The sequence below is a fragment of the Trichosurus vulpecula genome, chromosome 2 (assembly GCF_011100635.1).
Source record: "Trichosurus vulpecula isolate mTriVul1 chromosome 2, mTriVul1.pri, whole genome shotgun sequence".
NCBI lineage: Eukaryota > Metazoa > Chordata > Mammalia > Diprotodontia > Phalangeridae > Trichosurus > Trichosurus vulpecula.
The window spans coordinates 333,573,843-333,718,021 of record NC_050574.1 but is presented as its reverse complement, the minus strand read 5'-3'; the positions used below and the strand labels follow the sequence as shown (position 1 = coordinate 333,718,021).

The window sequence follows — 144,179 nt, the reverse complement described above, 5'->3', positions numbered from 1 at the left end:
AGAAACTCTAATTCAAGAAAAATAACTCTTCTTCCCAGCCCAGGCTCCTTTTTCTATCTGTGTTCTTAGAGGCACACAATATATTTTGATTTATATATACGTAATACTTGCTTATCTGGTTTTCACTGGAAACCCTCAGTTCTGTACTAAATTACAGTTCATCTAAAAAATAATCAGCTTTTGTTATTGTTTTGAGGGGTTTAATTGGGGTTTTTGTTGTTTTGTTTTTTGTGGCCTACAAGCTCAAAATCAGTAAACAGTTGTAGTGTGGTAGCTGCTCCCCCACCCCGCCCCCCCCAAAAAAAACACCTAGCATAATCTTAGGCTGCTTTACATGAATCACATCTTCTGGAACTTGGCAGTCAATAGCTCCATCGTGTTCTGCCCTGGTCAGACCTCAGCTGGAATGTTGTGTTCAGTTTCGTGTTCACATTTTTGGAAGGACTTTAGCCAAAGTGGGCAGTGGGTTTAGCTCCGGGCCTTGAGATGGTGCCATATGAGGATCAGCCAGAAGGACAGGGGATGATGTTTAGCCTGTAGGGGAGAGACTTGTCTTCCTTAGCAGTAGAGGGCAGAACTAGAAGTCATGGGTGGAAAATGGGAAGAGGAAGATTTGGGTTTGATAGACGTAAAAAAACTGAGTAATCAGAGCTATCAGAGGTGGAATGACCTGCTTCCAGAGGTCTGAATTCAACCCACGGGAAGTCTTAAAGGCCAAACACCCCACTTGTCAGGTATGTGGGCAGTAATCAGCTGGGAGGTGAAATTCCAGTTCTGGAGTGGTTTGGTTTGAATTAGATGGTCCCTGAAGTTCCTTCCAACACTGGAAGGCAAACTTTCAAGGCTAGCTCTAGGACAACAAGCTCAAAAGGGAAAAGGAGACTGAACAGAAGCAGGCTCTAAAAGTTACAGCCAAGTACCAAAAGAGAGACACCGCTTGACAAATAATCACTGAATTGGTCTTCATAGCTGTGAAAACACAGGTTTCAATAATAACTCACACTTCCATAGTCCTTTGTGGGTAAGAATTTTCTTTCCCCTCTGAAAAAAAGTTGTATGAATAACAATAATGATGATGATTTCACCTTTATGGAGGACTTTCAGGTTTGTGAACCACTTTACATATAGTATCTCATTTGAGCCTCACTACAACTCTGTGAAGTAGGTGCTACTATTAACCCCCATTTTACAGATGAAGAAACTGAGGCTCAGAGAGACTAAATGACTTGCCTGCAATTTCATGGCTAATAAACTGGGACTGAGACACAGGTGTTTTATTTTTGTTTGTTTGTTTGTTTTGACACAGGCCTTTTGACTTCAAATCCAGTATTCTTTGCTGCCTCTTTCAAGCATGAAACAGTTCTTTCCAAGTGTACCCTGTTGTTGCTCCTCTAGGCCTTGCCCTTTAGGGTTAGCTTTCCCTACACACATTTTTGTCCTCTGCTCTCTGGTCCCAGAAGAAGCAATATTACCTTTTAGGCCCGATTTGGTCACTAGAGAAGGTCTTTGAGCCCCAGGTAAACTCTAGCTTGTTAGCTGCTACCTTACTTGGCAACTCATCTGGTATGTGCCTGGCACCAGCCCTAGGAATCCAGCTTTCTTTGTGGCCTGCACTCTTAAGTCTTGTTCCTCCTAGGACTTTCACTTGTCACTATGCTCTGGATTATTACTCTCCCCATCTTTAGTGTCCTTCTCCAGGCACTCAAATACATATGAGCACATTAGAGGATAATCCCCAACTTCACTGGGCAGTCCCCATTGTTTTCCCCACGTGGCATTTAAAATGGCCCTGTGATGTAGTAGATAGTGAGCTGCCTTCAGAGTCAGTAAAACTTGGGGTCAGTTCCCATCCCTGACATCTAGCCATGTGACCTTGGGCAAGTCACTGCCCCCAGCAACTCTCCGAGACTATCATCTGCAGAGCAGCTGCCATCTATATTGGTGTAGGGAAGAGCTCTTCTCCCAGAGCTCCCTAAACTGATGAAAATCATAAGTTTGGTCCCAAGAAAAAGCACCATTTATATTTAGATCTATTTAGATATTTTATTAAATATCTAAGAACTTAAAATTAAATAGACTCATAGAATGTTAGAGTTAGAAGAGACCTCAGAGGTCATCCAGTCGAACCCCTCTCCTTTCTTTTAAAGATGAGGAAATTTGAGGCCCAGAGAGGTGAAGCCATTTGTCTAAAATCAAAGATGGAGTTAGTTGACTTTTTAACAGAGAAATCTTTGCCTCTGGTTCTAAGGAACTGGGAGTTGGAGAGAGCTGAGGCGAAGTTATCTCCTTCCCCCTAGTTCTCGGTGGCTTTGGGGGATTTGAACCAGTGTCCGGAGAAAAGGCTTCAGAAAAGGCTTCAAAGAGGAGAGTTTAGTTGGAGGTAAGAATAGACTTCTTGACCATCATGGCTACAAAGAGAGGTGGATTTTCCCTGTCCTCAGATTCTTGAGTACATGAACAATTAGCCAACTCTCCTGCATAACAGAGACACCCACCTGCCTGGGAGGGATGACCTCTTAAAACTCTATCCCAGTTCTAGGATCCCGGGATTTAACTTTTCTGTACCTCAGTTTCCTCATCTGTAACATGAGAGGATTGAACTAGATAATTTCCAAGGTCCCTTGAAACTAAATCCATGAATGATCCTGAGATTCCATCATGCAACAAGGAACATGGTTAAAGCACATTGCCTATCATAAGCTGGCAGGCTGCCAGCTTCCATCACCATCGCCATTTCCTCTTCATTCCTTCCCTCCCCCTTCTCCTACCTCCATAATATTTCATTTTGGACTCTTTCCAATGCTCAGAATCTAGAGCAAGCCCTGATGCACACACATTCCCAATAGTGGGACAAATGAAATGGTTTTGGACATCTTTGCTGGTTGAAGTGGGAAATAAGATTAAGAGAGAGAAGGAAAACCATGTTATAGGCTGTGGGGATTACACTGGATATATTTGTGCACATCCTTGTCCCTGATACAGATATCTGTCTTCTCTATGCACCTATGAACATTTTAACTATTACTATAGATAGACAAATTCTTTTTTTGAAAGTGTTTGTGTGTTTTTAAACAGTCCTTACCATGTAAAGAGTATTAAATTTTACTAAAAAAATTGAATTTTACTTTTGTAATTTTTGGTAATTTTATAGATTTTTATTTTATGGCCAATTTTGTATGGAGATATGGAAATGTCCTGTATTTTTTTTCTTTTTAATGATAGCAGTAAACCTTAACTGTCAACATCTATAAACATGATTCATATACAATTAAGTTTCCTTTGTATTAGGGATTTTTAAGAGCAATTGTGTTTCCTACATGGTGCTTCCCTCCTTCAAAAAGCTACTCTGTTTTACATATTGTGAATGCTGAAGATTAGGAAAAATAAAAGATGAACTTAAAACCTCTGTGGTGTAACATCCTCAAAATGCTAATGTGTGTATATGGCTTTGGGAAAGTAGTAATTAAATGTTTAATGGTTTAGAACTTCCAGCACAGAATGGCAGTTCTGGTCATTACTCACAGTAGTTGAGTTTCTGAACAAACCAACCATTTCTTTTGAGGATACTTATTAAAACGGCCATTATTCAGTCAAGAAATAAGGTTATGTTGATATTATCATCACTGTACTTCTGGTATTGCATGTAACCTATTGAAAATGTAGGTAATAATGTAGCCCCAAGTTGTTTTTTTTTAGTTTTGTTTTGTTTTTTGTTGTTTTCCAGAAATCAAATGCCAAATGGCATTTGGGAGTGAAATCAAAACTCCTTGAGGGCATACACTGAGCCTTCTGTATCTTTGTGTTCCCCATGGTGCCTTGCACATAGTGGGCAAGCCATAAATTTTGGTTGAGTGAGTATTGAATGAGCACCCAGTGTATGTGCCCTTTTAAGTGTCATACATGCTGAGCGCAGGCTTATTGCCATTAATTCTGAATCATGACCCTGGCAGAGTAGCACTAGGGATCCTACTTAAGAAAGAAGGGTGACTTGGAAATGGCACTGAGAGAATCCAGACCTGACCTCTTTCCTTTCATTTGTTTTCATCAGTCCCCAAAGACAATACTCCCTGGATAAAAATGGGGTATAATGAAGCCCCTTTAATCCTGCGTTTTGAAGTCTTGTCTGGTTAGAGATTCTTAGAATGTTAAGAGTTCAAAGGGGCTATATCTACCCCAATGTACCTTGATTTACAGATGAAGAAACTGGCCCACAGAGAGGAAAAGATTTGCCTGGTTTATGTAACTACTAAGCAGCAGATCCCCAGATCCCTTGTCTGGTGTGAGAGAAGGGAAGGTTGAATGGGCCCAGATAACCTATTTGACCTGTTTACCATTTTTGCCCAAGGCTTCCCTGCCCTGTGCTGGGAGGAGCCAATTACCCATCATCCCTGGCTAAAGCCAGCATGCCATTAAGCAGGGGTAGGGGAGCCTGTAAGCAGTCACATCAGATTTGCAGCTGCAGGAACCAAGCTCTTCTAGCAAACTCTCTTAGTATAGAAATCCCTGCCAAGAACTTTAGGGTCACTAAGGTCACTGATTGGCTGAGGCAAGAAAGGTTTGCAAACAGGCCTGGCGAATTAAAGAAGAAAAGGGGGCACCAGGAGCATGGAGATGAGGGAGAGAGAGGAAGAAAATATGAAGGGAGAGAAAAAGAGATTCTCAGATATTGGATAATGAGAATTGCATTATTTCAGATACGAAAAATTTTCCTTTTGTATTTTAGCAAGTTGACATCTCCAAAATAAACTTCACGCACAATTTACCATGCTAGATAATTTATCCCTCAAAAGAATCTACAGCATCATCAGCAATTTTATCAAGAGCTGCTGTAGTTAAGTTCAAGATCCTATTTGTTAATTCACTTGCATTCATTAGTAACACAGATTCCTAAAACAAACTCATTAACCCTCACAGTGCCTAGCAGGCACTTAGTAAATGTTTGTTAAATGAACGGATGAGTGAAATACAGCTTTTTCCACAGTAATTCTTATTGTATCTTAACACAGTTTGGAGTTGGTATAGGGCTGCCTGTGAGTGGCCTGTTGTTACACGGAGGGGCAAGGCCCAAAGGTCAGCAAGAGGAGCTTTGCCCAGCCTGAAACAGAAAGACCAGGCTTGCTGATACATCAGAACATCACCTACCTCAGTTCCCTTTCCTTTTTCCACTTCCCTTTTTCTGAAATAGAGCTTGAAAGCCAGAAACACTGTTCTGCAGCTCTTCCCAAGCCTCAACATCTGGCTCAAGATAGGTCATTGTTATGTTAACCCGTAGCCTAATGGGTATTTCCTGGGTATCAGCACTCTCACAGAATTACAAAATAGAAGAATTAGAGGGAATCTTTCAGATCCTTCACTGTCATGAACCCCTTTAACAATCTAGCAATGTCTATGGACCCTTCTCAGAATAATAATTTTAAAATAAAATACATGGGATTACAAAGGAAACCATTTCACTTGAAGTACAGTTATAAAAAAATTTTCTTTTAAATTCACAGACCCCAGTCTAACCTCATTTTGCTGGTTAAGAAAATTGAGCCAGTGCCAAGGTCACACAGACAGTAACGGAGATGGGGATAGAACCCAGGATGACAAGTTGAAAGTTCTTTCCACTACACCATAACTGACATTTACCAATGGGGAAGATGTCCAATCCTCCTATCAGAAAAACAAGATGACCTGGAAACCAGAATAGCTACTCACATTTCCATAACACTTTAAAATTTCCAATGCATTTTCCTTCCAGTAACCCAGTAGTACATTTATTATCCACATTTTACAGAAGGAAAAAACCCATCTGAGCTTCATAGCTAATATAACAGGAACGTTGGATTGGAGCCCACCTCATGGAGCGTACATGGGAATGGGCTTTCAGGGACCACCCCATGGGGCATATATGATACTCAGCCTGTCCCCTGGCCACTTCCAGAAAAATATCTGCTTTGGTCTCTTGTGCAACCAGAGGATTCAGGTTGATCCTCGGGTGCCAGACAATGTTAGAAACTCTGAAACCACAACCCAAATCTCAATGGAGTCAACACATGGCCTTTTTAGTATTATGCCACTGTCTTTATGTCTTTATGGTGTTTAGGTGAGAACCATGCATGCCTGTGGAACCTTTAGAGGTTCAGAGGATGGGAATGATGAAAATACAACTGTTAGATCCCTTGGTTGAGAAGCCTACCAACTGGCCGTGGTTTAGCCCAGAAGAACTCTCACTGAAACAAAAAGGGAGGTAATGTGGTGTCACAGATGATAAGAACTTGCTTGTAAGCACTGGGCTTATAATGAGGAAGACCTGGATTCAAATCTCGCCTCAGATACTTATGAGCTGTGCGACTCTAGACAAGTCTCTTGCCCTCTCTGGGCCTCAGCTGCCTTATCTGGAAAATGGAGTTAGATTTGCTGACCTCTAAGCTCCCTTCCAACCCTAAATCTGTGATCCTATAAATAACAGTATGATGCCTGAGACCACTGTGGAGATCTCCAACAAGGAGACCAAGTTCTGTTGAAAAAGCATGGCATTCATAAAAATGGGAAAAGGACCCACGTATAAAAATATTTATAGCAGCTCTTCTTGTGGTGGCCAAGAATTGGAAATTGAGGGGATGCCCATCAATTGGGGAATGGCTGAACAAGTTGTGTTATATGAATGTAAGAATATTATTGTGCTATAAGAAATGATGAGCAGGCAGACTTCAGAAAAACCTGGAAAGGCTATGTGAACTGATGCCGAGTGAGGGGAGCAGAACCAGGAGAACATTGTACACAGCAACAACCACAGTGTGCAGTGACTGACTTTGATAAACTTAGTTCTCCTCAGCAATGCAAGAACCTAAAACAATTCCAAAAGACTCATGATGGAAAATGCCATCCACATCCAGAAAAAGAAATACTGAGTTTGAATGCAGATTGAAGCAGACTATTTTCTTTTTTTGTTTTGTTTTATGTTTTTCTTTTTCATGATTACTCCCATTTGTTCTAATTCTTCTATACAACATGACTAATGTGAAAGTATGTTTAATAGGAATGTATATGTAGAACCTATATCAGATTGCATTCCGTCTTGGAGAGGGGGAGGGGAAGGAGAGGGAGAAAATTTAAAACTTATGGAAGTGAATGTTGAAAACTAAGAATAAATCAACTTATTTTAAAGAAAGCAAAACGGGGAAAAAAATAGAAAACTTGGTGTTCAAGGCATATGCAAGTTAGCAGACCAATCAGTACCCAATTCTTGTATGGACCGGGCAAACTGCTTACTGAATGGCTCCAGGGAGTAAGGGGCTGGGGACCTGAAAAACCAATTCACAACTACTTATTGCCCATAGGAGAGTTACTGGAATTTTCAGATGAATATGTGGAGAGAAGCGATGGACACTAACCATAGTGAACTGAGCCAGAAACCACACGCAAGTTATATGAAAATTAACTGGCTCAGAATCTCATTTCCAGTGGAGACATGAGGGTACCACTACCTAAAAATTTCACCTCCAACTGAGGAAAACCCCAATATAGACAGGAGAAAGGACTGAACCTACAGGCAACTCCTTTCTTGCCTGGAACTACAGCTATAGAGACTCCTAGGGCTCCAGAGACAAGTCACTGAGCCCACAATAGCTCAGCCTGGCCCTTCCAAAAGTCCAGGCTTGGGTAAGCAGACGCATAACCAGCTATGCTGGTGAACAGTCTATACCATCAACCAGCTCCGGGAGAGGGGCATATAAAGGTCAGTCACAAAAACCAAGGCCAGTTTAACCGGGGATCAGACTGACCTAGGATTCTGCAGTGAAGGCAACAATACTAAAGACTGTCTAGGCTGCATCTTGCATGTAATTAATTGCATATGCTCATCGATGCGTATGTTAATTACTGCATATTTGAGTTGTGCCTCTGCTTTATTTTGCTGTTATGTTCATTTGCCTCTGTGCTTGTGTTATGTCTCTGCAACATCTGTCCATAAGCTATAGAATGTTTTGCTCATTGTTTATTTGTATACATGCTAATGACCGTAGTTGTATTTGTTCCTTATGTCTGTTGATATTGTTAGAGTTAGTTTGCTTTTTTCTGTTTTTAATTTTTTTTCTTGTATTGTTCAGTTGTTTTCAGCCGTATCCAACTCTTCATGACCCCATTTGTGGTTTTCTTGGCAGAGATACTGGAGTGGTTTGCCATTTCCTTCTTCGGCTCGTTTTACAGATGAGGAAACTGAGACAAACAGGGTTAAGTGATTCACCCAGGGTCAAACGGCTAGTAAGTGTCTGAGGCCAGATTTGAACTTAGGAAAAGTAATTTTCTTGATGCTAGGCCCAGCACTCTATTCACTGTGCCAGTTAGCTGCTCCCTCTAGTCCAGTCTCCTGATAAATGAAGTGAGAAGGCTGGGGCATGGTGGAGAAAGAAGTATGGAGAGTCAGGAGCGTGGCCCAGAGAAGAATGAAGAAGTAAAATCCCTTTCCTGATTTCATTCCCTCTTCAGGGCTGTCCTAGATGTATGTTTTAGTTTAAGGTCACCATACTAAAACAGATGAGGGTGAAGGAACATGCAGATGATTGGTCCTGGTCCATAATGCCTAGGATAGATGACTCTATGCATATCCATATTCCAACCCTTGGAGTCCCCCCTTCCCCAACAAATGCACCCCTGGAGTCTAGTCAAAACTAGACCGGCTTCAGGCACCAAGAGATCCAAAAGCTATTTGAGTCATCCTTAACCTCTGAGATCTCTTCTGACTGTGAACTTCTATGAAATAGTTTCTCCCCTTCCTATCACTCTGGGAAATGACCATGGTCCTGAAGCTTTGTATAGGTTATTTCAAAAGTGTTGTTGTTGTTGGTAAGTCATTTCAGTCATGTCTGACTCATCACGATCCCGTTTGGGATTTTCTTGGCAGAGATAGTGGAATGTTTTGCCATTTCCTTCTCCAGCTCATTTAACCAAGGAGGAAACTGAGGAAAACATGGTAAAGTGACTTGCCCAGGGTCACACAGCTAGGAAGTGTCTGAGGCCAGATTTGAACTCAGAAAAATGAGTCTTCCTGACTCTAGGCCCAGCACCATCTAGAGGCCCATTCCAAAAGTCTTAGTACATTTTTAAGATGTACTAAGACTTTTTGGATGCTCTATATAATGAGGCACAACAGAGGATCCTAAGCTTTTGTTGGCATAATTATCACATTAGATTGCCTCTAGAACAAATTCAAATGAAATTATTCATTTCCCATGAAAACATGGTTTTTGAAGGATTATCCTAGTGCCCTGTTCGATCAGTCAACCAGGAAGCATTTTATTAAGCACTTACTATGTGCCAGGCACTTCTGAGAGTAGATAGGCAAGGCAGTGGATAGAGCATCAGGCCTGGAGTCAGGAAGACTCATCTATCTGAGTTCCAATCTGGCCTCAGACACTTCCTAGCTGTGTGACCCTGGGCAAGTCACTTAACCCCGTTTGCTTCAGTTTCCTCATCTGTCAAATGAGCTGGAGAAGGAAATGGCAAACCACTCTAGTATCCTTGCCAAGAAAACCCCAAACAGAGTCACAAAGAGTCAGACACAACTGCAAATGACTGAACAACCAAGGCCTTTCTAAGAACTGATGATATAAAGATAAAAATGAAACAGTTTCTGCCCTCGCAGAGCTTACATTCTTCGTGTATATGCTTTAGTCATTTTTATTTTTGTTATTCTTGACAAACACCAATAAGTATAAACTTTTACATCTGCAAAAAAACAGGAAAAGAGGATCTTATATGAAACAGCTTGGGGTTTTTTAAGTATATAATAAATTCAACATGTTCATTTCAAATCTCTCTTGCTTGTCTCTCTTCCTCTGAGCTAAGGTGCTTACCCTCCAACGGGGAGGCAACATGTACAAACATTCTTTCCAAGTCCTTTTTTTTCAATCCCAAGGAGGAATTCACTAGAGTTGGAATCATTTCCAGCATTCTTCAGGCTAAATGCTGCTGTGCCTATGTTGCATTATCCCATGTTTCAAAAATCCTTAGAAAGAATACTTAACCAGAATTTCAGAGCTTCCCCACCTGCAGCACACCCTAACCAGGTGACAGGTACCTATGTAGGAGCCATGCCGGAAGCGCTTGATTTATGCAAAAGGATTTCTTGATTACAGAGCAGGATAAGAAGCATTTCATTTTGCAGGAACAACCAGCAAAATTTGCTGGAACACCAGCAAATCTCCCCAAGAAAGAAAGAAGGAAACTCCCATTAATAGGTCCTAGGCAAACCGACCAATTTACAGCATTCTGTCCTCCCATTCTCTCCATTTAGCGCATCTTCTGATCTCAGCTGCACCAACCCAATTTCCCAATTAGTTGGACCCTCCAACCAGTTCTCAGACTTACATGCCCACTTGACTGGGAATCTGTCCCCATCTGGGCAAGCTGACTCAATGAGAGAAACTAGGGTGGGGTTTCCAGGGGCTTTGTACCCCAAGGGAATGAAATTTACAAAGACCAAGGCTTTTTCATTTTTTAAAACACATTTTGGCTAATAGCTTTTGCTCTTTCCGTTAAACATTTCTCAGTGTATTTCTCTGTGCCAGGTGCAGTGCTATCCACTAATGATTCAAATATAAAATACGCTTATGTTTTTCTAAAATACATTTCGTTGCTATCTTTTGTTATCACCTATATTTTCCAAAGCATCTGTCCTCATTTCCCAGAGGGAAATCCTGTCTGACAAAGAATTTTTTCCCACTTAACAGTATTTTATTTTTTCCAATTACATGTAAAGATAGGTTTCAATATTCACTTTTATAAGATTTTAAGTTTCAATTTTTTTCTACCCCCTCCCCCGCTTCCCAGGACAGCAAGCAGTCTGGTATAGGTTATACATGTATACATGTACAATCATATTAAACATTATTTCCACATTACTGACAAAGAATTTTAAAGGAAGAGGAGAAATGATTTGGCAAAACTAAACCCACTCATTGAAAGTCTGACATTATATTTAGTGTTCTACATCCATAAACCCCACCCCCCACCTTTGCCACAAAGTCAGGGGTTGGGCCTTCTGATAGCTCTTCTTTAGGGCAAATCTTAGTCATTTTCATTTTCGTAGCATTTGGTTTTATTTGCTTCTCTGTTATGGCTCTTTCTATTTATATTGTTGTAGTCACTGTATATATTGTTTCCTGATTCTTTACTTTGTATCAGTTCATCTGAGATGTGCCATACTTCTCTGGATTCAATCTGCTCATTGTTTCTTACAGTACAGTAATATTCCATGGCATTCATATTGCTTAACCATTCCCGAATGGATGGATATCTACTGTTGCAGTTCTTTGCTATTACAAAAATTGCTATTGTCAAGATATTAGGAGACACCTTGTTTTCCAGAGCTAAGCAAGCTGTGCCCTAAACTTGGCATAACAACAATCCTTTGTGCTCACCCTCCGGAAGATCTCACCCTCTGGCAGATCTCACCCTCTGGCAAAATCCCACGTAATTATTGTATTGCTTTGACCAGCACCAGGTGTTTTCTGAATTCAGACAAGCACCTGCTGCGGCTGTATCCACATTCCGGTCATGAAGCCCTGAAATGAATCAAACTTGTCACTTTGTTGCTGTTACCCCTCATTGTCAGGGCTACAACTCACTGCCCAACCATTGGTATAAGTATTGAGATCTCCCCACACTGCCTCAGGTCCCCCCCCGACAAGGGTGGGGCCCCAGCACATGTCTAGGTCCCCTCTTTGCTTGCAAACCATTTCCTTCACTTTGAAATTAAACTTCTGTTTGATTCCTGACTCTGCTCCCTCTAGCCTGTTCTGTTCAGCTCTGGCCACCCACAGGTGGCTACTTCCATCCGGTTGAGACTATCAATATTTTGGAGTATATGAGACCTTTCTTTTTGTCTTTGACCTCCTTGAGGTATTATCCCTGTTAGTGGGAGCTCTGGATCAAAGGGCATGGGCATTTTAGACACTTTTTTAGTATAATTGTTAATTGCTTTCCAGAATGGTTGGACCAATTAATTCACAGCTCCACCACACTACAGTATTGCAGCTGTCTTTCTACAACCCCTCCAAAACTGACCATTCCTATTTCTTGTCATTTTTCTGGCCTGTTTCTTACCCAGTCTTATGACAAGGGAATTTTGGTAGAGATAAGGATAGGCTCTACTGTGTTGGGTGGATCTTTGAGGAAGAGGGCTTGCATTCTCTACCAGTGCAAAGGGATAGGGAGAGGAAGATGAAATCAAAAATTCATTGAAATACTGCTGTAATATTAGACAGGCTTATAGTGTTCTCAGTTAAAATCAGGGGGGAAAAAACAAAACAAAATAAAACAAAAAAATCAAAATGCTAGGTAATTATAAATGAATGAACGACCCCAAAGAACTAAGGGAAAAAAGCACTACCCTTCTTTGCAGAGATGGGGGGGATTTGGACGTGGAACACAATGTATACTAGGGGTAGGGAACCTGCAGGCCTTGAGGCCACATGTGACCTTGTAGGTCCTTGGGGGTGGCCTTTTGACTGAGTCCAAGTTTTACAAAACAAATCTTTTTATTAAGGGGATTTGTTCTGTTAAGTTTAGATTCAGTCAAAGGGCTGCACTTGAGGACCTAGAGGGCCACAGGTTCCCCAGCCCTGGCATATACCATCAGACTCAACTAATGCATTAGGTAGTTTTTCTGAGGTCCTTTTTTCCTCCTTCTTTCTCTTTCTTTTTTATTCTTTATTACAAAAGATAGCTCTCTGGGGAGAGGAGGAGAGAGTAATATTTTTGGAAATAAAGGGGATGTAAAAATGAGAGATCAATAAAAATTTGGGGAAAAAATACAATATTTAAAAAATCAAAGGGTTGCCTTCTGAGCTACCTGCTCTGTGAAACAACTTATTCTTCCTGAGAAGACTGACCTTAATGTAGTGATCTGTCCTACTAATGGACATTCTGATGGCTTAGATGTCTGAATCTGACCTGGCAGTCTTCTGATCCTCATATCTTCAAAGTCTCTATTGGGTGATGTCACAATTTTAGGAGACCTGTGTGCCAAGCTTCATCTGTGGGAAAACTAAATCTGGAAGATTGCTTCCCTCTGAGACATTTGTCCAAAGATAGCTACCTAAATAAGAGAGGAAAATGAATACCTGACCAAATTCATTTATCATCATAATCTAATAATGTAGAACAACAGCCTTTAAGATCAGAAGAAATTCACTTACATTTCTAACTAAGAGTTATTGACCACTTATCATCCTTTCCTTACTTATATCTGCTCAGGGTGACTCTTTTTGATAGCCATTGTTAAACCTGAAAGTTGGTGAAAGGAGGCAAAGAGAGGTAGGTGCTAGAAAAATTCATATTATTTATTTATTTATTCATTCATTTCCTTTAAGCATAGTGGACAGACATGGTCATGGATTGAGCCAGAGAGAGTCTGAATGACTTGTACAGAAGAATGAAGAGGTTTTTATATTTTTTAGAACAATCACAATTCAGCATGTTTTTGTGTTACTCAGTTTTATGATCCCCATGTATGTTTAACCACAAGACAAAGATTTTCCTTAATGGAATAAGTTTGTCGAGGTAGTCTTTCGGGATTAGGGTCTCATCCCTTAAGGGTTAACAGGGAAAAGAATGTTCTTAGGTCAGTCCGATCTGGCCTTGTTGACAAAGAAAAGATATTCTCTGAGCAAACTTTAGAGAACAAAGAAGTCCAGGTGCTGACTTCAGGTGGGTCATTAATTCAGGCTCTGGGTCTTATTGAAATTACAAAAAAATGATATAAAATGGTATTAAATGTTCCACACCACGAAAGTGAATGTTTCCTTCTTCAAACTTACTCTGAATCTCAGCATCTCTTTCCCTGAATCTAATCTAGAGACATCAATGAAAAAGAGAGATTATGGACATAAGAAGATTAAACAGAAGGGAAGTACTCTGAACTTACTTGAGCAAACCTACTGAGATCTGAAGAAGTTATAGCTTTTTCTATTCACTGCCTCCTTCACCAACTGAATGTAAATAAGTTGAAAACAGTTGTGGTCACCTCATTTCTGGGCAGTTATAGGACTCCAACTCACCTCTTAATTTTAGAGTATTATCAAACCAAGATGAAGTCACACATACAGTCTAGATCAGTTTACTCTGTTTCATCTCCTAATGAGAATAGGTTGCATTTACATAGTGCCTGTTATGTGCCAGTCACTATGCTAAAATATTATTTCAATTGATTCTTACAACAATCTTGAGAGGTAGATATTATAATAACCACTTTACAGATGAGGAAGCTGAGGTTTAATGACTTGCCCAGGGTCACAAAACTAGTAAGTGTCTGAGGTTGGACTTCATGCCCAACACACCTGCCCTGCAGCTCACCAAGAAAATATTTAAGAACATAAGCTTTCTACAGCCATTCGCTCCATCTCCATCTCCAACCCCATCCATAGGCTCCATTGCTCCAAAGGTTTGTCTTTGATTCTATGGAAGGACTCGTCTATGGCTCTGTGACCCTGGGAGATCTACTTCACTGCTCTTGGTCTCCATTTCCTCAACTGTAAAATAAGAATAATAAAAGCACCTCCTTCCCAGGATTGTTGTGAGGATTAAATGTGATAATACTTGTATAGTGCTTAGCACAATGCCTGGCACGGAGTAGGTGCTTACGAAATGCTTGTTTCCTTCCTTCCTTCATATTTTTTTTAACAGCTGAGGAAACTGATGCTCCAAGAGGTTAAACTTGTCCAAAATCACAGAGCTATTGAGTATCAGAGGCAGAATAAGACATTTAAGAGTTGAAAGGGACCAGTAGAGGCCACTAAGTTCAAATCCCAATTTTACAAAGGTGGAAACCAAGGCTTACCCAAGAGGTTAAGTGATGGAGCACAAGGTCACACAGGTGGTAGAGGGCAGAAGTAGGGTGAGAGACTATTCAGAGCTTATACCATGATGGTATTGCCCAAATCAGAATGTGCATTTTTGGCTTTTTGACCTAAGACAATTCCACTTTTAAGCAGTCTAAAGGCAAAACTGTGACCAGCTTCCCTTCTTTTAACTTCTATTTAAACAATTCTATCCAACTATTAAATGAATGGAATACATGCCCTCCAGCCATAGCAAACAGGAAGACAAACCTGCTGCTTGAGGCTGATAACAGTTTTATTATCTCCAGCTGGGAATGGTTTTAAGGAGCAACTGAACCTCCTAGCTAATTACTGTCAAAAAGAGTAGCTTAGCATCAATTATGCGAAAACTGAAATCATTGTATTTGGCAGGCATTCTCTGGCGTTTAAATGGACAACGCAACCCTATCCAACAGGTCAATTCGTTCAGCTACTTGAGAGGACATTTTGCAGTTAATCCATCCTGGCAGGTCCATCAGGAGGCCGTCCTGCTCAAAATCGGATGCTCTACAACAGCCATATCTTGGCCATGTGTGGGAATTTTGGACCAATGGCAGCCCAGGAATAGTTATGGGGCCTATAAAAATGCATGCCTGCGCACTGATCTGCAATGTCTTCGGATTGCCAATATGGTTATTAGTTAATTTGTCGTTATACTGTCACTGAATAACCTGATGCTGATCAACAGTTCAGAGAACTAGTGATGGGGACGCAGGTGTGCGGGAGGACACCGGACATATCCTCCTCCATCTCCAGTCTGTCGATCTAGACTAAGAAGGCCCTTTATTTTCTGTGTTTAAAAAAAAAAACTTGATCTGTCCCTCCCATTACTCTCCCACTTCCCATCCCCACACTGAGCAAATAAAAAGAACCCACCCGAAAAAAGCACTTGTCCAAAAGTCAAATTCTAATGTGTCTAGGTATGAAAATTCATGTCTCTGTATCTTAAGTTTAATACTTCTCTTTCAGGATGTGAAGAGTGTGTTTCATCTTCATTCTTTTGGACTCATGGTTGATTGCTTTGATTGGAGTTCTAAAGTCATTTAAAGTTGTTTTTCTCTATAAAATTATTACTGTAAGAAATTGTTTTCTTGGTTCTGATCACTTCACTTTGCATCAGCATATAGAAGTCTTTCTAGTTTCCACTGAAACTCTCCATTTCATTGTTTTTCATGGCACAGTAATATTCCATTGCATTCATATACCACAATTTTTTTCAGCCGTTTCCCAGTAAGAGTATCTCATATTAACTTCCTCTCTTCCTAAGCTGGGAAAAAAATAACAACTCCCTGGATCTTCATGGCCTTTCAAAGCCTAGCCCAGAGGTTGTTGCAGAAATGAGAGATTAGTGTTTATTCTTTTCTCACTTCCTTTTATTATGAAAAGTATAGTTCTTGTTAAAAAAAGTTAAACTTGAGCAACTTTAAGCAATAAAACAGCAAATTCTTTTAAAAAGAAGCTTTTTTTTTTAAAGAGAAAAGTGTCAGGAAAATATATTGCCCTTTTCACTTAATTTTTCCATCATCAGCTCACTCAGAACCTTAATTAACTTGTGTCTTATCTTCAGTCTGGCCCTAATTCCAGTTCAAGGTGCCCATTAGCTACATATCTGTCCACAACCCTCCAGATTTTCCCAGTTTGAGCCAGATGGCTTTGCATCATGGGATCAGAGCTTTAGAAATGGAAAGAATCTTGGACACTATCAAGTCTGTTCTCCCCACCCCCCCTTCCTAACTCGGTATATGAGGAAATCAAGGCACCAACCGGATAAGTGATTTGTCCAGGATCTGTGACTATCCAGGATAGTGTCTGAGGCAGGATTTGGACCCAGATTTTTCCTGACTCCACATCTCCTATCCTATTCACTGTATTGGGCAGCTTGCCTATACTGTTCCAACTAATTAAAAGAAATCTTTTAAAAAATAATCTTTAAAGTCTTTTTCAATATCTCTGATTGGAGTTCTTTTCTTGCCACTGAGAGTCCAAACTCCCCTGAGCTTCTTTCTCCAATCCAACTGGGCTAAGTATTTACTCTTTTTAATTTCCCCTTTCCCAGAAGTATGTGACTCTCTAGTTAGAGTTCATTGTAGCAATATTTGCATACAATAAAATATTTCTTTCATAGTATTCTGTTACTACTAATGGCTTGAGATGGTGGCTTTAGGTAGTCTTTAAAACCTCCTTTAAATGTTGTATGTGTCTTTTAAGGTTCAGTATACCTTACATAAAGCTGAAAAATATGAACAACACTTATATAAAAGTTTTCTAATAGGGTTTTAAACTGGTTTCTTTATAAGTGATACCATCATCGTAACTAGCGGTTATGTAGCACTTTAAGATTTGTGAAGCACTATATATGTGTATATATGCATATGTGTGTGTGTATATATGTATATATACACATGTGTGTATATGTGAATATATGTGCACATATGTGTATCTAAAATCTTAGTTGAGCCTCACAATAACAATAGAAAGTAGGTGCTATTATTATCCCCAATTTACAGATGAGGAAACCAAGGCAAACAGGTTAAGTGACTTGCCAAGGGTCACTCAGCTAGTAAGTGTCTGAGGCCACCTTTGAACTCAGATCTTCCTGATTCCCAGGTCTAGCACTGTAGTCACTACTCTAGCTAGCTGCCTATTATGAATTATTCTTAATTGAGATAGCTGTTATTCTGCTGAATACCATAGTCCACAACAATTCCAGAGGACTCGATGAAAAAAATGCTATCTACCTCCAGAGAAAGAACTAATGAACTTCAGGCTGAAGCATATCTTTTTTTATTTTTCTTGCTTTTTTTCCCCTTTTGCAGCATGACTAATATGGAAATACATTTTGCATGACTTGATATGCATAATAGGTATTGTATGTACTTCTTGCCTTCTCAATGAGTGGGAGGGAGAAAATTCAGAATGAAAAATACATTTTTTAAAAATTAAGTTAAACTTTTTAAAAATAGTGATAGCTTTCTCAGGAATACAATGAATGATCCAAGACAATCCCAAAGGGCTCATGATGGAAAATCCTATCCACATCCAGAGAAAGAACTGATGGAGTCTGAATGAAGATTGAAGCATACTATTTTATTTTTTGTGAGGTTTTTTTAATCTGTGGAAATAGGTTTTGCATGATTGCACATGTATAATCTATATCAAATTGCTTACTGTCTCAGGCTCAGGGAGGGGAAAGGGAAGGAAGGGTGGGAAAGAGTTTAGAACTCAAAATTTTTAAAAATGAATGTTAAAAATTGTTTGGAGATGTAATTGGGGAAAAAATTAAATAATATTTTAAGAACAGTGATAGCTGCTATCATTATTATTAGTGTGTGCCCAGCACTACGTTATAAGCTATATGAGAAGAGTGAAAAGAAGAGACACAATCTCTGCTCTCCGGGGGATTATAATCTAGTTGGAGGGATCAGACATATACACAGAAAATAAGTAGATAACAGCTTATAAGTGAGGGATTGTATGACATGCAGAAGTGAGGTATATAAATATGGGCTAAACTAATTAGCTAATAGTCTATGGAGAATCTGGGACATAGAGTCACGGAATATTAGAGACCCTAGAGCAAGGAAGGATTCTTGACCAGTGAGTCAGTGAACTTGGTCTTTAAAAAAATATTTTGACAACTGTAATTCAATGTAATGGGTTTCTTTTGCATTTAAAAACATGATTCTGAGAAGAGGTACATAGACTTCACCCCTGCCAAAGGAGACCAAGACACACAAAAAAAGTTAAGAATCCCTGGTTTAGAGATCATCCAATCTAGCCCCCTCATTTTATAATAAGATGACTAAATGAGGCCCAAAAATGAAGAGGAGAAAAAAGAGCATTCTAAGGTAAGTGAGATAGCAATGAATGGAGTGAATATGGAAATCAGCAAATACTTTGGCCCACTGACTGTGGTGGAAAATAAGGTTGGAGAGATAACATGGGGCGAGATAACATGGGGCCAAATTATGCTGGGTTTTCAAAAAAAAAACTCAGTGCAGTTTTACGCTATTAGAGCTTAAAACCTCACTAAGACTTTTGTAGGACCTTTTATAATCTCCAATGCCAGGCTAAGAAGTTTGGATTTGATTCAATAAACTGTAACATCCTTGAATAAAAGTAACATGAAAACAGAATTTTAGGATGATTGATCTGGCACTGACATACGTGATAAATTGCAAAGGGAAACACATTAGAAGCAAGACATTAGAGTTTCTGTGACTAAAATGCCTGTATTCTTTGACCTAGAGATCCCACTGCTAAGCATATAACCAAAGGAAGTCAGAGACAAAAAGAAATATCCCATATACACCAATATAGTCATAGTAGGCTTTTTAGTATGGTAGTAAAGAATTGAGGGAAAAAATAGATACCTGTTGTTTGGCTATCTATACAAATTGTGGTACTTGAATGCAATGGAATGTTATTGTAAGTGTAAGAAATGATAAATATAAGTGGGAGTTGTGCTAAAGTACTTTCTGTGGATCTGGGAAAGCACTCTGCATCCTTACTAAAGAAAATGGGCAATCAGAATCTTTGGGTTGGTCCCTTGGTCTCTCACACTTGGGGGTGGGGGAAGGGTGTTGGAAGATTCTTGTCAACTGAAATGAAACAAACCACCTCCTCAGTAGGCTGTGAGAGCTGGAAAAAGAGACCACCTCTATGCCAACCCTCCCTTGGACTTCATAGGTAGGGGACTGGAGAGAGAAAAGGAAGCTGTCCCATGAGCACATGACTATGGAGAACATTTGTTTTTCTAAGCAACCCCAAGACCAAATCTACCTTGTCTTTTCCTGAATCACTGTTGCATGAAGAATACAGAGAAACATGGGAAGACTTACATGAACTGGTGCAGAGTGAAGTAAAGAGAACCAAGAAAACGACGTAGACAATGACAATATAAACTATATAAAAAGAACCACAACTTCAAGAAAATGAAATCAAATATGATATAAATTATAGTGACCAAGTTTGTCGCCAAAGAAGAGATAAGAAAATGCACTTTCCTCCATTCTTTAGAAAGATAGGAAATTGTAGTTGCGGAACATTGTATAGGCTCAGACTTGGTTTTCTTGAACCACTTTTTTCAGTTTTATTTTTAGAAGGAATGGTTCATTGGGTATGTGAGTAGGGGAGAAAATTTGGAGATTAAGGTAGTATAAAAACAAAAGATCGATAAAAGTATTTTTAAGGGGGAAAAAAAGAGATTGGACACAAGGAGACCAGGTAGGAAGCTGTCTCAGTCCTACAATGTGAGATGATAAAAGCCTGGATTAGAATGATGACTATAAAAATGGAAATGGAAGGTCTGAATCCAAGAGGCACTTTGATGAAAGTATTGATAAGATTTGATGACTCATGAGATATGGATTGGGCAGGAGAAAGAGGGAAGAGTTAAAGATAATATCAATGATTCTAGCTAGCCTGATTGAGAGAACACTGAATTAGTGATGAGGATGGCAGAAATGGAGTGGTTAACAAAGGGAGATTGTTCTTCGGGAGGACTGGAAGAGTTTGATTTGGAACATGAATTAAAAGTGGGACATCCCGGGGAGGCTGTGCTCTGAGCAGCTGCATAGATAGAGCTGGACCTCAGAGAATTGAGTCATTATCATACATTTGAAATCATTGAAAGTGCATGAGCTCCCCAAGGGAATGAATGTAGAGAGAGAAGAGCAGAAAAATGGAAGTGGAATCTGGGGAGGCAACAGAAATCAGGACCAAGATGGGGGATGGGGAGAGAAACAATCACCGTCACTTATTTGTATGTGTGACACCAAGTGAAAACAGACATGAAGAACAACCTTAATCAATAGAATGAAGACTGGTAAAAAATTGGTCATAAGTCTGAGAAGCTGCCAAGAACTGTCAGATTTGATTGATGGGTTGATTAGTTTTAATGAATGGCTTTTTTCCCCTTCTCTTTCATATTCATTCGTTTGTTTATTTGTTTGTTGGCACAAGGTACAGTTCCCCGAGAAGAGGAGCCAGAGGGATAGATTCAGAAATGAAGGTGATAAAAAAAACCCAAAGGATAACATAAACATAATATTTAAAAATAAAGAATAAAACAAATACATACCCTTTGTGCATGCCCTTTGACCCAGCAGTACTGCAGCCAGGCTTATGCCGTAAGGAGATAAAAGAATGAGGAAAAAGACTAATATGTACAAAGATAGGTACAAGCTATTTATAGTATTTCTTATTGTGGTGGCAAAGAGGTGGAAACTAAGGGGGTGCCCATCAACTGGGGAAAAGCTGAATAAAGTATGGTATACTCTTGAAAAGAACAAAAGAGACAAGTCTCAGAAAAACCTGGGAAGACTGGTATGAACCCATTCAGAGTAAAGCAAATAGAACTAGGAAAACAATTTATACAATATTGTGTAGTTCAGTTGTTTGCAGTCGTGTCCGATTCTTTGTAACCCCTTCTTGAGGTTTTCCTGGCAGAGATACTGGAATGGTTTGCCATTCCCTTCTCCAGTTCATTCTATAGATGAGGAAACTGAGGCAAACAGGGTTAAGTGACTTGCCCAGGGTCACACAGCCAGTAAGTGTCTGAGGCCAGATTTGAACTCAGCAAGACTTCTCTTCCTGACAGCAGGTCTGGCACTCTATCCACTGTACCATCTAGCTTGTAAAGACAATTGTCACCAGTGTAATGAACAACTATGTTTCCAAAGGATTGATGATGAAGCAAGAGACCTTCTTGACAAGAGAGGAGATGGATTCAAGATGTTTAGATATGGACAACTCAGGAATATATTTATTTATTTTGCTTGACTATGCATATTTATCACAGGGTGTTTGTTTTTTTTTCCTATTCGATTGGGAGTGTAGAGAGAAAACAAGGTTTGTTGATTGCTAAATTAAAAACAGCAACAGCAGCAAAGAAGCAACCAAGGAAATACAGGTCACACAAAGGCAGCCCGCATATGAGGGAGGGGAGGCTGGTATGGGGCCAGCCCCATTCTCTGCCCTTGCCCATGTTACCTTGATGCCAGTTGAATAGGGTGGGGCTACATGTTTCCAATTTACAGAATCTCCTAGTATTGTGGTTGTGGTTGTGGTTGTAGTTGTGGTTGTGGTTGTTGTTGTTAGCAGCATGAGCTCACGGAAAGATCACAGGATTTAGAATCCAAGATCCAAAATCAAAATCTATACAGTTCTTTTGTTTACTACCTGGGTGACTCTGAGCAAGTCATTTAACCTGGGGTAATGTGGGCTCAGTTTCCTTATGCATAAAATGGGGAGGTTGGGTTACACGATGGTCAAAGCCAGTCCCTCTGGGCTCTAAACCCATGATCCTATGAGCTACTGTTCAGAGATGTTCCTGGGAACCCATTGCTATCCTGATTCACTTGCACACCTCTGGCTGGTACTAAAAGTAACTTGCCTTCCTTCTCCCCGCTCCGAACCCCAACCATGTCCTATGCCCTGACTGTAGTTTAGGAATTGGGAAGTGGGGAGAAGACGGAAAAGGAACTGCCAAAGAATAAGGAGAAGAACTTGAAGAGATCTCCTAACTTAAATTGTAGGTCTATTTAACTGGGATAAAAGATCTGCATGCTCTCCCTTAGTTCTTTTTTTTTTCTTTGCAGGGGGGAAGGCAGGGCAATTGGGGTTAAGTGACTTGCCCAAGGTCACACAGCTAGTAAGTGTGTCAAGTGTCTGAGGCCGTATTTGAACTCAGGTTCTCCTGACTTCAGGGCCGGTGCTCCACTACTCACTGTGCCACCTAACTGCCCCCTCCCTTAGTTCTTATGATCAGAAATGTGACTTTTAAAAAATAGTTAAATAACATTAACCAGTAAAACATGATTCTTTTTTTCATATTAAAAATCAGTGAAGGGAGAGTTTCAGAGGGGAGGGAAGACTTTTCTCAGCCTGTCAAGGGCTCTGGCAGAGATCAGGAAGCACAGTTTGGGGACAGCTAGGTGGCACAGTGAGTAGGGCACTGGCCCGGGAGTCAGGAGGACCTGGGTTCAAGTACTGGCCTCAGACACTTTACTAGCTGTGTGCTCCTGGGTAAGTCACTTAACCTGGATTGCCTAAAAAAAAAGTTTCTATTTTTTTTTTGAGAGTTGATGATTAAATAGTAACCAAATCACTTCTGCCATCATGTGAGGATACATTCTTGCCTTCCCAGAATGAGAGCGCCTATCTCTTTTCTGAAATTCCCAGAAGCCTCAGGAAGCTCTGTCATTCCTTATTTTAGCATCTCACACACCCTCTGTGGAAGTACTCGCCCACATTTACCTTAAATCCTCCTGGATTTATAGGGACCAGTTCCCTCTCATCCTTGTTCCCAGTGGACACAGAAAACAGCTGCTCTTCATCCTTCAGCCGGAGCCCTTTACCGAGGCCACTGTAGTTCAGCCCAAGGAACAAACACTGTGTTTTGAGCCAAACAATTGGATTCCATTACCAGATATGCCCACTTTCTAGCTTTCTGACCTTAGATGATACAATCTCTCCAAACCTTTTTCTTCATCTATACAATGGGGATGATCATCATTATTATTATAACAACTAATAACTGACATCTACCATATGTAAAGTGCTTCGCATACTGGAGCTCATGTGGTCCTCACACCAGCCACGGCTTCGCCACCTAACTCTCAGGGCTTCTGTGAAGATCAGATCAGGTGGAAATACTTTGTAAGCTGGAAAGTCAGTTTACAGGTTTTTTAGGTGGTTACTATGTTCTGGGCTAATGCTAAACCCCGAGGATAGAAAGAAAGGCAAAAATTATCCCTGTCCTCCAGAATCTTACATTCTAATGGGGGAGATGCCATGTAAATAATTAGATACACAGAAGATATATACAGAGGCGATGGAAAGTAACCTGAGTAACTGGAGGGAGTGGGAGGGGGGGGTGGGGAAACTGGGAAAGGCCAGCTGCAGAACATGGGATTTGAGTTGAGTCTCAAAGGAAGTCAGGGAAACCAGGAGATGGAAGGGAGGGGGCCCACATGGAGGGTTGGGGGTCCAAACGAAGGAGATGGACCTATGTGGAGGGGAGGGGGCCCAGGTGAAGGGGAGGGAGCCCAGGTGAAGGGGAGGAAGCCCATGTGTGTTGGGGGGAGGGCCAAGACAGAGGGGAGGGAACCTAAGTGGTGGGAGGGGGCCAAGGCGAAGGGAAGGTGGCAGAGTCTTCCAAACATGAGAAATGGCAGGTGCAAAAGCATGGAGATAGGGAGCTGTGTTAGCAAATAGAACCAACGTAGCAGGATTGTAGAGTATAGAGAGAGAAGAAATAACTGTAAAGGTGGGAAGGAGCCAAGTTATGAAATGTATTCATTTCCCAATATAGGAATTTCTATTTGAGGCTGGTGGTAATAGGGAGTCACTGGAGGTCGTCATGGGGGGAAGTGGAGGAGGGCGAAGTGCTATGGTCACACACACCTGGGCTTTAGAAGAGTGACCTTGGCAGCTGGGTGGAGGATGGTTTGTAAAGGGGAAAGACTTGAGATTGGGAGACCAGTCAGAAGTCTATTGCAGTTGTTTGGGGAAGAAGTGGAGAAAAAGAAATAAATTTTTAAAAAGACGTAGTGAAGGTAGAAATGACAAGATTTGGCAACAAATCAAATGTGTGTGGTAACTATCAGAAGGAAGATATTTTAATGGGGAAGGACTGGATGATTCTGAGGTCCCTCAGTACTGAGACCCAGCGGTCCTATTATTAATCTTTGTTGTTGCTGTTCAGCTTTTTTTTCCCAGTCAAGTCCAACCTTTCCTGACTCCATTTGGGGTTCTGTTGTCTATGAAATATAAAAGGCTAAAACGAGTCTATATTTACCCATTAGTCACCAAAAAAAAACATCAGAGTACATATTTTCAGTTATTCTTAGAGTCCCTATTGTAGCATGATGTGGTCTTGTTTGGGAATCAAAAGACCTGAGTTTCAGTCCTGGTTCTGCTACTTACTGCTTACATGAACTTGTCTTTGGGGTTAAGTTCCTTTACTTCTCTAGACTTTGGTTTCCTTATCTAAAATGAGAGGATTGGATAGGCAAAGACACTGGAGCAGTTTGCCATTTCCTTCTCCAGTTCATTTTACAGATGAGGAAACTGAGGCAAAGTGTTAAGGGACTTGCCCAAGGTCACCCAGCTACTAAGTGTCTGAGGCCAGATTTGAACTCAGGAAGGTGAGTCTTCCTGACTTGAGGCCCAGTGCTCTATCCACTGCACCACCTAACTGCCCTGACACACTCTCTCTAAATCCAGTAAAACTAGTTTTATTACTGTTTCTCACACATGCCTTACCATTATCTGTGTCCATGACTTTGCACAGGTTACCCCCCATGCTTGGCATACACTCCCTCCTCACTGCCATGTCTTGGGATGCCTGATGTCCTTCCAGACTGTACTCAAGTATCACTATTCTTTTCCCTCTAAGCTGTTAAATATGTCCCCAACCCCTATTTTGTACGTATTCAGTCTATACTTCTGTATGTGCTTTTTGTAGACCTGGCACCTACCACAGAGCCCAGCACACAGCAGGTGCTTAATAACTGTTTATTGATTGACTGATGGACTGTCAAAAATTGAGCTCCAGTTGTTCAGAGGCTGATGTCTATTATGCCACACTGCTGGGTTGGAAAATGAAGTGCACGCGCCATCCCCCTCCTCCACAAATGACACCCAAAGAAAATTATATTTATAGGCTGGATATAATGTTTAATTAACAAAGCTACAGCCTGTCACTGTCACTGCTGTAGCAGGTTCATCGTGTGTATTTTGAAAGGATGTAGAATAGGCTGAGATACCCAGGACTCAGCCTGAAACTCCGATGAGCAGCAACTGGAAGATATTCCCCAGAGAGGCCATCCGCATCCTGTTTGGTCAAGGCCTGGAACCTTCCTCTATTCTTCTACGTCACCATCTTCCCACACTGGGAGAAGGCAAGAGAAAGGCAAGGCCAAGGCCCATGCTGGACCTGGGCATCAGGCTGTCTCCCAGAGGGCGGATCAGCTCTTGGGAAGGCCTGGTCTTCGGTAATCTTCAGAAAAACTGCTGATCCGGTGAGATGGATGTCCACGGGCAGAGGCCGATAGCTGATCTCATGAGCAGAGGCTCAACCTTGGGTTACGGTCCCTTGTGGCCCAGCTCTAGGCTGAGAAACCTAAATTGTTGGGGCCATTGGATACATACATACATATATATATTTATTTTTTTCATTTCCCTTCCAAAATGGAACTAGTTGTGTCTGGGGGTGGGGGCTGTTTCCCGATGTAGTGAAATATGGATAAGGATGCAGCCCATTCTTTTCAATACTGGCCAGAGGAAAAGTCATTTCAGCCAAATCAAAATATCCCACCTTTCCATTCTCAACTCCCCAATTCCTCACATCCTTAGTGGGTCCATTGTCCAGCACGTAGCTGGATGGTAGTGAGTAGGTAAGGAGAGGAAGGGGAACAGCTGCAAAACCTCTGGGCTGAGTTGGGAGGTCGCAGCCCCTTGCCAGCCAAAATGCTGACCCTCTCCCCCCACGGTCACCTCCAACCAGAGCACGCTAGTTTCAGACTCCTTCCCCTCCCCACTGAGGGAGTATTCTAGTCCCAGGGCTCATCGGGCGGGGCCCCAAGAGGGCAGTGCAGGTGGCCAAGAAGAAACCCAACTCATTGCACCGTCCACCCCTGTTAGGTACCCAGGATGTTTAGGTGCCTGAAGGCCCATCCCCCGGAGGGGCGGTATCATCAGCTGTTGGTGAAGCATCGTTGTCCTGGGGAGGCCTCTGGTCGGAAGCTGTGTTTGCCCAGGGAGCTGGGGTAGTAGGTCGTTGTATACACGTTGGTCTGCTGCAGCGGGTAGAAGTTGGCCCTGTCATCAGGGATTAAGTTGTTTTTGTTCAGTGTCTACAGGAGAAGGAAAGAGAGCCGGCCATCAGCTGAGATCGGGGTGGTGAGGGTGGCAAAGGAACCAGATGGGAATGAGGGTCGTAAGGAACTAAGACAAGGAGGGAGGGTCTTAGGGAGCAAGAGAGGTCGAGATGGGGACTGAAACAGGCCTGGGGGTGGGGCTGGGGGTGGGGATGAGGCTGGAGGGGAGGAACTGAGACAGAGGTGAAAAGGGAGAAGAGGAGAGACAAAGGAGAATGGGTACAAAGCAGGAGAAGGAGGCAGAATGAGGGAAGGGGAGGGCAGAGGAGATTGAGGGAACATAAAGAGCTAAGTCAAGGACAGGACAAGTGAGAGATGGGGCGAGAGAAAGGGTTAAATACAGAGAGAATGAAAGAGGGCAGATAGGAGATGGAGAAAGGTAGAAGCAAGGCAGGTACTTTCCTCTTCTTCCTGCTTTTACTGATGCTGCCCCCTCCTCTGGGAATGCCCTCCTTCCTTCCCCCTGCCTTTGCTGTTGAAACCTTTTCCATCTTTCAAGGCCCAGCACCTTCAAAGGCCTTCCCTAATGCCCCCACCCTACCCTCCACCCAACCTAGCGAACGTGATCCCTCCCTCCTCTGAACTCCTAACACTTTGTTATAATATGAGCTCACATTTACATAGTGTGTCATGGTCTCTACTTCCATACAGCACTCCTTATATCAGGTGAGTGGTACAAATATTTTTAGCCCATTTAACAGAGGAGGAAACCGAGACCCAAATGGGGGCTTCAAGGGACTTGCCTAAGGGAAACAGTTAATAAATGTTGAGGCTGGGACTTGAACCCAGGTCTTCTGACTCTAAGTTGAGTGTTTTTTTCCACTTATTCTATTTCATTTGCATATATTCATGTACGTATATAAGCTCCCTGAGGTCAGGGACTGTTTTGCTTCTGACTTTGTATCCTCAGCACTTATCAGAGTGCCTTTTGCAAGTCCCAGAACCTGACCCTTTCCTTTCCCCAGTGAACGTCCTCTGAGGCAGGTGGGACACCTCCAGCCCTTGAATGATGGGGCAGGTTGGGGCTGCTGGTCTATAGCGTCCTGACCTCCACTGCCTCAGCCATTCAGGATCCTCCACAGGTTCACCAGCAGAAACCTTGCTATGATGCTTGTACCTTCTAGAATCTAGAAGATGGGACTTAAAGGAAGTCAGGAGGTGGAGGTCTAGAATCTAGAATCTAGGTTTAACTTTCTTTTTAGTGTTCTCCATGGTGATGGGGCCAAACTCAGGAGAATTAATCCTAAAACCTTATGGAGCCGTCCAATCCATGGCAGTGACAGACGGGGACTAAGTAAAGCACAGGGACTTAACCAACAACCAATTTTCAGGAAAAAAAACTATTTGCTTGAGGTAGGCAGGCAGGCAGGCCAACTTGGCACACAACCATAGATCCTCAGCTAGCCTATGCCAGAAAGAGGAAAGCATGCCCACTTTCTCCATTCTTGAGCTGGCTCCTAGTATACCATGCCCTGACAGTCCCCTCAGCTGTCAAGTGGGGGCGATAATAGCACCTACCTCCAAAGGCTGTTGGGAGGAATCAAATGTGAAGCTCTTCTCACAATCCCAGGCATACATGTTGTTGATTCCTTCCTTCCTTCCTTCCTTCCTTCCTTCCTTCCTTCCTTCCTTCCTTCCTTCCTTCCTACCTCTATCAACTATGCCACATTGTGTGTGTCTGTGCCTGTGAAAACTTGTGAATGTATGTCTGATCTTTTTGGAGTACCTTGTGAATGTCTATGATTCTGAGTGGGCATAACTCTCTTACCACTCTCTGCCCCCAATTCATAGATCATAGATTCAGAGCTGGAAGGGAACTATGTGATCATCTACTCCAATTTCCTGTTTTTTACAGATGAGGAAACTGAGGTCTAGAGAAGGTATCTGGACCTCAGAGTCCCAAGATCATACAGGTTATCATGGCAGAGCAGGGATTTGAATCCAGGTCTTCTGACTCCCAAACCATTCCTCTTTCCACTCTGCAATGATCCCTCTCATAGTAGACAATCCAGCTTGTTAAGCATAAACCAAAAATGGGATCCCCTCCTTTGCTCTTTGTTGCCTAACTCAGAGAGGAACAGAAGAGACTCTTCCCACCTTGAACTCCATGGGTGTGTACTTCTCATTCTTGGGGGTGCCCCCACCCCCACTCTTATAGTTCAGGTGGTTGGGGGTGGTGGGGTGGACGAGTGTGGACTCCTGGGTCTGCCGTTGGCAGCGTTGGCAGGACAGGTAGACGGCAAATGTCAGGAGGCCCGAGCCCAAGAAGCAGGAAACACCAGTAGCCACCAAATGGATGAGGCTGAACCCTGCATGGGAGAGGAAAGCAGGGAATATGTGGGAGGAGTCATGAAGAAGGAGGCAGCAGAAGACCCTCAAATGCCTCCTTTAAAGGCTTTAAAGGATGGGGAGGAGTGAAATGTAAGGGGCATGAGGGTGGGGAGCAAACCAGATATGGGGTGGGGTGGCCTACAGATGATCAAGGGAAGCTGCAGAATCTTGTTGGAGGGAGGGCAAAGGGGAGGGTCTCTTTGATAGGACAAGAGAGTTTAGGGGTTAGGTCAGAAGTGTAACAAGAGGGACTCAGGTGAAGAATCTTCTTCACGCTCCCAAACATGATGGCTGCTTCCAAGTGGGGCTGGGGGGTGGGCCCGGAATGGTTCAGGGGAACACCCAGATCTCTCGTCCCTTCCCACCATAACCCCAAGTCAGAGGAGTGTATCCAACTAGGAATGCCAGGCTTGGTAGGAATACGATATCAAACCTTACTCTACTTACTCCATCAAGTCTTGATGGTTCGGGGTAGGAAGCTCCAGACTTGAAGAGCAGAGTAAGGTTTGATATTGGGAAGGGGGCAAGTTTAACAGGAGTTTAACAGGAGGCAAGATCTATCTAAATTGAATGGTTATGACTATGGTGTTGCTGTCATTACCTCCACAGCTGGTGACATCGTCGATGCTGGAAGCAGGTAGGATCACTGCAAGAACAAAATTGAAGGGGGCTTGGGGGTGAAGAGTGACTGGGGAAGTGGCCCTGGGAGAATCACTGAGGATCAGTCTAGGTGTCTACTGAACATTGGGCTTGTGGTTCTGGGCAGGGGAGCCACCTCTACTGCTGCGGGAGGAATCGGACCGTTCTGCCGTTTAGGGGGAAGGACTGTTGTCCACAGCATATTCGATGGGGATTCTGGGTACCTGGATTTCTCCTACCTCTCCCTCCCCCATTCTCTTGGATGGAGCTATGTGGGGTTTAGGGGAGCTTTTCTCTTGATATCCCCCTCCCCCCAACCTGACCTCATGCCACAGCCCTCACAGAGTAAATAATCTCCAAGAGGAAAGATGATCCTGGTGTGGAGGAATCTGGGGTCTTGGAAGTGGGGTAAAAGGGCTATGGATGTCTAGGCTTCTGTACCAGGGATTTCACTATATGGGCAGGTCCGGATCTGGCTGCTATTGCCAAGGCAGGGGGTGGTCCCAGGGTCAAGCTCTTCGCAGTCACGGCTCCGGCTCTGGGTTCCATCTTCACCACACACGCTCCATTCGGCCCACAATGACCAGCCACCTGGTGACAAGGCCTGGGTCACCCTGCCTTTGGTCCATTCTGACCTCCAGCCCAGATCTCCCCTCATTCTCTGCCCCACCCCCTCCTCATCCCTCATTATTATGAGGTCTGACCTGTAATCTCTTTAAATGCTTTTTAAAATTTTGTATTTTTGTCTGTATCCCCAGTATCACGGTATTAGCACCTAGTAGGCGCTTAATATATTCTGCTTGAATGAACAAAGAAACGAATGAAGAAATGAATGAAAAGTCTAGGAGACACCAAGAATCTCCTTGTTACGTTGTCTGCACAAAAGGGTCAGAATGGGGGCTCAGATCCCTGATGAGTTTGACTTCCTTTATCATCCCTCCATCTTCCTATAACCACCACAGTCATTACCTGGGCAGGATTGGGTGGCACAAAGTGCTTCTTCTGTGTGCAACCCAATGCAGATATCTTCACCAGGGGAGGGGGCAGGACTGGTGCATGAACGTGTTCGCTGATAGTGGCCTCCCCCACAGGAGGCTGAGCACGAGGACCATGGGGTCCAGCATGACCAAGCACCTCGAACTGCAAGTTGAGAGAGGACAAATGCTGGGAGGAAGGAACTTGGGTGTGGAGAAGAGTCTATAATATGTAGGATTAGTAGCATCACAAATTTAGAAATGGGATGGATTTTTTTTTGTTTTACAGATGGAGAAACTGAGGCTCAGAAAGATTAAATGGATTTAATTTAAAGTCACACAGGTCCTAAGAGACAAAATTGGGGATTTGTCCCAAGATCCTTTGACTCTATTCTTTTAATCCCATTCCCCATTTTATCATGCTTCCCCTTCCCCCCCTTCCCCTTTCATCCATTCCACAATCCCTTTTAGATAACCACTCCTTCCACTTACTTGGCCCCAAGAAAATTGTCCCATGTTTAGACCTAGGTTAGATAAATGTCCCAATATCCCTAATTAATAATAGGGTATAAATGGAGGGAATGTCAGCTAAGGACCTTGCTTCATATGTCACTGAAAAAAATGTGAAGCCATGTAGTGAGAGCTCCCTCTTCTCCCCTTCTCCTTGTCCTCTGACAGCGTCCCCCACCATCTTCTCCTTTACCCCACCCTCTGATGAAGAAGTGGATCTTCTCCTTGCAAAGGTCACCCCCACCTTCTATCCCATTCCTGCCTGTTCACTCTGACAGATGGCCCCCACTATCATTCTACTCTCTCTAATCTTCAATCGTTCCCTATCCAGTGTTGCTTCCTTGTTGCCTACAAACATGCTGCGTGATCCTCATTTCTCTCCTCCACACCTTTGCACAGGTTTGTCCCCCATATGTAGAGTGCTTTCCTTGGTCACTTCTTGTCATCCCTGGCTTCCTTCAAGACTCTGCTCAAAAGCCACTTTTTGCAGGCGGCCTTCCCAGTTCCTTGAGGTACTTGACCCTTCTCCTCTAATGTTACCTTGCTTCTACTCTGTAGGTATCTTGTATGTCCCTATTTATTTACCTGTTATCTCCCATTAGCGTATAAGCTCCTTGAGGGCAGTGACTAGCTTTGTGTTTTTGCCTTTCTTTGTATCCCCAGCACAGTGCCCGGCACAGAGTAAGTGCAGGATCAATCTTTGTTCACAGATAGATTGATTATGGATTGCAGGGAAGGGAAGCTGATGGGTGGTGTTTAGGAAACGGACAGAATTACCTGGGCAGGGCTGGGGGTTGCAGTCTTGATACTCGGTGACATCCCCCACACAGGGCAGGCCCCCATTTCGGGGTTCTGGGTTTGTGCAGGTTCTCTTCCGAGTCCGGAAACCTAATTCACAGTCTCGAGAACAGGATGACCAAGGTCCCCAGGCTGCCCAGCCCCCACTCACCACATGGGGGGCATTATTTCCACTCCGTAGAAGATCTTCCACTAGGGCTAGGAGGAAAGAGGCCAAGTCACAGAGGGAACCATGCCCAGCCAAAGTGCCACATGACCATCCCCCCCCCCCCCCACAACCTAACCTGAGATGAGAGATCAGGTCAACAGGCCTGTCAATAACTGGCCTCAACTGTCTCTGTACAATGATGGGGCTAGTGGCGCCTGACAGTCTGTGACTCATTTTTATAACCTTCCTCCCAACTACACCTTCCTGGCCTCCCCACCCTGAAATTACAATCTTTCTGACCCCTTATCCCTGGAGAGAGAGAGGGTTGGGAAGGGGTAGATGGGAGTGGGGGCATCTGGAGACCCCTGGTCTAGGGGAGAGAACTAGGGTTGCACCATCAGTGTCGCAGGCTCCAGAGCCATCTGCAGGGCAAGAGCGGGTCTCCGTCCTCTTCCTCCCAAACTGAAGGCCGTGAGGGTCAGGGAGTGGGGCCCGGCATGTGAAACGGAATCGCTGCTCTTGGCGGGCCCCTCCCTGGGTCACATTCACTGGGAGCCATGGTGTCCATGGAGTATTCCTTCGTACCTCTGGGCAGCTCTCAGGGTTACACGTCTTGTACTCCTGCTCGAGGATGAGAAGAAGGGACATTGTCATGCGGGAACCACCACCTCTTAAATCATGGACCAAGAGTGAGGAGGCTCGAGCTCTACTCCCAGCTCTGCTGAGAACTAGCTATGCATGACCTTAGGTAAGTCATTCCCCTTCCTCAGATTCATCAAATAAGCAGTGACAAACAAAAAATCTAGAGAAACTTCAGAGGATTTGGATGACTGATGCAAAGAAGGAAGCAAAACCTGGCGGACAGTTTCCACGGCGGCCCCCAAAATGTGAAGAGAAACAATGAAAGCCTTCAGAAATCTGATCAATGCAGCATCCAACAATGGCTTCAGAGAACTGATGGGTAGGTTTAGCAGAGGCTACAGGTGAGGAAAGAGACACATTTCCACACATGGCCAATATATGGATTTAGTTTGCTCAACTGCACTGAGGTTTCTATTGCCCTGGAAAGGGTAGGAGGGCTAGGGCTTGGTTGGAGTGTGGGGTGGGAGGGATTCACCTAGAAGTGAAAGTGATTAAGAAAAAAGAGAAAAGAACATCAATAAAACTTTAAAAAGAGAGAGAGAAGGCTTTGACTAGACTAGATGACAGTTTGCATCTATGATGCTATCCCTGAGTCTCACCCCCTGCTTCCTTTCCCAGGCCTTCTTCCCCCACTCACCACACCACAGCCTGGGCAGGAATTCCCATTTTCACAGGTTCGGTGCCTGGAGTGGACTCCGCCCCCACAGTTGCTGCTGCATTTGCTCCAGGAGCCCCAGGTAGCCCAGAAGATGGGGACAGGGCAGGGGCTATTCTCATTGCAGAACCTGGGGAGAGGTTTGGGGAGAGGGACAGAGCCTCCAATGAGAGACGGCCCATGAGGCAGAGACAGGGACAAAGGGCTAAGGAGGAAATAGCAGGTACCATGGAGCCCTGGGCAATGATGTAGCACAGGGAAGAGCTGAGTGCAAATGCAGAGTTGGATACTTCCTGTCTGTGTGACCCTATGCAACTCAACCTCTGTCTGCCTCAGAGTCCTCAAGTGAAAAAAGGAGATGAGAAATAATAGCATCCATCTCCCAGGGATGTTGTGAGGATTAAATCAGGCAGTATTTGTAAAGCACTTGGGACAGTGCCTGGCCCAAGACAGGCATTTTAATAAATCTTTTCTTCCTTCCTTCTTTCCCTTCCTTCCTTTCTTCCTTCCCTCCCCCTTTTCTTCCTTCCCTTCTTCCCTTCTTCCTTCCTTCTTTCCATCCTTCCCTCCCTCTCTCCTTCTTTCCCTCCATCCTTCCCTCCTTCTTTGCTTCCTTCCTTCCTTCTTTCCCCATCTCCTCTCCCTCTCTCCTTCCCTCCTTCCTTCCTTCCTTTCTTCCTTCCTTCTTTCTCTTTTTCCTTCCTTCCTTCCTTTCTTCCTTCCTTCTTTCTCTTTTTCCTTCCTTTCTTCCTGCCTTCCTTCCTTCTTTCCTTCCCTCCCTCCCTCCTTCCTTCCTTCTTTCCCTGTCTCCTCTCCCTCCCTCCTTCCCTCCTTCCTTCTTTCTTCCTCTTTTTTCTTCCTTCCTTCCTTCCTCCCTTCCTTTCTTCCTTCCTTCCTTCTTACCTTCCCTCCCTCCTTCCTTTTCTCTCTCCTCCCTTCCCTCCTTCCCTCCCTCCCTTTTTCCTTGCTTCTATCCTTCCTTCCTTCCCTCCTTCCTTCCTTACCTCCTTCTTTCCCTCTTTCCTTCTTTCTTTCCTTCTCTCCCTCCCTTCTCCCTTCTTTCTTTCCTCCCTAGGACCTGGGAACTTCCACCAATTCCCTGCACAGCCATCCAGGCTCTACTTTGTTCAAGCTGAGCTCTGTTCCCCCCGCCCCACTCACCGCTCCTCCCGGCTCTTGCCCACACAGATTCGGCCCCCATGTCGGGGGGCAGGGTTGCTGCAGCTCCGCTGTCGGACCTGGAAGCCAATCCCACAAGAGGTGCTGCACAAAGCCCAAGATGACCATGGGGTCCATGCCCCATTTCTGGTGGAGAAAGGAGGATACATCTTAGTCATCAAAATCCTATCTAGAGACATTGTTTCTATCACTAGAGTATAAGAAGAGTAGGGATTGTTTAATTCTTATTATTTGTATCCCCAGTGCCTAGCACAGTGCCTGGTAAACAGCAGGAACCTAATAAATGTTTATGCATGAGCCAAATGATCTTTAACCCTACATTTCCCAGACCTACTTTCTCTCTGGGACCACACAACTGATGCTGCTAAGGTATCTCTCAAATTTCACCAAAAAGGTAATTAGTGTAAGAGAAACTGTGATACAGTTAATAGGGAGATAGATGCCCATCCTGAGGTCGAGGCTCCAGTGGTGGAGTTTGGTGACTGATTCAAGGATACAGAAAAAGGAGACCTGGACAATAAATTTCTCTGTCCATCTCCAGTTCTGTCCAGGGGAGAGGTCGTTCTGGCCTTAGGAGACCTATCCCAGTTTTTTAGACAAACATCTCCCTCATGGTGGAAAAGGGCAATCCATCAGGTCACCAAAGCTTGACCAAGATACATACTTACAGAAAGTCCAACTTCGCTTCCCCAAACAATTTTACACTTTCTAGGAAGCAACGTGACATAGGGAAACATCACTGGGCCTAGAGTCAGGTAATCTGGATTCAAATGCAGCCTTTTAGACTTCTTAGCTATGTGGCCAAAGAACCTGAATCTCTCTGCCTCAGTTTTCTCATCTATAAAGTGGGGACAATAGTACTCAGACAACTTATAATACAAGAACTGACATAAAGTAGATGACATAGCCCACTGTGGAAATCTTTCTTTTGTGCAGAAAACTCTCTGTGAACCTTAAATATAAACACAATATAATATAACATAATATACTGGTACAGGGAGGGAAATAATATAAATAGAATATAAAATAATATATTGCATAACAAATAATATAATAATAAAATACAATAAATTATATGTTATGTAATTTACAACATACTAAAATAAATAAAACTACAATGTAAATATAAAAATTTATAAATAAATATAAATGTGAGTTCTTATTTTAATCTGAGTCTCCTGAGTGGAGTGGTCAGTGGCAACCTGTCCTAGTTCTTAGCCTAAGTATACCCCTCCTATAAATCAATCAATTGCATTTTGGTCTATCAGTTAGTCTTTTGAGAGTGAATCAATTCCAAGAACCACTTCACCTCTGAATAAACCGATAAAGCCAGGCAGCTGCAATGCTGAGGACCAGACCCTGGGCTTTGGATGCCCCCTGCCAAGGTGGAGCTGGCTACCTTGTAAAGCTCAGCCTGAAGCAGCCTGCTGGCTTCTCTCAGCATCATACTTCTGTCATAACACCCAGAAACACTTGCCTTCTTTCCTCCCATTTCTTGGAGCTGCTCCCCAACCTAGGAGTCCTGGGGCAGCTTCCCTGGGGGAGACGTCATGTCTTTTACGCACCTGGAGCAGTTGGCAACATGGATGGTAGGTCCAGGACAGGCCCGTCCCCCACAGCGGGGACGGGGGGAGTCACAGGCTCGGGCTCGGCACTGGCAGGAGCCCGAGTTCTCTCCATCCACATGTTCGCAGGGTTGCCATGGTGACCATGGCCCAAAGCCCCCATCCCACGTCAGGTTCCGCACCTGCAGAGAAACGACAGGACTCAGGAGCCTGTGCTAAGTAGGAAGGAAAGGAGAGTGAGGGGGGAGAAAGGAAGGAAGGGTCAAGGGATGGGCCCAGAGTGATGGCTCAGGCACGTGGGTCAGATCATAAAGGTCATGCACTTCGGTTGGGTTGGGGAGAACCGGGGCCACAGGTAGGGGAGAAGGCTCCTCACTGGACAAGTGGTGATATTCTGAATCCAGAGGCTCATGTTGGCGCTGTCCTCCAGGGTGCTGCAGCGCTGTTGCTTCCCATCCCAGCCACAGTACGGGTCCCGGGCCCCAAGGCATTCCCTGAAGGACAAGAACCCGGAGACACAGCCCTTCACCAAGCACATCTCTCACCCCGCCCTGCCCCCATCTCTACACATTCCCATTTGAGCCGTATCCCTGCGGAAAATAGCCATTGATTACATGATTACATTGATTACATGAAAAATGTTTGCACAAACAAAATCAAAGCGGTTAAAATTAGAAAAGAAATAGGCAATTAGGTGGTGCAGTGGAATAGAGTGTTGGGCTTGGAGTGGGGAAGACCAAGGTGCAAACTGAGCATCAGGCACTTAAAGCTGTGTGATATTAAGTCACTTAACCGCTGTTTGCCTCGGTTTCCCCATCTGTAAAAAGGGGATAATAATTATACCTACCTCCCAGGATTGTTGTGAAAAACAAATGAGATAATATTTGTAAAGTGCTTAGCATAACACCCAGCACATAGTTAGCCCTATGTTAATGCCAGCTATTTTTATTAACTTGGAAAAAAAACACAACAACTTTGCAATAAGTCCCTTTGATAAAGGCCTGATATCCAAGATATTTAAGGAACTGATGCAAATATACAGGAATGACAGCCATTACCCAATAGATAAATGGTCAAAGGATACAAACAGGCTGTTCTCAAAGGAAGAGATTTAGCCATATGAAAAATCCTCTAAATTACTAATAATTAGAGAAATGCACAATAACTCTGAAGCTCCATCTCACACCCATCAGATCAGCAGAGATGATAAAAAAAGGAAGATGGCAGTTGTAAGGGGCAAAACTATGCATCACTTTAGTCATTCTAGAAAGCAGCTTGGAACCATACCCAGAAAGACACCAAATCGTGCGTTTCCTTTGACCCAGAGATCCCGCTGCTAGGCTTACATCCCCAAAGAAATAAAAGAAAGAGTAAAAGGAGCCTTATGCACAAAATAATTAAATATTCTAGTGCCAAAAAGTACTAAGGGGGTGCTCATCATTGGGGAATGGCTGAACAAGCTAAGGTGTATGATGTAATGGATTACTATTGTGCCAAACTGTTTCAGGGGAATCTAGGAAGAGTTGGATGAACTGATGCAGAGTAAAATGAGCAAAACCAGGAAGACAATCTATACGGTAAAACATTTACAGGAAAATCAACTTTGAAAGATCTAAAAACTCTGATCAACACAATGGTTGACCATGATTCCAGAGGACCAATGAGGAGGCACCCATCTCCTGAATGTAAATGGATTCAAGGTGCAGAATAAGGCATACTTTTTGGACAAGGTCATCATATGGATTTGTTTTGCTCAATTATGTATATTGCTTACAAGGGCTTTGCTTTTCTATTTTCATTTTGGGGAAGGGTTTGGGAGAAGAGGATCTAATGATAATGTTGCCATCCCCCCCCAAAAAAAAACAGAAAAGAGAGTGAAGCATTTTTTAGTGCACAGAAGAGAACAGAAAGTTAGAAGGAAATAAAGCCAGCCAGGGCAGTTTTGAATATGCTGAATTATTGTGTACTTATTTTTTTAAAGCAAGCTATACATAATAGAGATATGTGGTTTTGCATATAAATTCTCTTTTTCTGATCTACTTTGTATTTCTTTTTTGGTATTTGTTAAGTTTGAAATTAAAAGATAAAATTTCAAAAAAATTGCTGAATGGCCCCACACATATCTGGATTGTCTACCTCACCTACCACTGAGCCAAATCACTTTCAAAGAAGACAGTGCTATGAAATGGAAAAAGCATTGTTAATCCCAGCTATAAGTGATTGCCTTCGGCCCTGAAATATGGCACTACCCTGAATTATAGCCCTGAGCTTTGTTCTGCATCACCAGTTACCTTGTGGATACTTCTACCTGGATGTCCCAGAGAAATCTCAAATTCAGCATGTCCAGAACTGAACTCATTATCGTTCCCTCCAAACCCTCCCCTCTTCCAAGCTTCCTATTTCTGTCAAAGGTACCACTATCTTCCATTCACCTAGGTTCATAACCTTAGTTTTATCTTCAACTTTCCTCATTCCACATAAATTCTGTCTTCATGGTGTCTCTCATATCTGACCCCTTCTCTCTACTCACACATCCTAATTCAGGCTTTCATTACGGTCTACCCCAATTATCACAAGAGTCTCTTAAAGTCTCTTTGCTTCAAATTTCTCATTACCTTACACCCCGCTGTCAAAGGAGTTTCCCTTAAGTATAGCTCTGGATCATGCCACTCCCCTACTCGATCAATTTCATTGACTCCCTATTGTTTCTTCTTTTTTTAATTTTTATTTATTTTGAATTGGATTTTAAAATTCATTTTGGAATGAATTTTATTCATTTTAATTTTGAAAAAGACAAAAAAGGACATTTCCATGTAGACAGTACGACATAAGAAGAGTATTCAACATAAAACCATAAATTTTCACTTCATGCTATTTTTAAAAAAAAAACTATGTAATCAATACTACACGTCATTTTCAAAGCTGCCCTGCTTTTCTGTTCTTCCTTCTAAATTTTCTTTTGTTCTCTGATGTGCACTTTTATTATTTTTCTCCTTACTGCTTCTAAGACAAAAAAAAATAAGAATAACTGCTGTTTACCTTTTGAAGCCCCCCTAAGCTTGGCCCCAATCTACCTTTCCAGCCTCTTTGGAATGTTAGCTGGCCCAAGCATACCCTGCCCCCCCCCCAATGTGATCCAATGGAGCTGACACGTAACATTCCATCTCCCCGCTCCATAATTTTGCACTGGTTGTCTCCCATATCTGAAATGCACTCCCTTCTCACCTCTACCCCAGAGAGTCTTTTTCTTCCTTTAAGACTCAGTTCAAGGGGCAGCTAGATGGTTCAGTGGATAGAGCACTGGCTCTGGAGTCAGGAGGACCTGAGTTCAAATGTGGCCTCAGATACTTACTAGCTGTGTGACCCTGGGCAAGTCACTTAACTTTGACTGCCTCCAAAGGAAAAAAAGACTGCATTCAAGCATGACCCGTGGCATGGAGCTCTTTTTGATACCTCTAAGATACTAATGTCCCCACTAACTCCTTCATATTTCACAACTCTGTATTTATCTGCATTTATTCGCTTTAGATTTCTTTTGTCATGCCTTTGTCTTCCCATTAGAACAAAAACTCCTTGAAAGTAGAGATTATTTGATTCTTTGTATTTGTATTCCCAGCACCTAGTATAGCACCTGGTACACAGTAGGTGCTTAAAAAATGTTTGTCCATTGATTACTTCATCCATGTCACACAACTAGTAAATATCTTGGGTGGGATTAGAACCTAGGTCTTTCTAATTCCAGGTGGAGCCCTCTCTCCACATACAGCCCCCAATTCATATCCTGGTACTTTTTCCTTGATCTCCTTTTCCATGGGGGTTCCTTTATGATATATTTCTCCTTCTTAAAAAAGAAAATTAATTTTCACCTGACAGGTTTCAGCCAGGAGAGAGACACTGTCTACAGAAATGGATTAAATCAAGATTTATGGCCCATCACCACACACAGCAAGAAAAAGAGAGAATACAGATCCAGGGGTGTGAGAGGAGAATCCTTCCATGTTTCCACACTATTCACTGCTAATCCTTACGAAGAACTGGGAACCTCAGACACCTCTGGGTCTTTATTACTGCCCCCAGACCCTCAAAACGAGCTGCTCTGGCAGGGTGAGTGCTCCTGACGCCTCATTGGAAGGGAGACCAGTGATGCAGGAGGAGTGTGACAGGAAGATAACAAACAACAGGCTTTGAGATCAGACATGAGATCATAGATTTAAAGCTGGAAGGGATGTTAGAGGCCAAGTCCAGACCCTTCATTTTACAGGTGAGGAAACTGAGGGCCAGAAAGTTGAAGCATTTTGCTCAGGGTCACGCAACTAGTAAGTATCTGAGGTAGAATCTGAACCCACGTCTGCCTGACTCCAAGTCAAGGACTCTACCAACTACAATTTCCTGGTGATGAAGGACATGACCAGGGGCACACTGGGGTCAGCTCGAATTGGGCTCGAGAGAGACATTTGTTTGATGTTCAGTGTGGCATTTATACCCCAGAAATCTGCAACACTACAAATCAGGGCTTGATTTATTGTCTTGTTAATTACCTAGACTTAAGAAGGTGATGGAGAAAATGAATAAGTTAGAATAATTTATTAATAGTTAATAACAATTGTTTACATTATAATACATATACTAGAAACAATATTACATAATACCAACATGATTGTATAATATAATGCATAATAATGATCAATAAAATAAATAAAAAGTTAATAATGCAGATTAAACTTAAAACTATGGACATTTTTTTTCCTCTGGAGGGCTGACTGTTAAGCATTTAACCAGCGCTGCATCACCAGTTACCTTGTGGATACTTCTACCTGGATGTCCCAGAGACATCTCAAACTCAACCTGTCCAGAACCGAACTCATATTGTTCCCTCCAAATCCTGTCCTCTTCTAAACTTCCTATTTTTGTCAAAGGAACCACCATTGGTAGGACCCATGGGAAGAGGGATGCTGCTGTCGTCCTCTGTCTTACTCTGAATCCCTGTCTGTAGCCCTCACTACCCCAAAGAGCCCCGTGACTATTGTTCCATGTGCCCTATGGAATCTGGTGTAAGGATTCACAAACAGATGGCCTGAATTAGAATTCTGACTCAACCACCTAGCACCTGAGTCTCTTAAGTAGAATGTAAAATGTGAGGGTTGTGTGACTTTTAAGATCCTTCCCAACCATGTGTCTACAATCCCACGCTATAGAAACCAGAGGCCTTTGCAGCACTGCAGCTCGTACATGCGTGAGTCACATGTAGCTGCGACTCTGGAGTTTTAATAGTGCTGTGGTAGCTTCTCTCCTATGAGTTGTAGGATCATAGATTTAGAGCTGGAAGAAACCCGAGAGGTAGCAGCATAGCCTAGCACAGTGCCTGGTACACAGTAATTGCTTAATAAATGTTTGTTCCTTCACCTTGCAAAATCTAACTCTTCATTTTACAGATGAAGAACTAAGTCCTAGAAGTTACATGACTTATCCAAAGTCACACACTTGGAGCAAATGGGAGATACAGGCTTTGAACTCAGATCCTGTCCCTCCCAATACGGTTCTTTTCCCACCATCCCATGCACGTATGGTCATTTGGTCTCCTACAGGACATACCATCATCTCTGTTTCCTGATCACCCCCTGACTGGTTCCTGAGTCTTAGCATGAGACATGGGTAAAAAGAAATCTGGCTTCCTTGTTGTGGTAAATGATTTGTGTAGATTAAACTTTTCTAAGAAGCGGTGATTACTTTGGAAACATTCTTATTCACCATGGCATCCATTTTCCTATTTTTTCAGCATGAACAATTTATTTAAATAGGTTGTTTTGGAGCTGCAATGATTTATACATCTTTCTTCTGCTTGTCATCTTTTCTTTTAATATGGTATTTATTTTGACATTTGTTCTAACTAGTCAATGGTTTGACGAGCTCATAGAGATTTGATTCTGAGAAGGACCAGGCACATTGATTCATGCAAAATTTTTTATTAATTTTACTTTAAAATAAAACTGTTGATCCTCTCTCTAATTTCTTTGCCTTATCGATGAAAAAAAGGCAGTGGGTCATTGACGCAACTTTGTCCTTTGAGGTATTTTTAAATTCATGTCCTTCTAATGCTTTAGTAGTAATTTCACGTCTATTAAGAGACAACCGGGGCAGCTAGGTGGTGCAGTGGATAGAACACTGGGCCAGGAGTCAGTTCAAATCCAGCCTTAGATACTTGCTAGCTGTGTGACCCTGGGCAAGTCACTTAACCCTGTTTGCCTCAGTTTCCTCATCTGTAAAATGAGCTGGAGAAAGAAGGAAATGGCAAACCACTCCAGTATCTTTGCCAAGAAAACCCCACATGGGATCATGACTGAACAATAAGAAGAAGAGACAACCAGTTTCGTTTTTTGTGATGCTTTTGGTTCTCCCCGCCCCCCCCCCCATCCAATACCTTCAGGGTTCCTCTCAAAGAAAGTATTCATGGCATACAGAGGCATAAGAATTCCAACAATTAGCAGGAAGCATCTGGTGTCTTCCATTTCTTGATCCAAGCTCATATTTTCCAACATATTTTTTTGCCACCCTCCCTGGTGCCCAGCTTTAAATCAACATCACAGGGCAGCAAGGTGTAGGCTGACTTAGTTTGGAAGAGCTGGTAAAGGTCTTCATAGGACTCACTCACTTCTTCGCTTTCTTCAATGGATGCTTATGAATGAGAATTATGTTTGTAGCAGTGCATTTGCTTACATTTATTGGGAACTCTTATGAAGCACGATAACTGAGTATCCCATGATACGATGTCTCTTGTTGCCTCTGTGAACAATAGGGGGCCCACGTCTGCCAACACCTTTGCTCACCTCTTTGAGAAATGAGACAGGTGCTGATTCACTCAATTCTGTGACTGCTTTTGAGCTCTGTTCTACAAATGAAGAAACTGAGGACTACCTGCAAGTTATCCTTCCATTTTGCTGAAATTCATTTATGCCTTTGGATTTCATTTACATTTTTCAAATAAATACATTTACTTTTTTTCATTCATTATGTCATATATTGACATAAGAATGTCAATATGGGCAGGATTAATCTCTTCCTGTAGAGGATCAAACTGGACACATGAAAAGTATCAACGGTCAGACTAACATGGTCCAAAAGCACGTGTGATTATTCCTCCCCCCCTCCCCCTCCACTTTCTGCCCCTCTGCCACTGTCCTTTTGGAAGCAGAAGGGTACCGCCCAGAACTGAAGGTAATTCTGTATTTTTGCATATTTAACGGGTCGCTAAATATTCATCACCCGGTGGCCAAATTTCTGATGATGACTCTCTTCCTCCTTAACTAGCCTCGGACTACTTAACGCATCCCTGCTCCCCCCTCTAGGTAAAAAAGGGATAAAAATCTACTCTCAGATCGTGACCAAGAATCCAATAAAACAAAGCATGTCTGTGAGGGTCACCCATTCTCTAGAAGAAGTGCAGGGAGAGAATTATAATGATAATGTTTATATAAACATATACATATATATGTATATTTATATATATATGTGTATATATATATAATATGTATGTATGTATAACCTACTATGTGCCAGGCACAGCGCTAAATGCTTTACAAATATTACCTCGTCTAATCTTCACAACAGCCCTATCAGGTGGATGCTTCTATAATCCTCATTGTTATAGTTAGGGAAACTGAACTCAAGTCTTCCTAACTCCAGGCCCAGGATTTTATCCATTGGGCCACCTAGATGCCTAGCTAATATTTATATCACTTTAAGGTTTTGGGGGGAGGCAATCAGGGTTAAGTGACTTGCCCAGGGTCACACAGCTAGTAAGTGTCTAAGGCAGGATTTGAACTCTGGTCTTCCTGTCTCCAAACCCAGCAGATTATAAATTACATCACCAACTACCTCCTGTTTGGATTTCAAAGCCCCCTGCCCAGCCTTTTACTGGGATAAAGGGAAAGAAGAAAAGTAACCAGAATGAATTCAAGATGTCCCAAAGCCTTAATGATAGCAGCTGATAACACTGAGAAACACCGGAAATTAACGTCTGTTCCAGATCTGTGAAGACGGGAGCCCCCGACCCCCAGTCCCTTTGCCCTGGATTCCCCGGCTTACCCCTGGGTGCGGTAGGCGGCGCACCTTTCCAGCGGGATCCTCAACACCCCGTCGTTCAGCCCCACAAAGAGCACGCGGGCACTGTGAAGAATGCGTAGACTACGCAGAGGCTCCCGACGCCCAGGAGGCAGCACCTGCAGCTCCTCCAGGTAGCAGCCCCGGAGGCTGCGGCTGGCTGTGGACAGCGCCTTGAGGACTGTGCCCGACTCTGAGAGGGAGGCAGAGACCACCGTCAGATTTCTCTAACTACTACCTAGAACTTCTTTGAATAGGGAAGGGACGTTGCCCAACAGCGTCCTCTCTGCTCTGAGACCGACTGGCGTGCCCACCTAAGGGTGTGGATGGAGAAGGAGAGGCCTCCCTAAGGACGGGGGCAGAGTGATGCCGGTCCCACACACACCTGCCTGCTTGCCCACACACACTGCATCTGTCTGTCTCTGATACAGACACTGGATCCCTTAGCTTTCCCCCAGGCACTCTGCTTTCTCAGGTGGAGACTAGGACTCAGAACTACACCAATCAGATTTTTTAACAAGTCTTTTAGGGCCTTTTCCTCATTGATTTACAAATGCAAACATCACTGTTTGTAAAGGCACCACAATCCAAAGCTGCATGCAGGTCCAAGACCCATTCTTTACAAACTCCCATGGTTCTGGTCCCCTGATCAAAGACCTCCCAAATCTTTGGGTTCCAAGTTGACCATAGTCTCTCAAAATCAATCACTTCCTCATGGATGTACACTGACTCTCAGCCACATAATACATTTGTTCATTCTCTCTCCCACCTCTCCCTCTCTCTCATTCTTTCTTCTCCCTCTCCCTCCCTTTCTCTCTCCTTCCTTCTCCTCTTTCTCTCCCTCTCTCTCCCTTACTCCCTCCTTCTCTCCCTCCCTCCCTGTCTCTTTCTTCCTCCCTTCTCCCTCCCCTTCTCTCTCCATGTTTTCTCCCTCTCTCCTCTCTCCCTCCCCCTCCCCCTCTTTTCTCTCCTTCCCTCTCTCCTTTTTCTCCACTCCCTCCCTTCCTCTCTCTCTCATTACTCTCTCTCCCTTTCTCCTTTCCCTCCCTCCCTCTTTTTCTACTCTCTCTCTTATTCTCACTCCTCTCTTTCTCCCCTATCTCTCTCCCCTCTTTCCTTCCCTGTCTTTCCCCCCTCTTCTTTTTCTCCCTCACTCCCAGTCTCTCTCTCCACTTCTTTCTGTTTCTTTCACTCAATCATTGCTCCCCACACATCACAAACACCCCTATCTGGGTCTCACTACCACTGAGACATGACTCTTGGTCACCATCATACAAGGAACATAGCAACACTCTTTAAATAGTCCAAGGGTGTGGTTCATTAAGTCAGACAGCTACACAAATGTTGCATCTTCTCTGCAAAGTCATCTGCTTTCCCTGGAGATACTCAGCCTTAACACAGAGGAGGGTCTCACCGGTGCCAATGTAAAGCACATGGTAGAGGGTGTCCTTGCCCTGTACGAGATCCACCACCAAGTGAGAGAAGCGGACACTATCCTGTGTGATACAGGGGTCTGGGGTCACAGGCTGAACCACCTCACTCATCAGGAACAGACGCTGGGCATCCTGCAGACTCCTCTCTGTCAGGTTCTCATTGGGGCCAACATCTCGCAAGGTCCCACACTGAGAATCAGAAGTAGAGAGTCACACACCCATAAGTCCCACTCAGGACCCTCACAGTTATCCACATCCAGTCCCAACCCTCCTTGTCTCTAGTTCCATGAATCTCTAATATGGTCCTTTTTGAGACCCAAACAATCTAGCGCCAGGGGTGGGGAAATCTGTGGCCTCGAGGTCACATGTGGCTCACTAGATCCTCAAGTACAGTCCACTGAATTCAAACTTCACAGAACAAATCCTTTTATTAAGGGTATTTGTTCTGTGAAGTTTGGATTCAAAGAGCCACATTTGAGGACCTTGAGGGCCACATTTGGCCTCAAGGCCATAGGTTCATCAACCCTGACTAGTCAATCAAGATGTATCAGGAGGATCCTGGATAAATTATACACAGCCTCAGTCCTGGCCAGTTTTACCATAAATCCCCTTCAGCTTAATGAGGTCCACCTATTGTCCCTCAGGCCCTTCCTAGAAATGATATCATTCCATTGGTAGATAAGGAAAAATGAGCCAGTGAAGATGAAGACAGTGCCTAAAAACTAGGTTAGGGGTTGGGATTTTATATAACAGGGAAGAGGTAGTAGTAGGAAGAGGGGAGAAATTCATTGGGGGCTGGAAAATTCATCTGTCCTAGGATAACAAAGAGTATGCTGCCAAAGATTCTGTTGTCAGGCCCATTCCTCTACTTTCTACAGATGCTGAAAGAGCCAAGCCCCCCTATCCCTACCTCTGAGTGGGAGCTGGAAATTTGGATGAGAGTCAGAAAATCTTAGTCCTAATCTTGACTCTGCTACTAACAAGTGAAACCTTGGACAAATCATTTCACCTCTCTGGGCCTCAGTTTCCTCATCTGTAAAATGAGGGGGTTGGATTAGATAACTTCTAAGATGCCTATAAAACCAACATTTTATAGGTCTATAATTTTAAAGTTCCCAGCCAAACCAATTAAGCTATTTCTCATTTTCTTCCCTACCAACTCCATTCCTTTCTTCATGCCGGTGAGGGAGATGACAGTCCCATCAAAAATGGGCATTGACATTCTTTAGTAACCCAGTTCTGGTCACCTTAAGATACTCACTTTTGCTCCACTAAATTAAAAATGGCCCCTTCCCCATGATACCCAATAACCACAGAGAAAGAGTTTAGGGATTGCATTTGAGGTTGGGGTGATCGGGGATGAGGGGTGGGAGTGGAGAGCAGAAGGGCAACCATACCTGAAAATTGGGGATAGGGTTGGCAATGGGGAGCCAGGCAGCCCTTGGATTCTCCTGGTAGCGGAAGGGGCCATTGAAGGCCTGGGAGATGGCACTGAGGTTGAAGGCGCAGACAGCAGAAGCAGCGATGCTATTTCTGGAAGGGAGAGGAGGTGGGTGGAATTCACTGCAGGCACGTCTCCCTCACCCCTTCCCTTCCATGTTGGGATTAAAAAGTCAGCTGTGAGCATTTAGTAAGCATTTGGTTGTTCCAAGTCCTCTCCTGCCTACCCTACTGTTTCAGTGTCTTCGAAGGTCATGCCAGTTCTGGCCAACTGAATCTGGTCCAGTGATGGACCACGTGTCTGTCGTGTGAGATCTTTGAGAGTGGGGGCTGTCTTTTGTTTTTCTTTGTATCCCCAGCACTTAGCAGAGTGCCTGGTACATATTTGGTGCTTAATAAATGCTTATTGATTGACAGACACATATATGGGTTATATGTGTACATATACATATATGGACATACACATACATGTTATGTGTGTATGCATGTATGTAGGTGTATATTATATATACTAAACTGTGCATCTCTCTCCCAAAAGAATATAAACTCCTTAAGAACAAGGTTATGTTTCTTTTCTTTCTCATTGTATCACTAGGGCCTAGCACAATGCCTGGCACATAGTAGGTACTTACTGACTATTGACTCGCTGGCTAAAAAGTGAGGAACACACACAGTCTTATCTTGGAAGTTCCTAGTCTAATGGGTAAAATAGGCAATACAAGATATATTATAGATTTAGAGCTGTAAGGGACCCCAGAGACCACCTAATCCATTCTACAGATGAGGAAACTGAGTCTTGTCACCAGAAGGCTGGCCACCTGGGGATGTGTTTTAGCTACAGTGGATCATGAAGGCTGTCTATATAGAATGCAGGGGAGATGCCATTCACTGGTGGCATGGGAACCCCATGCCAATGAAAATCATGATTCTTTTCAATAACAAAGAACGTGGCCAGCACCTGCTGAGCTAGGTATCGCCCCACCTAGCTGCCTCTGAGGAACAGACATAGTCCTAACTGGGAAGTCCCCAATCTAATGGGGAAAATGGGATATACTGGATATATCAAAGCTCTAAAGCTGGAAGGGAACTCAGAGAACACCTAAGCCAATCTCCTCATTCTGCAAATGAGGAAACTGAGACCGGGGGTCAAAAAACATTTAGTGAGGCCCTATGCTAGGAGGGAGATAGAAGTCATATGGAATGGTCCCTGCCCTCAGGGAGCTTATCCTCTAGATGTGCAATGACACAAAACAAGATGACAATATAGTTAAATGACACTTTCATGGTACACATCCTTGGGAGATATCAACAAGCATTTACTAGCGCACTCTCAACTCTTGAAACTACATTGTAAACAGTTTTTGCCCCTATTACTTGGGCACAGGTCACCCCTCCCCCCACCCCCGCAGAAGGCAGCTCCTTGAGGCCAGGAAATATTTGATGTTTTGTCTTCATACCCTCATTACCTAGCGTGGTGCCCTGCAAAGAGTAGGCATTTAACAAATGCTGGTTGACGTAAATTACTTAACTTCTACTGTGTACCCAGTACCAGGGTACCCCAGCTGTTGGGGAGTCATATCCAGGGCTTTGTCTTTTCACATGGTTGAGTGTGAAGGGGTGTGTGGGTGTATGTGCATGTGTGTGTGTGTTCATGTACAGGAATTCACACATTCTAAGATGTGCCCCGGAAAACTAGAATGTTTACAAAGGAGCTGTAGGCGAAGGATGGGGAAGGATCTAAAAACCACATCCTGGAAAAAACACTTATAAGGATTGAGGGTATTTAGCTTGAAAAAGAGAAAATTATGAGGAGACTGACAGCTATCTGCAAATATTTGAAGGTGTGAGCTACATAAGAGAGAAGAGAGATGTTTTCCAGTCATCCAGAAATCCAGATGATTAACTAATGGGTAATAACTATATATAATATATATAACTCTTTAACTATATCTAATAACTATATATATATATGTATACATAGTTGTTTTTGCTGTTCAGTTGTGTTTTAAACTCCTTGTGATCCTATTTTCTCGTCAAAGAACCTGGAGTGGTTTGTCATTTCCTTCTCCAGCTCATTTTACAGATGAGGAAACTGAGGCAAGCAAGGTTAAGGGACTTGGCCAAGGTCATACAGTTACCGCGTATCTGAGATCAGATTTGAAGTCAGGAAGATGAGTCTTCCTGACTCTGGACCTGGCCACTGCACCACCTAGGGGGGTATGTGTGTATGTACTGAGCCACCTAGTCGCCACATATAAATATATTTATTTATTTTACATTTGTATATCTTTAGGCTGTAGAAAGGGCTTTCTACAGATTATCTCATTTGATCCCCACAACAACTCTTGGGAAGTAGATACTATTATTATCCCCATTTTATGAATGGAGAAACTGAGGCTGAGAGAGGCTAAGGAGACTTGCCCAAATCCCACAGCTAATAACTATGTGGTGCAGGGTTCAAACTCTGGTCTTCCCCACTCCAAGCCCACCAGTCTATCCTCCCCTTACATCACTCAGCTGCCTCTGCAGAGAAGCAGCCCACCTAGCATTAGGCTCTGACAGCTGGAAGGCATCAGATATCATCTACTCCACCCCTCCCTCCCCCATTTAGCTGATGAGGCCCAGAGGCAAAGTAAGGTGTCACCCAGTTGTGTGATTTGTCCTTTGTTCTGGAAGAGGACCATGACATCAGGGAAGTGATGCCATGACCGGCAGGTGAATTGGATTTAAGTGAGGCAGGGCTATGCAAAACCACCAGCCTTGCTTTCTCCTCTGGAGCCATCTGGGTCTAGTGGCCAGATATTCATCAGGATGACTATAGAGATGGCCCAGGATGCATTGGTCAGTAACCGTAGTTACTGAAGAAGGAAGGACTAGAAGCCAAGGTTCCTGACTCTTGGACTACTATTGCAGATACTACAGAATCTCAGCATAAGAAAGACCTTTTCAATGAATACAACAGCTGGTCAGTGGACCAGGCTGCCAAAGGAGGGACTGGGCACCCCTTCACTTTAAGTCTTTTAAATATATATATATATATATACATATACACACACACAGACACACACAATTATATATGTGTGTGTATATATATACACATTCTATATAATTTATTTATTTTTAACATTTGAAAAAAATTGAGTTCCAAATCCTCTACCTCTCACTTTAAGACTTTAAGCTGGATATCTTGGCTGTTGAAAGATGGATTCCTCCCTGAGTGGAAAATTGCTTTAAATGGTCTCTCAACTCCCTCCCAACTCTAAAACTTTGTGACACCATGCTTCCATAGCAAGCAATTCACATACATGTCTATGATTAGAATTACGTATTTTTATAGTTCTACACAGACAAAATTATTACAGTTTTTTTGAATTTTGTATCTATAATTAAAGTCAGTGTCAAATGTTTCCCTTCGTACCACACAGGGTTTCATTTTCATCCTACACGCATATGTGCATGATAACTCACATAACCCAAAGGTCTTTGATCTGGCTCTTTGACCACTGTACCCCTTCTGTCCCTACCCCAAGAACAGCTTGGGGCCTAAGCTCCAATCAGGCAGCCTGGGACAGCAGGAAGAATTCTGGAGAGAGAGTCAGAAGACCTGGGTTTAAATCCTAGCTCAGCTCTTTGCCAGCTCACGTCAGTTCTCTGTGCCTCAGTTTCCTCATCTGTAAGCTTAGGAGGTTGAATGGATTATATCTAAGACCCCATACTGGCTCTCAAATCCTAGGAGCCTTTGTTCCCCTGAGCGGCCCAACATCATCCGGGCCTCTTGCTGGGTTGTTTTGTTTTCCTAATATTTCCCTGCATCCTGGTAGAAATCCAACTTGGTCCTAGTGAAGGACGTGTCTGACATCGTATTAGAGATAGGGACTGAACCTGGGATTTCACTGGTATAGGGAGCTCCCAGGTGAGGAAACTCCCTTCACTAATAAGGGCTGGCATGTTCTCTGAAACTCATGACCCTAGAGAGTTACCTGGAACTGAAGTGCCAAAAAGGCCTATCTGGAGTTGCCTTGGAACCAGATTAAAATGCAATTGGAAAATATTTAGCAAAATAAATAAAAATACAATTCTGTTTTGTTATTCAGTCATTTAAGTCTCTTCATGACCCCATTTGGGGTTTTCTTGGCAAAGATACTAGAGTAGTTTGCCATTTCCTTCTCCAGCTCATTTTACAGATGAGGAAACTGAGGCAAACAGAGTTAAATGACTTACCCAGTGTCACACAGCTAGTAAGTGTCTGAGGCCAGATTTGAACTCAGAAAGATAAGTCTTCCTGACTCTAGGCCTGGCACTCTATCTACCGCACCACCTAGCTGCCCCCAAAACAGAACAGAATAGAGATAATGTTAACATATGGTTTTCTAAATCAATATGGACCCACAGGGATCCTTGAGTACAGTTTAGTGGCTCCTGTTTCTATCAAGTTTGACACCACTGACCTAGAAAACTAAAAGGTAAAGTGACTTGCCCAGGGTCACACAGCCAGTATGGGTCAAAGGCAGGACCTAACTTCAGGTCTTTCTGACTTAAAAACCAGCTCTCTACCATACTGCTGTAGTCCATTTACTAGGATTTTATTTAAAGTTTTTACATCAAAATTCATTAATGAAACTGGCTTAGGTCTTGAGACCATATTGGCCTCATAAAAGGTAAGCTGCTCTCCTTCTCAATTATTGAGAATAATTTGTGTAGCATAAGTTTTAATTATCTTTAAATGTTTGATAGAATTCATGTGGAAATCTGTCTGCCCCAGGGTATTTTCTCTCTTTTCTTTTTGGTAGATCCTTTATAGTCTGCTCAATTTAATTTTTCTGGGGCTCGGTTGTTTAGAATCTCTAGGTCATGTTCTGTTAATTTAAGTATTTTATATTCTTGTGGGTAATCACCCAATTCTTTTGAATTTGCGGTTTTGCTGAATATAATTGCATATAGGATTTTCTGATAATCCATCGTATTTTCTTCTCTGCTATGAATTCACCTTTATTCATTTTTTATTTTGATAATTTGATCCCCTCCCCTCTCTTTTTTGAATCAGATTAGCAAAAGTTAATCACTGTGAGTATCTTGGGTCTGAACCACCAATAGCTGCTTCCCTGCCTTAGGCCACATATTTCTATGGATTTTCTTCCTAAGAACAGGGCAAGGAGGAGGCCCAGACCTGGAATGATGGCATGGGGTGGAGAGAGGGAAATAGAATAAAGAGCAGGTACAGTGAGATCAGTATCTGGGAATCTGGAGGCAGAAGGAGGAGAGGTGGCTGGATTATTGCTTGGATTAGATGGCTAGGTGGTGCAGTGGATAGAGCGCCAGGCCTGGAGTCAGGAAGACCTGAGTTGAAATCTAACCTCAGACACTTACTAGCTGTGTAACCGTGGGCAAGTCACTTAACCCTGTTTGCATCACTTTCCTCATTTGTAAAATGAGCTGGGGAAGGAAATGGCAAACCACTCTAGTATCTTTGCCAAGAAAACCCCAAATGGGGTCACACACAACAACAGACAGACTCTGGGTCTTTGATCTATGGCTAGAAGAAAGCAGTAGAATCCTCCTTCTCTCCAATAGCATCTCGCCAGAATAAGAATTGATATGCATACAGGACTTTAGTATTGACAAACATAGGAGGTGTGAGAATTATCCCCAGATAAGGAAACAGGTTTGGATAAAACAATGTTTGGCTCATTGTCATTTAATTATTAAATGTTTCAAGCAGTACTGGAACTCAGGTCTCTTGATTCCATATCCAAGGCTTTTTGGACATTGCCTGGTAATAGGAAGAGCTTAATAAATGCTTGCTGATTGATAAGCAAACTGAAGCTGTTCCCAAGCCACAGTGCACAAAGCCTTCTATTCAAAACCATCCTGACAGGTACTTGGTGTGACAGGTAAAAAAATCTCCTTTTAGCAAATACCATTACAAAGCATAAGCCAGGAACTGCATGTATAGGCTGCCTTGAATTCCTCACCCTGGTTGGTTTTGTCCTCCTGCAGGTCCACAGGCTAGCCCCACTTAGGGACCAGCTCCTGACTGACTGTGGAGCTAAGAATGAAATGCCTTTGTATTTGAGGAAAAAAATCTCCACCTGACCCTGTCTTCTATGCTTCTCCATATGTTCCTGTCTGGGCCCCGCCTCCAACCATGTCTACCATCTGTTTCTGGCTTCTGCTTGACCCTGTCTGACTTCTGGGTATTGGTTTCCGACATGTGGCTTTCCCGAGCTGTGCTATGAGCAACTGAGTGGCCCAGTGGATAGCGTGCTGGGCCTGGAGTCAGAAAGACTCATCTTCCTGAGCTCAAATCTGGCCTCAGACACTTACTAGCTGTGTGACCCTGGGCAAGTCGCTTAACCTTGTTTGCCTCAGTTTCCTCATCTGTAAAATGAGCTGGAGAAGGAACTGGAAAACTACTCCAGTATCTTGGCCAAGAAAACCCCAAATGGGGTCACAAAGAGTTGGACATGACTGAAAAACAACAAGCTGTGCTGTTGGCTTTGAAATCAATCTCTGCCACTTACTACCTGGGTGACCTTAGGCAAATTCTCGTGCCTCTATTTTTTTCACATGTAAAATGAAGGGCCTGAGAGACTCCAGATGATCAATGGTGAAACACACTGCCCATCTCCTGATGGAGAGGAGATGGAATCAGGGTATAGAATGAACCGTGTTTTAAAAAACACAACCAATGTGGGAATTTGTTTTGTTTGACTATGTATATTTGTTAAAAAAAAAAAAGATTCTTTTCTTTTCTTTTTTCCAATAGAGGGAGAGTAGGATGGGTGAGAGGAAGGAAAAAAAAACATATTTTTGTTAGTTGAAAAAAATTTGATTTTTAAAAAATAAAGAGGCTAGACTGGGTGGCCCATGCAGTCCTTGCCACCCCGGACTCGGCCTTTCCAGACCTGCTCATGGCTTCTCTGGGTGTGGCCTTACTCCCAGACTGACCCGCCATGCCATCTACAGACCGCCTACCCTTACAAAGGAATCCTGTGTAAAGAAGATCTTTGGGTGTCTCCAGGGTGGCCCAGAACAAAAGGGCTTTGTCGATCTGGTTTCTAGAAATCCTCAACAATGACAGATCTGCAGTGCTGTCTTTGGTCCACAATCATTATCTGCCCTAGAGAGGCAGTGAGGTCCAGCGGGAAGATCACTGGATTGGGAGTCAGGAGATGGGTTCGAGTCTTGACTGTGTCCAGATTGAAACAGCACTGGACCTGGGTTCAAAGGGTGGAAGCCTGGGACAACAGAAAGAGTCCAGGAGTATGTAGGACCTGAGTTTGAATCCTAGCCCAGTCACACACTCCCTGTCTGAGGCTGGCCTCTCTGGGTGACTTCTCTAGCTTCCCTGGACCTCAGTTTCCTCTCCTATAAAATGAAGAGTGCGGACTAGACAGCCTCTGAGGTTCCTGCAATCTTAATGTCTATGGTACTGCAATAGTAAGCAGTAATATTGATTTTAAGATTTGATCCTTAACAACAATCCTGGGAGGTGGATTCTAATATTGTTCTCATTTTACAGATGGGGAAACTGAGGCAGGCAGTGGTGAAGTGACTTGTCCAGGGTCACACAGCTAATTAAGTACCTGAGATAGGTCTTCCAGATCTCAGGTCTTCTAGATACCAGGCCCAGCGCTCTATCCACTAAATCCCAACATAGATACTTATTATGTATGTGGCCATGGGTAAATCAATTAACCTCCTTGAGATTCTAATTCATTATCAGTAAAATGGGGATAATAATGCTTTTTAAAAAAAAATTATTACTTTTTTACATTCTTTAAAAAAAGTTTTGAGTGAGGTAATAATGTTTACAATAATCTGTCTCCCAGCGCTGTTGTGAGAAAAATGCTTCGTAAACTCCATAAATGGGAGCGTATTCTTTATAACAAAATTACCTGATTGAGCTATGGTTACTGGAGGAGGGGGTAGCTTCATCCTCTCAGAAGGGATTATCCATCCCCACTGCTCTACCACTGAAAACATGAGGGCTTCTTTTTCGACTCCATTGGAGAACATGGTGCCTATTTTCATGGGGCTCCCCTTCTAGAGGGGCTTGATCAGTTCTCTGAAGGACAACCATGCGATGCTGTGTGCTATGCACGCCCCTAAGTGTGTGGAGAAAGCTAGCCCCCTCAGCATGTCCCTTAATTTCCAGTGCCCGCACCCCCAGTGGGCGCTGAGCAGACTTTGGAGGTGAAATTGTTGTCTCCTCCACAGCTGAGCTTTCACCTGTTCCTGAGTAGCAGAACCCCTTTCTTCTTGTGTATTTCATCACCTAAATCTGCAGTGTCAACCTCAAACAGCAGGCTCGGGAGAGGCACTACACCACAAAGCTCCCTGTGGGCTACCTATAGGCTTAGAAAACCACATGTTAACATTATCTATATTCTATTATATTTTTATTTATTTTGGTATTTCCCAATTATATTTTAATCTTGTTCATGTTGGGCCGCAGGAAACACATTTGACACCATCAGTTTTCAAAATGTAGTCTGGGGATGCCTGTGGGCCCTCCCTCAAGGTCAAAACTATTTTCATAGGATGCCCTTTTCCAACGACCTATCTATTTGAGGCTGGATTTTCTTCATACACTTCAACCGGAAAAAAAACATATTGCAACAGATTAAATGCAAAATCACATAGGAGAATCCAGCTGTCTTCTATGAAGCCAGACAGCATAGGGATCTGCAAAAATATGTAAATTAATGCCACTCTCCCAATTGTTTTTTGTTTTGGAAAATGTAATTTTTTTCATTAAAAATGGTATGTAAACATTTGAATATTCAAATGGATTTACCATTGTTATTTTTAGATGAGTTACTATCTTAAAGTTTTATCATTTTTAATTTTAATTTGATAGATACAACTCACATAAACAAAAGCTCTTTGGGGTCCCCAATGATTTTTAAGAATGTAAAGGGATCATGAGACCAAAAAGTTGGAGAACCATTTGTCTAAATCAATCACTATAACTTCCCTGATTGCTCTTTACTGTTTGCTTTGATAAATATGTTGGCTTGCTATTCATGATGGACTTTTGTATAAAAAAGCATTTGATGGCAGGGAATGAAGCTTTTGTGGTTGTTCAGTTGTGTCCGATTCTTTGTAACCCTATTTGGGGTTTTCTTGGCAGAGATAGAGGAGCGGTTTGCCATTTCCTTCTCCAGCTCATCTTACAGATAAGGAAACTGAGGCAAACAAGGTTAAGTGACTTGCCCAGGGTCACATAGCTAGCAAGTATCTGAGGTCACATTTGAACTCAAATCTTCCTGACTCCAGCTCTATCCACTGTGCCACCTAGCTATCCCAGGGGAACTGAGCTAGCCAAGATTAAATTAACTGTTATCCTCTCAGCCTCGGACACTTAGACTGAAAATATCTGCTGTGTCATAGTTAGATATAATTCTAGCCCAAATAATCCTCTTGAAAATAGGAGACCAAAGGAGTGGTCATTCAGTCACCACCCCTGGTTCAAAGGTCTCTTAGCTCATCAGCAATGGCAGCTCTCTCCCTATAGTCAGCACAGATACATGGCTGTCCTTCAGGGAAACTGCCCAAGCCCATCCCTTTCACCTGGGGAGAGGGCTATATAATAAACACAGAGAGTATGCCTTTTCATCTTCTCTGGGCTAGGATCATCCTAGGTACTGAAAAGTGAACAGTATTACCTCTTGGAAGCTCAGTCAGCATGGAAAATCATGGAGTCTAAGAGTGAAAACACATGAATGGAGGTCTAACCTAACCTTCCATCTAATATGGGGTCCCCTCTACAACATTACTGACAGGTTACTGTATAAGTTTCTCCTTGAAAAGTTCCAGGGATGAGCAGTTCACTGACATACAGGGTGGCCTCTCCCATTATTGTACAGCTAAAATTCTCCCTTATAAAATGCCCAAATCTGTCTCCCTGAAACATCTACCCATCAGCCCTGGTTCTACTCAATGGAATAATAGAGAAGACATCTACTTCTTCCCACAGGCGCAGATAGAAGCAGAATGATGTAGCAAAAATAGCACTGGGCTTGGAGTCAGGGGACCTGAGTTCAAATGCCAGCTCCGATATGACTATGGGGGAAGAAAATGGCAAACCACTCCACTATCTTTGCCAAGAGAGTCCCAAATGGGGTCACGAAGAGTCAGACAGGACTGAAAGGACTGAACAACAACTTCTTCACCTCAATGTCCGTCTGTATGCTCTTCCGCTCTCCCTTCTCTTCCTCTCCGCCAGAATGAAGAGGTGTGCCTTCTCTCTTGCAAGCTCCCTGCCCCCCACTCATATACTTGATCCTATCTCAGCTCCTCAGGGACTTCCTCCACCAATGACCATCGTCTCCTCCGCCCGCATCTCCACTTTCCCCCTTCACACCGACTGGCTCCTTCCTGTCTGCCTACAAACAAGCTCAGGTCTCCCCCATGCTAAAAACGGCGTCTCTCAGTCCTGCGATTTCCTCCAACCAGACGCGTCTCTTTTTCTCCTGCCAAACTCCTCCAAAGAGAAGTCCATCGTCACCGTCTTCATTTCCTCACCGCCCACTTCGCTCTAACACCTCGCAATCTGTCTTCCATTCCCAAATACCGCTACTAAAACTGCTCTCTTGAAGGCTGCTGATGACCACCTAAATACCAAACCCAAAGGCATTTTCTCAGCATTCATCTCTTTAGCCCACGTGAAGCAAGATGTGGTACAGAGAGCACCGACACAAGAAGCCAAAGGATCTGGGTTGGAGTCCTGCGCCCGGTGCGTGACCTTGGGCAAGTCCCATGGCTTCAATTATCTTATTTGTTAAATGAAAATGATGCATTCTGAAGTCCCTTTCAGCTCAAGAACTATGAGTATTGCTAACCACTCCATTCTCCTTGAAATGTTCTTCTCCCTTGTTTTCCATCCTGGCTCTCTTCCTCTCTCAGATTCTCCCTTCTCCTGCCTAACTCCTGGTCTCGACCCTTCTTTTCCTTTTCCTATAGTCTATTCCTCAGACATCTTATCTGTTCCCATGGCTTCAACCATCCTCTTTATGTAGATGAGTTTCAAACTGACGTTTCACCATGGCTGCCTGACTTGTGGATACAGAGAAACTCAGATGCCACAGCGCTGGGTGAGGCAGCTAGATGGGCACAATGTATAAAGTCTTGGGCCTGGAATCAGGAAGACCTGAATTCAAATCCAGCCTCAGACAATTACTAGCTGTGTGACCTTGGGCAAGTCACTGAATCTCTGCCTGCCATAAAAGGGCCTCCCTCCCAGGGGTGTTATGAGGATCAAATGAGATAATATTTGTAAAGTGCATGGTACCTGGCACATAGTAGGAGCTTAATAAATTTTTTTTTCCTTCCCAGGTTTTCAGTAAAGTGCCTGGTATACATTAGGCACCTAATAAATGTTTCCTTCCCTTCTTCCTGGGCTGAGGGTACAGTGCGTGGCACACAATAGGGGTTTAATAAATATTTATTTTCTTCCTAGGTTGAGGGCCAGTACCTGGCACATAGTAGGAGCTTAATCAATGTTTCTTTGTTTTCCCCCTTTCTGGGTTGAGAGTGTAGTGCCTGGCTCATAGTAGGAGCTTAATAAATATTAGTCTACTCTCTCCTAAGTGGGTTAAGGGCAACAGAGTAAGATCAGGAGTTTGAAAGGCCAGCGGGGAGCGTGAGCGGGGTAATAACAGGAACTCACACATTGGTGGTGAAGACGCCATAGACTAGGTCCTGCTCAGGAAGGTGGAAGGCGCTTTGGAGTTCATTGTAGTAGAAGGGGATCTCCCCTGGGCGGGAGCAGTTCAGCCGAGCCTTCATGAAGGTGGTCCATGTGTCCTCCAGCAGGAAGCGCCCACCCACATCATTCTTGCACACGCGGGCCACACGGGAATAGACGGTGCGCCCGCAATCGTGCTCCACGGCGTTCTCACGCAGGAAGAAGTAGGCAAAGAGCCCGATGTCATAAGCAGCTACAAAGTTCGGCTCTGGAGAAAGTTCGAGGGAGGAAGAGAAGAGAAATCAAGCAGATATGGAGAGGAAGGGGGTGGGAATGAGGGGGGCGCACGGATTATGGAACTACTTATTACAGATCTGGAGCTAGATGTTATAGATAGAATACAGGTAAATAGACTATGCTACATTATATTATTCTATATTATATTATAGCTCTGGAGATAGATGTATTGTATTGTGTTATATGTTATGTTATGTTATGTTATGTTATGTTATGTTATGTTATGTTATGTTATGTTATGTTATGTTATGTTATAGCTCTAGAGCTCGGAGGGACCTCAGAGACCATCGAGTAATTTTACAGATGAGGAAACTGACATCCAGGGAGGTTTAAATGATTTAGCCAAGATCGCACATGGAGTGACCATCAGTGTCAGAATTTGAATCCAGTTCCTCTGACTGGAGCTAATGTTTTTTCTATTGTGCCATATTGCATTCTGATAGAAATCTTGGCACCATCCCAAGCAGCTTCCTTCCCCAAGATGGTAAGTCAGGAGCCATCAAGATTCCGAGGCTCAGATTGCCAACTTGAAACAAGCCACACAGAGGATAGGAGAGGAAAAAGGGGGAGAAGGAGCCCCTTCCAAGCTCCTTTTCATAGTACCTAGCACAGTGTGTGGCTCACAGTCAGTGAGTCACAGTCAATAAATGCTTGCTTATATTGTAACGATGCTCAACCGGGAAAGACTTAGCTACTCTGATCAATACAAGGATCTCTGACAGTTCCAAAGGAGCCATCATGAAAGGTGTGAGTCATCTCCAGAGAGAGACTGATGAACTCTGAGAGCAGACTGAAACATATTGTTTTTTCATTTTATTCTTCTTGCCTTTTTTTTTCAACACAGCTAATATGGAAATATGTTAGGCATGACTTCACATGTATAACTGAAATCATACTGTTTGCCTTCTCGATGGGTAGAAGAGGGCCTGGGGGGGGTGGAGGTGGGAAAGGACTCAAAATTTAGAAAAATGAATGTTAAAGTATATTTCAAAATTTTTAAATTAAAATGAAATTTTAAAAATAATAAAAGCTTGCTTGCCTGCCTCATATTGGTATCTTTCTGAAAAGATTCTTTCTAATATGTATTTGAATATTGCTCTCCCCACTCTTCGCCCACTTTCTGACCTGGCCAACATTGGAGATGCTGAGCTTGAAACTGGGACACTTCGGTCCTTGGTGTCGCCCCAAATATGCAACAATCCCTGAGCTGCCCATCTCTGAATATCAGTGGTGCTTTTTTGTTGTGGGTTTAAAAAGAAAAATCTACAAACGTGTGTTCCTCGAGCAGGTAGGAAGGATCTGAAAAGGGAGCAGTGCCCCTACACGCTGGGGCTGGGGACTGTGTGTACCATTGAGCCACTTGGAGTTATACTGAGCAGTGCGAAGAGGCGGGCCGCTGCCCAGGCTTCGGTAGATGGCGGGGTCTCGGCCGGAGAAGTCGATGACGGTGGCAGCATACAGCTCACCCTGCTCGGAGATCACTGCGGTGGAGTTGTGTCGGGGGTCATAGGGGCATCGGGCCACACCATTGATCTTTTCAATTGTCCGGCTGAGGTTCCCTGCCTGGGAAGGAAGTGAAGAGGAGGAGACAAATAGGGGAGAGAGAGTAGGTACTATGGGGAGTATTATAGAGAATGAGGGGTTTCCCCCTGGTCCAAGAGTGGTGGTTGTGAGCTGTGTCTTTTCTTTCCACCTTAGTCTGGTAACTCTCCTCTGACTTTGTGCTTATAGGACCACCCGAACCACCCTGAGGACCACCTTGGTTCCTCCTCCCCATATTGTTTCTTCTAGGTCCATTCTAACCTTTATAGTTCATAACTCAGGATGACACCGGCTTCTGCTATCTCCAGGTGATCAGCCATCACCCTAGTTGGTGACTCTCCCCAACCAAGAAACTAGTGCATGGACTCAGCGCTGGGATATACCTCATTCATCCACAGTCTCACCCGGAAGACCCCTCACCTGTCTGCTGGAACACACCGGAGAGAAAGCATTGGTGCCACACGTGAAAACCTTCCTGCCGGACACAATCAAGACCCGAACATAGTTCTGACATTCCTCCTGGGGTAGGAGGGCAAGGAAAAAAGTCCATTAAGCAGTCAATCGAACAGTGAGCATTTATTAAGCACCCATGTTATGTGAGGCACTCTTCAAAGGTGTGGGAAGGCTGACAAAATCTCTGCCCATCTCATCTGGGCGGGGGTAGTTCCGCAGTGGGGATAGTCCTCTAATTCACAGACAACCATGAGTCTCAGAGAGGTTTTAAAATATCCGGCACTAAGTAGCACTATGGATTTTTTGTCTCATTTATCAGGCTTTTCCAAATGTCACAGTCTTTTCCTCTCAGATCTCCTCCCCCATCTCAGGCATCACTATACCCCTACTTTGAGCCTTTGAATGTGCAAAATGTCCATCCTAATCCCTGGGGGGGGGGGTGGGGGGGGTATGCCTAGGATGCAGCCTGGCCACATACTTCAGTCTTTCCTTTGCTTTGGCAGGACTTGCGTGTTTCCTCATTGGAGCTCCACTCTGTAGCCTGGGGAAGGAATAGAAAGACATCCCAGTGTTAAAGTCAGGCAACAGCCTAGGAAGGAGAGGGTCATTAGGAGTCCGATCCTACGGGGGGTGGGGGGGGGGCTTCAGTCTCCCTAATCATCGCATCTGTAGAATATGAAGGGAGCTTGCAAAGGCTCCTCCCCTGCCGTCTTTTAAAGATGAGAAAGACAACAGATAAGTATTTGGTCAAAAGCTATGACCAGAAAAAGAAATGCAAATGGTCAACCATCATATAAAAGACTAAATAAACAGTAACTAGTAACTAATACGGTGCACTGAGGTTTGCAAAGCTCTTTACATCTGTTCTCTCATTGATCATCACACCAATTCTGTGAGATAGGTGCTTTATTATCCCCATTTGGCAGATAAAGAAACTAAGGCTGAGAGAGGTTAAATGACTCATGCAGGGTGACAAAGTTAGGAAGAGGTTGAGACAAAATTTCAACTCGTTTTCCTGAATTGAAACAATTCAGGTTTCATCTCACACCCAGAAAATTGGCAACGATGTTTTTTAAAGATTGAAAGAGATAATGTTAGAGGTGGTGTGGGAAGATATGTAGACTAATGCAATGTTCGTGGAGCTGTAAACTAGTCCAATCATTCAGAAAATCAATTTGGAATTATATGAGAAAAGTCACTGAACTTCTCATCCCCTATGACCTAGCAATCCCACCGTACATTGATCCTATAATCCTATGCACATTTTCATCGACCTATGTACGTAGAGCTAGATGTACACAGACCTACACCCCAAGGGGTATAGAAAGCCCTCATGGAAGCAAAAACACACAAAGAAACTGGGAGAAAAAAAAAAAACAACAGCTGCCTATCTACTGAGAAATGGCTGAACAAATTGTGGCACATAAATGTAACGGAATATTATTGTGCCATAGAAAATCCCAGTAAGAGGAACTCAAAGAAATGTGGAAAACACGTGAATAAAGTGATTCAGAGGAAAGGAGGCAAGCCAGGATAGGCCATTGTGCACACAGACAAGATGTACAAGGCAGGCAGAGAAGAATAACCACCTTGACGTGGTAACTGCACCCAAGATAAGTGCTTCATAGGGGAGCGGCAGACCTGGAATGCCCCGTAGACAGAATAGGCTCACTTGGGCATCTGCAGGATACTGAATCAGAAAGCATGCTTGCTTGGAGTGGAGAGTCTTGCGGTATTTTTATGTGGGAAGCGTGACGGTGTATGGGGGAAGTGGAGGGTGCTGTAAAATGTGTGCTGGCAGGTCAGGGTTGCAGAGTCTCTTTCCTACTGAAGGGGAGGCTTGCTTCAGAGTGTGTGTGTGTGTGTGTGTGTGTGTGTGTGTGTGTGTGTGTGTAGGGAGAGGCAGGGGATGCTCACGGTGAGGAATGTTACGGTGGGTGTATAGAGGACAGAGAATGTAGGGTGTGTGAGAGGATTTCTTCCAAAGGGAGAGACGAGGCTAAAATGGCCATGGATTCCTAGATTAAAATCTCTGCTCTGAACAGGTTCCAGAGGGGACTACTGTGACTAAATATGGACACTCCTTTTTGGGGGGGGGGGGCAATCAGGGTTATGTGACTTGCTCAGGGTCACACAGCTAGTAAGCGTCACGCTTCTAAGGCTGGATTTGAACTCAGGTCCTCCTGACTCCAGGACTGGTGCTCTATCTGCTGCACTACCTAGCTGCCCCAAAACTCTTAAGGGAGTTAAACTCCATGACTAATTAGGGGGTTCCTTTTCCTCTTTTTTTCACCCATTAAATAAACACTTATTAAGCACTTGTGTGTACTGCACAACATTTATTAAGCACCGTGTTAAATACTGGGGAAGATACAAAGTTTAGAGAGGACACAGAACTTACCCCCAGTACAGTCTTCTTTGCCTTCTCCATCTTCTCCTTCCCCCGCCCCCCACTTTACAATCTAATCATCGTTGTTGTTGGTCAGCTGTGTCCAACTCTTCATGACCCCATGGACAGCAGCACACCAATACTTTTCTCGGCAAAGATACCAGAGGGATTGGCCATTTCCTCTTCCAGTGGATTAAGGCAAACAGAGGCTAAGTGACTAGCCCAGAGTCACACAGTAGGAAGTGTCTGAGGTCACATTTGAACTCGTGTCTCCCTGACTCCAAGCCCAGTGCTCTATCCACTGAGGCACCTAGCTGCCTCAGTCTAATCATTAACCCTTCCTTTATTAAAATCTCTCTCTCTTTTTGTTTTGGTCTGGCCCTGTAATTCCATCGGTGTTAGGAACTCCTACCTATGCAGGTAGGCCCCTCCTCTAAAATTTAGTCAGAGTTGCCTGGAGCATTAAAAGGTTAAGTGACTCATCCAGGATCACACAGCTAGTCTGTGCAAATTCAGGGACTTGAACTCTGGTGTTCCTGATGCTAAGATCAGTTCCTATTCACCATGTGATACTGCCTCTCTAGTGGATTTATTTGGACTGCCGGGTTTTAGTTTGGTAAATATAGTCATGTTCTCACCAGAGGGGACAGGACGGTGTTAGGAAGTGGAGGAGGTGGACTGTGTGCAAATTTTGTTGTGGTTATTCAGTCATTTTAGTCGTGTCTGATGACTTTAGTCGTGTTACCTCATTTAGGGTTTTCTTGGCAAAGATACTGGAATGATTCATCATTTCCTCTTTACAGATGAGGAAACTGAGCTGAACAGGGTTAAGTGACTTGCCCAAGGTCACTCAGCTAGGAAGTGTCTGAGGTCAGATCTGAACTCAGGAAGACGAGTCTTCCTACGGCACCACCTAGCTGCCCATGTGCAAATGGGAGTCATCAACAAATGCAGGACCATTTTGGGTCCTGAAGAATATTATCAAATTGGTGCCATGCTTCTATGTAGTTGGGACATTTAGTAATCTCGGGTAAAATTACTGACATTTTGCTTTGTAATTTGACTTAGTTCCTCTTGGCCTCTCCCTTAAAATGTACCCAGTCCTCCCATTTTCTTATACTCCCTGCTCAGTGCCTTGGTCCCCACTTCTGCTCTCCTAAGAAGCTTCCATGCACTGAGCTACAGAAAACCAAGAGGAACAGAAGGGGCTTATGATAGGCTCCCCTGCAGCCAAGACATAGAGAAGTCGTGGCAAATCCCCCTAGCCCACCTTGATCTCTCCCTTCTCTACCTCCTACTGAATTAGATTTGGAGTCTGAGGACCTGGGTTCACTTCCCAGCCCTGTCACTTACGGTGGGCAGATTACTTAACAACACTGGAATGAGGAACAAGGGATAGAAATGATCATAAAAGATATGGTGGACAATTTCAGTTACATAAAATTGAAAAGCTTTTATAAAAACAAAATCGATAAGCTAGAAGAGAAGCAGTTATGAGGAGAAAGGAAACTTTGTAGCAAATATCTCTGCTAAAGGTCTCAAAAACAAGATGGATGGGCAATTGATATAAACATATAAGAAAAAGAGGCATTCCCCAATACATAAATGCTCAAAAGATATGAACAGGCAGTTTTTTAAAAGAAAAATGTATACAAAGCCATAGGAAGGAATGCTCCAAATTAGTAATAATAAGGAAAATGCAAATTGAAACTACTTGGGAGGTTTTACCTCTTGTACCTCTAAGACTGGCAAAGATGACAAAAGATAAAAATGATAACTGTGGGTAGGAAGGAAAGGCAGGAGAGCTAATGCCTCGTTTGTGGAGCTGTGAAATGGTCCAACTGTTCTGGAAGATAATTTGGAATTAGACGGGAAAAAAGTTAATGAATTATGCATACCCTTTGACAAGTATAGTACTGCTAGGCAATACCCCCACAGAAGTAAAAGAGAAATTTTGTATATACAGACATATATGTGTGTATATATGTATTTATATAAATGTGTATAGATACATATGTGTGTATGTGATATATATGGCATTCCTATAACTACACATAAATACATATCCACGCACACATTTATTTGTTTGTTCATTCATTCACTTGTAGTGGCTGTTCCACAAATAAGACACTCATATCTTGGCTCCAGACATTCTCTCTGGCTGTCGCCCATGCCTAGAATGCTTTCTCTTCTCCTCTTCAACTACTGATATCCCTTACTTCCTTTATCCACCAAAAACTCCATTTTCTATAAGGAAGCCTTCCCCAACCTCTCTTAATTCTAGTGTCTTCCCTCTGTTAATTATTTCCTATTGATCCTGCACATTGCTTGCTTTGTTTTGTTTTTGGAGAGAGGCAGGGCAATTGGGGTTAAGTGACTTACCCAAGGTAAGTAGGTCAAGTGTCTGAGGCCGGATTTGACCTCAGGTCCTCCTGACTCCAGGGCCGGTGCTGGAATCACTGAGCCACCTAGCTTCCCCACATAGCTTGCTCTGTATATATTTGTTGACTTTTCGTCTCCTCCATTAGTTTGTAAGCCCCTTGAGGGCAGCGACTGTCTTTTGCCTCTTTTTGTATCCTCAGAGTTTAGCATAGTGCCTGGCATATAGTAAGCGCTTAATAAATGCTGACTGTCCACTGAGACGCTACACAAAGAGTAACATTTGGATTTAATGGATTATTATACGAAAGAAATGATGAAAGTGGAGACTTCAGAGAAACACAGGAAAGACTTAGATCAGAATTAGGAGAATAAATCACAAGCTGACCACAAAAGTGTAAAGAAAAACAACATAGAAAGTTCAGAATTCTGATCAATGCAGTAGCGGATCATGACTTCAGAGATCTAATGGCAAAGAGAGACTATGGGGGTAGAATGAGGCCTGCATTGTCCAATGGGGCCAATATGTTAACTGATTTTACTTGACCATCCTTATTTGCTGGTGGGGGTGGGGGTTAGGGGAGGAGGAGAAAAGTCATTAAGGAAGTGACAGTGAGTTTTTTTTTTAACCATCAATAAAACATTATTTAAAAAATCAAATACAATGAGGAAATTGGACTACACATGACTTCAAAGGTCCCTTCTGGCTCTAAATCTGTGAACTCGTGAATGGTAGAATCAGACAGCCTAGCTCTTTATTACATGCTGTCTTATGTTGTTCTCCAATTCTGCCTTGTTGATCTCGTCTCCCCATCTGGGCTGTCAGTACATCTATCCTTTCTTTTAACAAATGGAGAATGACTACAGTGTAAGGTCACAGGGCCTCTCAGGCTCAGCCACACTTTTAATGTTATTTTATTTCACTAGTTTGGGGGACCATGCGTTGTGTGGGAGTACCCTGGGGTTTGTACGATGTGATAAAACAATGTTCAACAATAAAACATTAAACATGTTTTAAAAATAATCAAAATCTAAAAAACAGCAATCAGATGGTCAGCTCCTTATGGGGAGGGGCCCCACCTTGTACATTCTCTTGCATCCCCCAAAGCACCCATCACAGGGTGAGACATTCTACAGAGGCCCAGGAAATAATTGTTGATTGATGGGGAGCCGTGCAGTCTATCCCCTAGAACATCTGGGTAAGGATTCTTCCCAAATGGCTGGTACAGACATAAGTACCAGTGATCAGACTAGAGTGCTGATAATCAGCAAAGGCATTTTGGAAGGAGTCAATTTTGAGCTAAGTGCTTTGAAGGAAGTAATGGAAACAGTCTGGCAGATGGGATGCCCATGGTCTTCTTGGAAATCCACTGGTAGGGGGTCAGAAGCTATAGAATGCTTTGGAGGCACCATACCGTGGGCATGCAGGCCAAATGCAGAGAGGGAGGTGGCACAGGGGGCTGGAGAAGGAAGGCAGGGCATGAAGGGTAGTGAAAAGTGCCCTGGACTTGGAGTCAAAGGGCATGGGGTTTGAATTTCAGCTCTGTTACTCATTAGCTGTGTGGCCTTGGGCAAGTCACTTGTCCCTTCACTTATTCTTTTGAGTGCAAGATTGTCTTACGAAGGAGGGGAGAGCAGAGGCAGAGGCAGGTAGGTAGATGGTGCAGTGGATAGAGAACTGAAACTCAGGAAGACCTGAGTTCAAATTCAGCCTCAGACATTTACTACCTGTTTGACCCTAAGCAAATCACTTAACCTCTGTCTACCTCAGTTTCTCCATGTGTAAAACAAGGATAATAATAGGGCCTGCTTCCTTCCAGAGGGAGGGAGGGGAGAAGTGGACTAGAACGGAGGTCTGGGAACTTTTACAAATTATTTTCATAACTAGATTTCAATATAATTGATTTTTTTGGTGATCCTATGTATCATGCATTTAAAAATATTTTTCTGCAAAGGTTTGGCCATACTGGAAAAAGAGGTCCCTGACACTCAAAAAATGGTTAACTAGACTAGATGATCTTTATAAGATCTCTTGAAGCTCTCCACTCTTTGTTCTTTTTTTATTTTCTTTTTGGAGGGGGGAAAGCAGAGCAATTGGGGTTAAGTGACTTGCCCAAGATCACACAGCTAGTACATGTGTCAAGTGTCTGAGGCTGCATTTGAACTCAAGTCCTCCTGACTCCCGGTTCCGTGCTCTACTCACTGCGCCACCTAGCTGCCCCCAACTCTCCACTCTTTGAATAAACACCACCTCGGTTGTCAGATCAGGCAGTTTGTTTTGTGGGATCAGAGGCAGACTTCATTTGTGGAATCCGAAGGATATGCATTCTCGAGACAGTCTTTCAGGAAGAATCATCTCCTAGGCTGTTAGCGTCCCTGCCTGCTAGGTAACCGTACGCACAAGTTTGCTTGTTAGCCATTGGGATGGGGGGTGGGGGGTGGGGGTGACACAACTTTTCACTGTTTTATATTTCACATTTACCTGCCTGTCCAACTCTTTCCACTGAATGGACTAAGGCAGCCACAGACGTTCACATGAGAGCAGTCAGAACTTTGCCTGAGGGTTCTCTGCTTTAAGATATGGTTCTTGGGGAGGCATTGCTTCTAAAAGCAGGGATCCATCCGTATTCACTGCCTTCTTATGGAGAGAAAAGTGTTTGGCTTGAGTACCTGCCTGGGGTCTTTAAGATCTATTCATCTCCACTTCTGCTGAGGGACAGCCATAGTAGCTGTGGGTAGGGTTAAAGATCTGGATCCCCAAAATGTGCTGTGACCCTGACTGTCTAAGTCAACAGGGGTGACCAGCCAGCTCTAGTTTGGACACCTAAGGTGCTGGTTATTGTCTGGATCATTTAAATTTAGGATGACTTAGGATAAATTTAGGTTAAATGGTATTACTTCCTGATTGTTTTCTAAATATCCTGATTAATTCAGTTGTTAGAGTCTTCCCAGATCCCTCCAATTAAATAACAATTGCTAGCATTTTTACTTTAAGGTTGCAAAGCACTTTACAAATAGTATCTCATTTTATCTTCACAACCGCCCAAGGTTATTATCTATTTTACAGACAAGGAAACTGAGGCAAACAGCAGTTAACGGATTCACTCAGGGTCACACAACTATTAAGTGTCTGAGGCTGGATTTGAACTCAGGTCTTCCTGCCTCTAGGTCCAGCAAGGTATCCTCCGTACCATCTAGCTGTTCCTTGGTGCCCTCTCCTCACTCCCATCAACATTAGCTGGTATATATTTTGAATTTATTTCTCTGTGTACAAAGGTAGCGTGTGGGTAATGGACAGAGTTGACCATATAGCCAAGAAGACCTAGGTTCAATTCCTGCCTCCGACACGTGATGAGTGAGTGACCATGAACAAGAAGACAACTTTTCAAGGCTGTAGATTATGAATCACAGAGAAGGTGCTGCCATGCATTAGCAGAGGGAGCTTCCTCATTTAAGAGTTCCCTATATCAATGAAATGAGGGGTAAAAATTTGACTTCAAGTTAAGAAGATACGTTAGGGACAGGTCCAATCCCTGTCTCCAGTTCTCTATTGTTCCCCTTCTAGCCTCCAGTAGAAATAGAAGTTTCTTTAGGGTAGGGACTATTTCATTTTGTCTTGATATCCCCAGCACCCATACAGTACCTATGACACAGTAGACCAGGGGTGGGGAACCTGCAGCCTCGAAGCAATAGGTGGCCCTCTAGGTCCCCGAGTGTGGGCTGCACTTGAGGACCTAGAGGGCCACCTGCGGCTTTGAGGTCGCAGGAGTAGATACTTAATAAATGCTTGGTCAATGAATAAATGGCTCTTCCCTCTTCTCCCCCCAAACTCCAGGGATGATATTCTGAACAGAAAGATCATAAGCATTGTTGTGTTTGTCCTTCGTTTTCAAAGAGGACTGTGGCATCAGGGAAATGGTGACATGACTTGCAGTTGACTTTGATTTGAATGAGGGAGGGCTGTGCAAGGTCACCAGCCTCACTTTCTCCTCCACAGCCATCTGGGTCCAGTGACCAGATATTCGCCAGGGTGACTGGAGATGGCCCAGGATGCAATGGGAGACCCTGGCCCTTTTAGGCTAAGGCCTTTTCAGGTACTCACTTAGAGTGAGGTAAGGCCCATTTAGTGAATAGCCGTTTTAAGAAGTGGGTCAAGGGATGGCCCCTTTAATTAGAAAAAAAGATCAGGCTGGGAGGGGAAGACAGCTGAGAGTGAATGTCAATGGTAAGCATTGTAGAAGTGGAGGGGAAGGGCTGCCTTAGGAACGCTGAGAATAACTGAGGCAGTGCGTGTGGGGCAAAGAGCACAGGCTTTGGAGTCTTCAGCGCTTGGGTTTCGCCATGTACTTCCTGCTTAACTTTGGAGAAGTCACTTCCCCTGTCTGGCCCTTGGTTTCCTCATCAGTCAAATGAGAGAGTTGGACCAGATCAGAGGTTCTCTCAGGCTTTAGGGGATCAATGAATTGAGATGGGAAAAAAATTTACATCATCATTTTCAATAACTTCTAAGTGAAATTTAAAATGTCCTTCAATTATTTAAAAATATTGTTCCAAAAAGAGGTCTGTTCAAAAGCTTCCTGCCAAGGAGGTCAATAACATAATGACGACCAATAATCCCTGGCATAAATGACCGTAAATGTAGATATGGAAGAGACCGCCTCATCTTACAGATGAGGAAGGACCTTGTCCAAAGTCACACAGGTAATTAAGCGGCAGAGCTAGGGTCTGAACTCAGTTCCCATGACTCCAAATTCAACGTTCTTTCTACGATGCCATGCTCCTTAGTTAATGAGCTCTAATATCCTTTCCATCTCTAAATAACATCATTATATTCCCACTCAGAAGCCACAAAATGATGAGATACCATCCCTAGCAATACGAATTCCCACTCTTGCTTAAGATCTGAGTCCCATCTGTGCCAAATGCTCAAAAGCAGAGAGGTGTTATTACAACTTCCTTCCTGTACACTTGAGGAATGGGGGATGAATTTGGAGAAATGAATCACAGCATTGCAGATTTCAGAGTTGGAAGGGACCTCGAACCATAGACAAAAGGGATCCCTACCACAACATACTGACAAGTGATTTTCCAGCCCTTTCCTAAAGCCCTCCAAACAAGGAGGAAGAACCTACCACCTCTAGAGCAGCCTGTTTTGGACAGCTCCAATTGTTAAGAAGTCTTTCCTGAAGGCAGGACTAAATTTGTCTCTGAAGCCTCCTGCTCCGCTTCCTGGTTCTGCCCTCTGGAGCCAAAGAGAACAAATCTAATCCCATCTCCACCTGCCAGTCCTTCAAATACTTGAAGGCAACTAACACATCCCTTCTCCCACCCCCAGCCTCAAGGTTTTTTTTTTCTTCTATAGGCTACACATGCCCAGTTCCTTCAATCTGTAAGAGATTAGCTATTCCATGCATGAAAATTAAAATCAGTTCTCAGTTGTGATATAGACACATTGGCTAGGTCAGGGATGGGGAACCTGCGGCCTTAAAGCCACATTAAATGGGGCCTTTTGACTGAATCCAAATTTTATAGAATAAAGGCCACATGAGGAACTTGGATGTCCCTTGTTCGTGAGGCCCAGACCCAAGAGACCCTCCCTTTAAACCTAGATTTGGAGACTTTCTCACTCCAAATCAGAGAATCAGAGAATTTTAGAGGTAGAAGGGGCCTCAGCTTCCATCCATCCATCCACCCTGCCAAATGTTCCAAAAGCACAGATTGGACTGTGTCACTCCTCTCTTCATATGCTTCCCAATCACCTCCCATCACCATCTCTTTTGCTGATACAGGTGTGTATGTATTCCACCCAACAAACATTTATTAAGTACATACTGTGTGCAGAACATTGTGCTAGAAAATATACTGAGTTTAGAGAAAATGCATAATATAGAAGCTCCCGTGGAGCTTGCACTCTGGTAGAGGAATATGGCACATAGATAACTGTCACTGAAAACAATATTTGATTGGGAAACTGACAAGGTAAAAACCAAAATTTTCTGTAAGGAGAAAGACCAATGGAAGAGAGAGCATTCAGCAGAGATGGAGAGGAATTCTAGCAGCAAAGATGAGGAGGGAGGGCATTCTAGGCATGGAGAAAAGGGCACGAAAAAGGTGAAAAGACCCAGAGCATGTTTGGAAAATAGTTATAATAATAATAATAATAATAATAACAATAGCTGGCATTTGTATAGTGTTCTAAGATTTGCAAAGTGCTTTACACATTTGATCCTCGAAACAACCTTGGCAGTTAGGGGTTATCAGGAGTAGGTAGCTAGGGGGCATTGTAGATAGAGCACTAGACCTGGAGTTGGGAAGTCTTGAATTCAAATTTGACCTCGGTTACTGACTAGCTCTGGTGACTCTGGGTAAGTCACTTAACCCTGTTTGCCTCAGTTTCCTCATCTGAAAAAGTGGGCTAAGGAGACAACAATAGCACCTACCTGGTGGGGTTGTGGTGAGGGCCGAATAAGATAATAATTGGAAAGCACTTAGCCCAGTGCCTGGCACACAGTAGGTGCTACATAAATGTTAGCTTTTGTTGTTGCTGGTATTATGTTCTCCATATTTTGCTGTTGTGTTGTTTCAGTCACATCCGACTCCTTGTGATCCCATGTTGGGGTTTTCATGGCAGAGGTACTGGAGTGGTTTGCCATTTCCTTCTTTCTCCAGCTCATTTTACAGATGAGGAAACTGAGGCAAACAGGGTTAAGTGATTTGCCCAGGGTCATACAGCTAATAAGTGCCTGAGGCTGGATTTGAACTCTGATCTTCCAGACTCCAGGCCCAGCGCTCTTTCCAGTGTGCCACCAGACTGAGGGGACTGAGACAAGGGGACATACCTGAAGGAGAGAGACGTTGGTAAGGCTGAGTCTGAAGAGATAGTTCCTGTGGAAATGAGAGATGCAGAAATCAGAAGTCACACTCACTGGAAAGAAACTTAAATAATGACCTACCTGGAGCGGACACATCTACTCCAGGCACCCAACCCGTCAGCCCTCAAGGAACAAGCTTGCTTTTAAAAATATATGGCCTTCTCTAGGGCGGGAGGAGGGGAGAGAAAAAAATAAAATAAAGAGAACAAAAGAAAACCTAGAAGGAAGCGCAGAAAAGCTGGGTAGCTTTGAAAACAACGTGGAGGATTTATTACATGAGTTTTCATGAAATGGAAATTTGTTGTTTAATATTGAACCCTCTCACGTTCTGCTATGTACATGGAGATATGCTTTTTTTCTTTTTTGTTTTGTATTTAAGTTTAGAATGAATCAAAAAATTTGTATATATATATGTATATATGTGTATATGTATGTACATGTGTATGTATACACGTGTGTGTATTTTGTGTGTGTATATATATACACACATACATACATATAAATACACACATATGCAATATAAAACACACCCCACGCTCAGAGTCCTGGAAAAGCCCTAGAAAGGTCAAACTGGTCATCCGCTTGCCTCCAGATAGGACGGCCCATTTCCAACAGTTCCCTGGTACGTGGAGGAGGGTTTCTCCTGATTCAAAGGTTTAAACCTGGCTGGAACAGGAGAATCCTTAAGCAATGTTAGAAATGAGGGTGAGGAAGAATTCTCAGCAACCTCTGGGATTCCAGGACCTTGGGGTTTCTCAGAACAATAGAGGCATCGGGCTCAAAGGGGTCATCTCATCCAGCCTGCTGCCACCAGCTCAGATGGATAGAAGATCTACTAGGCTGAAAGCGCCTCATGGAAGAAAACAGCCCCAGGCTGCCTCTTTCCTTTGATGTTTCTCCTAGGGTCTCAGATAAAGGAGATTTCCAAGGAAGTCAATTCAGATCCTTCTCTGTCCTCTATACATCCCCCCCCTCCACCCTCTCTTCCCCTCCAAAGAGGGAAACAACCTCACCTTTAATCTTTTTTTTAAGTGGTGAGCTGGGATTGTGCTACATGATCGATAAACTATGAAGGCTGAGCACAGGGGAACGAGGCCTCGTTAACGGCTGGGCCCTGCAATCCCATTCCAGCTCCCAGGAGGCAAATCTCCTGCTCTGGTGGTGCTCAAGGTGTCTTTCTTGGCCAGTGGTCTGGGGCAACAGGGCCCTGGGTCCAAGGCCACTCACAACCCAACCACCACATAAACAAAGGAAAAGCGGCGAGGGATTGGGCCAGGAGAGAGAGAGAGCAAGAACCAGAGACAGAACTAACAATTCTGGTAACTGAAGCAAGCAGCACAAAAGACTCCTTCAAATTAATATTTCAATGCAAATTCAGATAGGGGACAGAGGAGAAACCTTGGGGAGAAACTCAGACCTCAAGACACAAAGCTGCATTAGGGAAGAGATCTTGGAGACCTTAAGGCTCCTGGGAGTAGGGGGAAGGCCTCCACCAGAGAAGGGAGCAGAGGGTGCTGAGGCTCGGAGGAGGTCACCTGGGGTGAAGGGACAGGGGAGCAGCTAACTGGTAGCTGCTCATTTAAACTATTCATGATGAACAGGTGCTAAGCTCAGTCGTTTCTATCTCCCGAAGAAATATAAGTACCGTCACTACCTTCTAAATTTTGGTGTCCTGGGACAAAGCCCCAGCTACTCTACCCGGGTTCTGGTTCTGGTGGAAAGTCAAATCAAGAGAGAATTCTTATGGGAAGGTGAAGGGCGAAAGGGAGTGAGGAACACCGGCCAAGGCAGGACCCCCTTAATTCTCCCAAGTCCTGAGGGGACCCAGGAGGCCGTATCTCCTTGAAATTCTACCAGCTAGAGACAGAACACGATCCAGTTTATCAAGAACCACCACAACTTTCCTTTCGAAATGAAGGTGACACCACATACAATGGAATCCTGTACTTAATAGTCATCTAATCTTGGGGAAATCATTGAACAACTAACTGTGAGCCTCGGTTTCTTCATTAAAGAAACTATATCAATATGAAATAAAATATCAATAAAGGTAATAGTACTTGCATTCCCTACCTCGAAAGATCATTGTGAGGGAGGTACTTTATAAGCCTTATTATCTTGCCCTTGGGAGGCAGGGATACTCAAGCAAAATTGCCCCCTCGGGCCCACTAGACTTCATTTCTCTCCCACCTTCTGAAGTTCTCACCCCCTGCCCTCAAGTATCCAATTTTTCTTCTTTTAAAAAAATTGTTTTTAATAGCTGTGGTGGGCTTTCTTTTGGAAAGGGCCTTTTACAGTGTCCCTTATTGTATGTGTTAAGGCTATATTAAACTGTGCACATATTTATTACATAAGTGCTATTAACAATTGTCATGAATAATATTCAAAACATACATTGTCGCCTGTTGCCTTCTGGCTACCCAAAGTCCAGGCCTGCTTCCTTCACACAGTGTACCACTTTTTAAAACGGCTTTATCCCTCTGCCCCACCCTTTTCCCCATCAGTCAAAATTCTTATTCCCTCAGTCCTTGGCTAGAGGTCTGGTAGAAAGTGATAGAATTAAATTAATTCCTACTAAGGTATTAAAGACTGATACTTTCCCTGATGGTATTTTGAACATTAAAGGAAGCCACCGTCAAAGGCTCTGACTTGAAAATTTCAGGAAGTGTGATTAAAGGAAAACTCTCTAGAGTTTGAGGGAGAAATTTTTGATTAGTGGGATCTTCCTGATCTTTCAAGTTCTAGGGGATAACCAGTGGAAAGAGTACACAGTAGCTTCCAGCTGGTAGGTTTTCCATTCATCCTAGAAGGGTATAAAAGGGGAATGAGACCATAGCCTTTTTTTTTTTTCAGAAGGTCCTCAGTTACTGATTTCCTGATTTCTTTCAGATCCCACACTCTAGTCTTGTGCATAAACAGAATATGCTTGCTGAGGGAGGAGTTTCTCTAGGAGGTGAGATAGGAGAAGAAAATTCCGAAGTCTTCCTCCCCATGAATGAGTGACTAGGGTTGGAAATTCCCTGGAAATCTCCTCAAGACAGATTGAGTTGATTCATCTGGCTCACTGGCTACTCCAGAACCCATCCCACTCCTCTGGTGGGACCTGCTAAAAGGTCCTTTGCTGTTACCTGGCTCCCACGATGAGCTGGTTCCTGGAAGGGTCTAGAGCAAGTTGGGAGAAATCTTGAACTCCAGGGTAGGTGAAGTTAGAGACCCACGGCTTCAGATCTGGGCACAAGGGGTGGGGATGGGGCAGGAAAAGAGATAAACACCCAGTTACGAAGAGACACCCCATTCCCCATCCCTGGAACTTCTAGACTGAACCTGCGTCAATTAGGAAGAAAGTAGTTAGAAAGAACACTGGGGTGGGAGTCAAGAGACCTTGGTTCTAACCCCAGTCCTGCCACTAACCAGCTGTGTGACCTTGGACAGATCAACCTCCTTCTATGGGCTGAAGCTTCCTCAGCTGTAGAATGACAGGGTTGGGTAACACAATCTCTGGAGATCGCCTTCAGCTTTACCATTCTAGATCACAGAACATCACTGTGGCTCTGATGTGGGTGTGGAGATGAGAGCACAGAAAGAGAAGCACTGTTTTCTGGTCATATAGCCAGAGACAGATTTCCTTCCCCACCCCCACCCCCCACCCCCCACACCCCAAACTTCTGATTTAGATCCATGAACTGACTGAAATCCTCTGGAGGTCCATCTTAGCATCCTAAATTCAAAGGTGGAAGGAAACTTAGAGTCTATTTGTTCAGCATCCTCTTGTCACAGGTGAGAAAACCGAGACCCAGAGAGGTTGTCTGGCAGCACAGAGTTAGCAGGTGACGGGCAGGATTTGAACCCGGAGCCTCTGAAGTCAAATGCAGCATTCTTACTGCTCTGTTTCATAAGATTGTCCCTAACTCCAAAGTCTTTACAGGAATCCTAGTTGTAGGGGGAAGGGAACTTCACAGCTCCCATTTGACGTTGGATTGAAAAAAAAAAAAGTCGTTAAGCCAGCCATCCACAAAGGAAAGCACATTGAGTAAAGCACCCTTCTCAAGCTTTGATTGGAGAACAATCAAGTGTTCCTATCACCGGCTCTCCAGTGACTAGATTGAAGGGCTGAGGCTAGAAAGAGTCCTTCTAAATCTCTCCACGGGTCCATGCATGCAGAATCAAGACCAGGGTCACCAGCTACAAGGTAGCTGAATACCCCCACCAGGAATCCTGGAGGAAAGGGAATAAACATTTATAAAGCACCTACTACGCACCTGGCACTGTGCTAAGGGCTTTACAAATATCCCATTTGAGGGGTAGGCGCTGCTATTATCCCCATTTTACATCTGAGGAAACTAAGGCAGTCAGAGGTTAAAGTGACTTGTAGGTGTCGGCAGCTGCATTTGAACTCAAGTCTTCCTGATTCCAAGCCTAACTTTCTATCCATTTTACCATCAGCCGCCTCTGGCAGAGTTAGGTAAATCTTAAAATAAGGATAAGGATAAGGACTGGACCCATGATTTCATCGGTAGTGTGAACTCCCAGGTGAGAAAATTCCCTCTACTGATGCTGGCTGGCACCTCTTCTGTGATTTATAGTCTTAGTTGCCTAGAGCAAGAGAGTTTATGATTTGCCCAGGGTCACCCAGATAGTGTATCAAAGGTGGGACTTGAACCTGTATCTTCCCAGGCCATGCCGCCTGTCTCAGATCCTAGAACACCCGTCAAAAATGCTAGGCAGCACGGTGGCCTTGGGCTTCGTTGACAGAAGCAGGTGTTCAGAGTGAGTAAAGTAACAGCCTTCCTCTGCTCTTGTGATATCTCATCTAGAAGATTGCCTTCAGCTCTGAGAGACATATTTTAGGAAGCGCATTGACAAGCCAGAGCTGGGAAAGCATCCAGGATGGCTAAAGAGCCAATCCCCCATCACACGCCGTATGAGATTGGTCGTAGGAATTAGGGATTTCACGACCAGAGAAGACTCCAGGAGCCATGATAGCTGCTATCAAATGTCTGGAATTTGACTTGTAGGTTCACAAGATCGTAGCTGTAGAACCAGACAGAGATGTGGAACCCTGCTGGTCCAACCTTCTCATTTTGCAGATGAGAAAAAAAAGGCTTGGACAAAATAAATAACTTGCTCAAGATCACACAGTCAGAAATGGGATTTGAACCCAGGTCCCCTGACAAAATTCACTGTGGTTTCCGCTGTACCACACTGAGTATTCCAAACAATGGTTGGAAGTTGCTTGGAGGAAGATTTGACTCTATCCAAGGAAACATTTCCTAACAATGAGAACTGTCCAAAAGTGCACCGAGCTTTCTTGGGTGGTAATGAGGTTCCCAGTTACTCTAGGTCTTCAAAAGACGTTATCAAGAGGATTCCAGGTGGGGTCTGGATTATATGCCCTCTGAGGTTCTTTCCATCTCGGAGATTCTATGAAAACAAAACGGATCAAGGACAAAGGCTCCTTCTAGCTTGAAACCCCTATGATAGAGAAAAGAGCCAGATGTAGTATCAGCTGACTCTCCCCTCTTTCTCCCATTCCAAGGTCACATGTGTGATTCTGGGCAAGGTCACAACTTCTTTAGACCTAAGCTGCCTCATTTATAAAGTGAGGTTGGATTAAACAGGTGGCTGCCAAGGACGTTCTAGCTTTAAATATATGACTATAATGACCCTTGAAGCCTAGGGATTCTCAGGGTCAAGAGGGGTGGAGGTCAAGGTTAAGGAGTTGGATGCAACATATTAGAACGCATTTCCCCATAATGCATTTGTGATCAGCTCAGCCGTGTACAGGAGAGTGGGCTGTGAGTGCATGTGTTGATGGCAGAGAAGGGGGTGGAAGGGACGAGGGAGGGAGCGTCAGAGGAATCCAGAGGAAATAAATCATAGCTCATTATCCTTCCTCCGAGGAGTAAAGCAGCCCCTCATTTCTACACAACAAGCAAATACTTAAAAGCTCCCCCGAGGATGGGAGGTTTTGCGAGCTGGATGTTTTTCAAAAACCGTGCATGGTTAAAAAAAATAATAATAAATCCTGCAGCAAAATGAAGCATCCCCTCCTATTGCTTCTGACCCCACCAGGAGACTGGTGGGCAGGGGCATAATGGCACAGGCCTGGGCTGGTAGTGGACATTTATAGGGTAGGCTGTCAGGGCCAAAAGTGAGCTCACTCTCTAGATTTAACAGAGACACGTTCTTCCAAAATCTTAGCAGTATACAGGCCTACTTTTGAGGCTGAGCTCAGAATTCACCCCCTCCCAGAAATTTTCTTTATTCTGTTAAGTTGTTTTTTTAATGTGTTCTAGTCTATTTCCTATGGGGGCCCTCTATCTCATCCATTAGCTTGGGAGTTCTCCAAGAGAAAGAATCAGACCCTTCTGCAGCATTCTGTAGGATCCTCACACAGGAGACATTGAGGATATCGGGTGGGCAGGAACCAGCTCGTACCAGCTCCGTGAGAGCTGATTGTTATATTTTGAGTGTGCACATTTACACCTCAGAGGTCAGTAAACATTACAACTCAGGGTTTGGTATAGTGTTTTGTTGATTTCTAGACTTTAGAAAATGATGGAGAGAATGTTAAAAATGCAAATTAAACTTTAAAAAAATATGTCCAATGCATTTTTTTTCCTGAAGAGTTGGTTGTTAAACACTTATCAACACAATCCTGGTTACATATGTGGTGAGAAGGAGGATGGCAGGTTGCAGGACATGAGAAGTTGACTCTGGGCCTCGGTTTTCCCATATGTAAAATGAAAAAATTGGACTCTAAGGTCCCTTCCAGCTCTGTGGTTCTATGATTGCTGGACACAATTTTAGGGGGTTTCATTCATTTCCCTATCTCCAACTCCATTTGAGGGGGATAATGGAGAAATGGAATAATAGAAAAAATAGAAGAGTATTTTTATCTTTTCAAGGTCCCAGCTATTCTTTCAGATTGGGGGAAATGACACTTTGGAGAAGGTAGAACATTACACTAACTTCTCCTTGACCGAAATTTCACTAGCACTCCCCATTCCCACCTCCATGCCCACTATTTCTAGAAGAAACATGGCCTGATCGAAGGTTGGATTCCATTGGATCTTGAAATGGGAGTTAGCTTCTTTTAAATTTCTTCAATTAATTTTTTTTGAGGCAATCAGGTTAAGTGACTTGCCCAGGGACACACAACTAGTAAGTATCCAAAGCTAGATTTGAACTAAGGTCCTTCTGTCTCTAGGGCTGGTTCTATCCAGTGCACCACCTAGAGCTGCCCCTTTAATCTCTCTTTCTTTCTATCTTTCTCTCTTTCTTCATCTATTCTTTATAATTTTCATTATTTATTTATAATTATCTTTTCTAATTAATTAATTTTTCTTCCTTTAAATGTAACAATAAAGGCACGGGATATAGAGAGAAAACTGGGTTTAAAAACAACCAAACAGACAAAATCCCTCAAACCAAGCATGTCCCAAAAAACGTACAGAAAAAGCTTTGGATTCAGGTGGAACTAATGAGAAAAGCCCCATTCTAGATGAATGAGTCCACTGACAGCCAATTCTCAATTATCTACCTTGTGGCTTACCCATCCCAGATGCTTAATCCCAGGTTGGCTTCTGCCTCCCACCTTGGGTGGCAGCATGACGCTGTAGAAAGAACACTAGATTTGGAGTATCTAAATTTGAATCCCAGCTCTGCTATCAATTACCTTTGTGACCCGGACAAATCATCTATTCTCTCGGGGCCTGTTTCCTCATCTGTAAAAACACAGTTGAATAGATGACCTCTGAAGTCCCTTCCAGGTCTCTCTAAGATCCTAAGGTATCTTTCTTGCAAATAGGAATAATCACAATAATAATAAATAATATGGATTCCAAAGAAATTTTATAGGATCACAGATCTATGAGCTGAAAGAGACTGTAGAGCAAGAACATGCTGGTAAATGTTTAACAACTGGCTTTCTGGTAGGAAAAAATATATGCCCTTTAAAAATATATATATATATATATATGTGTAAAAATATATGCACTGTTATGTTTAATCCGCATCATTAACATTTTTTCATCACTTTCTGAAGTCTAGACAATCAACAAAACAATAAATCAAGCCCTGATTTGTAGCATTTTCCAGTTTGTGAGGTATAAATGCTCACATTGAGCTGTATGAGCTGGCTCAAGCACACCTTTGCCTCAGTGGCCATCTAGTTCAAGCCCCTCATTTTACCGATGAGGACGCTGAGGCCCGTGAAGGTTAAGGGGCTCACACAAGGTCCCATAACTAGTAATCATTAGAGGCAAGATTTGAATTTGGGTCTTCCCACTCCAGAGTTCAGTGCTGTTTCCAATATACTGCCTCCCCAAATCCCCACATTACAAAACCGCTAAGTATCCGCATTACCAAAAACGTTCACCTGGGTCTCCCAGGAGTTGTACTGTAAGCGCCGTCTAAAAATCACTAAAAGATGGGGATGGAGAGGGATGAAAAAGCAGGGAAAGAGGCCAAGAAAATCAAAGTCGAAGCTTTTGATGCTGTTGCCCATAGAAAAATATCAGAAAATCAGAAAATCAAGCATCTGAGGCGCTCTTGTGAATCCGTGGGAAATGAGGAGTGATTTACAGCAGCAACTCAGGAACACCCTGGTGGCAGCGACTTTAAGGTAATCAATCAACACCGAGCATTTATTGAGCCCTATTACGTGCGCTCGTCCATTCTCTGTCATGGGGAGGTAAGATGAGAGATGAACAGCCTGAAGGCCACCTTGCTACTACCGAAACAACAAAGGGAATGTTCACTGAATGAATGAAGGAATGAATGGGCATGCATTTATTAAGTGCTTGCTAGGTGCCAAGTATTGGGCAGAGAGGTGGCGCAGTGGATAGAGCACTGGGCCTAGAGTTAGGAAGACTCATCTTTGTGAGTTCAAATCTGGCCTTAGACACTTACTAGCTGGGTGACCTTGGGCAAGTCACTTAACCCTATTGACCTCAGTTTCCTCATCTATAAATGAGCTAGAGAAGGAAATAAGCACCCCAGAGATAAAAATAGAAAAAAAAAAATCAAGATAGACCCTGCTGTCAAGGAGTTCTCATTCTAATTGGAGGAGATTATTAATAACAAAAGTTTCAAGCTGGCAATGAACTGGGAATTTTGGAAGTCTCTCCTGTTTGGGATTAAGCTTTTTTTTGGGGGTGGGGTGGATCATAAAGAAAGAGTGTGAGAGTTGGAGGGGCACACTCCTACGTGTTGTAACTAAATCACATGTTTTATCCACATCCTCGTCTGGTAGAATGTAAGCTCCTTGAGGACAGGCTATTTTGCTGTCTCTTTAGCTCCAGTGCCTCAGCACGAAGCTTGTTGAAACAGTTTGCACTGGAACAAAAAACATAAACCAGGACTTCTTTGTCTTGGGTAGAAGAAACTTTGAGGAGAATTTATGGGAAAATTTATGGGAAAATCATAGGAAAATTCAAAGATTTAATAGGATGAGAATGTGTGAAGGGATCATGAGGTACAGAGATCCCTGTCATCTGCACAGAACTCTGCTCAATGCTGTGGAAGAGTCGCAGAAGCAGATGTCACATTGTACTCCTGCTCTCCAGAAGCTCACAATCTACTTAGAGGGCCTAGACTAATATACCTAGGGAAACAATCAGAGAACAGAGCCAGATTGTATACAAATAAGTGCTATATATAATATATATATATATATATATAATGCTATATATAAATAAGTGCGTGACTAGGCCACTAAATGCCTTAGAAGTTTAAAAAAAGGCGGGATTGATAACATCAGTCGAATGCCTCCCATAATTGAGAGCTACTGTCTGGGACTGCTTTATTACACCCTGAGGGAGGACACAGTAACAGATCTGGTAGGGGTAAGGGGAACACCCTCCCTCCTTGACTTCAGGAATGCCACAATCCCTTGGTTTTCCTCTTACGTCTGTGTCCCTGCCAGGTTCTCTTCTTCCTTACCTCTTAAAGCAGGTATTCCCCAAAGTTCTGTTCTTGATTTCCTTCTTTTTTTTAATGATCTTTCTTTTGGTAATTTGATTTATTCTTATGGTTTTAACTACCAGTTCTATTAGGCAGATGACTCCCGAGTCTCTTTCTTCAGCCCTGACCCCCCTCCCACCCTACAGGTCAGCATCTCCAACTCCCTAAGAGACATCTTTATCTGGATGTTCTGCTGGCACCTCAAACTCAGCATGTTCCAAGTTGAGCTACTTATCTTTTCCTTGAATTCTTTTTTTTTGAGGGGGGAAGGTAGGGCAATTGGGGTTAAGTGACTTGCCCAGGGTCATGCAGCTAGTAAGCATCTAAAGCTGGATTTGAACTCAGGTCTTCCTGACTCCAGAGCCAGCACTCTATTCACTGCACCACCATTTAGTCTGCCCTAAATGGTATAACGTCTCTGATTTCTGTTATTGTTTACTTGGGTAAATATGTGTGCTTACAGAGGGAGCTAAGCTGGCTGAGAGTAAGCTGTCAGTCTCCTGATCTAGGGGTGAGACTACTTCCCATCTAAAGTGACCAAATGAAGTGGCCTTTATTCTGAACCTCTAAAAGACCATCATATTCTTTATTGTTGTTCAATTGTTTTCAGTCCTGTCCAACTCTTCATAATCCTGTTTTGGGGTTTTCTTAGCAAAGATACTGGAGGGGTTTGCCATTTCCTTCTCCAGCTCATTTGACAGATGAGGAAACTGAGGCAAACAGGGTTAAATGACTTGTCTAGGGTCAACACAGCTAGCAAGGGACTTAGGCCACATTTGAACTCAGGTCTTCCTGACTGCAAGGCCAGGACTCTATCCATTGCTCTCTCTAGCTATCTCAATCATACTCCTAGATTGTAAATATTTGAAGTATAATAAATAGATGTAATTCTAGCCCAAAACCTCCCTTGAAGGTAGAAGAGCAGATTAGTAAACAGATAAATGAACAAATAAATAAATGGATGGATGGATGAATATATAAGCATGTAACCACAGCCTTCCTCCTAGTCTCCACAATGGTGGAAATCAATCTCCCTTGGAGATGTGTGATAGAGCATTTCACATCCCAGAACATATCTATCTAAATAAAAATGTCCCTGAAACTCTCACTGCCCCATCTCTGTCTCCCTGTGGTATGAGTTTAAATTCTTACAGAAGCCCTTCTACTTTGCACATATATAAAGTGTTTTCAAAATACCATCTACATGTTGACTAGTATTATAACCACCCAAGGGGCAGGCATGGAGGAAATAAATGGTTCTTCAAATACCACCCTCCATCACCTCCCTTCTCTGTACCTTTCGTTGGCTACAATACTCTTCCTTCTCACCTCAGCCTTGGGTATCTTTGGCCTTCTTCAACATTTAACTCAGATACCATGTTCTGAAAGAAACCTCTCCTGTCTCTCTTTCCACCCTACCTTCCTGACTGACCTCCCCTTTAGGAGGGAATACATCTGCTCTGTACCTTGCGGGTAACTAATTATTTACGTGTTGTCTCCTCCATCAAGTTCCTTGAGGGACAGGTTCTATTTAGCATAGTGCCTAGTACAGGGGTGGGGAACTTGTGGCCTTCTAGGTCCTTGGGCATGGCCTTTTGACTGAGTCCAAGTTTTATAGAACAAATCCTTTTACTAAAGGGATTTGTTCTGCAAAGTTTAGATTCAGTCAAAGGGCCGCACTTGAGGGCCTAGAGGGCCACACGTGGCCTTGAGGCCGCAGGTTCCCCACCCCTGGCCTAGTATATAGTAAGTGCTTAATAAATGCTTGTTGACATTTACTGACTCAATTTGGACAATCCAGATTATAGTGAAAGAATAAGGAACAAGTCTCAGGTTTCGGAATTAGGTGGGGTGAAAGAGTATAAGGATGTCTAACTCTGTCTAGCGCCTTGTTCTGAAGCCTTTAACTGGGCAACCCAGATTCACAGAGCAATGGTAAAGCCCAGATTCCAACCTAGAGAGGAAATATTTCCATTATGAGTCGCCACTTTGGAACCACAGACCACAAGGCCCTCGGCCCTAGGGAGGTTTTAACTAATCTGACAGGTCTCCCCACTCACTGTCCCCCCCTCCATCCAATCCACTCCCCCTACCCCAACTCACACACTTCTGTTCCCTCTAGTGACAGCCACAATCTGCTCAGTTGAGCAATTAGAAATCAGAGGGTGTCTGCACATTTTGTAGGCTTAAGGACATTGCTAATTTACTTTAATCCACTTAAGCCTTCAAAGCCCCAGGGCCCCAGCTCAAACAAGACAGCACAGAGAAGACAGCTGGAAAGCTTCCTCCTGGAGACAGAGAAGCCCGCAGTTGGGAATTCCCTCCCCCCAGCTCAGCCTCACCCCCTGCCAATCTTCCTGCAGCAGGAGTCTCAGAGCCACCCCCCACCCCCAAACTTCCCCCATATGACCCACACCCACAGGCCCTTAACTCTACCCCACCCCCTCCCCAGCCCACCTCTTCCAAGAAGCCTAGCCTGACTGACTCCATCATGCCTATCCTTAGCGATCAGGTATTGATTTACACTGTTGTCCCCTTGTGCTTTTTATAGGCTGCTTTTTGAGCTCCCTTCAGTGGGTCTTCCCTGCTTCTGTATAATGTTTCCCATAGAGTCTGAGCTGGAAGGGACCTCAGAGATCATCTTGTGTTCCTGGTACCTAAATAGTAATATTTCCTTTGATCACGACATAATGATAGCAGTAGTAGTAGTAATAGACGAGGTAGCATTTACATAGTGCTTTAAGATTTGCCAGTTGCTTTACAAATATTATTTCATTTGATTCTCACAGCAACCCTGAGAGATGGGGGCTATTATCATTCCATTTTACAAATGAGGAAACTGAGGCACACAGATATCAAGTGACTTGCCCAGGGTCATACTGCAAGTAGGTACCTGAGACCAAATTTGAACTCAGGTCTTCCTGACTCCAGGCCCAGCCCTCCACTCATATAATTGACAAGTGCTCATCCACACTCCAAAGGAAGAACTCCATCGATGGGAAATGGAGCCCACTTTGGGATAGCTCTAATTGTCAGAAAGCTTTTTGTGGTATAATGGCCAGAATGCCATGTAGACCTATACTTAAGAGGGCCTGGGGTTAAATCCTGCTTCAGCTACCTACTGGCTGTGTGACTCGGGGTCACAATCTCCTTTAGGTCTCAGTTTCTTTATCTGAAACAGGATGGGGTTGCATTTGATGAACTCTAAGATCTCTTTCCATTCTAAATCTGGAATCGGGAATTCCTTCTGCTGAACTGAAAACTACCTCAGCAAGCAATTTCTACCCATTAGCCCTGGATCTGACCTCTGGGGCCAAACAGAATGAGTCTAATCTTTGTTCTAGGTGACAGCCTTTCAAATTCCTGAAGACTGTGGACATGTCCTTCTCTAGATTAAACATCTCTGGCTCCTTCAACAATTTCTCAAGTGGCACAGACTCAAGGCCCTTCATTAACTTGGTTGCCCTCCTTGAGACACCCTTCAGTTTATCAAACTTTTAAGAAAGACATTGGTCCTTCCTAAAATGTAGCCCCTAGAACTGAACACTGTCCTCCAGATGAGGGCAGACCAGGGCCAAGTATAATAGGATTATCCCTTCATTCAAGACAAAATGTCTAGTAATGCCATTTAAGATGAAGTTAGCTTTGGATGGGTGGAGTGTGTGTGTGTGTGTGTGTGTGTGCATGTATGTATGTTGTATGTGTAGGGGGGTCCTGCCACGTCATGGAATTGAGTCACATTGAATTTATAATCTCCTAAAACCCTCAGATCTTCTTCACAGTAATTAGACATAAAAATGTCCAGTCATACTTCCCCCATCCTGTCATGTGGTTGATTTTTTTTAAAGATAAATTTTTCTAAGGGACCCCTCTGTCTGGCCTGTTGTTTGGAATCCTGCATGTCATTCAAAGTATAAGTGTTCTCTCTCAGCTTTGTTTCATCTGCAAATTTGAGAAGCACACCATTTATACCTTCATCCACATAAGTGATAAAAATGTCCAACAGAACAGGGTGAAGCAGGTTTCCAGACTAGCCCAGGAGCCATCCAAAGAGGCTCCCATAGGGACTGAGGGATGAGACAGAAGAAGGACTGATTGTATCTGCCGTCATCAAATCTCCTTTCCCTGGGGTCCCCGCCAAGACCAAGGAAGACTGGCAGCAGCTCAGTACCATCACTATAATGAGCACAGACCACTGATTTCCAGTGACCTCTGAGTACTATTAAAATGAGTGAGTCATTATCATTAAGGTCATGTGTGGACCTTCCTTCCCTCAGCTCCTCTAGCCATGATGACTTCCCCAGCTATGGGAAGAGCACCAGTCTCCATTCTCATCAAGGGAGTCCCAAGGGTCTCCTCCCTCCCTCCCTCCTTCTACTTACTCATTAGAGAAGAGGACTGGAAAGATCATTCGATCCATCTCTCAGCCTCTATTAAGAACTGAATTAAAAGTAACTCAATCAACCAATATACATTTATTAATCTCCTACTATGTACAAGGCACTGGGAATAGGGGACAAGCACTGGACCTGTGCTTTTATTGATACAGAGAACTCCCAGTGGAGGGAACTCCCTCTCCCAATGCAGAACACCACCTTTTCTACAACTTATATTCTTAAGAGAGGTGCCTGAACACTCAAAGAGAAGGTAAGTGACTTCACCAGAGTAACACAACCAATATTTGACTCAAACCCAGGTTTGCCTAGCTTTGAGGTGCCCTGTTCAGTACACAACTCCTCATCCACGAAGGCCTGCTTAGAGTCATATGTTGTGCATTCCCTTCTCTATCCATCGTGCCCGGGACTATGAATGCAAAGCTAAAAATAAAACAAATTCAGTCCGGCAGATTGATGATTGTCCCACTAAAAAAAAAATTAAGCCACCCCATTAAAGGATATTCCCCAATACCCCCTTAATGATTTGTTACAAGGTCTTACAGCCCCAAGAGTTAGGAAATCCTTCCTGAAATCAAACTTAAATCCCTTCCAACACAGCTGATGAGGACAAACAGGGTGCCAGCATGCCGAGGGGGGAGGGGATGGAAGCAGGGAGGAAAGCCACTTACCTTCGAAGGCTATGGTTGGGTGTTCCCTCAAGGTGCACAGTTGCTGCTCATTGCTGGGGGCATCAGACACATTGTGGGAAGTAGACAGGTGCAATGCAAGCAGGATGAGGCCTGACAAGGACAAAGTGATGGCCAGGGGTCTGGGGAAGACCATGATGGATGCTCTAGCTGCCGGCCTCGGCCTGGGGAGAATGCCTGTAACACAGAACACTCCATCTCACCGTCCACTCCCATTATCAGCCCTCTGCCCAACTGCCCCACAGCCTTCGGTGGTTCCACCATTCGCCCTACCCCTAATACCTAGAAACATTGCTATCAGAGCTAGACACGCCTTCAGTGAGGCACTCACAGGCGTTGCCTCTTTGGAGGATGCCCAAGCCCCTTGGGGAAGTGCCCCTCTCCCCACTCCAAACTACAGTAACATATACTAAAATTATTTATGGTATCCCATTAGTACCCAACCCCTCATCCGTGAGAACTCAGCTTAGAACCAAATTTTATGGATTCCTCGTTCAACCAATCGCCAGATCTTACTGATTTGGGGTGGGGAGGATTAGCTTCTCTTGAGTTTGCCCCATCCTCTCCATTCATGTTGGTACCATCCTACTTGGGGCCCTCATCACCCCAAATCTAGATTGTCTCAATAGCTTGTGTTTGGTCTCCGTGTTTTAGTCTTTCCCTGCCCAGCACCCAACAGCAAATTAACTTTCCTAAGACACCATCTCCATTGCTTCACACTGCCCAAGGACTCTGGGTTCTCACTCATTTCTAAGATTTTTACATAATCTCACCAGGGAGAGAATGGGGAGAGTTATATTTGGAAATGCTGATAATATAAAAACAAAATAAATTAGTGATTTTTAAAAGAGATAACTTTATCCTTCAGAGAAGATCTGCCCAATTTGCTGGAGGCTGAAGAAAGGGATATGACGACTGACACGATCACCATACACAACCTCCGTGAACCTCAGTTTCATCATCTGAGAAATGGGAAGAATAAAGGTCCTACTCGCCTAACTCAGCGGATTAAAAAAGTAAATGAAGGACAAAGCCAAGCACCTACCTACCTCTGCCTACTGTTATCATCATTCCTTCTTCTACCCTCCCCACCAGGGAGATGGTGTGCTACAGATAAGGGGACTGACCGCTGCCCAGGGAGCTCAAATATGTGCACACTGTCCCACAGGTAATAAACATCACAGCTAGAGGGCCCTCACCTCCGAGCTCACCTCTGAGCTCCTGCCCTGCATCCATCCATCCTTCCTGCTCAACCCCCCACTGTGGAAACATCCTTTAAAAGCTCATTCTTCTTTAGTGCTTTCAAGTTTACAAACCCCTCCCTTCCCCACAAACCCCTCCAGAAAATGTGTGCCTGCATGTATTGCTATGATGCCCATTTTACAGATGACAGAACGGAGGCTCTGAGAGAGAAAAGGGATTTGCTCAGGGTCAAATAGCTGGGTAGGGACTTATAGTCAGGACTGAAACCCAGATTTTCTGGGTCTAAAGACCAAGGTAAGTTCTTTCAGTTATACCCTTTGGACTTCCTACCCAGACACTGATCAAGAAAGGAGACCCTGGAGGAGAAAGAGTAAGAGGGAGGCAGAGGGTGACCTCTCTTTGCATTTTGACATTTGGTGAATGGTGTACAAAGGGTATGCAAAATCAGACACACAAAAAACATGTTCTCAGGCCAAAGCTGGGAAGCATCTCTCTCTCTCTGTGTCTCCTCCCTCCCTCCCTCTCTCTCCCTCTCTGTTCCCAGACCCCCACCCCCAAGCTTCTTCCCTGCTGAGGGCAGCCCCAGCTGGGCCCCTGGAATATGTCTTCCCTGAGCTAGGGGCCCCTCCCTTCTCCCCCTGCACCCCTGTCCCCAGCCTGCACTCTCTAGGCTGGCAGGTACCCAGGGGAGGAGTTTCACACCTACCACCTCTCTCTCTCTCCCTTAAGGCTGGCATGCAAATGTGTCGTCCAAGGCCTTCCTGCTTTTTGTTGCTTTCACTGCCTCCAGCTGGGGGCACTAGCACCATGTGATGCGAAAGAGGAGGAGGGAAGGGAAGTACTCAAGCCTACAGTTCCTCTTTGCTATGGAGCCCCTAGAGAGAGACAGAGAGAGCCCAGGCTTTGAGATGCCTGGTGTATGTAATCCAAAGGTGTCAAACTGGCCAGCCCCCTGCAAACCCAAGAGTGAGGTCCTGCACCAGATTAAAATGCAATTGGGCAATATTTAATAAAATAAATAAAAATATAGTGCAACATAGATAATGTTGATTAATGGTTTTCTAAGTAGCCTTGCAGGGATCTGTTTCTATTCTAGCTCAATATTACTAGTCCAATCTCCCTCCTTTTTATTTTTATTTTTTTTTAACAAATGCCCAAAGTGACTAAGAGTATAAGCAGTAAAAGTAGGATTTGAACTCAGGTACCTTGGGCCTAGAGTCAGAAAGACCCAAGTTCAAATCCTGCCTCAGATACTTCCTAGCTGTGTGACCCTGGACAAGTCACTTAACTTCTCTCTGCCTCAGTTTCTTCATCAGGAAAAATGGGGATAATAATAGCACCTACCTCCCAAAGTTGTTGTGAGGATAAAATGAAATAATATTTGTAGAGCAATTTGCAACCCTTAAAGTATTATTTTTTTCTATCATATTGCGTTATGTGAAAATGTTATAATTATATAGAGATGCTATGTTATATAATTATATATAACGTTAAAATATATTAATATATTTTAATGATTATTAAGCAATTATAATCATAATATTTAGATGTAATTTACATGTAAATTATGTGGAATTATACATTTTTACGTATAATTGTATTTAGATAATGTCAGTATGATTATACATAGATATGATAATATAAGTATAATGATATTATAATGTCATTGATTGTATTGGTGGTTGATGAATTGATTGTCAATCATTATAAACTGCTATGTTGTTGATATGTAACAAATATTATAAACTATATAAATACCTAAGTATAAAATAAATTAGTATGTTAACAATGCATTAATATTACAATATAAGACGCTGCACTATTATGTTACTAATGTGCTATTTTCTCTTGTTAGAACGTAAGCTCCTCGAGGGCAAGGATTGTCTTTTTGCTTGTGTTTGTATTCCCAGCTCTTCACATAATGCCTAGCACATAGTAAGTGATAAATGCTTGTTGATTTGACTTTTCCAACACCATGTTGTCTCCGAAGGAGAGGAAAAAAGGTCATAACAGCTTGCATTTGGCTTTTATATCTATTAATCCTTTCGGTCCTCCAATAGTAAGTTCCCCTAACTTCTCTTATTAGGAACTGAGGTTCAGACTGAGTGCAAATTGAAGGATATTTTTTTCACTTTTTATTCTGCTTTTAAATTTTTTTATTTTTTGCAACATGACTAATATGGTAATATGTTTTGCATTTCTTTACATGAATAATAGGTATCTTACTGCTTGCCCTTTCAATGGAAGGATAGAAGGAGGGAGAGAATTTGGAACTGAAAAGTAAAAAAAACTTTTTTTAAAGAATTGAGGTTAATAGAAGTTAAATGCCTCTCAAAGGTCACATAGCTACTAAGTGGGAGATCCAGGTTTTCTGATTCCAAGTCTACTATCATACTACCTCAGACAATAGGGCATCCCCTCCTCCCAGCCCCCATCCCTCAGGCCCAGTTGCCTTTTTCTATGAGTGTGCCAGTGACAAAAAAAAAAAATGAATGGGAAATCCTAGCCAAAGGAAGCCGTTCAATCGCTGGCTCCCGTGTATGGCTTTCCCATTACTTGAAAAGCTTCAGTCTAACACTGAGACCTCAGCTTTCCTTCAACAGCACATGGAAAGCTAGGCTGCACCCAGTCTCACCCTTGTGTCCTGTGGTCTGTCCCAGGGGCCCCCCAGGGCCTGACACTGAAGAGCGGAAATTTAACTCATGACCAGGAGGATAAGCAGGGCTTAGACAGAGCTCAACAGGGCACTAGACACTATCACTCCCAGAAAAAAAAATATTTTGATTTTTGCCATGTTGAGAATTGGGGGTCAGTGGGTACAGCAAATCCCTTGGACAGGAAAACAAAGAGCTGCCTGACCTCTAGAGGAGAAATGGACTCCAGAGAAAATTTTCCCTGTCCTCATAGGCTGGAGAAGGCAGTGGGGTTTGTGCCACATTTCAGGCAGGGAGGAAGCTGTTGGGCCTAAGTCTCTGAAAACTCTGTCTGGTGGTCTGGCAGTTTGGGGATCTTCGGATCTGGAGAATGGATCCTCAAATGACCCCATATATCTTAGTCTTGCCAGCAGCCTCGGTGAGATGGCCGGCCCGGATGCCCAGTGAATGACCGCTCTTGGATATAGTACTAGACCAGGGGTAAGAGAGATCTGGGTTTGAATCTTGCTTCATATACTTACTCCCTATGTCACCCGGGCAGTCAGTTAGCCTCTTGGGGTCTTGGGATGCTTATCCGCAAAATGGGGACATTGGATTCTACGACTTTCAAAATCCCTTCCAGCTCAAATGAAGGTCAAACAGACAACTTCCTGGTCAGGGGTGATGGAATGCTCAAGATGTTAAAGATTAAATTGGCCAAGAAAGACCCATATAACCTAGATCCCAGCTCTTTGCCTGCTCCATAGATAGTACTCTATAATAATAATAATAATAATAATAAACAATTACTATTAATGTAGTCATATAAGGTTTGTAAATCACTTTATATACATTAGCTCATTTGAATCTCACAACAATCCTGTGAGTGCGATTACGATATCCACTTTACAGATGAGGAAACAGGCTAAGAGAGATAAAAGTGATTGCCCATAGTCACATAGTTAAGTTTCTGAGGCAGGATTTGACCTCATGTAAAGGTGAAACAGACAACTTCCTGACCAGGGATGGTAGAATGCTCAATGTCCAAGATGGCAAAGACTGAGCTGGGCCAAGAAAAACCCAAGTATCCTGGATCCTAGCTTGTCACCTCACATGTGAACAGCACTCTGCAACAATAACAATTAATAATTATATACAATTATGTAAATAGATTTATTATAATTTATAATATATTATACATAATATAATAATGATGGTAATTATTGCTCTTTATATAATGCTTTAAGGTTTGCAAAAACCTAACACTGTATCCACTGGCCTCACCTCAATGCCTATAGGAACTAGGAACAGAGGCTAACCCCCAACCAGTCCAGTGACCCAGATCCTAACCAGATTTCTAGGCTTGAAGGCAACAGACATCAAGAAAATGGAAGCATCTCTCTGTGCTCCTTTATCTTTCTCTCCTTAAGGAATTTCCTTGGAAATGTGTCCAGTATAAATGGTAGTGGTGACTGGGATGCTCAGAGAGGCTGAGAGACCGAGTAGGGGACCAATGGTCAGGAGCAGGAACTGGTGGAAACCCACGTCAGATGGTCAAAGCAGAAATGGAGGGCTGAGGCTGGGTTTGCAGGTTAAATATATTTACAACTCTCCCCTCCCCCATTTATGTTATGTATCATACTTTCTTGCTCATGAAAAGGGGATAATAAATCTGTATGACTGATCCTATGAGGTTCTGTGGGGAATCAAAAAAGAGATGCACAGACTCACAGCATTCGAGAGTTGGAAGGGATGTCATCGGCCATCACATCCACTAAGGGAATCCCCTCTGTAAAACATTCTACAAGTGTCCATCCAGACTCTGCTGGCAGCCCTCCCAGGAGAGAAAATCCCACCCCCACCCAAAACAAACTGCTACTTTTAGACAACTCTGATTGTTGTGACGCTTTTATCCATATCAAGTTTAAATTTGCCTCCTTGCCATGGGTGGAATCCCATTACCCCTGGTTCTGCCCTCAGGGGCCAAACAGAATAAATCTATTTCTTCTTCCATATGACAACCTCTCTAATACTAGAAGGCAGTTATCATCATGGCCCTCCTAAGCCTTCTCTCTAATCCACTTCCTTGAGCTAATCCTTATATAATGTGGACTCAAGGCCTTTTCACCTTCTTGGTTTCCTTCCTCCAGACACTTTCCAGCTTTTCATTACGGGCAGCTGCTCGACTCAGTAAATAAAATGCTGAGTTTGGAGTCAGGAAGACCTGAGTTTAAATTTGACCTCAGTTACTAGCTGTGGGAACCTGGGCAAGTCATTTAATCTGTATGCCTTGGTTTTCTCATCTGTAAAATGGGGCTAATGATAGCACCTCCCTTCCAGGGTTGTTATGAAGATCAGATGAGATAATATTTGTAAAAGCACTTAGCAGAAATAAGAAATGATGAGCAGGATGCTTTTAGAAAAAACTGGGAAAACTTATATGAACTGATGCAAAGCGAAATGAGCAGAACCAGGAGAACATTGTACACAATAACAACAATACTGTACGGTGAACAACTGTGAAGGACTTAACTATTCTCAGCTAAACAATGATCCAAGAAAATTCCAAAGGATTTATGATGAAAAATGTTATCCATCTCCAGAGAAAGAACTGATGGAGTGTGGATGCAGACTGTAGCATATTTTTTGAAAACATTATTATTCTTAATTTAATTTTTGGCCTGTGTTTCCTTTTGCAACATGGCTAATATGAAAATATTTTGCAAGCCTGCACATGTATAATCTATATTAAAGTGTTTGCCTTCTCAAGGGGAAGGGGTGAGGGGAGGGAGAGAAGGAGAAAATTTGGAACTCAAAATTTTTTTTGGATGAATGTTAAACATTTTTGCTTATATGTAATTGATAAAAAAAAATTAAATGTAAAAAAAGTGCTTAACACAGTGCCTGGCACATAGTAAGCACTATTTAAATGTCAGCTATTATTAACATCAATGCCCTTTTTAAATGTGGTGCCAAAAGTGAACATGATACTCCAGTTATGGCCTGAGTAGGGCAGGATACAATTACTATCGCCTCCTTACAGGAACATGGAAAATACTTTGTAAGTTATAGTATTATAAAAATGCCCGTTATTATTATCAAGTGTAAAAATAGACTTTAAAAAAGAGCCAAAGTAAATAATCTAAACTGAGGGGGCAGGGAAAGGTAGATTGGAGATTTAAGCCTAGGCTTGCTTCATCTGAGAATATGGCATTTTATAGAACTGGACCCAGCATCATGGGAGCATAAATTTAGAGCCAAGATCATCTAACCCAACCTCCTCATCTTATAGATGAGAAAACTGAGGTTTAGAACAGTTAAATGTTGTTCAAGGTCACAAGTTGTAAGTGGGAGAGCTGGGATTTGAACCCAGGTCCTCTGGAAGAGCTAGGCTTGAATCCTTTGTACACTAGAAATCATTGAAACTTTCTGAGCCTCATCTTCTATAAAATGGGCATAAGAATCCCTGCAGTACTTGCTTTTTACAGCATTGTTGGGGGGCTCAAATGAGCTAATGTAGGTCAGATGCTTTGTAAAACTTAAAAGCACCATGTAAGTGGCAGTTAGAATGATGATGATACATTAAGGATAACTATGATATTTTTAATGTGCTTTAGGAATGCTGGCATTTGGGATTCTTTACCTTAAGCTCATGGTGACCAGAGCCAGGACTAAGGGTGGGCAATTCAGGCAGCTGACTTAACCCCTCCTGAATCCGTTCTCTATATCACAAGTCTTGTCCCAGAGGAGAAGACTCAAAGCCCTTGGATAGACAGTAACATATAAGGGGCGCCATTTTCAAACCTCACCTAGGCCACCATGTCTAATCCTGCCTCTGGTGATGACTGAGTGGAAGGGGAAGAACAAGTGGGGCTGGGGAGAAAGTAGGAATTGTGAGAAAAAGGAAACTTTTTAGAGTTTGGTCATCTAGAAAGGATTATGTCAGCTGACCAGAGGAAGGTCCGTTAGGGAAGGCCTGATAACAGAATTCTCTCCAGAGAGCAAAAGGGAGATTGGTAAAGAGGATGTCATGGGATTGGTTTAAATCAGCGTTTAAAATAGCATTCTTTGCCCTATAAGGGATAGGGTTCCTTTAACTGAGGCTGGTTCCATTTGAGCTAGCACCAGGCACTTCAAGAAAGAAATGCAATATTCAAATTAACTCCAGCAGCTTCCAGGCCTGCCAGGGGAAGGAAAAAGAAGGGATGTGGTGGGGAGGGAGGAGAAGGGGGTGGCATTGGGAGCCAAGCTCTCACTCTCTTCCCCTGGGGCATTTCTTCCCCAGGTAGGTGTGAGAGGTGGAGACTGGGAGAAACCAAGCTTGGCAGAATGGGAATGCAGCTGTGCTGAAGGAAGCAGCCCCAAGGCAGTTTGACGCCAAGCCAAGTTGTGAAGGGTTTGGACTCTGCTGCAAGATAAGCAGAGTAAGGTAGAAAGAAGTCCAAATATGCAGAAGATTAGGGTCAGATGAGCAGATGAGGAAAAAAAATTAATGATTAGGCAGACTTTGTATATTTTAAAAGTTGCTGCAAAGCATTGTCTATAAATACAGATGATGTTTTAAAGGCTGTTTTAGGTGCAGCTGTTTAATAAAAGGCTATGTTTTTGTTTGTTTTTAAAGAAGGAAAAACATACTGAGGTTTAACTTCAATAGCATTCTTTGGCTAACATACAGCTTTGAGGGTAACAATAATTAAATCACTCTGTGTGCAGATGGTGGAGAGAATATAAGCTCCTTGAGGGCAGGGACCATTTCCTGTTTTGTCTTTGTATGCCCTCAATTAGCACAGTATGGTCATGCAGTAGGTACTTAATAAATGCTTGTTGATTGATGATCTCATCCTTAGCCCCTTCTGCTCCTCCCTCTTTCCTGGTACCCTACTGTTATTGCCTTATGGAACAGCGCGATATAAAGGTCAAGGGGCCCAGAGTGTCCAAGTAGGCCGTGCAATGTTACCAACAGAAGACTTCTACAGAAGAAATAGCCTCAAATACATATTTGAGGACATGTATGACCCAATAAGCATGTGGGCTGGTCATATATGGCCAAAGAGAGGCAACAAACGAGTAGTATGACTCTTACTCTGGTACCCCCAACATGTTAAACTGAAGCAGAGAAAGGCCTTTGAAGGTCTCTGGCATTCTAGGTGGATGCCCTCTAGAGGATTTATGGAAAGACATGGATGAGAATCTCAGTTTGAGAAAGCAGTCAGGGAGACATTGTGATTTCTACTGGTGAAATCCAGTGAAGTTTCCATACCTCAAAAAAGCCAAAGTAAAGCTTAGATCTGACCCTTACTGAAGTACCAATGTGGTCACATGACTATATTGTAATCTCAGTTTTTCAACGTGTAAATAAATCACTTTTTAAAAGGTTGGATCTACAACATTTAAATTAGAAAGTGATAGCAAATATTACAAAGTTGCTAGGTAGAAATACAGGGGAATCCCTGTTTGAGGTTCATATGGCTAAGAAGGAAGCTTCCACTTGAAATCTATGTGGTACTACTGAAACTCAGCGACAGCCACAAGTATCTATTGAGCACCTACTATGTGCAGAGCACTGTGCCAGGCAGCAGAGAAGATACCAAGATTAAAAAAATAATAACAATGGTCATATAGAGCTCTAAGGCTTGCAGAGCACTTTATGTGTTCATTTAAAATAATACTAATTTAAGACAAATAAAACGAAGCAAGAAAAGACAGGTCCTCTAGTGCCCTGGAGATGCAAAATGAACCTGAGGTGTTAAACACTGAGATGATTGTAAATGCCTGATCCTCTCTGAGCAGCGCCAAGCTGGCTCAAGGAACAGGACGGTATACCTATAACTTACTTATCCCGAAATAGCTTGTCATCTCAAATCTGTTCATATTACAGTAAGATTCTTTTTTTTTTTTTTGCCGTCATTCATCGAGCATGTGTTGTGCTCAAAAACCATTGGAGATTTTCGGGACTAGAGGACAATGCAAGAGGAAGGCCAGTTACAGAGGGGGCAATCTTTGGAGGAAAAACCCCTTGGTTTCTTGGATGGTAGCAGCAAAAATTACCAGTTGTGAATGCCAACGAGCCTTCTGTTTGGGTGTGCCTTGGCCTGTTTCGTCACAACCTCCATGGGTCCTTGGTGGGGAGAGAGAGCAGTACCCTAAAAGAAGACAGGAGAGAGGGAGGGAGCAGATCAAACAAGGTGAATTGAAGCTAATATTCAGACCACAAGGCAGAGGGAAGCCATGGTGTATTTCATGTAAATATAGTCAATGCTCACTTATCCATAGAACGGAGAGCATAGGTACTTCATTAGTATGCCGAACGCACAGGGTCCAGCAGTCATTTATGGGCAGGCACTACTATGTATCACACACTTGATACAGCACCTAGACCAGCTGCTCACAAGGGAAAATACAGAGTCAGGACTTCTGACAAAAAGCACAAAAACTCAATAGCATTGACCCTCAATCCAGGGCCACAACTCCAGTTTGTGGATGGCATTTACAGGAATAAATGGGTACTGCCTAAGCCTAGAGAGAGGGGAAGCCTTCGCCTACCTCCCACAGCTTTAACAGCAGTGCACCTCCTGTCAGTATAACTCAAACTCTATTAATAGTTGTCCAAGGATGCTTTTTATTTGGGAAATGACAAAGGAAAACTTTTCCTGACTCTTTTGCCCCTGGACTACTACTAGGGATGGGTGAGGATTGATAGTTTGGGTTATAGGCATTTGGATGGGTAGCAGAAGATAGGGATGGGGTTGGGGAGGGTAGAAAATACCAGGAAAAGCTAAAGTGCTGAGGGTTTGGGGAGATTAGGGTTTGGAGGTCTGGGAGACATGAGGGACCAGAAGAAAGTGAGTGGAGAGCTAGGGAGTGGGGGACTAGGAGACTTAAGCACAAGCGAAATCTTGCCATTTGTCCTTTGGAACATTGTGCTGGGGACCAGAGAGACTCTGAGAGTAGGGGGAGGGAGGCAGCCACTTCAGCAACTCCTGCTATTTTGGGAAAGCCTCAGTGACAAGTAAAGCAAAACATTTTCTAAAAATCATCAGGCCACAGAATTTCTGTTTGCATGTTCTCATGCTGCCTGCCTGATTCTCAGGGGGAGCACATCCTGATTGCTTTTAGAACTTGCATAGGGGGCCACAGTGCTGGTATTCATAGCTGCTTCTGTGTGTGTGTGTGTATGTGTGTGTGTGTGTGTGTGTGTGTGCGCGCGCATGTTGGCGCATATGTGAGAATGCTGTCTATGGAAACTATATGATGCTGGTTCCACAGTGCAGGTAGAAGGAAACAGAGAAAGGAAGTTGAAGACCATGGGAGCAGATGAAATCTTCAAAGGAAAGAACGGAGGAAAAAGGAGCTGAGAGCTGAGCTTTGGGGAATATTCAAATTGGGGGGAGTGAAATGGGAAGCCTTTTCTCCCATAGCATCCCCCCTTGTCCGTAGGGATGCTAGATGGTAAGCCAATCAGAAGACTGAGTATATCAGAGGTGAGAGACACCACCTGGGGGTGACACCCCAAGCTGTGTTCCAAGGCAGCTATCCCCCTGCCCTCTTTCATTTATAACTAGACCTGAATTATGAAGGCCTTGCCAGACTCTTTAATTAGTTAAACCTCCTTAATTTTTCATTAAAAACCGTCAGAGGGCACAAGATGTTAGGGGAAAGGTTCCTGTGGATAAGTGGCTCTCTCTATCCCTGGAGCAATAGCAGGAAAGACTTTGTCATAAATATTTTGATGCAACCAGGGGAATTAGAAAGGAGCAACATGGAGCACTGAAGAAGAGGAGCTTGGAGAGAAACTAAGTCAGTGAGTATCACACTCACTGAGGGGCAGGGCCCCCAGTCCTCTGAGGGCTTCGGCATCCTGTTGGCATCTCCAATTCTCCAATTCAGCGTGTTCCAGAGTGGCATCTCCAACTACCTACAGGATATAAAGGGGACCCATTATCTTTACCCCAATCCTGTGCCTCCTTCTGACTTGACTCACCATTTACCTGGTCTTCCCTGCTTTGAAACCTTGGTGTTTGTTATGTCTGACTTTTTCCATCCCCAACCCCTTATTTCCAATCAGTTACAAAGCCCTGTCTATACTACCTTGGCAACATCTATCTCCTCCTGTCTAGCCTGCCACCAGTACCCTAGTACAGGCCTTTCTTACTACCAACCTGGACTATTACAATGAGGTCTTTTCACCTACACTCTCCCTCTAAGCCAGCCTTAGTTATATAACTAGGATAACCTTCCTGAAGCATTAATCTGGTCCTGCCTCTCCACTGCTGAAAAAAAATCTTCCAAGATCCCCTATTGCCTATTGAGTAAAATTGAGATTCTTTAACCCAGTATTCAAGGCTCCTTGCAGTGTGGTGACAACCCCTCTTTCCCAGATTTTCCTCCCCGACTCTATCCTTCAATAGGAAGTCTTTTCTTGGCACCCCTCCTCCCCAGCCCTTTCAGACAACATTCCATATACTTTGTATATATCTTCTATGTACCCATTTATTTATATCTCATCTCCCACATTTGAGTGTGAGCTTCTTGAGGGCAGAGACTGTGTTTTTGCCTTTATTTGCATTTCCAGAGCTTAACACAATGCCTGACACATAGTAAGCTTTTAATATATGCATACGGATTGATGGACTAATTTTATTTTACCCAAAATGGACTACTTGAACCTCTCACTCTCCAGCCTCAGTATCTTTGCTTGTTGTGGCTCTTCACCTATTGACTCTTTATCCTTTTTTAAATCTCAACTCATTTGCTACCTTTTTCAGGAAGCCCTCTATGATAACCCCCTATTCTCTCTCAGACCTTGAAATGCACTTTGTTTTGTAACCCTCTAAAGCACTTCTTATTATTATATATCACTATGATGTGTGTGTGTGTGTGTGTGTGTGTGTGTGTTTGTGTGCGTGTGTGTTTCCTTGCTAGAATGGAAACTCCATGAAGACAGCCATGTCTTTTCCAAACCTGGTATTTCCCCTAGCATCTAGCTAGGGGCTCAACATGCCCTGGGAACTGAAGTGTTTTCTGAGCTGAATTATGGATTCTTCTTTTGTCTGATTCCATGTAGTCAGCAAGCAACCTTCTGATCTTAATTTGATTTCCCAAGGAAGCTTCCCTATTGGGAAGAGCTCTTTCTCACTCTAAATTATTAATTGACTTTCTGGTACACATCATAAAATCAGAACATTTTAGCATTAGAAAGGGCCTTGGAGACCACTTAAGTCTGACCCATATGCTTCACAGAAGAGGAAACTGAGTCCCAGAGAAGCAAACAGACTTGTCCAAGGTCATTCAGTGAATAACTGACCTGGGTCATGGGTATATTCATGTGCTCCACACTATTGCCTAGCAAGTCTGGAAGCTTGGATTATGGGACAGTTGGAGAGATTAAGGGGTCTGTTAGGTCTGGGGTAAGAGGCTAGAAAGGGTGGGGGGAAGGGCTGGAGTCTGCGACACTCAGGCACAGTTGAGATCTCACCAGATGTTACTCTTGCTGTCGGCATTAGGGACCAGGAAGGAGCGTTTGGGAGACTCTGAGAGGTGGGAGGGAGAAAAGGAGGAAGCTGTTTTAGCTGACTCCTGCTATTTTGGGAAACCCTCAGTGACATGTGCGTTTGCCCTGCTTTGTGAGCCAGTTATTCTCAGGGCCTCTTCCACCTCCTGCCCCAGCTCCAGCCCATGCCCGACACCTCCAGACACATAGGGTCAAGGTTCAAAGGACAAATCTAGACCCCGCAAAGAGGCCACGAGACCCCTGAGGGCTTGCCTGAACATCACCTCTCTGCTTCACTGTTGGAGTACACACAGCCCAATGTGGGTACAGCAGTGGGTACAGCCGGGCCTAGTTATCTGACCAAGGTGGATGGGAGGATGGCCCCAGGCAGAGAAGGAAGCATTTGTCGAGATGAGTTTCAAGTGCATTTGGAGGAGGTAGCATAGCTCTGTGTGGGACTGTTTGTAGGAGGCCCTCAGGGGGCCCCCTTCCTTCTACTCCCCCTACCCCCACCCTCCACACTTCCATTCAAAGGCTCCACTTGGCCCAATGCCTAGAGAAAGAGGGAGAAAAAAAAAGAAGGGAAAGAAAAGAAGAGGAAATAGGGGAGAAATTCAGAGCTAGAAAGAATATACACAATTTGAGGTTTGGTGGGGGAGGAAAGGGAAAAAGAAGAGGGAGGAGAAGGCTGACCTTATGGGAGGGAGGGGGTATTCCCCATCCTTTCCCTGGCTCAGCTCTGTTCCACCCCTCCCCTTAAATGTAGGGTGTTCTTGGTATATGCCGCCAACAGCCCAGCTGTGTGTATTCTCTGAGCAGGATGTGAAGGCATCTCCTGGGCTGTACACTATTCGCCACTTGGGGGGCCAAGCTTAGCCAAGCCCCAGCACAAAGATAAGATTGAGATGCAGATTCTCTTCCATTCCCCTGAATAGAGCAGATTGGATACGGATTTTCCTCTTTTCTTCCTTTTTAGACCATCTGGGAGTTTGGTGCCTGTGAGAAGGGAGGCTGAGAGGGCCAGTTTGGCAGGGACAGATTAGCCACAAACCTTCCCAGCACTTTCCTGCTCAACCAGCAGGCCCCAAGGTAGCAGCATAGACGGAGCCTTGTGGGGAAGTTTATCTCCTCCCCTTCAGGCAGGACAGGATTGCCCTAAAGCTGGCTCACAAAGGCGGAACCTCTATCCGGAGACATCCCTGGGTCACCTGCTACAACATTTCCCTCTCTCCCTCCCTCCCTCCCTCAATGCCAGGCAGTCCTTTCTACTCAAAGGGGTCTTAGACAACCTCCCGTCCAACCTATTTGTTTGACAGGTGAGGAAAGGGAGGCTGCCGATGGACATCAGGCTTGCTAACCCTCAAAAAGCATTTTTCCCCCACCATTCTTCTAGCTACACTTGTAACCCTCAGGGAAGCTGGGTGAACGACAGCGATTGTAGAATTGGAGAGTGCAAGGGTGGTAAAGGACCCTAGAGGTAGCACGGTGCGTTGGACAGTTAGCTGATTTAAGAGTCAGAAACTATATCATACTTTGCGTACGTTTTTGCATCTGAAACAACTAAACAAGGGCAGCAACACATCTCCAGTGCTTAACACGGTGTTTGGCACATGTTTTTGCTTTTTAGTCATTTTTCAGTCATGTCTGACTCTTTGTGACCCTTTTGGGGGGTTTTTCTTGGCAAAGATACTAGAGTGGTTTTCCAGTTCCTTCTCCAGCTCATTTTACAGCTGAGTAAACAGAGGCAAACAGGTTAAGTGACTTGCCCAGGGTCACACAGCTAGTAAGTATCTGAACTCGGGTCTTCCTGACTCCAGGCCAGGTATTCTAACCACTGAGCCACCCAGACACCTCAACTGATGCATACTAGACGCTCCATGAATGCTCACTGTCTGGATTTAACTTTAGGCCTCAATTTCCTCATTGATAGAGGCATAGTGGTGGTGTAGAAAGACTATTAAGACTTGAGGTCCCACGACCACAGCATCCCAGCATCTGAAGGGCCCACCAGGGGCTACTTACTCCAATATGTACCTGAAACGGGAATCCTCTCCACGATATGCCTTTGCTTGAAAAGCTCTAGAGAAGGAACACTCCCTCCCTCTCGATGCAGCCCATTGCACTTTGGAATAGCTCAGGCAGGAAGTGTTTCTGTGTCTCGAGCCCGCCTCTGTCTTTCCATAGCTTTCACCCACTGCTCCTCATTGTGCCCTCTGGGACTAGGCAGAACACATCTAATTCACTCTTCCATGTAACTGCCCATTAAATATTTGAAGACAGCTAACATGTAACTACAAAGTCTTTTCTTCTCGAGGCAAAACATCCCCACCTCCTCAACAACGATAAGCTGGAAGGAGCATCCAGAGGAGTGTGGCCAGGATCATAAAAGGTATTAAAGAAGTCAGGGATGTTGCACTAGGTTTTTTTGGCTACCACATTCCACAGTTAACTCAGACTGAGCTTGCAGACCACTAAAAGCCCATTTTTGCCCCTGTACAAAAGCACTACGGTCACGCCTCCCCCATTTTGTACTTACAAAGTTGATTTTTTTGAAGCCAATGGTTATCACTCATACATTTCATTTTAAAGCCATCATCTTAGCTTGCTGAAATTTTCTTGGATCCTAACTTTGGCATCTCATGCAATGCATTAGCTATCCCTCCTCCCTTTATCCTCTTCAAATTTGGTGAGTATGCCATCTATGCCTTTATTCAAGCCATAGCTGAATAGGTTAAGTATTTAAATATGCTAAATAAAGCAGCTAAGAGGCACAGTGGACCTGGGAGAAAGATCTGCATCTAAATCTGGCCTCAGACACTCACTAGCTATATGCCTCTGGCCAAGTCATTTTAACCTCTATTTGACTCAGTTTACTTGTTTTGCTCATCTATAAAACAGAGATAATTATAGTTTCTACCTCTCAGGGTCACTGGAAGGATAAAATGAGATATCACTTATAAAGTGCTTTGCAAACCTATAGCATTATATAAATGCTAGCTATCATCAGCATCACCACCATCACCACCACCACCATTATCATCATCATCATCATCACCAGCACTACCATCACCACCACCACCATCATCACCACCATTACCATTATCATCATCATCATCATCACCACCATCACCATCACCACCACCACCACCACCATCACCACCATTACCATTATCACCACTATTATCATCATCATCATCATCACCACCATCACCACCACCACCATCACCATCATCATTACCATTATCATCACTATCATCATCATCATCATCACCAGCACCACCATCACCACCACCACCATCATCACCACCATTACCATTATCACCACTATTATCATCATCATCATCATCACCACCACTACCATCATCATTACCATTATCATCACTAACATCACTATCATCATCATCACCACCATCACCACCATCACCATCATCACCACCATTACCATTATCATCATTATCATCATCATCGTCACCCTCACCACCATCACCACCACCACCATCATCATCACCATTACCGTTATCATCATCATCATCATCATCATCATCACCATCATCATCACCACCACCACCACCATCATTACCATTCTCATCACTATCATCATCATCCACCATCACCACCACCACCATCATCACCACCATTACCATTATCATCATCATCATCATCATCACCACCATCACCACCACCACCATCACCATCATCATTACCATTATCATCACTATCATCATCATCGTCACCAGCACCACCATCACCACCACCATCATCACCACCATTACCATTATCACCACTATTATCATCATCATCATCATCACCACCACCACCATCACCATTACCATTATCATCACCATCATCCACCATCACCACCACCACCATCATCATCACCATTACCATTATCATCACCACCATCATCATCATCATCATCACCACCATCACCACCACCAACATCACCATCATCATTACCATTAACATCATTATCATCATCATCATCACCCTTACCACCATCACCACCACCACCATCATCATCACCATTACCGTTATCATCATCACCAGCACCACCACCACCATCATCATCCTCTTAAACAGTACAAGCTCTAACACAGATCTCTGGGTTGTTTGCTAGAGACCTTCTACCAAAATGACATTGAACCATTAATGATTATTCTTTGGATCACATCATTTAACTCTTTCTTCTGAATCCATCTGTGCTATCATTTATCCCATGTCTCACTATTTTGTTCATGGGAATAGAATGAGAAACTTTGTCAAAGGCTTTGTTAGAACCAGGTAAATTGTATCTCTAGCATATCCCTATTCTACCAACCCATTTGTCCTGCCAAAAAAGGTTGACAGTGTTAATTACCCCTTCTTGAAGAAGCCTTGCTGACTCTTTGTGACCACAATGTCCTTTTCTAGATTTTCAAAAGTCATCCCTTTAACAATACACCCTAGAATGTTTCTAGAACCTGAAGTCAAACTCACTGGCTACATTACAAGATTCCAAGGTTCTCTTCTCCTGTTTTTGTTTTTTGTTTTGTTTTTAAAACCAGGATAATATTTATCCTTTTCAAGCCTTGAAGCTCTTCCCCACTCTCCACCATCTTTTAATGATCGTTGGCACTGATTCAGCAACCACTTCTTCCTGCTCTTTTAGTAACCCAGGATACAGCTAGTCTGATACTAGTGCCTTGAACTCATCAAGGATGACTAGGACCTCTCTTACAATCTGCCTACTTATCTTAGATTTTTATTCCCAACTAGATGTTTTTGTTCTATCCTTTCCATTCTCCTTGGCCAAGAAAGGAAACAGAATGAGTCGTCTCAACTTCTCCCAGTTACCTGTCATCATTCCATCTCTCTAAGCAATACTTCTCTCCCTGCCTGGATTCTCAATTTTCCTTCCATTATACCTGGTTTTCCTATTCCCTGCCTTTTCATCAATCAATAAATCAATATTAAGTATCTATTATGTGCCAGGAACTGTGCAAAGCACTGGGGATACAAAAAAGGCAAAAGACAATTCCTGCCCTAAAGGAGTTCACAATCTAAAATTATTCTTAGCTTTCCCTACCAGCTTCAGCTCATTCAAAGTTTCATTGTTTCTGATATTCTTCCTACAAGGTTACACGCCACGTCAGAAGACTTGGATTTGAAACTTAATAAGTGCTTTACTATTTTAATGACTCTAAATGACTTTATTAACTGTGTGATCACAGGCAATCTCCACTCTAGGTCAAATGAACTATTTGTGCTCAACCTGTGGTAGAATCTTCCAAGCTTGTATTGGTCTGATCAGCCAGTGAGACACACTGTACATTGACCCTGACATTGTGATGTCATTTTGGTCCTCTTTGAGTATGAAGGGCAACAACCAATGAGCAAGCCTCGGTTTTCTCATCTGTCATATGAGGATAATAACACACTGTTGACTTCTAAGGAATACAGTGAGAAAAGTCTTTTATAAACCTTAAAGAGGTCTGGAAATGTGAATTTTTTGTAAAATGGGGATAATATTTGCATTAGGGACTTTGTAGGGTTGTTGCAAGCCCAGTACTTCAAGTGTTATATAAATGAGTTTTTACCTCATCAAACAGCTTCATTTTACAGGCATCGAGAGAGAGTCCCAGAGAGATTGTGACTTCACCAAGGTAAGTTTAGTTAATGGCAAGTAGAGAACAAGAACCCAGGTCTCCTAAGCTGAGGACACTTCGTTCAGTGCTTTTACAGTGGGCCACTTTGTTCCCTGTACAATGGCCACTGTTCACAAAACAGAGAGAATAGTCCCCTGGCATAGTTTTGTGGTTGGTAGAATCTTTGTGTAATGAGGAGACTGGCCAATGAGAACTCTGTCCTGGGAGCATTCATGATCAATGAGCCTGCCTTTGGAAGGCCTGATGATGTGAAACAGGGGGGTCTTCACTCTCTGCTTCAGAGCACATGCAGGTATTCTGTGTGTCTACTTACTGCACGGTGACAAAAAAGGCCTAGGATGGGTGCTAAGGTTGAAATGAGTGTGCATACAAACTGCACACAAATGGCCAAATCAATCTTTCTCTTCCCTGGTAGTGATTGAGGCAAGGACCTCTGCAAGCCTTTGGTTGAAGATACTTATGTGCTAGGTTCAGAGAATCACACATCATTCCTCTTTTCAGAGAGGACTCAGATGATATAAATTTAATAATAGCTAACATTTGCATATACTTTAAAGTCTGCAAAGCACATGTATTTTCTCATTTGAGCCTCACAACAGCCCTGAGATAGGTGCTATTATTATCCCCATTTTACAGATGAAGAAATTAAGGTTAACTGACTTTCCCACGGCCATGAATAAGCATCTGAATTGCAGTTTGAGCTCAGGTCCTCCTGACTCCAAGTCCAGTTCTCTGTCCACTATACAACCTAAATGCCACAAAACATATGGAAACCAGACTGGATCTGCCTTCTCATTATAGTCCTATTCTATTTTCTAACTTTTCCAGTATTTTCACTGGATGAAAACCATTGGCATAGAGTAAAATCATATTCCTTGGGGCCCTAAACATTCAGAACTCAAGATAATTTAGTGTGGGTAGTGCTGAAGCTTGCCTTTTCTATTTGTAAATGAGTGGTTGATTACACAATTTAACAGTGTAAATAAGATTGCAGAAGGAGTGTTTAACCAACTTTAAAAAAACCCCAAAACTATATTATTTCCCAGCTTTCTCCTAGCTGCACTGTGAGCTTGGACATCCTTCCCCTTTCCCTACAGCCAGGGCTATGCTAGTAAATATTTAACAACCAGCTCTCCAGGAAAAGAAAATGTATGCATGACACACTTTTCAATTTAATCTGCATTATTAACATTTTCTCCATCAGTTTCTTAAATCTATCCAATCAATGAAATAATTTATTAAGTCTGATTTATAGCATCTGCTGATTTCCAAGGTGTAAATGTTAACACTAAAATTTAACAATTATCCAGCGGTACAAGCTACCTCTTGCACACCACTGCTTACAATCTACCCAGATCTCTCTCCTAAAATCTAAATTAAAATTTAAAAATCCCTGGAAACCTCACCTCTTCCAAAAAGGCTTTATAGATTAATCAGAGAAATCCAGATGGCTTCCCTTAATACTCCAAGATGGACAGGATATTGTGACTATTTTGCCCTTAAAGATTTACTCTTTCCTATCCCCATCTCCCCTCCCTACCCCCCACCACACCCAAAGTACTTACCCCTGACCTGTCAATGAAGCAAACACCTCACTGTCCATTCATGTCTCGGCTTAATGGCTGGGAGATCAAACTACCCAAGAATACACTGGGCAGATGGAGAAGAAGCAAAGCCACAGTGGATCCAGGTGCAACAGAGGCAAGGATAGACCAGAATCACTCACTGTGGGAACAACATATTCAATGATGTCACATATCAACATTAAGCAGGAGAGACACAGATTAGATACAAGGAAGCATTTAGAATCTAGAGTCTATATAAAGGTACCCACACATATTAATAACTCATACTTTACAGTTAATTAATTTTTAATAATTTATTAATAACTAACTTTACACTTTACAAGACACTTGTCACAATAAACATGTGAAGTAAATAGTAAAAGATGAAGAAGCTGGGGGCCAGAAAAGTGAGGAAAGCTGCATGGGGTCAAACAGCAGGAAGTACCAAAGCCAACACTTAGACCCAGGGCTCTTAACTACAACATTCCAAGAGTGTTCTTTCCATGACACCATGAGGCTTCTCACGTCTATCTGTTTGCTCGCTCATACACATGCTATATTGTTGTTCGTCCTTCGTTTTCAAAGAGGACCAATCACGACATCACGGATGATTTCTTGACTTGAGTGAGAACTGGATTTAAATGAGTCAGAGTTGCACTACGTCATCAACCTCACTCTCTCTTTCTGAATCATCGAAGTCCAGTGGCAGGACAAAAGTCAGGATAGCTGGCGATGGCCCACGATGCAGTGAATGACCTTGGTGTCTTTGATGTCTGATCAAGCTCTCTACATAGCACCTGCTTCTGCCAACTTCATGGCTGTTGGAACAAATTGTTCTCATCTGCTCATTCCACTGGGGGAAGTCTTCACGCATGCTCGGGGTAGACATGATGAGGGGTTTGAAGTCTGTAAGTTAGAGGGTTTTACGAGGGTGTGGCTGCTGAGCAAGCTAGAGCTTCTTGAGCCACAGGTGAGAGTTGGGTGAAGGTGGACACCAAAGATGGATAAGCAGCCCTAAAAGGGGCTCTACAAGCTCTCACACCAGACATGCTAGTTCTCCTTGAACACCCCGTACATGCTATATAGACATACTGTGGAATCCACAGCACCGCCAGCCCCTGAGAAGTTACCTTCTCTGGAGAAGGAACATCAGTAGCTGGTTGACTATGCAGCAAGTCAGCAAAAAATACTGGGTCAAGAAGGGACAAGACATTGGTTCTTAGGAGCATAGATATAGCTCTAGAAGGGATCTTAGAGAGAAATTTAAAAAAGAATGATGTACATGTAAAACATAAATGTGAAGGAATGGATTCAGAAGATGTGGGTTCAAATCCTAACTCTTATTACTCGTGTGACCTGGATAGTCACCTCGGTTTTATATCTAAAATGAGAAGGTTGGACTAGATCATCTAGAGATGTCCTCTCTCACCCTAAATCCTGCGATCCTTTATGGCAGTAGTTTTCAAGCTTTTTGGTCTCACAACCCATTTACACTCTTTAAAATTACTGACAATTCTTTTGTACTCTGAAAAAATATCAATGACCCACTTTGCGCTCTTAAAAAATTATTGAGGGCCCCAAAGAGATTTTGTTTATGTGGAGTTATATCTATTGACATTTATCATATTAGAAATGAAAATGATACATTTTAAAAACATTTATTCATTTAAAAATAGTGATAGTGAACGCATTACATCTTGTTAACATAAATCATTTTCTTCTATGAAAAAGAACTATATTTTCAAAACAAAAGTGAGAAGAGTGGCAGTTTTACATATTTTTACAAATCTCTTTAATGTCTGGCTTAATAGAACACAGCTGGATTCTCATATCTGCTTTTGCTTTCGATCTGTTGCGATGTGCTGTTTTAGTTGAAATGTCTGGAGACAATCTAGCTTTAGAAAGATATGTGGCTGGAAGTGGGGAGGAGTATTTTAGTAGGAAAATAACATCTTAGTATTATAATGAAAATGGTTTTGACCTCCCAGCCTCCTTGAAAAGGTCTTGAGACCCCTGGGGTCCATGTCCACACTCTGAGAACTGCTTCTCTATGGATATTTTTGGGTGTGAAGAGAAAAGTGGGAGGGAAATGGTGACAGTGAGATGGGTAATCTTTGGATCTTTAGGTAAAGAGGCGTTCTGAATTAAATTCCTCATAATGCAAGGTCATTCAAATACTCTGAACCAGAATCATCTGCTGGCTTCCTCTGTTTTCTCTTCTCTCTTCTCCAAACTTGAAGAATCAGTCACTGTAATCAGAAAAGGGGGCAGGGACCTAAGCAACCTCCCACAATGGGGCCCCAATTGTTTGCCTTTATTGCTTCTTCTTCAGTAAAACCAAATAGATGAACATTTCTGTTTGCCCCAAAGGTCAATTAAAGTGTGATTATTTGTTTTACAAAAATTATTTACCATTAGATTCATTTAAATGGCATACTCCCCAGTGCTTTAAGATTACATCCATCCTTCTTTTCTGGAATTGGTGGAGGCTCCCCATGACGAGCTCATGGAGCTATTCTACAGTCCATCCAAATACGGTAAGAAGGGAAGGTGGAGCAGCTTGGTGCAATGGAAGAGTGCTCGATTTGTAGTCAAAGGACCTGAGTTCAAATCCTCTCTCTGGTTCTCACTATCTGTGTGACTTTGGGCAAGTTCTTTAACTTCTCTTAGACTCAGTTTCCTCATCTTTAAAATAAATGGCTAAATGACCCCCAAGATCCCTTTCAGCTCTAGATCAATGATTCCATGATCATGGCGCCATCTTTGTCAACAGCCAGGATGATATCAGCGATGGCTTCTACCACGATGGCAGTCAGCATGCTCACCTAGAGAGATGACCCTTCCTATACTCAAAGGGAGATAAGATGCTGAAAAGGGGCCCTAGCACTCACCTAGAGACCCTGTAGCATAATAAAACACTAGATCTGGGATCTAGTGATTCCTGATATAGGACTCTGGTCATACCCGTGTGCCCTTGGGTACATTATTCCATTTCTCCATACCTCAGTCTCCTCATGAGTAAAATGAAGGAATAGACGAGGGAGGCAATGTGGCAGAGAAGAACAAGCATTGGTTCTGGAGGCTGGAGGATCTGGATTCAAATCCCACTTCTGATGTTTATTACCTGTATTTCCATTGAGCAAGTAACTAACCTCCCCAGGCCTCAGTTTCCCCATCTGTAAAGATCTCAAAAGGCCCTTATAGTTTTAGATCCAGGTCTCTTGCTGTTCTAGATCTGTGCTCTCGATCTACATGCTCTAAAACCTTTGGTTTTATAGATGGAGAAACAGAGGTCTTGAGTGAGTTGTACCAAGTTCTAAGCATATAGCCTCTGACTCCTTGTACACTTATACTGTATACTCTATATTTGCAGATGAGCACTTACTTGAGAAGAAACCTGGTTTAGTGGATAGAGAACTGGCCTCAAAGCTAGGAAGACCTGGGTTCAAGTCTTGTGTCTGACATCAACTGGCTGTGTGATCTTTGACAAGTCACTTGATTTTTCAATGTGCTAAGTCACCTTTCTAAGCCTATAAGTTACTGAGAAGGTGCTGACCTATACTAGTAAAAGGAATTCTCTATACCAAAAAAATAAATAAATAAATTACAAGCCCAGGGAAATGTAGCTGACATACATATATGTGTATATGTACATACACCCACACGCATATGTATGTATGTGTGCATAATATTGTTTTATATAGAGATATATCATTATATATAGATATATTTATCAATAAAATTTCTGTAAAATTTTTGGATCAAAAGATCAAAGACCTAGATAAGTGTTTATTGACTGACTGAGTTAGAAGGAACCTCAGTGTCCAGTCAGTCTTCATTTGTGGATCAAGAAACTGAAACCCATGGAGTTTACATTATTTGCCCAAGGCATTCAGCAGTAGGTACCCAGGGTTTAAACTAGATCCCATGATTCCAAGTTAAATGTTTCAAGTTCAGCATTTATTAGGTCCCTACTACATGCAAGGAAGCACTTTGCTGGGTCACATTTATAAAGCTTGAGAGCCATCCAGCTGTACAGTGGCCAGATAAATTTTCCACACTGTAATTTCTTATGTCCTCTGTGTCATCTATGAATTTACGCTTACTCCTATAAATAAATGATCCCTGCTTAAAACACAGGATGGCTGAGTTCCAATAAAAGAAAAAATGGGTTTTCTGCTAGGAAAATGGCAGTAGAAATATGGTGGCAGCTGCAAGAAAGGAGGGTGGAGAGATTATAGGACGATGGATAGGGGGGCAGGATGGGCACCAATCTTGAGACACAGTAAGACAAGCTAATCTGTGAAGTCAGGCTTCAGGACTCCCGGGAAGCCCAGTGACAGAAAGGCCTGCCAAACTATGGAAGCAAGTCCAGTCCCAATGAGTGAGGCCAAGTTCTCGTACCCATCTGCAAAGGTAGATCTTGACTGATACTGGAAGAAGAGATTAAGAGGGAGGGGAGAAACCAAAGGAGAGGCTTACAGATGTTTGTTCAAAAGTCAAGAGAAGAAACAGTACAGAGATCCTTCAGTTGGGGAATGGCTAAACAAGCTGTGGTATATGATTGTAATTGAATACTATTGTGCTATAAGAAGTGACAAGCAGAACGATTTCAGAAACATCTGGAAAGACTTACATGAACTGATGCATAGTGAAGTGAACAGTACCAGGAGAATTTTGTACACAGTAACAGCAATATTGTGAGATGAACAACTGTGAATGACTTAGCTTTTCTCAGCAATACAGTGATCCAAGACAGTTCCAAGGACTCATGATGAAACATGCTATCTGCCTCCAGAGAAAGAACTGATAATGACTGAATATAGACTGAAGCATGCTATTTTTTCACTTTCTTTTTTTTCCTCTTTTATTTGAGTCTTCTTGTACAAAATGACTAATATGGAAATATTTTACATAATTGCACATATATAACCTTTATCTGATTCCTCACCATCTCAGGGAGGAGGGGAAGAGAAGGAAGAAGGGAGGAATAGGATTTGGAACTCAAAATTTTAAATAAAAATGTTTTAAAAAATCAGAATAAATATGGAGTGAAAACAAAACAAAAAAGAAACATATAGAGATCCCTTATCTCGGGGGGGGGGGCGGGGGGGCGGGGGGGCGGTGTTCAGGGGGAGAAACTCATAGTATCTTAGGATTTAGAGTCTGAAGGGACATTGAAAATCAGCTGGTCCAACCCTTTCATTTTTCACGTGAAGAAACTGAGGCTGGTGGAGGCAAAGTGACTCACCCAGAGTCACTCAGATGGTAAACAACAGAGTCGATATTGGAAGCCAGATCTTCTCATTCGAGATCTAGGGCTCCGTGCTACTACACATCATGCTCTCTCCCTGCAGTCATTCCCAGTCCTAGCCAACAGAGCCATCAGTGTCAGCTTTACCCATAGGCAGAGTAGGTGGCTGCCCACTGTGATTACAGAAGCTTTGGGAAAGTCTCTTTTACACTCCTCTGCCCCACTCCTCCAGGCTTAAAATTTCTTTAACCAGTAACAAAAGCCCTTCATTCAGCAATTAGAGATAATTAAAATGCACCCCCAACCTCCCCCTTTCCCCCCAGAAAGAAGTATGGTAGCTATTTAAAATCCACACTGGGACATAAATGATTGATATCACATCGGCAAAGAATTGTGAAATTTTCAGGACTAGACTATCCCTCTGATAGGCATAGGGATAGTCTAGGGTGGCCAAGAGGAAGCTAGGTAGCACAGTGGTTAGAGTGCCAGGCCTGGAGTCAGGAGGACTCATCTTCCTAAGTTCAAATCAGGCTTCAGACGCTTCCTAGCTGTGTGATCCTGGGGAAGTCATTTGTTTGTAAAATGAGCTGGAGAAGGAAGTGGCAAATCCCTCCAGTATCTTGGCCAAGAAAATCCCAAATGAAATTCTGGAGAGTCAGACATGACTGAAAAACGACGAAACAACAAGAAAGGTGGCCAATCCCACAGTTTACAAAGAAGAACTTGAGAGGGACTTAGACAGCTTATCTAAGGTCACTCAGTCAGATTTCTGACTCCAACCTGGCCCTGCGCTTATTCCATTTCACCAAAAATCCTCTTCCTAAGACTTTCCTTTCCTTTTTAAAGATTCTTTTTTTTTTTTAACTATAAACTTAACGACTATGAAGAAATGTGAAGCAACCTATAGCGACATCTGACTTGGAGTCAAGAGGACCTTAATTCAAATCCAGCCTCAGAGACTGTGTGAACATTTGTAAAATGATCCAGTTGAACTTGCTAGCCTGGTCTCTTCCAGCTCTAGATCTTAGGTCCTATGAACATTTCAATGCACAAAAAGGATTACATATGGAATTGTGAACTTCTGGTCTATAGCTGGTTTTCTTTAAAAGTATATATTCAATTTCAGTAGTAACAACATTATCCTGTTTGCTGCCCTTTCTGTATTTTTCCTTCCTTCCTTCCTTCCTTCCTTCCTTCCTTCCTTCCTTCCTGCCTTCCTTCCTTCCTTCCTTCCTTCTTTCCTTCCTTTCTCTTTCTACTTTTTCTTTCTTTCTTTTTCTTTCTTTCTTTCTTTCCTTCTTTCTCTTTTTCTTTCTTTCTTTCTTTCTCTCTTTCTTTCTTTCTTTCTTTCTTTCTTTCTTTTTCTTTTCCTCCTTCCTCCCCTCCTTTCCTCCCTCTCTTCCTTCTTCCCTCGTTCCCTTCCTTCCTTTCCCCCTCTGCTCTATTTCAGCTAATTTTTCCTGAGAGGCTTCAAGAGTTTGTGGTGGAGATACCAGAAAGGAGTTGGCTTCCTCTGAGATGAAAGTAAATCTGACCCAAGAGGCAGCCTTTTAATAGCTCTTATCTCACCCCAGGATCTCCCAGGTCCAAGGAGAGAGAGAGAAGAAGAAGATTGGGTGTCTAGGAGTAAACAAGAGCGGAGTAGAGAATAAAAGGAAGGTGAAGGAGTTTGGGCAGGTTTCTCCCTCCCTGGGGAAATAGAGAGGTGAGTCAGTGAAAGGAGAGGAGATAAGAAAAAGTTGGCTTGACTTCATTTACATTTCAATGAAGACCAATGTTGACTATTACTATTGGGCTTTTTTTAGACTTCTGGTAACTTCGTAAATCTCTCCTTTTGTTGGTTATTTTAAAACTCTCAGTTTCCACAGAGTTTATGAAAGTAAAAACCCTTAGAAACTCTCTTTTTTTTTAAAGGGGGGAGGGGAGGTTGAATGCTTGTTTCAGAGAAAGGTGAGTAGGAAAATGGAAGATCCATATTCTGTTTCACCCTCTGGACTGGTGAGGAGAGCTCAACCCTCTCCAACCTTGAATTCTCTGATGGTTGAATGGCTTCCCCACCCATCCGAATGGCTCACCAAGTTCCGCCAGTAGAAATCCCTCTCTTCCTTCCAGGCCCAACCCAAGGGCCACCTTCTCTCTGAATCTTTCTCTGGAGTCCTCAGATAGACCACTCTTCTCTGTCTTGTTTCTGAAGCAGGCAGTAGGATTCTGGGCATAGAGAGTCAATCCCAAGGCCAAGAAGACTTGGGTTCAAGCCCTGCCAACCACACCTAATACCGTCTTAGAGAAACCTGGGACTGAAACTGATAACAATCAACCAATCAACATTTATTAAGCACCTACTATGCCCTGAGCAATTTATTCAGCCCCCTTTGGCTCTCCAAGCAGCTCTCCAAGACTTTCAGAGGCAGAGAAGGTGCTTACTTGCCTTGGTAAAGGATTTTTTTCATCCAGGAATTCCCCTATACCAGAGAAATGATAGTTCCAATCCAAATCTCTGTCTCCTGTCTGTATCGCTCTGTATCCACTAACATCTTCCTTTAATGCATCATTGTGGAAATGTCCCAAGGTGGATGAAGGTTGAGTCAGAAGAGCACAGAATTTGCAAATCTTACCAAGGTAGAAAGGCTTTTTTAAAAAATTTTCTTTAATTTGTTTTCAATGAACAAAAATTGATTTTCTCTTCCTCCCCTTCCCCCTTTGGAAAAAAAAGGGAAAGAAAAACAAAACCCTTGCAATAAATATGCATAGTTAAGCCAAAAAAAAAAAAAAGAAAAATTCCCAAATTGGGCAAAAAAAAAAATCTGTCTCATCTTGCACCCTGAGTCTGTCATCTCTCTGTCAAAAGGCAGGTAGCATGCTTCCTTTGGAATTATGGTTGGTCATTGTGCTAATGGAGTTCTCGAGTCTTTGAAAATTGTTTTAGCAGTATATAGAGTGCTGGACCTAAAGTCAGGAAGACCTGAGTTCATAATCCAGCCTCAGAGACTTACTAGCTGTGTGATCCTGGGCAAATCACTTAACTTCTGTGTGCCTCAGTTTCTTAATTTGTAAAAATGGGGATTATGTGAAATTGAGGATAAAAATGAGATATTTGTAAAGCATTCTGTAAAACTTAGAGTGCTATGTAAATGTTAGCCGTGGTGAAGATGATGATGATGACGAGGATGACGATGTTATTGTTGTCCACGTTGTTCTGATTCTGCTTCATTAGTGTTATATCATTAGATCGTAAGCTCCTTGAAAGAAAGGACTGTCTTTTGCCTCTTTTTGTATCCCAAGCACTCAACACAGCACATTGCATATAGTAGGTGCTTAATAAATGTTTATTGATTGATTGTACCAATTCATACAAGTCTTTCCAGGATTCTTTAAAACTATCCCCTTTATCATTTCTTATAGCACTCTAGTATCCCATTAAATCCACATACCATCATTTATTTGTCATTCTGCAGCTGATAAGCGACCCCTTGAAAAGGCTTTCAGTACTGGCCTGGTGATGGACTTTACGTCCTTCATCCAAGGATCCATTTAGCAGCCCTTTCTTTGCTCTATTTGTCCCCAAAGGTACAGACACAATAGATGGATGTGACAAATCAACCAATTTAGGCTCAATGTCAATAAAGACTTCCTAGAAATTAGAAATGTCCAAAGTGGAATGGGATCCTACATGGGGGATGGGAGCTCAGTGGAGGTCTGCAAGCAGAGACTGGACTCCCACTTATAGGGTATGTCAGAGTAGGGGTGGAGGTCTGGGTAGGGATTAGATTAGATGGCAGCTATATGTACAATCTATAGCAAATTGCTTGCCTTCTCAAGGAGCGGGGTGGGGAGAGAGGGAGAGAGTATGGAACTTAACATTTAAAAAAAATGAATGTTAAAAATTTTTGTTTGTAGTTGAGAAAAAATAAAATAAAAATTAAATAATTTTTTAAAATGGCGGTTGGAAGTCCCTCTGAACTTTGAAATTCTTTGATTTGGTGAAGGCAGGGCACAGAGGAGAAGCATGTATTTAATTAATTGGATGGAATCTAGGGCCAAGGCTAAACCATTAGATTTGGGGCTTGACAGATTGATTGGCAAACATACCTAGGACATGTGTGTCACACAGGTGAGCCACAGGGCATAGAGCATAAGTATCAAAATCAGAAAGCTCAGGCCTGGAACACAAGAGGAGTACAGGAACGGGGATGGGGGTGTGGAGGCAGTCTGGGCCTCAGCCAAGAAAGGAGCCACGGCTGACCTCTGGAGGACTGGCTATGGAGGAGGCTAAATCCAGGAGGTCTGAGTGTGCATGTAGACGTGGGGAAGATTATAGAATCTGTCTCTAAGTCCAACCCTGAGGGGGTCCTGATTTACTTTTATTCAATCTCTGGAGATAAGCGATGGAGAGGGAAAGAAGTAAGGCAAATGCTGCTCAGTGTAAAGCCTTCATATGGTCAGAAAAGGCCTTTGAGTCCAATCCTCCCGATTGTAGGTGGAGAAACGGAGGCCCAGAGAGGTAAAGAGACTTTCTCAAGGTCATTCCATGAGTAATAAAACATGGATTCAATCTCTCACTCCAAATGCAACAATCTTTTTCCACTTTTCCTTATTCCGGGCAATTCACTAAGATAGTTAAATATCTGAGGTTTAATTAAATCCTCTCCCTACCTCCCATATTTCATTCTTTTTTTCCTCACTGTGTCCTTAGGAGCCCTTAGTGAGCCCTCCCTTCTCCCCTCCTCCCCTGGCCCTCCACCTGCCCTGCAGTCTCTAAGGATTAGGTGGAACAGATGTGAAAAAAGGAGGCTTTACCTTGTCCACCTACATCTACAGTCCCAGTCTCTGCCCTGAGCTGGAAGTTCAGATTTCTAAAAGCCTACTGAACATCTCCATCTTCTTGCCCCGCTCCAACTGAACAGGCCCCAAACCAAACCCATCATCTTTCCTCCAAAATCAACCTGCTTTCTCCTCTTTAGACTTTCAGCTCTCCAGCAATCTCCCCTGACATTCAAGTGCAAAAACTTGGAAATCTTCCTTCATTGCACTCTCTCTTCCTCTCTTATATTATCCAGCCTCCTAAAAGCACTGCTTCTACAATCCTTACGACTTTTTTTTAATCTCTCTTTATTAGCTTGTATAAGAGGTGGGATTTGAACCCAGATTTGCCGAACTGCAACTCTAGGTCTCTCTTCACTACACACACCATTATTTATTATTAGGATGGTGGCCATAAATATAGAATAGAGAGGATAGCTGTTAAGGAGCCCTTCCCGCCACATCCCCCCTCCGGCTTTGAAAAACCCAGATGTTGGTGCTTCTCTCTCTGGTAACTATGTATGTATTTCTTTTGGCCAGACCGTTGGAAGCCCTATCTGTTGGTCTTTGCTCTGTTTATATAATTTCTGTTTGTATTTTCTCTGAAGTTCAGAGTGCTGACTTTTCCCTTGAACTAGGTGAATTACACACACACACACACACACACACACACACACACACACATGTTTGATTAAAGTAAGATTGTTGACCCCTTTTAAGTTGCTTTCTTTTAGAAAAGCAGATCAAAGAACCCGTGCTAGCGGCCCTCCCTCCTGTGTGCTGGTGTTGTTGGTCTTATGCCCCCACAACAGCTGCAAGTAACATTGTTGTTACAATAGGGAAGGAAAGAATGAGGGAAGAAAGGCAGAAATCATTTATGAAGCGCCACATGCAAAGCACTTTACAAATATCTCATTTGGTCCTTACAACAACCCTGTGAAGTAGGTGTCATTATTCTCATTTTACAGATGAGGAAACTGGGGCAAACAGAAGTCAAGTGACTTGCTTAGTTAGGAAGTGTCTGAGGTTGGATTTGAACTCTGGTTTTCCTGACTCCAGGGTTCAGTGCTCTATCCACTCTACGGTGGTGTCTTGACTACTGCAATAGCCTGCTAATTTGACTTCCTGTTTCCATTTTCTCTCCCTCCAATCCTGTCTTCAAGAGCAGCTGGGTGGTGCCATGGATAGAGTGCTGGGCCTTGGGCAAGTCACTTAACCCTGTTTGCCTCAGTTTTCTCATCTGTAGAATGAGCTGGAGAAGGAAATGGCAAACCACTGGAGTATCTTTGCCAAAAAAACTCAAAACAGCGTCATGGAGAATTGGACATACCTGAAAGATGACTTAATAACAACGACAAATCCAGCCTGCACACTGCGTGTTTCAAAGACCCGTGCTTTGTCAGGGCGAGTGCTCCCTTCACTGATGCACATAGGAGCCCCTCTGTGGGGCTGTCATCATGAGTTCTTTATAAGTTACTGCGGCTGTTCCTATCATAGCTGACTAAGCCTCTCTGCACTTAGCTAGGCTAATTGGTCATCGGGAGACAGATGTACAATCCATCACTAGACCCATTCTCAATCAATCAATAAACATTTATTAAGCACCCATATGTGCCAGGGGCTATGCTAAGCATTGGGGATACAAAAAGAGGCAAAAGACTGTCCCTGCCCTCGAGGAGCTTACAATCTAATGGGGGAGACACCGCGTGAAGAGCAAAGCAAGCCATACACAGGATAAATAGGAAATAATGGACGTAGGGAAGGCACTGGAATTAAGAGCTTTTCTAGCATGATAGGACTGCCCAGCTGCTCCCACTGCTCTGGCACAGCCTGGGAGAATCCAGGATCACACTTCCACGACCCAATGAGCCAGCATTATAGGACGATAGCGGAGGCTGGTAGATGAACCTTCCAAAAATACTACTTTGTAGCATCGACTAGCGGTCACCTTCACTAACTACCTACCACCTCTTCCTCCCATCTACTTCAAAGTCACCTTAAAGGAACTCTTACAACAAATTGTTCCCCAGAGGCCACGTGGAAATCCCATCTGTGAGGAGTAGCTTTCCTACCTTTGCTCCCTTTCCCTCAAATTATTTAAGTGTTATCCTTTCTTCAAGATCCAACTCGAGCTCTTCCTCCACCTCTGAATTCCCGCTGCCCTTCACTATCAGTATCCCTCATGACTGACTTTCCTATGGATCTGTCCTGTCTCCCTGGCTCTGAAGGCTAGGACAGGGATGGGTTCTCCAGGACAGAATCATTGACTCACAGAACCCTAGACCTGAAATTACACAGTGCTCAGCCTTTTTAGAGCACAAGGTGCAGGGCATTGGACTGTTTATGCTTTACCAATGTTATCTCATTTGATCCTTACAACAATCCTGGGGAGTAGGCGCTATGATTAACCCCATATTACAGATGAGGAAACTGAGGCAACTAGATTTCAAGTGACTCGCTCAGGGTCACACAGCTCATAGGTGCTGGAGGCCAGATTTGAACTCAGGTCTTCCTGACTCCTGGCCATCTGGTCCAACCTAAAAACATCCCCATTATAACACAGCCCATAAGCCTCTGCTTGAAGACCTCAATGGAGGGGCTGACTGCCTCCTTTGGTAGACTGTTCCCTAATCGTCAGGAAATCTTTATTGATGTCAATCCTAAATTTGCCCTTTTGTAATTTTTACCCATCATTCCTGGTTCTACCCTTTGGGGCTAAACAGAACGTGTCTGATCCCTTATCCACAAGACAGCCTTTTAGATACTTGAAGGCAGCCAGCCAGTTCTCCATAACTTTTATTTTCTCCTGCCATTCCTTCATTAGTTCTTTATATGACACAGACGTAAGGTCTTTCACCACTGCCATAGAGTAGAAAGAGCTCTGTGTCTGGAGTCAGAGCCCCTAGGTTGGAATCTGGCCTCGGACGTTTACCTTCTCTGTGACCTTGGGAAATGCCACTTTACCTCCAGGGACCTCAGTTTCCCCATTTGTGAAATAAGGAGGTTGTACCAGATGGCCCCAAGGTCCCTTCCAATTCTAGAACCATGATCCTACGACCTTTTTGGTAGCTTTCCTCTGGACTTTCACTAGCTTATCAATGGACTTTCTAAACTAGAGTGTCTAGAACTGAACCCTGTTTCCTAGCTGTGGCCTCTACTGAAATACCCAACACTGAATACAAAGCATGGTCCTTGAAAAGACTAGCCCCTCAATTGATATTTGAAGGAAATGATGATTTTGGAGATTCCAGGAACACCTCCTCCACAAATGGACAGCTTCTGAAAGTTTCACCATTAGATGTTCATTCCTTTGTGTTAAATTCCTCTTTTAGAATTTAGATACCCCCCAGGAGGGTTAGTCCATTAAGCCTTATTAGTCATTCATACTTTGGTGCAATTCACATACCTGGTACAATTTAGATACTTCAATTTGGACACTTTGCAATTTAATTTAACTACCTTTGGTGCAATTTAAGATCTGGTACAATTTAATTCAGATCCAGTGTGGAGAAATACTTGTAAATTGGTAAAATTTACATACTTAAGATCTACTTCGTTTTGAGAAAGCGAGTTTTATTGAGGAGTAAGGTGGGGCTAATAGTGGAGCAAAGGCACGTAGTGTAGGGCAAGTCTAGGGGGAAGAAGGGTACCCTGGGACAGCATGGAAATAAAATAAATTTCCTCCGTGTTGTCCTTTTTCCCAGGGTGTTGACTGGGTTTCTGCATCTTCTTCCTCTTTCTGCAACAGCACTCACTCCTCTTGCCAGCCATTTACATCATGGGAAAGAACACTTCTGACTCAGGAGAGAATCTCATTATGCAGGTGAAGCAGTCAAAGCCCATTCCTCCCAGCCCTTGAGTTCTGGAGAATTTTTCAATGGGAGCTACTGTTTCCACCCTCTACTCCACCTCACTCAGAGGAAACATAAATAAATCCCCTCCAAGATCCAAACACATGTTTCTAGGAAGCCTGGAAATCCAAAATCAATAGGCTTCTCTGCCACCAGAGTACAGGGCCTGGGACCCTGGGGATGTTTTCCTCAACATTTAAGTAGTTTAATTTGGATTATACTCCACAGCTCTCTCATCTCATTCCAAATGCCTTCTATTTTATCCTCTGTGAGACAATTTACAGAACGGGGTAGTGCGAATGAAGAGGGGAACATGAATACTGTTTTACTCCTGCCCCACGCATTCACACTGGGGCTAGATCCCCCCAGATGGCAACTTGGGGAGTGAGCTCTCCTTACTGGCACTTTTTTTTTCCCCAAGGAAATAGGAAGAAGCATATATTTGAGCCAGAAGGGACCTTGTTGTTTCTCATTGTTGAGTCATTTTCAGTCATGTCCAACTCCTCATGACCCTATTTTGGAGTTTTCTTGGCTACAGCAGTTTACCATTTCCTTCTCCAGCTCATTTTACAGATAAGGAAACTGAGGCAAACAGGGTTAAGTGACTTGCCTAGGGTCACATGGCTAGGAAGTGTGTGAGGCCGGATTTGAACTCAGGAAGATGAGTCTTCCTGACTCCAGGCCTAGAGCTCTATCCACTTTTGCCACCTAGCTGCCCCTAGAAGGGACCTCAGAGGACATCAATTCAAACCCTCTCATTTTAAAGATGAGGATATGGAGGATGATAGAGGTTAAATGAATAGGACTGAAAGCAGAACTTTTTTCTTAGAATACGGTGAGTTTTCAAAGGCTCCCCCTGTCTCCATCTGAGGTACAACAACCACCGGGAGTTGAATTTTGCAATTGGACCCATCCTTGTGGGACAGAGAGAAGTCCTGGGACCTAAGGGCCAGGTGAGTGCCCCTCTCTATTCCTAGGGAGAGTGGGGACAGAGGAGGGGGTGTATGTAGCACACAGATATTTTCTGCAGGATGGGGTCAGAATTGCACTCTGGCTTGTTTCCCAAATACAGAAGAGGAAAGATCCAGGGGGAGGTGAGCTAGTGCCAGCCTTGAGTTTTGGAGGCCGCTGCTTCCCTCCACCTACTATAGCAGCTGCAAGGATTGCTCTGGGCCTAGGAGTGGGAGGGATGGGGGAGCAGGGGGAGCATGCATTCTATGTAGCCAGGAATCTTCATAGAAGACAAATAAACATCAAATGACTGTTGTTTAAAAAAAAAGTGTCAATTCTTTAGGTATCCTGCCTTCTTCTGATTATATGTAATCAGCTATCAATGCAGTTATGCCATTTACTATCTATGAGACCTTTGGCAAGTAGCACGAGCCTCAGTTTCCCCATCTGTAAAAAAAGACTCTGTTGAGATGGCCATTGAGATCCTTTCCAACTCTAAATCCCATGTAATCCATTTTTCAAGTAACATATTACTGACTGGACTTGGTCTCACCTCTGGGGACCGCCCTTTTTCTTTTGGGGATTTTCCGATCATCTGCTTATCATTTTGACTGATTCTGTTTATCACACCACATCCCCATCCAAGGCTCAGCTCCGGTTTGGCTCCGCTCCCTTTCCCCAGAGCTCCCTCCCTACCTGGGATTTAGAGGTTGCAGAGGGCTTGCCCTTAGCCTTCTCTCTGATTGGGGGGCTCCGAGAGCTCTCTGCACCTCCCTCTCCGGGCTCTCTCCACAAGCTTCCAGTTTGGCCTTCCATCTGAGCCTCACCAATTCCCTCCAGTAGCCTTCAAGTCCCTCTGGTGACTCTCCCCAGGGCAAGCCCCACTATGTTTTTTTTATTATTTTAGGAGAGAAAGCGTTATTTTGTGTGCAGCACCTGAGATGCTCATTGCTTTGGGAACTACAATAACTCATTTATTCTCCTCCAGCTAAGATAGCAGGGTCAGATAGTAGGTAGAGCCGAGCGGGGAGGGAAGAGAAGGAGTCGACTCTCATTTTCTGTGCCAGTGGCTGGGGTGGGAGAGAGCAGTGATGCAGATAATCCAAAGCACTGGTAATGTAAAAATCATTTCCCTTTGGCTGTGGGACTCACATTTGAACATGGGTGGGTCTGATTTTCTCGGTTCTAAAAACATTTCAAAGCAGATCAGCAAGTTACATTATGACTAAGGAAGAGCCCATTATCTGCCTAGTCCCCTGATCTTTCCCCCTGCTGGGATGGACTGCTTGGAGTCTCACATTGATGCATGTGACCCCCCCAAAAGCAAATGAACTGAGTTCAATTTGACAAGCATTTATTAAATGCCTACTACGTGCCTGGCATGGTGCTGAGTGCCGGGGATACAAAACCAAAAAATGAAACAGTACCTGCCTTCGACGAGATTACCTCTCAATTCTGGGGGCTGGAGGAGAGGAGAAGTCTACCATGAACATAGGTAAGTAAATCTAAATTCCAAGAGGGAGCAAACTGGGCAGGAAAGGTCCTTTGTAGGAGGGGCAGCACCTGAGTGTGGGCTTTAAAGGAAGCAGATGATTATAGGAGATAGAGGTAAGGAGGACAACGTGCACTCTAAATATGGAGTGCCACCTATGCTAAGGCCTCTACCTAAGGAGTTGGGAGATGGGATTTGTATGTAAAATGGGGAAGTGGGGGGTTAACATGAAACAAGACTGGATAGATTAAGTGGGAACCATATTGTGGAAGGATTTAAAGGCCAAAGAGAAGCAGCACACTTAGAGTCAAGAAGATCTGAGTTTGAATCATGCCTCGGACTTATTAGCTGTATTATCCCAGAGAAGTCACTTAACTTCTCTGGGTTCCATTCTTTCACCTGTAAAATGAGGAGTTGGAATCTAGGGTCCTTTCTAGCTCTATGATCTTATGCTTGGTTATTTTATCCTAAAGGCAACAGAGAGATTCTTGAGTAGGGGAGTAAGGCGGTCAGGTATGTGCAGTAAGATCATTAATTTGGCCAAAGCGTGAAGGATGGCTTGTAACGGGGGAAGACCAGAAGCAGGAAGGCTCATTAGAAGCCTTTGTCCTTTCAGGTAAGAGGTGATGAGTGCTTGGACTAGGATAGAGGCTGGGCCATTGGAAATGAGCGGAGGCATGTGGAGAGATTGACTAGGTATGGGGCGGGTGGGAGGGAGAGAGGTGACCAAGACTGAGGAGTCAGAATATGATGTAAGCTTGTGAACCTGGATGCCTGGGAACACAAAAGTCATGGTTTTAGTGTGTGAAGATGGTTCCCTCAAGTGAAACAGCCACGTTTGGAAGAGGTATGGGCTGGGGGGCAGGGGTAAGGTAAATATAGTACATTCTGTTTGGAACTTGTTGAATTTAAGACGTTTGTAGGCAATCCTGGTGAAAATGTCCAGCAGCCAGCTGGTAAACAGAAGTGATCTCTCTACCTAGGCTAGCTCTGTTCTCTTTCTAGAAGTCTGGCTCCCACTTTCCCTGGGGTCAGTGGAGGTAATTGTGTGTTTCGCTAGAAGGTCTTCCTACTGACTGTGGGTAGGTTTAACTCTTGCTAGACTGCAAACTTCTTTTGGGACAGGAGTTAAAAAGGGTGTTGATCCATAAGGAATTGAAAGCAAAAAATGTTTAAGGACATTGAACTCCTCACGTGGATTTATCTCCTTGTTAACAATAGATTTTTTCTTTCTTGTGGGGCTGAGGAAATTGACTTCCATAAAAGTGATACCCTGTATCTTCTTATCTGTCAAGAAGCCTTCCTGCTTCTGGTCTGCCCCCGAAACAATCCATCCTTCACGCTTTGGCCAAATTAATATTCTTACTACACATACCTGACCACCTTATTCACCTACTCAAGAACCTCCCTGTTGCCTTTAGGATAAAATAACCGACCATAATCTGCTGGACCAGATGGCCTTAGAAGCTTCTTCTTGTTGTAGATTCTATAAACCTCAGAGTTATCTTCTATGAGCTCACCTGGGGAGAAATGGACCGTGGACCCTGAAGCCTGGGGGCAGGGAGTAAAGCAGCATGGAACAGTGGGAAATGTGCTGGATTTGGAATTTAAAAAAAAAAAACAACAACTTGGATTCAAATTTCCTCTCTGACAATTACGAGCTGTGTGACCTTGGGCAAATAGTTTAAGAGCCTCGTTTCCTCATCTGTTAAATAAAATGGTTGGACTAGACAGCTGCTAAGATCCTCTCTTGAGTGCTAAAACTAAAAACTTAGGACCTATATTTTTTGCCTTTTCTTTGGGGGGGCGGGGGTGGGGGCAAGGGGATAAGAACAGTTACCCAAATCCCAGCACACTCCGTTCAGTGGCCTGGCATCTAGTCGATGTATCTAGGCACATCTGGGTTTGGGGACGGCCAAGTCTGAGGGAGGCACTAGGTCAGGGAGAAGCTCTGGGGCCCTTGGGAGTAAGTTCACAGGAAGACAGCAGAGTAAAGTGCCTTTTTGCTCTGCAGCAGGTGTTTTAAGAAGGGATTTAGTTAACATGTCCATTGACTGTTAGAAGAAATAATGAGTTTAGAGGTTCATAAGCAGCCAGCCTTGGAAGGGCAGATGAGGCAGAGTTGATTATTCTGCTAAAGGTGATTGGAAATGCTTTCAGAATTCAACGGAGGCTGAGATGCCAAGACATTAACAGATGTGAACTCTGCCAAATGGCTGGCCGTGAGAGTCTTGAGAACCGTGAGTGTGCTTCAGCAGGCCAGGTGTTGGCACAAGCAGGGCATATGCACCCTCCTCCTTCTGCCTCAAGCCCATCAAGGTCTAAAGGGTACAACGAATGACCTTCCAGAGGTCACAGTCCATTCCTGCCTCCTCTCCCGGGTGGGCAGGTGGCAGAGGGGAGTTGAGCCATCTCCCTTGCTTCTGAAACCATCTAGGGAAGGAGATTCTCCAGCCTCCCTCGGTCACCCATTCCCACATCTTAAGCCTTTTCCTGGGGGGAAATTCTTCCTGTTTTCTCTCCTCACCGTGCACTATACCAGGCTGCTTTTCAAAGTATTGGTATTATTCTATTATTCATTTACAAATTATCCACCCTATGGATTTCCCAGAGCAAATGTTTAATTCTAGGCTAATTTCCCCTGCCACCTCGCGCACTTCTGGGTCATTTCCTTTCCTCTCTTTGGCATGGATTCATTTTGCTCAGGATTCATTTTACCATCGACCTGAACTAGTCATTAAACAGGAGAACACAGTGTAATCTCTGCCCATTCAGTTCCTCTCCACTCCCTCAACTTTCAAAAATGAATGCAAATTATTTGAGGGTCCTATTGTTTGGGCTTAATTGGGCTCTGGTTTGCACAGATAATTGAAAACTGACTATACATTTAGTCTAAAAGTATCATCTCTCCATTGGTCTCATTGGGCATTGCTGCTATTATTCGGTTATGGCTGGGAAGACTCCTCCTCCTCCCTCTTCCCCAACACCTGCATAGGCTAAAGTGGCTGGGAATATTTAAAGTGTGTGGACACGAATTCAACAGCAATTCATGTAAATCAATCGACTACTTATAAAGTGCCTACTACGTGCCACTCATCCTTAACAAGTTCTTATTGACTGATTGGTTGGATTTTGAGTTAGAGAACCTGGGTTTAAATTCTACTTTGGTCACCTACTCTCTGTGGGACAGTGAACAAACCACTTTACTTCTCTGGGACTCAGTTTCTTAATCTGTAAAGTAAGGCAGTTTCTACTCTATATCTATGACCCTATGATGGTTCTATCTTATAGAAAGATGGTATGGATAAGAAGCACAGTTTAAGGCAAAAGAGCCCTGGCCTCAAAGTGATGACCCTGGATTTCAATCTCAGCTCTGCCCCTGGACTCACTGTGCTTTTGTTCATGTTTAATCAAGCAATCAGTGTGATCTTAGTCATTTAAACTTTCTAAGACTCACTTCCCCCTCTCCATGCCAAATGAAGAGAACAACAAAACCAACCCTACTTGTACTTTTGGATTTAGAGCTAGAAGCATATTTAGGTATCATCTGTCCAACCTTTGGCAATCCGGTGAAGCCTATTGACCCTTCTCAGAATAATGTTTTTAAATATGTAAAATAAAATACATAGTATTACAAAGGAAATGAATTGTATTGAAATAGAATTACCAAAATAATTGTTTTTAATACATTCACAGAGATCAGGTTGAGAAGCCCCAGTCTAGTCTGACTCCTTCATTTTACAGATAAAGGAACTGAGGCCTAATGAAGTCAAAGGATTTATTTAGGGTCACAGAGCTAACAAGTCACAGAGCCTGGGCTCAAACCCAAGAGCTTTGGCCCCAAATCAAGGTGGAATGAACTAGACCAGTGATTCTCAAACCGGGTCCTCAGAATCAAAACTATTTTCCTAAGACCTTTTAATTTCTAATACAATAAACATGGATTGATTAAAAAAACAAAAGCTCTTTGAGGGGTCCTCAATAATGCCTAAGAGAATAAAGGGGTCCTGAGATCAAAAAGTCTGAGAACTGCTAGACTAGACCATCTTGTTTCCCCACAGCAAAGTGAGGGAAACCATTTGTAAACTGTGTATCATGTCATATTTTTGTTGCTGTTGACTCATTTCAGTCATGTCCAGATCTCCATGACCTCATTTGGAGTTTTCTGAGCAAAGGTGCTGGAGTGGCTTGCCATTTCCTTCTCCTGCTCATTTTATAGATAAGGAAACTGAGGCAAACAGGGTTAAGTGACTTGCCCAGGGTCACACAGCTAGTGAGTGTCCAAGGCCCAGTTTTAACTCAGGTCTTCCTGACTCCAGGGTATGCACTCTATCCACTGCACCACCTAGCTGCCCATGGTGGTATGTACAGGTAAGATACTAATTATGTCAGGAAAATGTCAATATTGCTACTAATTATAATTATATAAAATAAATAAAATAAGAAATATAAAATATTTTTGAAAGATCAAATGAGAAGAAAACCCTAAAAACTTGGTCTAGTTTTGTAAAAACAGTATCTGTCACAATCATTTATGAGAGTCGCTTTACCATAAACACAGTAATTACTGTACACATATCATTATCATTTGTCAAATTATCTTCATTGTATTTTCATTCTATTATGACCTTAAATTTTGCATTTCTAGATTGTTCATCTTCGAAAAGGAGGCAAGATTTTTCCAGGGTTCATTCAGTTCAGCCACACAAACCTGCCAGGGAGGCCATTTTAATATAGTTATTTATTACATTCTCTGATATATATTATATAATTCTATATATAATATACAATATTATATATAATATAAACATAAAATAACTATATTGTTAATATAATTATTTAATATGGTTATAGTTTAATAAAAGGATATAAAATATAGTTAAGGTTAAAAAAACATAGAGTTTAAAGAAATAAACATTTCCCTTCACCTTCCCTGGTGTGTATGTCTGGACATTCCAAGGAACTCTGAGTCTAAAGGGCTGGTAGACTTCAAGGTCAAGAATCAACAGGACAATTAATGGATGAGTCATTGGATCTGAGAATTGAGAAGACCTGGGTTCCAGTCTTTCTGTAACTTGGGCAAGTCACTTTCCTTGTGTGTGCTTTAGTTTCCTCAAAGGCTTCTAACATCCATTCTAGTTCTCAGAGCTATTAAGATCTCATTCAAGAGGAGAAGGGCTTGGTATGGATCATTGCCTAGGGATAGATCCGTAGGCTGGAAATACTGGGGTTGAGTCAGCAGGAATGAGCGGATTCATCTAAACGGATCCACAAGTTCCCATCCCTTATCCAGAAATCCAATAAGTCTGTGCTAAGTAAGGAAGTTTCCTTGGGTCCCCTACATCAGCTCTCCCTGCCAAATTCCAATCCATAGGGCAGCCCTACTTTCCCAAGACTCTATGCCTATGGTGTCTCTTGCTCCTTCAGAATGGAATCCTTAATACTGAAATAGTTTGTCTCTTTCCCAACTTATAGAAGACAGCCCCCTCCACCCAGCCCTGTACACATATCTGGGGTCTCCTGGCCAGTGGCCTCTGCTCTGACATGACTGAAATGCAATTCCTAGGGCAGGCCGGCAGAGGTCAGCCCATCTAGCCCCAGTCTATAAGAAAGACCCCCTGCCCCACTCTGTGTAGGTGGAACGGTCCCTCCCCCAACCTGTTCTAATTCTAAGGATCCCAAGGAGAGACTTCACATTCCTTCACCCCACCCCCCCATTTCAGTTCTAGTCCTTACTGTATATCTTACTTCAGTTCAGTTCTTCCTACTCTTCAAAATGTATTCGATTAATAAGTATTTATTAAATGCCTACTATGTGCCAGGCACTATGCTCAGAGATAAAAGGACCACAACAAAACAGTCCCTTCCCCCAAGACCTCCCCCTGTTAGGGCCTCAGTTCCCTCACCTTTAAAATGATGGTGGAGGAGGGGAAGGTTAAGTTACATGACTTCTATGGTCCCCTCCCAGCTTTTAAATCCTGTGATCCCGTGTGCAAACACAAGTTCCTCATCTCTTACGGTTTTCATCATTCTTATGATCTTTCAGGAGGTAGTTTTTAAAAAGGGATTTTTGTGCTTGTTTTGACTTCTTCCCTTATTTGGCAGACCTGACAAGGGCCCCAACCTAGTGCTTTGCCAATAGTAGGCACTCAATTAACATTATTCATGCTTCCCCTTTCAAGAGATTGTCTTCTGGAGTAGGGATTGGGCTAGTGGACGCTGGAGATTGATGGGCCTTGTGCAGCTGAACTTTTATACAACTGAAAACATGGGCTGATCGCTCTCTCTCTAAGGTGGGGGCTTTTAACCACTTTTGCCTCACGGACCTTTTATCACAAAAATGCAGCTGTCAGATTCTGGACGTGGGCCAGCTTGGATAACCAGGCAATATTGTTGTTGTTGTTGAGTCCTTTTTTTAAGTTATGTCCAACTCTTTGTGTGACCGCATTTGGGGTTTTCTTGGCAAAGATACTGGAGTGGTTTGCCCTTTCCTTCTCCAGCTCATTCCACAGATGAGGAAACTGAGGCAAATGGGGTTAAGTGACTTACCCAGAGTCATACAGTTAGTAAGTGTCTGAAGCCAGATTTGAACTCAAGATGAGTCTTCCTGACTCCAGGCCCAGCACTCTATCCACTGTGCCAGCTAGCTGTCCCTAACCAGGCAACATGGCATAGAAGAAAGAACAGAGGACTGTCTGTGAGACCTCAAACAAATGACTTCGCTCTTCTAAACTTCCATTTTCTCCTCTATAAGAGGGCAGCAATGACATGAAGCCTTTTCTAGGTCTTAGAGTAAACCTGCAAACTTGGATATTGATTCTCAAAACCCTTAATATGGTCCATGAACCAAGACTGATCTGACTTCCTATAGTGCTCACCGTTTGCTGAGGCCCAGAGGTGGACAGCTCTCTCCCTGACGTGGAGATGCATTGAAACCCTCCTCAAGAGGCTAGAAAAGAGACGGTTTCATTCTTTTGAAGCCCATAACTTGGTTCCCTTGCTCTGTCTTGTTAGTGCATGTTAAATCAGGTCAAGTGACACACTTGACCAAGGCAGCTGTTTTCAGACAGCCAGGATCTTGGGGTTATTCTGGTGACATTTGGGTCCTGAGCCCATCCACAACCTCCTAGGACTTCAGGCTCATGAATTCCTTCTTGGGATTGAAATGCCATGTAGACCATAGGGCCATAGTCTCACAGATCTTGTCGTTCATCTTTCTTTTTTGAAGACAAATGACATCACTTTTGAGTAATAATTGTGTATGACTTGGATTTAAATGAGGCAGAGCTGCTCTTGGAATCCATTTAGCCCAACCCCCTCATTTTACCTCCCAGGAAACCCAAAGCTAGAGAGATTAGGTGACATGCCCAAGGTCACACAGCTACTAAGTGGCAGACATGGGACTTGACCTCAGTTCATGGTACCAAGTTCAGCGCTCTTTCCACTGGGCTTCACTGCTATACAAATCATCACAACTACAACTGTGGTCCTAGAGATGAAGGCTGTGCATCATCCCACGTTCAGCTTTGGTCCATATGAGATTAGGAAGGTTAGGGAATGAGATAACCCCATTAGAAATCCCCCTCAGTTGTGGTTCAAAGTTCTCCTCCGGGGTTGATAACCAGGAGCTCTGGGACTTCACTGCAGTTTCTCACTCTCTCCCAGTGAAATTCAGGGAACAAACAGGTATGTGACCAGAAGTATGAACACATAGTAGGAAAGGCACTAGTCAGGTGTGTGGAGAGTTCCCTGTTCTGCCCTAACACTAACCATCTCACGCTGTCTGTGTCACCCAGAACAATCCACTTTACGGTTTCCACATCTATAAGACAACAGGGTTAAACTAAGCTAGTTCTAACATGCCATGACCCTAATCTGAGAAGGAGAGAGCAGGATATCTTGATACTGTCTGTATAGGATACTCTGGTCTTAGAAATGGGAAAATAATCTTTCATTAATGAAAAGAATGGGGTCCCTTTATTAGCAGCTCAAAAAGAGTCTGAAATGCAGAGATTCTGGGGGAAAGAAGATTGGAAGCAACCTTTGCCAAGGCCCCCAAGGATAGGAGCCTGCATATTAAGAATATCAGAGCAGAAAAATGCAATTTCATTTTTTTTTCTCCAGGAAGCTTCAATCAAGTGTCTGCAGGTGTTATCTGCCAGCAGGTGTGGAGGGAGCATTGGATGGGGGGTGGGGAGGAGGTGGACTCTGGAAGAGTGGGAGCCAGGCCTGGGAGGAGGGGCCACATCTGATTGCCTTTCAGCTAGGAAACAAACAGAACAGGGAATGAAAGTGATGGATGCTTGCTGCTGAATTGCAGCATCCCCTGGCTTCTTTCCTCATCCACACACCACGCTCTCTGGCTTTATCCTTATAGTGAGGGGGAAGGGAGATGATGCCCTGAGCCAGGGGAACGCTGTGTGCCCGAGGAGGCAGAGGCAATGACAAGCTCTGTGTCAGGGCTGGGCTGGCCTCTGCCTCGGAGAGGAGCTGCTGCCTGGTGACCACACCCTTGTCCCTGGATTGGCCCCGGGCAGCTGTCCAGCCTGTTGGGGCCTCTTGCCTTGTCTCTCTGCCCAGGAGATCTAGGTGCCAGCCAGGTTGAGTAATAAGCAAACAGAGAGACAAGCAGTCCTGGTCTAGGAAAAGCAATATGGTGTAACAGAAAGGGGATTTGGGTTCAGATTCTGACTCTGCTACTTGCTACCCAAGTGACCTTGGACAAATTGCTTAATCTCTGAACCTCAGTTTTCTTGTCTGCTTAACATAGGCATTGAACCAGATGTTCTCTAAGGTTTCTTACAGCTCTAAATCCTACCATCTGATGTCTAGTGCCATCAGATTACCCTCTGCCCCTCAGTTTCCTCATCTGTAGAATGGGGTGATATTAATGGTAGCTTCTAGACCCTCTATCCTTCTGGGGAAATTACAGGGCAAACCAGGAAATTGTCTGGTGGCTGCAGGCTGCGAATGAGAAAGAGTGAGAGACAGCGTGAAAAGAATATTTATGGTCAAGTTCAATGGAGCAGGACTGTGGAGCCAAGGGGTAAGCTGAATCAGGGATCTGGCAGTGAGGAGAACCAGATGCATGATATTTGGCCATCTCTTTACCTATCTGCTTCCTTGGAGATCTCACTGGTGAGCCCCAAATGCCATGTTCTTGGTTCAGTCGTATTCAGTCGTGTCCTACTCTTTGTGACCCCATTTGGGGTTTTCTTGGCAAAGAAACTGGAACAGTTTGCCATTTCCTTCTCCAGCTCATTTTTACAGATGAGGAAACTGAGGCCAACAGCGTTAAGTGACTTGCCCAGGATCACACAGCTAGGAAGCCTCTGAGGCCAGATTTGAACTCACAAGTTCACTGACTCCAGGCCTAGCATTCTATCCACTGCACCATCTAGCTGCCCCAAGTGTCCCCAGCAATATAACAAACAAGAGGCCATTCATTTTTAATATGGACACGTAGCTCTAGGGTGGTCTGGGGTGTGGTGACCCAGGCCTTTCACGTAGTGCTTAGTGAGTTGTTGACTAGATGAAGGAATGAATGAATAAATGAATGGTGCTGAACTTGAAGAAATACAAAGGTATCTGTAGCTTACTAAGCCTCACAGTGATAGCATCATGCCATTTTTTTTTTAGGCTTTGTTGTTTATGATTGGTTCATGCCAAAATAATAAGAATGATTCTCTGATAGTAGCAAGGAAGGGCAGACAGAACCCAGGCTAGACCTCGCCCGCATCCTCATGATCTATGTTATATTTTTCTATACTCTTTTAAAAAAAATTTTTGCCTTTCACCTTTTTAATCCAATTAAACAATTCAAAAAGCATTCATTACATATCTGATATTTATACATCATGTTAAATGCTGAGGACATAGATAAATGGTACAGTCCCTACTCACAATGAGATTACATTGAGGAAAATTAATATCGTCATCATGCCATTTGTTGTCAAAGGCCTTGGAGCAAGTACTAACTCTGCTGTTTACTGTGTGACCATCAGCAAGTTACTTAACTTTTCTGGGCCTCAGTTTCCTCAACGGCTTCTGTCCCTTTCAGATCTATATCCAGGGTCTCCTGACCTCCCGAATTGCTTTCCCTCTCGTTCCTCCCCCACCCCCACCTGTGTCTGTGTTACTTCGGGTCTGTGTCCCTCTGTCTATGCATCTCTGAGTGTGTCCCTGTGCGAGGGCAGCCTCTTGCAGGGGCAGTGAGATCACGCCTCAGGAATGTGTGTGCAGTTGGTTGCCTCTGAAAAGAGCTCAGTCAGCTGGGGAAGCGAGCAGCTGAATGTTCACACCGAGTCCAATCTCGGCTCCCGAGGGAGGGCAGGGGAGAAGAGGGGGCGGGCTGAGCTGTTACAAACGCAGCATTCCAAGTGCCCAGCGGGGAGCTGATCCGATGGGAGAGGAATCAATGGACTACAATAGAATGCCATTCTAGCGGGGCTTGTCTTTTCACAGATCCGGAGACCCTCAAAGGTCGGTTCAGATCCCCCAAAACATGCCAAATTCAAGCTAAATGTGAAAAAGCACGCTAGCGCAATTAGCCTGTGATACAGGTTGGCCTGGAAGGAAGGTGTTGGCCTTGCCTCCCACTGCCAGCAGAGACGTTTGACTCTAATTTTTATAGCGTGTCAAGTTCTGGGAAGCTGCTGCTCAGGTGGCCCGAAGGAAGAATGAGCGCCCAGCATGGGTTGTTCTTTTGACAAAAGGAGGAAGAATCGTAGATTTAAAGCTGGAAAAGGACCTTAGAGACCACCAAGTCTGATCGCCTCATCTTACAGATGAAGAAACCGAAGCCCAGAGAGTGTGTGTGCGTGTGTGTGTGTTCTTGTGTATATAGGGGGACATGTGAAGTGCCTAAGTTCAAATCTGGCCTCAGGCACTTACTAGCTGTGTGACCCTGGGCAAGTCACTTAACCTTGTTTGCCTCAGTTTCCTCAACTGTTAACTGAGCTCAAGAAGGAAGGGCGAACTACATCAGTGGACAGGCCAAGAAAACCCCAAATGGGAGACACGTAGAATCAGACATGATTGAAAAAATGACTTGACCACAAAAATTGGAGGCAGGAGTTGACCCACAGATCTTATAGGCTTCAAGGCCAGCATGCTGTCCACTACACCAAACTGAAGGTCAGACTAGCACAATGCTTCCCATGTCTTCTGGCCTCCGACTTTTCCTCCTCTCCCCCACTGCCCTAACCTTCAGCCCCAAATGCACCGTTCTGATCACATCATTACATCACCACACTTCTCAAACCCCATCAATGGCCTTTCATTACCCAATGAGAAAAGTCCAAACTCCTCAGCCCAGCAATCAAGGCCCTCCAAAATCTTTCCTCTGTCTACCTTCACAACCGTACAGCCAGAGATGAGCTGGAGCAAGCTCAAAATAAGAGCATTGTTCAATTTTCAGTGAGAGCATTCACACTTCGGAAACAGACAGACACTACAAATCAGAGGCTGATTTATTGTTTCAGGCTTAAGAAGTGATGGAGAAAATGTGGATGGAGTGATGGAGATAATAATGCAGATTAAATTTAAAAGTGTGCCCAGCACACTTCCCACCCTCACACCCCAGAGTCAGTTGTTAAATATTTATGAGCGCACCACCGACTATATGTCCACTTTTTTTTAACCCCTGACCTAGTCTATACTAGTCAAACCGTATGACTTGCCATCTTTCCTGATTCTGTGCCCTGTACATGAAAAACTCTCCATTTCCATCCCTGCCTGTTGAAATCTAAGCCATTCTTTTAAGGCCTATCTCCAAGGTCCATCTCTTCCATGAAGCATTCCTTCGGATCACTAGACCCTGTCTTTAGAGCCGTGAAGGTCATCTAGTCACAGAACCATAGAATTTTAGAGTTCTAAGGAACCTTTCTAACCACATGGTCCAATCACCCCCATCCAACAACAAGAATCCACATTCCCACGTATCCCACAATGGTTTGTCCAGCCTCTTCTCAGAGATCTGCGGTGACCGGGAACTTCCTACCCCCAGAAGCAGCCCATTCCACTCTGGGTTAGCAAGTTTTTCCTGACATCCAAGCCTGAATTTCTCTTTTTGCAACTTTGACCTATAGCTCCTAGTTTTTTTCTTCTGAAGTCAAACAGAACAACTCCAACCCCTGTTCAGGCCTCAAATTTTTGAAGATGGCTACAGCTACAGCTGCAGCTAAGTGGTGCGGTGGGATAGAGAGCACAGCCTGGGGTAAGACCTGAGTTCAAATCCACCTTCAGTCACTTGCTGGCTGTGTGACCCTGGGTAGATCACTGAATGATCTGTTTGCCTCAGTTTCTTCATCTGTAATATGGGGATAATAATAGCACTTCACCTTCCAGGGATAACAGCAAAGCACTTGGCACATAGTGTTCTATAAATATTAGCCATTATTATTAGCTTTTATGTCCCCTCTCAGTCTTGTCTTTTCCAAGTTCGAGATCTTCAGTTCCTTCAGCCAATCTTATGTACAAGCACAAGTTTCTACATCATCAGTTTGCTTTTCTCTGGACACCATTCAGCTTGTCAACGTCCTTCCTTAATGGTGGCCCCGCCAGGGCAGAACATGGAGTATTTATTACTTCCTTATTCCTGGACGTGATGCCTCTCTTAATGAAACAAAAGAGAGGTTTTGTGTTTGCCGTAGTATACTGCTGGCTCGCAGTCCACTTAAATCCCCAGATCTTCTTCAAACTACTGTCTAACCAAGCCTGTCTCATAGGATGGTAGGATTATAGATTTAGAGCAGAGACAGCCTTAAAAGCCATGTCCTACTTGTGAGGTCTATTTTTTTTAATCTAAGTGTTAAGCTTCACATTTATCTCTATTATATATCTTCTTATTCTAACAATTAAGCCCATCAATATAGTCTATGAGGAACTTTTTGGATCCTGCTCTTGTCATCCAATGCGTTAGTTATCCCTCCCAGCTTTGTGCCATCTACACATTTGATCAGCATGCCATCTATGCTTTGTCTAAGTCATTGATAAAAAGGAGGAAGGGAACAAACATTAAGCACCAATGTACTACGGTGCTGGGCACTGTGCTAAGCCCTTTCCAGTTATTGTCTCATTTGATCCTTACAATAACCCTTGCCAGGTAGATGCTATTATCATCCCCATTTTACAGGTGAGGAAACTGAGGCAGGCAGAGGTTTAAGTGCCTTGCCCAGGGTCAAACAGGTAGCAAATGTCTGGGGCTGAATTTGAACTCAAGGCCCAGCGCTCTATCCCCTACGCCACCTAATAACAGAAAAATGTTAAACAGCACAGGGCCAAACCGCTATCCTTGGGATACTCCACTGGAAACCTTCTGAGCTGACATCTGGCCTCTTACCTTTTGCCTAGGTCCAAGGCCTTGGGAGGCTAACTGCCTTATCTCCTGCGATAGCTTCACTCTCCATCCCACCCAAAGTTATATTTCTGTCCTTGAAATTCTCAAAGCGTTTGTTTGTTCTTCTTTTCCGCATCTATTCTATTTTGTTATCTGTGCGGATGTCTTATCTCACTCACCAGACTGTAAGTCAGACCAGATGATCTCTGAGGTCCCTTCCCACTCTGATTTTCTATGATCTATGTTCCTGGAGAGCAGGTTCCGTGTCTCATATATCTTTTGATCTCTCCCAGACCTAATACAAAGCTTTTCACATACTATACGCTTAACAAACGTTTGCCGAATGAATTCTAACAGCCCAGAGAAGAAAAAGCTCCCTGACAGAGGGAGCTTGCCCCTGGAGACGAGTGGAGAAAACACACCTCTCTTTCTATCACGCAGCAGTGGGAGAATACAGGTGGAGAATATCGCATACGCCATCAGACGCCGTCGTCTTGGTTAGTTTTGCTAAACTTTCTTTTCCTCTCCTTTAAAATCTCTGTTCACAACAACCGTGTGAGGAATGTGCTGTTTTACGGATGAAGAAAGTGAGTCCCAGAAAAGTTAAATGACTCACCTAGGGTCACATAGGTAATAAGTGATAGAGACAGAATTCAAACTCACATCTTCCTGACCTTAGGTCCAGTACTCTAACCATACCACCTAGCTGCTTCTGAATCACTCTTGGGCCACCCCCAACCCCCAAATGCATCACCTCCCAGCCAGCCCTCCAAAAGGAGCTCCTTTGGATGGAGTCTGTCCCTGGACCCATGTATTCTACCTCTGACACAGCCTCTGAGATACCAAGGACATCGCCATACCCCACTGTGAAATCCAATAAAGACTTTCTGCCTGGCCCTTCTCAAGCTCTATCATGCAACACAGGCCAGTGAAAAAAATCCTGAAGTTAGAGGTAGAAGCCCTGGATTCAAATGCTGACTTAGACGCTAATAACAGATGGCATTTGCATGGCACTTTAAGGTTTGCAAAGAGATTTACAAATATTATCTTGATGTATCCTTAGAACAGGTTTGGTTGGTGGGTGCTATCACTACTCACATTCTATAGAAGAGGAAATAGAGGTTAAGTGACTTGCCCAGGCTCACAAGGCCAGGCCTCATTTGAACTCAGGTCTTCCTTGTAACAGGCCCAGCTTTCAATCCACTGTGCTTCCCGGCTGCCAATGGGCAAGACACTGAAGTGCTCTGAGTTTCCATTTCCTCACCTATAAAGTGGGGATGATAATACTTGTGGCACTGGCCTACTATCAAAGGGCCTGTTGAGAGACAAGAGCTTGGTAATCTTTAAACACTATATATACATATATACACATATACACATGTGTGTGTGTATGTGTATATATGTATATAGTGTATATATATATATATACATATTATACATACATACAGAATTTATTGACAAATAGGGAACAGAAAGGGCAGCTAGGTCACACTATAGTACACAGAGCACCAGGTCTGGAGTCAGGAAGTCATCTCCATGAGTTCAAATCTGGCCTCATACACTAACTAGCCATGTGACCCTGGTCAAGTCATTTAACCTTTTTTTGCCTCAGTTTCCTCATCTGTAAAATGAGCTGGAGAAGGAAATGACAAACCACTCCAGTATCTCTGCCTAGAAAACCCCAAGTGGAGTCACAAAGAGTCAGACATGACTGAAAAATGACGGAACGACAACAGGGACCAGAAACAGGTACGATATTCTAGGTCCAGATGCACCCTCATTTCTTACCAGGACAGGTCACCATTTTTTTTGATTTCCAGTATCCTTCCTGATGATGCCTCAGGAATGTCATTTTGCCTGTTTTTGCCAGGGTAATAGGATCCTAGCGCTAGAGTTGGATAAAGACCACAGAGGCCATCTAGCCCAATGCTTCCCGTTTTAGAGAGGAGAAAACCAAGGCCCGGAGAGGTTAAGTGACTCACACAATCTATTTGATTTCCTCAGGGAGAAATTTCTAATGATTCCCCAGATACAGTCCTGATTGTTCAGAGCCTATCATCTTATGGCTATGGTCCATTATTCCCATAAATGCTCTATCTCACCTATCTAAAAAGCTCAGCGGACTTTTTTTTTTTTCCTGCCTGTTTGCACAGACTTTTTAGAGTCAGCCACAGTTTCGCTTTCTACAGCTTGGTATCCTACTACCCGGTATAGAAGTATGAGTCATTGATGAATTTAGCCATTTTATTGAGCACTTTCTTTTCTCTATCATTTATAAAAAAATCTATTAATTGACAGGGAAGATTCCCGAACATCAGTCCCTGGGCAGCCCTGTTGTTAACGCTTGTCTCCACAGAGGAGTATTCCTTTATTCCTACCCTGTGTCCTTACCCAGTGCTTTTAGACATGATAAATACTCCTCCTAATCCCATGATGATTTTAAATAGTAATAGCTAGTGTTTATGTAGGCCTTTAAAGCTTGCAAAGTGTTCCACCCAGGCTATGTGAGAGAGGTTGACTTGCCCAGGGTCACATTGCTAGTGTCTGAGGAGAGATCTCAACTCAGGCCTGACTCCAAGTCCAGTACTCTATCAATTACATGACCTAGATGCCTTTGGTGTGGAGCCTTTAAGAATATATAAACATAGCCTTAAGGGCACGTAGGCAGCTAAGAGAACAGGGCTCCCATTGAGCCAGGAGGAACGAGGTTCAAATCTGGCCTCAGATACTTGCTAGCTGTAAAACCCTGGGCAAGTCACTTAACCCTGTTTGCCTCAGTTCCTCATCTGTAAAATGAGCTGGAGAAGGAAATGGGAAACCACTCTAGTATCTCTACCAAAAAAAAAAACCCACAAAAACCCCAAAAGGGGTCATGAAGAATCGGACTCGACTAAAGAACAGCAAGGATACTCACTGCCAGTGTGACTCTGGGCAATCTCTCTAAGCCTCGGTTTTTCGACCTATAGCTAGATAACCTCTGATTTCCTTCCAGCTCTAAATCAGCTGCAGCAGGACTTCTACAGGTAGAGGAAAGTGTCTGGAGAATGGCTTCATGGGTTTCTGGAGATTTCATTTCAAGGAGACAATGCTATCTTCTTCCTGCCCTGGGAAGAGACAGGGGCTCTTAGGTGGTACTCAAGAGCCAGGGCAGGGCATGTCTGAACTGAGCCTAGCATCAAGAGAGCTGGGAGTGAAAAGATCCCGGAAGCTATGTTGGAGGACTAGAGACCAGTCATTGAAGGTGGCTTGGCTCCATCAACCATTCCCCCCATCCTCTGGACCTCTGATGAGAGGCTTGCTGGACTGTTTCTTCCTGGGAATTCTGAGAAATACAATGATATTATTTCACTCCCATTCCCTATTCCCTCTCTGCCCAAGTGGGGCAGAAGCTGATTCCAAAGCTTTATCTGTTTTGTAAAATTACCTTTCTAATTTCTGCTTAAATAGTTTGAATTTTTGCAGGCTAGATAAAATTCATACATGCTAATTGCTTTTAACCTATTTGCTTCCTTATTTGTGTGTGTGTGTGTGTGTGTGTGTGTGTGTGTGTGTGACAGAGAGAGAGAGAGAGAGAGAGAGAGAAACACAGAGGTACTCCCCCACGGTGGTACTCCCATTTCCTGGTGGAAAAGTGTCAGGTTTTCTCTTTGGGGGGAGCACATTTTCTTATGAATCTCCCTGACTTTGGTTTATTAGTACTTCTTGATAAATTTCCTCCAAAGCAGAATTAAACTGGGCCTAGGGTTTTTCCTTGCCCGTGGGTTAAAATGAGTTCATATAGCCATAACTAGCTGAAAAGAGGTTGGGTGTATAAAGAGGCAGGCCCCTCAGCAAGTTCATTTGTCCAGTGTCCACTCTGGAAGCTGGTCTGTTCTAGGTGGGGGGAGGGAGGCTAAGGGAAGAGCTGGGAAAGAAGGGCGGCTCACATTCTGGAAGGAAAGGCGACTTAAGGGGAGAGTGGTTGGCTTCTCTAGGTACTCCTCCAACCACCACTGTGATGTTCCTAAGAACGAAGTTAATTGGCTATTAAGACAAGCTGGTTAGTGTAGTGATCTTTCTAGAGTCAGGGGAATAGAACTGATTCAAATAAGTTCAATTAAACAATCATTTATTAAGTACCTACTACATGTAAAACACTGCTATATACCGGGGATCCAAAAATAAAATCTAAGAACCAATCCCAGGCCTAAAGTGGTAACTCAACAAATCTTTATTAAGTGCCTACTGTGGGGCAAAAACTGTGTTAAGCTGGGTATATAGAGAAAGATAAAAGACAATCCCTGTTCTTAAGGAGATCACAGTCTGATGGGGGAGACAAGATGGAAACAAATATGTACAACAAATAAGCTATAGACAAGATAAATTGGAAATAATTAACAAAGGGAAGGCACTAGAATTAGAGGGGATAGGAAAGGCCTTCTTGTAGAAGGTGGGACTTTAGCTGGGACTTGAACAAAGCTGAGGAAGCCAGGAGGTGGAGATGAGGAGGGAGAGAATTTCATTTATAGTCTAATGGATCCCCCAAAAAAGTGTGCAGCTAGGTGGCGAGGTAGATAGAGCACCTGCCCTGGAGTCAGGAGAACCTGAATTCAAATATGGTCTCAGATATGTACTAGCTGTGTGACCCTGGGCAAGTCACTTAACCCTGATTGTCTCCCCACCAAAAAAATTAATGGAGTGGGAGATAGGGCATCGAAGATGACACGTAACACAAATAAGCATGACAGGAGACAGAAAGTGATAAGTGCAAAGGAGGGGTACAAAGTGCTATGAGAAAATTTGAATAGGAAAAGACCACTTTCAACTGGGATAATCAAGGGAAGTCCAACAGAAGAGTTGGTATCAGAGGCTGGACCAGAAGGAAGGATGGTAGGGTAGAGGGAGTAGGTGGTTAAAGGAGCCCCAGGAGAAAATACAGCCTAGGAATGGATTCTGGAGATGGTGAAAAGAGAGAGAATCAGAGCAAGAAAGACAGAAAGGAGCTCTGGGGATCATGAGAAGGACATAGGGGTGAACAAACATAATCCTTATGAGGCCCCATCAGCAGGTGGCACTTTGGGACACTTGTGATTGTGTAGCTGAATAGAGACACGCTATGTTACGAAAGGCAGCTAGGTGGTACAGTGGATAGAGGGTCAGGCCTAGAGTCAGGAAGACCTAAGTTCAAATCCAGCCTCAGCCACTTCCTAGCTGTGTGACCCTGGACAACTCACTTAACCCTGTTTGCCTCAGTTTCCTCCTTTGTAAAGTGAGCTGGAGAAGGAAATGGCAAACGGCTCCAGTATCTTTGACAAGAAAATCCCAAATGGGGTCATGGAGAATCAGACAAGACTGAACAGCAACAAAACTGTTAGGCAACAAATCAAGCAGCCACAATTTTTGCTTACGGCCAAGTACTCTAGAGAATATAAAGGAGAATAAAGACTGGTCCCTTCCCTTCTGAGGTCCAGTGGGGTGATCAGACACCACCTACACTATAACTACAAAATGAGGCAGAATATGGAGCTACCATAAGGAGGAGGTAAGAGATGAGAGAATGGAGGAAGATCAGGGAGGCGGGGATGTTTGAAACCTATCTATACACAGACACACATCTACACATACACATGCTTCTTAGGAATATTTCTACCAGTCAATCCTCAGCTTTAGCCCTTTGTTTGTATCCCACTCCCTGACTTATTAGTATAATAGGGGATTTTTATAATAAGGGACTCATAATAAGGGACTAGCATAATAAGGGATACACAAAGGGATTTTCCCCCCTCTCCCATCCCCACCACCCAAGTACTTAGTCCTGAATCCCATTCTTCTGTTTTTAAGGCAGGCAAGCCCCACTATCCGCTATGACATCAATTTTCAAATCCTGCCCCTTACATATAGTACCTCTGGGACCTGGACAAGTTATTTACACTCTCAGTGTCCTAGGCCAGAGGTATAACCGGATTAAGGTGTAATTTAACAAGATAAATAAAAATACAATAAAACATAGATAACATGTATTAAAACTAAGTCAATATGCAGCTGTATAAACTCACACTCAATGACTATGGTGGAGAAGGGGAAGGCCAGGATGGAGAGTGCTAGAGAAACCTGGGAGTGCGGGACAGGGAGTGCAGAGGATGT

The 144,179-nt window shown here is 43.4% G+C and overlaps 1 protein-coding gene across 1 annotated transcript; it reads right to left on the bottom strand.

Annotated features, from left to right (window-relative positions):
• Positions 1-25,530: 25,530 nt before the first annotated feature.
• SEMA5B (semaphorin 5B) lies at positions 25,531-97,804 on the bottom strand. Its single transcript, XM_036742488.1, has 22 exons — positions 97,718-97,804; positions 87,816-88,010; positions 75,913-76,012; positions 72,752-72,797; positions 61,623-61,685; positions 61,112-61,210; positions 60,499-60,712; positions 58,835-59,120; positions 47,118-47,253; positions 45,702-45,909; positions 44,273-44,480; positions 36,567-36,684; positions 36,191-36,372; positions 34,608-34,751; positions 33,429-33,576; positions 32,545-32,770; positions 31,981-32,199; positions 30,689-30,859; positions 30,161-30,310; positions 29,682-29,726; positions 28,847-29,058; positions 25,531-26,725 (listed from the first exon to the last, which is right to left on the bottom strand). Exons 2-22 carry the CDS (start codon positions 87,967-87,969, stop codon positions 26,567-26,569), a joined length of 3,288 nt encoding a protein of 1,095 aa, XP_036598383.1. The 5' UTR covers positions 87,970-88,010; positions 97,718-97,804; the 3' UTR covers positions 25,531-26,566.
• Between the last annotated feature and the right edge of the window lie 46,375 nt (positions 97,805-144,179).

Bases quoted from the DNA above. Each gene is read 5' to 3' on its own strand.
- SEMA5B (XM_036742488.1), bottom strand. From the start codon at position 87,969: ATGGTCTTCCCCAGACCCCTGGCCATCACTTTGTCCTTGTCAGGCCTC. The intron at 59,121-60,498 runs GTACACACAGTC...AACTTTCTCCAG, and splicing joins TAACTCCAAGTGGCTCAATG to AGCCGAACTTTGTAGCTGCT. The intron at 45,910-47,117 runs GTATGGTTGCCC...TCTGATTCTCAG, and splicing joins ACCCTATCCCCAATTTTCAG to TGTGGGACCTTGCGAGATGT.